General features: G+C 42.4%; 1 protein-coding gene across 10 annotated transcripts; it reads right to left on the reverse strand.

Annotated features, from left to right (window-relative positions):
• Window positions 1-23780: 23780 nt before the first annotated feature.
• On the reverse strand, window positions 23781-111433 carry CCDC85A (coiled-coil domain containing 85A). 10 transcript variants are annotated; one of them, XM_075413588.1, is made up of 6 exons: window positions 111163-111431; window positions 107653-108568; window positions 43056-43132; window positions 32843-32981; window positions 29727-29815; window positions 23781-25776 (listed from the first exon to the last, which is right to left on the reverse strand). In XM_075413588.1, exons 1-6 carry the CDS (start codon window positions 111379-111381, stop codon window positions 25687-25689), a joined length of 1530 nt encoding a protein of 509 aa, XP_075269703.1. In that variant the 5' UTR covers window positions 111382-111431; the 3' UTR covers window positions 23781-25686. The 10 variants fall into 10 exon arrangements, with proteins under 10 accessions (XP_075269703.1, XP_075269693.1, XP_075269702.1 ...); XM_075413578.1 differs by lacking the exon at window positions 29727-29815 and having other exon boundaries at window positions 32862-32981; XM_075413587.1 differs by lacking the exons at window positions 29727-29815; window positions 32843-32981 and having other exon boundaries at window positions 111163-111433.
• Window positions 111434-144179: the final 32746 nt, after the last annotated feature.

The following is a 144179-nucleotide window of genomic DNA, read 5'->3' on the forward strand; positions in this document are numbered from 1 at the left end:
GAGACAAATATATTGACAGGTAGAGATAATGATAACGATATCAACGGAGATGATCAATTGTTTTACTGAAAGTAATAGAGATATTGATTAAATGGGACAGAATTTAAGTGGGGATATGAAGTTACTTTACATTGTGTCCTGTGGTTAATAGACATAATCTGATCTTCTGCATCTTCCGCAACTGGTTTGTTCATGATGGATATTGGCTGTATGGTGCAGGGTACTGATTTGTTACATACGCTGTGAACCTGCAGCTATTATCATGTAAGATCCTACGGCCACATATTATTATTAATGTCAGATTTTTCAGGCAATGTTAGTAAGCAACACAAGGGAACAAATTCCTAAGACACTGTTAACCTCAATGGTAACAATCTTTTTGCAGATGTCCCTTTCTAATTCTTATTTTTAAATTAGGAGTGAATAAAACATTCAGTCTTTCAGGAGGAAGGAAAAAAACTCAGTCATCTAACTCTCTGCTAGTTTGCTATTGAAATTTCTTTAGTACTCCCAACCACGAAGATCAGTGCTCCAATGGGTCTCAGCATCTCCTGTGTATATATAACATTTTTTCTCACTGGAGGAAAAATCACAGTAGTGGGTCTGGAATATGTCTACTTATTCATGGAAGAGGTGCAATACACACAGCAGTGATAAATACTTCCCTAACAATTTCCTCTACAAGCATGCCTCAGTCCCAAGCTGAAGGGACCATCTCTAGGTTCAAGACAAGTGTTTGTGCTTTGGCCTTTTCTCCTAAGAAAGAGAACAGTTTTATAGCGTGCAGATTTTTTTTATTATAGCTTCTCATTTTTCATGGTCCTAGTAAAGGCTTATCAGGTCACTGCCAGTGATACCTAAAAGAGAACAGAGCACTGACTGCCCTGTGTGGTCCAATAGCCCATTGTCCAGTGTTCCTCTTTACTTCATTTAATATGCTAAATGCCATCTTGTGAGCTAAAGTACCATTTGCAGAAATCAATGCATAACTAAGTTACTAAGCATGTGAAATTTGCTACAAATAGCAAAGGCATTCTTCCAGTGAGGATTCAAATTTTTTCTACCATGCCAGAGTTTCCAGCTATTATTACTATTTCTTAAGTATAATTATATATAGTTGGTGCTCAACCAAGTTTACAACCTTCTGTAATTCCCTGTTCTCATGTATTTTTCTGCCCCAACAAGCCTAACTTCCAATAACAGGAAATATCCACCCCATTTATAAAAAGAAAACCATTATATTTAATTCCACAGATATATCAACTTCAATACTGTAAATTTTAATACCAGGCATTGGAAAAAGACACTTAGCTATGTACTATGCTGTTTACACTGACTCAGTATACGCAATGGCTATGCAATACAAGTCACTAAAGACCCTAAAAGCTATTGGAAATGGAGCGTATCTGGATCTGTGAAGCACCATGCCAATAGCTATGTATTATCCGCCTTAGCATCCAGCCTTTTACCTGGCATTCCACCAAACCTAATATAAACTAATTGCCATGAGATTTTTTTTTTTTTTTACAAATGAAAACGCTGCAGTTGGATACACTCTGAGTGCTCCACACTGAGAACAGTGCATTGGCAGATTATTGCCAATTTTTTTTTTCTCCTGTGGAGAAAGTGGCTGTTTGCTCCCACTCACTACAACGGAAAAAGTCACAGCTCTGTGCTCTGGGTCTGCTGTTCCTGGGAGACAGCAGCAGGGGGGATCTGCCTTTTACCATTACGAAAAAGATTCTCACAGTGGTCTTTATTGAAACACTTACCTGCAGATCCCCTTTCATTATATGCAATTTTTGGTTAGATTTTGCAGATCTCATTTTTACACCTCCTTAATAATGTTACTGCTGCTGAGTCTCATCTAGTCAGGTCCAACACACAGACACAAAACGTCTTGTTCTAGAGAATCCCATGGACTCCTTCAACCCCGCATTTATATAAAACATTTTTGATAATGCCCTGGTTTTGGAGTTAATTTTCCTCCCAGTGACTGCTGTGTTTTGCATTTAGTATGAGAATAATGTTCATAGTACACTGATGGTTTTAGTTGTTGCTAAGAAATCAAGGACTTTTTTCCAGTTTCTCATATTCAGCTAATGAGCAGGCGTGCAGGAGCTAGGAGGGAGTACACCCAGACAGCTAGCCCAAACGGGCCAGTGGAAATATTCCATACCATAGGTGTCCTGCTCAGTTTATGAATGGGGTCAGCCAGAGGGCAGGAATCCTCTTTTTCTCACGAGTTCGATCTTTTCTGTGAGTTTGAACTTTTTAAGGAATTCTGCAAAATCCACAAGTTTTGTGATCGCTGCTTGGTGACTGGCTGCAAATCGGTCATGACGTGGTGAGAAAAAATTGTATTGTGTATTGCTTGTTTGCATATTGCTTGTTTGCATATTCATTATTATTATTTCCTTTGTTGTCTTCTTAAAACTGCCTTTATCTCAACTCATGAGTTTTACCTTTTGTCTGTTCTCCTCCCCATCCCACAGCGTGGGAAGGGGAGGGGTGAGTAAGTGGCTGTCTGGTTCTTAGTTGACAGCTGCAAGGTTAAGCCACAACAGATAATCATCTATTCTCTACAAGAGCTATTGCATTTCATATCACAGCTGATCATATGGCTTACGGTCTCCCTGCAACTTGCTTTCGGCACATGGCAGTGGGTGACTAGCATGATGCAGAGCTCCTGGTAGGAGGAACAGAGGCACAAGCAAAGCTGCTAAGCAGCTCCAGTGCATGCAGCCATCGCCCAGGACGGTCTGCAGCCACCATCACTGCTCATCCTGGTCTCACAGCCAAGGTTGCGCTGGCATCAAAAAGCGCTGTTGATATTTTCCCTGACCCTCTGAAAAATTAGTAGCAAAGGAAATGAAATGCCAGCAAGGAATAAGAGTCTCTGTTTACTCCGGATGACAAAACCAGGGAGGTTATTTAATCAGGAGGGTAAATCTGTCATCTTTACAGTTGGTGATATTTTAGTTGACACTGAGAAGCCATTGTCACTATTCCAGAGATGCTCTTTTTTGGTCTGCGACTACAGACAACACTTTAAGGGCTATCACATACAGCTATCCCATCTCAACTTCCTACACAGCTCACCTTGACACTACCAAAACTTTATTTATGACAGCAAAGCGGCTGCATCTACTCCAGTCTGGTGCATCACTCAGTGCCTGAATCCAGCCATGTGCTTCAGAGCCTCCTGGGTTTGGACTGGGGCTGCCCACCGCTCTTATTTGAGAATATTTACTGGAAGGTGCCACAAAGGAAATTTCAGTTGCTCACTTGTTTTCCTTACTCATTGCCCACATCCTAAGGATCTTGCACTGAGCCCTCCTGGGAATCCATCAGACACACATCCTTTCCTGTTAAGACTAGCCCAGGAAACAGTGGCTGGTAAAAGGCAAAAGCCATCACACAAAGTAAATGGCAAATTAACAGCAGTGTTCAGCATAATAAAAACACCAAAGATCCTTCTTCTTGAATGAGAAAATCTGCATCTGAGAATGTGTATCTGGCTATACAGAGAGAAAAAATATTATGGTATGAGGAAGGAAACACACAAAGGCTATCAGCAATGATTTTGCCCAAGAAGGAATCTTTTCCTGGGAGCCTCCAAAAAACATTTTTTGCCTTGTCTGCTGCCCCATTTGCTATGCTGCTGTGCAGGTCAACAGAAGTCAGCTCAGAGTGCTCAGGTACAACTGAAAACACTTTTTAATCACGAGTCTCCAAAGGAGTGCAAGGCAGCTGGTGCCACGGACACCTTCAGACCCGGGGAGCTCAGACCAGGATCTGTTGCGTCTGCAAGGTTTCAAGGGCATACCCTTCCTCTCTCTGCATGGTACAAACAATGTTGCCTGTGCAGATGACTGCACCATTTTGGAGCACTTTTTCCACTGCTGTGGGCATCTCTGCAGGCTGCAAGTACTTGGTCCAGAGTTTTCACCAAAGTCATATGAATTTTGAAACACAGTGACTCTGCAGCCTTGGCCAAGGATTTCAACTGCATTCCCCAAGCGTTAAGCTCACTGGGCTAAAAAGCAACTGCAAAGTATTTCTTTGTGATATTTACTTTATAAAATTAAAGCATAGAGAGAAAAAAAATCAGTTTCTTTCTGCTATTCCTTAGCTTGCGTAAGCAGTCGATTGTAAATGTCAAACACCGGTGGTGCATTAGAAAAGGATCACACTGAAAAATTCTCTCTTGAAGGCCAGAGCCCAAACTCCTCACCAGCCCCAAGGCTGCTCTAATTTGACATACAACATCCTACATGAGGACCATGTACATTAACGCCTAATTTAGCTGTCACAACTCCAGTAGCATAAGAGTCACAGAGACTCCAACAGCAGCTGGTTCACCCTGTGCTGAATTTCAGGCAGTTGTCCTCTGCTTCATCTATCTCTGTCCAGGTTCGAAGGGGTGACGGGGGATATTGTGAGATCCAAGCTAGGTTAGAGGAGCAGGTGGAGATGTCTGCAGCTGAATAAGCAGGTTGCTTTGGGAGTAACATGAAACAGATGTCCTGTCTTCACACTCTCTGAACATTTTCTTCAAATAAATTGCAAGTGGAGGGTTTAAGGCTGAGTCTGTCATTTATCTCTTTAGCAACTCCTCTTCTGTTTTCTTGAGCCTGTTTTCTTTCAGGGTAGCACATATTTTCTGTAAAAGGATGATTTTAGAAGCCAGAGAGCAAAAAATGCTTTTTGATTGAGCAAGGGAAACGAAGTGCGCCGTGCCAAATGAGTTCACTGAAGTTTCAGGTAGAGAATACTGGGAGGTGCTCCGCACATGGTACAGATAGGCATGTATTCAAACAGTAACAAAGCTCATTGAAGAAAACCACATACTATGCTTTACTAAGGGGATTTCCCTTCAAAGTATTTTCCCAGCAACATTTATTGTTTAGGCTGGGTAGGCAGCTGGGTTTTTACAAATGATAAGTATAACTTGTGGTCTGTTATTTCAGCACAGCAATGCATTTATTCATATCAAATGCCTGAAACAGATGAAGGGATACTGGTTCTGATTACATACACAAGTCCTGGGAAATACTCAGGCAGGTCTAGAAGCAATCATAGTTACCAAAAATGTGCTCTCTCTAAGTAAGAGATTACTTAAAACACATACAAAAGTAATAGAGACTTGACTCTTCTTCATGCATGAAAATTTTACTTTGAAAGACCAAAGCACCCAGCCTTCTACAAACAGGCAATGTTTTGGGATGTCTCCTTTTCAGAGACATCACCCCACCCTCCACCAGAAGGCATCTATTAATCATCAGAGAGCCCCTACCACTCACCATCTAGAAGTGTCTCAATGAGGTTCCTTCAGGTTAGGCAACCAGCCCCTTTGTCAAGGTCCAGGATTTCTATTTAAAAATATATTGCACAGGTAATGTACAAGGGACTAAAACAGGCAACAAACTTCTAAGACGGATTAGTGGAAAAAACGGGATTTACAGGTCCACTGTCTTTGCTTATGATTGACAACTTAACCTGCAGTGATATAGGAATGCCATTTACTGTCTACCCTACTGCCTCTGGTGCTGGGATAACCTTTCCAATGTGCAATGCTCTTGATAATGTGCATAACTCAGAATTGTGCAAAAGAAACTTCCAAAAATCTGCACAGGTAGTTAGTTCAAGTCTCAAGACAAAGAGGCAGTAATTTACCAACTCCATCAGCACTACCAGAAGTTAATGCAAAATAAATTCCATGGGAGTCTACAAAAATGTCAGATGACAATAATACCTCAGTGAGGCAGAGCATATTTTATGCACCCTGCTCGTTAGCTGTAATGCCTGTCTGCATGACTGTTTTTTCTCATTTGAATTAATCACACTGTATATTATGAAGAGACCCACTGAGCCCTTTAGTACATAAAGTATTTAAAAGATGTTATTAAAAAAGTTATTTTGGAAATTTGCAATTACACATGTATTTGTACACTTGCATTTATTGCTTCTTTTGCCGTCAGTCTGCGTCAAGCTAAAGACCTAGGAGTCTATTTACACAGATGGGCATTTGGAGCCATTATTGGCATGCTTACAAGAAAGTATTATTCTTCTGAAAGGCTACAAATTTTTAAACCCAAGTTACAGAGCAGCTGTTTGGCATAAGTAGATTTGTCAAACTATTTCATATTAAGTTTACACAGCATCTCTACTTTGAACATCAATTTTCTGGGTTCCTGGTTCTGGAACTGGGATGTATATCAACCTCAGCCACGGATAGTGCCAACAATCTCGAAATGATGGCATATACTGAAGCTCCTCTGTGTGCAGCATCTGGTTTGTCTGAAGCCTTAGACTTTTAAGGCACAGAAAAAGCCTTTTGCAAGTCAATTAACCCAATTGTCTGCCTACCAATCCCTTCACATGAACCAAGTGTCAGTCTTAAAAAGAAATTCAACGTTTTGCTTCACCCTTTATAGGAAGACACTTTTGCTAGCTTGAAGCCCTCTTCCAATTGATACAATAATGTAGCCACTGCTAGTTTATCCCCATTTGCTCCTGCGCCAGACAGCTCTTCTCCCTCTCTGGTGTTCACCCCCAATTTATTTATAGACAACAGCCTAAAATGTCCAGACAGCCCTAAAAGTGAGAGTTGGGCACTGATTTTAGGGCTACAGCTTCACTTTTGTGTAGAAGTCAGACCAGACTCGTTTCCGCACACAGAGGTCTTCACTCTGCTAACATTGTTAATAGCAAGAGAATAACAAAGTACGCATTTCACAGCCATAACAATCTTACAAAATTGTGAATTACAATAGACATATAGGTTTCACCCAGGCACCCACAGACCACGATGCTGAAGGTTGACACAAGGGCAGCAGATCCAAGCGCTAAATGGATAAAATGGCATCCCCAGCAGGTTTTTTCCTCATTCATTATCAGGGCATTTTTAGAGTCACCACATAACCCTGCCCACCCTTCCCCACAGGGATACCAATGTTGAGTCATTCATCAGCAGAATATTGTCACATTTTACAATATCACCCTTAAATACAAGAGCCCTCAACAGGACAGTGCTGGAGGTTATTGATTTTGAAACACTGATGCAGCAGACAGCATCCCCCCTGCAGGAGAGATGCCCAAGGTCAAATGCCTGCTTAAAATACACATTTGGCTACCAGGAGTTTCATTAAGTTCAATAAACCATCAAGTATTGGCTGCCGGCACTATTTATAAATAATCAGCCTGTACAGTGCTGACCCCTTTTTTATTTAATGAAATTTGTTTTCTCTTGTCAGTGTCAGGTCTTTTGAGTTAGCGAAACGCTGTGACCTCTTCCACGCTAAAAATGAAACTGCGTATAAAGACTGTCATAAAAGCCCCGCAGTAGCAACAGCTCCCGGAAATAGCATATATCTATTTAGGTAATACAAACAAGATGTCAAGTCTTTAAAAGCATAAGGTGTTAAACCAAGCGCCAAACCATCCATAAATGTTTGCATACCACAGAGCAAGAGCACACTCGCTCCTTCATTCACCCTCTGTAAAATAAATAATATATTATGCATGAGTAGAATTTGTGTTACTGCAGTGGTGACAACAAGTCATCCTGAATTAAAGCATTCAAGAATTAAAGCCCTCCCTCTGTGTGTTGCCTACAGGGAAAGAACTTCCTAAAGGCAGTATTTCTTGCACAGGAGCTGCCATGTCCCAGAGCACTGTGGGCCCAGCCGGAGGGCGCTCGGAAGCCCAGAATGGACAGGAGCTTTATCTACCCTACGCTGGAAAAAAATCATTTTGAATTAATGGTTCTTTATTTCTTTATGGACTTTCCTTATTTTTAGTCTTTATGCTGCAGTATCAAAGGTGAGCATCCCTCTTTTTTCTCCTGCTCCTGAGCTAGTTTTCTCACCTGACCTTTAAATTCTTCTGTACCATCCATAAGGGGGAATAATCACAACAGAAAAATCCAGGAAACACAAGCTTATAACTTCAGGCCATACTATATTTAGCAGTCCCCTGGTGTGCTGCTATGTTTTTAATTGTTGTTGTCAGAACATATGCGGGAGATGTAGCTTCTGTTTTACAAAATAAGAACGCTTTATACCTAGGTGTTAAGTGCATGACTGTCATCCGACCAGTTAATGGGAGCATGAACTGTTAAGAGTCAAACACGGCACCTAGATCCTCTTCTTTGCCTAGGGCACTGCTCTGCTATACTTGCCGTGAAAGTTCGTTGGTTTTGTTTCTGTGCATAAGCACACCCATTCACACAGAAAGGGGTGCGCTTCTGATAAATATGTATACGTACTATATTGCATCACAATATTTTGATTTGCAAGTGAGCAGTGTTCAATGATGCAACTTTGGCAATGTATACAGGGGATGGATAGATACAGAGTTATTACAAGGCAAGATTAAAACTCTTTGGTTGATCTGTATCGATTTTATTTTTGCAGTACTGTCTGCCTGATCGTACATCTTCCCATTTCCAACCCGCTGCTGCGCGGGGCGGGGGGGGGGGCGGGTGGAGGGAGGGGTGTGCACAACTCGGCTGAAGTTGCAGAGCACAGCATATATCTGTGTAGCAGAGAAAAAGTCACCGGCATCCTTGAGTGGTTACAAATTACAGATCTCTCACTAGGGGACCAGACTGGAGCCAGGATCCAGCTTTTAGTGTGCCACAGCCAAATACAGCTATATTACATTCTCATCTGCTTTACCAGACAGCCACCGTGGCAGACGCAGTCTCCAGCAGGTCCTCACCCTGTGGCCGGGGCCACCTTGCACGCCCATCCGCACTGCCACTTGCACAGGGCATGGAGTGGCCGTGCTGCAAGGAGGACACCCTGATGGCTGTCTGTCAAGCTCAGATCAAGTTTAGCCCTTGTACAAGCACATGCACACACGTAAGAGCCAAAATCATCTCGGGAAGCAAAAGACAAGTGCGGCACAACGCAAAAGCCGAGTGAGAGCACCAGCACCTGCATACTCAGTAGCCACAACTGCTGCAGTGATGCCTTTGCCACTGCACCAGCACAGAAGTCCCTTTCTTTGCAACCCAATGAAACTGATCCAGGAGCACCTCCTGCATGGCCAACCAGCTCCCACCCTTCGTTACTGACTGAAAAGCAGCAGATTATTTGAAAGCAGGAAGAAAGACACCCACACCTCCTTTTCAACCTTGTTAGCATTTGCCAAGCATCATTTCAACTCTAACATTATAGATGTTTAACAGGTCCATACTGAAAGTCTTTGAACCTTGCAATCAATACAGCTGAGCCACTGCACAAAATTTACCATTGATCTGTGTTTCACTTCATTAAATGTTAGTTTTACAAGGTTCAAAACAGGTCCACTTAAAATTGTTTAACAACCTGTGGTTGCATGATCAGCTCTAAAAGGCCATGCAAGACTGACTGCAAGGAAACCCACTAGTTATTTATTCCTTGCCCTACAACAGTATCAATTTGGCAAACTTACTTTTAAAAGTTTGTAAGGTGTTCAGCAATACTCACTTTAAGCGCAAGTATGCTGACAATACCACTTAACAATAATCCTTTGAGATTCAGACAAGGCAAACATCACATCCAACTGTTCCCAACGCACACTCACCTGTAGGTAGTGCAAAAGCGATACTGCAAATACAGATTAACTGCCCCGCTGAGAAGCTGCTGCCACACCAACCGTGTTTCAGCTGTCTCCCCTGTACTAATGAAGGAGAAGTCAGTACAAAGATGGGAACAGGTTGGTACCAGGGTACGCCCTCAGCCTGTACGTCGCACCAGGGCAGGACTGTCCATCTGACACAGAAAACTGTTGCAGAATTTGTCTCTGTGTGTTGCAACTCACCACAGGTGATGCAAGCTTCAAGGCAGCGCCACAGAGAGCAAGACAGCATAAACGATTGTTCTGGTTTGGCTGCGGCCGGCAACAAAAGGGCCACGCGGCCGCCCCTCCCCCCGCTGGGGTGCGGAGGAGAATGGAAAGAAACAGGCAGAAACTGGTGGGTCGGGATAAGGGCAGTTTAACAGAACAGCAAACAAAGGGAACAGCAACAACAACGATACAGATAAGGGGAATACACAGAACAAACCCACAGAACAGAGGCCGCAGAACAGAGCCGCTGTCTCCGACCAAACCGCTGCTCTGCCCTCCCGAGCCGAGTGAGTTCCCGCCGCCCCGCTCCCCCCCACCGGAACCCAGCGTGATGGCACATGGTATGGAATACCCGGCTCTGTTTGGCCAGGTGGGGTCAGCCCGCCCGGCTGTGCCCCTTCCTGGAGTCTGGTGAAAATTAACCCTGTCCTGGCCGAACCCAGCACAACAATAAAACTTCAGCAGTGGGCCCACCTTATTCTTTGAATGCTGCTGCTGCCTGAGATCTGCCACTGTCAACCTACTGATCCTGTGGGCCCCAAGGAGGCACTCTCTTTAAAATTCTTGAAACTTTAAATATAGATTTCTTAAAAACATACCAGCTCGTCTGAAGCAGGTAGGCACAAGTGCTGTGGCACGTGCCATCAGTCCCTTAAAGACCATATGATCCTGAAGTAGACCGAGCCATAAGGATTTACAGCATTATTAACATGCACATACAGCAAATTAATTATCAGTTCTGATTTTGGCAGAATTTTGTGTGAAACACAAAATCTTAAGCTATTGCTACTACAGCAGCATGGCTGAGAGCATCTATCAAACCCTTAGTCCACAGGCAACACACTGCACGGATGAACTATGAGGATTGATAGCAAACCAGCACTCTCCTACCACCACTAACAAACACCTTTATTTATCTTCTAGACAAGTGTAATATTTTAGTGGAAATGGTTTTATGTACTAGGATTTCCTCATTTCTATGGCCTTGGGTCACCAGCCTCTATATTTTCACTTCCAGAGCCAACAGCTAGTAATGGAGAAAAAATATTGTTCATTCATTACACGAGGGGAAAAGTAAAGTTCCACATCAGCATGACTCCTTCATGCCCTGGTTAAGGGTTGGACTTTCCTCTTTATTCTTGTCTCCTGTAATTTATTAAACCCTCTGCCACAATAAAATTCATAATGAGTCTTGGAGTAGGTAAAAATCTGTTTAAGCAAACAATGGATACATTGCACAAACCATCACATAAGAAATCAGCATTCTTTACAATTAAAATTTATTTATTTTTAAAGCATATCAGTTGCTGAGGAACTTTGCCACCTACCACTTGCAGACACGCCAGGGCAGCCAGCCCCAGGCAGGAGCCTCCTTGATGCTCCCAGCTGGGAGCTGCTTTCGCAAATGGAAATCTGCTCAAGTGTTTTGGACACTGCTACTGGCCCTTGCTTGTGCCGAGACCCGAGGTGGCAGTCCAGCGAACTCGAGTTGCAACAAGCCCAGGTGTACTGCTCCTCTCAGCGCAGCACTGTGGCCTTCAGAGGAAGCATTCCTGTTTAAGAATGGGGTGAGAGAGAATTAGGCCACGTTTACAGCCCAGAAACAGCAGCAAGCAAGTAGACACTGCAAAAAACATCGAAAAGTGTTGTTTTTACATTGGTAGTGCGTATTAGAGCTGTCAACTGCCTGATACCACAATCTCCCAGACACCATTTCCAAGGTGTTACACTTCAGCTGTTGTTGATTCCCCCTGTCAACAAACAGGCCTTGCAAAGTTTTGAAGGAAGCCGCTTTTGGTTGCTACAAGCTCCTTGGCCAGCAGGGAGACACACATATCTACGTTCAGATTTGGATGGCTGCATTGCACACGGTGATGGAAACCAGCCCCGCAATTACATCACAAGGAGTTTCACAGCACCCACTAAAGCGGCACTAGCTAAGGTCTTCAGAAAGTTCTCCTCCTTTGCGCATGATTTCTCTCCATCCCCCAGTTTTGCTTTAAGCAGAGAAGGCCTGCTGACAGCAAAGGCTGGGAAGCGGTCCCTTTGACTTTGTGACTAAAGCATAACAAAATGTAACAGTTTTGTTGTCTCTGTCTGCAGGATAAATGGTATTTCTCTGACAGACTCAAATTCATACACAAAATAAACAGATACTCCTACACGCTAAAAGGAGCGGAGAGCCACACCAGTCACAGATCAGCATGATTTTGCAAGGCCTGACAGCCTCTGCCAATTTGCTTGGCACAACCATGAAACCAACTCCAGCAGCAAGGCAGGAAAGGAGGAGGACAGAAATCAGCTCTCATCTGCAAAGTTTTATTCCTCTGAGCATCAACAAAACACAGATGGTCTCTGTTCTGAGTGAAGGCCATTCTGCACCTGGAAAACTCAAGTCGGGAGGAGAGACCAGAAGGTGGAGAGATCCATTTGCTCAAGCACTTCACTTTGCAAACTGAGCTGTGCTCCTCTCATCAGCAGCAAATGCTCCGGTGCACAGCAGTAGTATGTGCAGACCAAATGTGTGTCTCAAATAGCTGAAGGCACTTCTTCATGTAAATACATATTCTGCATTGACTTAAAAAAACCCAGCAGGCGCCTGTTGGAATTTTTGACATAGAAGAAGAAGGCGTTAATATCAATAGTGTTAATAAGGCTGTTTGGGATCTGCCTTTCTCTTCTGAAATTATTTTGAAGGAGTTGGGATGAAGTCAGAAGCGGATTGTAGGGATCTTCCTGCAGGACCAGAGTTCAAAAAGTAGTATTTTTCTGAGCAGTGTTCCCAAGGAAAGGCCATCAGGGACTCACATGTATCTCCGAGTGGCGCCATGGAAAATGACGCCACATCAAGGGCTAAGATAAACACTAACCTAAAACCCAATAAAACTAAGTGCCCATTCTAGCACCAGGCTCCACAAACCTGGAGTAAACCCTATACAGACTTACCCGTCTCTAACAACAGTTTACAGAGCGCCATCACTGAGCATGTTCACAAGGTTATCTTTGAAGGCATTAACACATCCCATCTGACATGTTCCCCTCTAACAAGAAGCTTTAGCAAAGCATCCACTGTATCACAGACCAACATGAAATTAATTTAAGTTCTCCTGAGCAGAGGAACACTTTGCCCAGGCTGGTGCCTTACTCATGTAAAGCTGTCCCTGTTGTATCTCCACTCCCTCATCAAGTTATTCTGAGCTGCGTAAAATAGTTACACAGGAGTGAACAGGAATGGGGGATACCTGATAGATCCTGTAAATTCCCTGAAGTCCTTTGACAATTTAAGCTGCAAAATGAGGAAAACATCTTTCAAAACTCTTTTAAGCTGATTTTTAAACGGAAAGTATCGTTCACAGCACTTCAATCAGTAAATTTTTTGTTGTTGTTACAACATAGCTGTATTTGTTGTAATTCAACTAGGATTGTATAGTTTTTCAAGTACCATAGCCTTATCCCTTTGATAAATACCTAACCCCAGTTAACAGGACTTTGTCCGTAAAGCAGCAGTAGAAATGTAACAGCAATCAGGCCCTTTCTTTTACGTGAATATCTGTCCAGCTAAACCACCGCGATCTTTCCTGGTGGGTTTAAATATTGTACAGACCGCTCAAGTAATTGAAAACAGCATAAAAAACTGGTTTTGTGTGCAGTTATAGTTCAGCTAAGACTACAGTTCTACTAGGCTCTACTATAGTTATTTACCAAGGAAAGAGTGCCTGCAAAGTACAACCATTTTTGACCACAATTAGATTTCTACTGTTTATGAACCAAATTCTCCTAGCAGGCACAGAGCAGGAGAAACCACTTACAGCTGCAGTGCATCAAATGGCATTAGTTCAGGAGCTTACCTAGCATATTTATCTTTTATTGGAATAGCTTTGTCACTTCCTTTCAACACATGTTATCATTTTTACCTTAGTTACTGGTTTACAATCTCTGGTTCCCTTCCTGGGCCTTAGGCCATTGCCAGCAGCCGCTAACAATGGGCAGTTACCAACAGTCACAAATGATGGACATGTCATTTTCCACCAATTGTGGTAACCATTGCTTCAAGATAGTTTCAGGTGTTTTCACCACAAGAAAATACTTGCAAGGTTAAATTAAATTTTAAACCTTTTTGATTACTAAATCTGACAATGTCCATGTAATCTACCTACTCCTCGGGAAATTGCAACAGACACACCAAAATGAGAATAGAAAACGCATCATTCTGAGAAAATTTTGCAGTCATTTATACCCATGAAATCCCAGTTAACAGGACTTTGTCCGCAAAGCAGCAATAGAAATGTAACAGCAATCAAGCCCTTTCTTTTATGTCAGTATCTGTCCAGCTAAACCAGCGCGACCTTTCCTGGTGGGTTTAAATATTGCACAGACCGCTCAGGTCATTGAAAACAGCATAAAAAATTGGTTTTGTGTGCAGCTATAGTTCACCTAAGCCTACAGCATTACAGTCATATTTTTCCTGCCCTTTGGTCATCTTTATTTCTCTGTAAAGAATGAAAACTTACAGGACACATCTGAACAGAGACCAAGCCAGAGTGTTATTTTGGATTGGTTATACTAATACCATTCCTTAATTCATATAATTTTAGCTCCTCTTGTTCAGGCCACCACAATTCAGAGCCTAATAATGTGTGAAATAGGAATTACAAATGTGGTTAATAGGCAGTTCAGTCAGAAACCTTTTAGGAAACATATTTAATTACTCCTAGGGAAAAAAAAAAAAAAGTCTGCCTAATATTTCCTCCCTGTCCGAACGAATAGCATGGGATAATTAGACTAAGTATCCTTCCCTCTTGCCATTGCTCCAATTTATGGACTTTGCTCTTTATGTAGTTTCTATGATGACAGAAAACTAAAATGCAGCAAATATGACTTAGAATACATTTTTTACAACATGCATTCAAAAAGCCTTCCTCAGTCTTTGATACCAACGGCTGCTGAGCATGTGCAGATAACCACAGGCAGTAAGCGGAGGAACAAATTATTTTATGCAGATGCTGTTCTGCCTAAGGAAATACTCTTACCTTTGTGACACAAAATGACCAGAAATCTCCAAATTCAAACCTATTTTTTCCCCGTCATGCTTACATAGTTTGGTTGGTGGGGGGATGGAGTTGTGCCCTCGCACGCACGGGGTTACAGAGGTCTCAACACTTCCCAAACCTTAATGCCAGCCTGGAGGAATACCCGCACAGGGGGTCAGTCTGGGGAGGGAGGAGCCCACAACCCAGGCTGGGCACCGAGGGCACCATGTCCTCCATGCCCGCCTTCGAGGGGATCAGGAGGTAGCTCAGCCCACCGGGAAAATGCAGAGCTTGTTGCGAGACACCAGCCACCTCTAGGGAGAAAATGCAGGTGTCGTTTTCAATACATATCATGAGTACCTGCACTGGGGGTGGGTGCCCGGGCGTCGGCTGCACTGTGAGGAGGGGCTGGCGCGTTCCGGGCGGTTCCATCAGTCCCAGCCCAGTGCACAGCCTGACCTCGCCAGAGGCACCTCAGGGGAAGCAGCTTTTAAAAATGGCTGAAACGCCACCTGACAGCAAAGACTGAGGAAAAAAATGTAGGAAAGAGAGGGAAAAGGACACCCCCCCCACCCCCCCCCCAGCCTTGCTGTCCTTCCATGTTCTGACATACAAAGCATAAGGGGTAACATGGAGCATGGCCGGATCAGAACTGGCACATCAGGGTGTCTCCCGTGGCGACAGGCAACAAGACACAGTTACCAGGCGCTCAGACATCCTGACATGGTCAGCTGGTCCCAAAACCACAAAACCTCCATCCCCACAGGGCTGACCCTGGGAAGCGATAGTCCTTGGGGCCGGAACGAGCCCCTTGGTCTCTTCGCCAACAGCACAGGACCAAAACAGACAAGCAAAGTTTCAACTGACACGTGAGCATCGCTGAAGGATACTGAGCATCAATTATTTCATCAAGATCAAAGATAAACCCTCGTCTGCACTAATCCCAGCACCACTCAGTAGCAGACCAGATCACTGTCTGAATGTTATCAAAGCCATCTTCTCTTTGTTGTTCCTTCTTCCTGCTAAGGCAGGGATCCTAGCAGGCAAAAAAGTCAAGTATATGGTCACATGGACCTTTCATCTGACAAAAGGAAGAGCTTCAAAGGGCCGAGGGAAGCTACTTGGATAGTATGAAGCAGTCACCTTTTTTCTGTTGTTATTGAGGCAACTGCTATGTCTTTTTTTAATCTGAAAATTTATCCAAAATTACTTTAGAGCAGCATGTTTATTGCACATTGCTGGCATATACCTGCCTTTACATCAATCTCAATTTTCCATTAGCACTTGCAGTAACATTTTGCTGGACGCAGTAAAGCTATTACTTAACATAAGCACATATGAATTATGGATGTTATATATGAATATTCCTGTAGTTTCCATTCCATCAGAGTACTAACATAGCCTTTGTCGCCACAGTATTTAAACACATCTAGTACCTTATAAAATAGAGCTGCTGAGGGAGGTGATCCTTCCCCTCTACTTAGCACTGGTGGGACATCTGGCGTGCTGGGTCCAGCTTTGGGCTCTCCAGATGGACACGGGCATACCAGAATGAGCCCATGGGAGGCCACGGGGATGGCTGGGGGCTGGAGCACAAGGCATGTGCTTCTCCCTAGAGGTGTCCAGTAAATGAAGAAGACACAAATGGGACCACAGGAAATTCTGGGCAGGTACAAGGAAAACTTCATGGTGCGATGATCCAGCCAGATCGAACAAAGGGCCAGGTGGTGAGGGCTGATGAACACACACGGATGAACCCTGCACATCTTGTATGGTCTAGCTCAAGAGTCAGGTCCATGCAGCTCCCTGCTGACACTCAGCCACTGGTGCATGCCCTGGCCAGCGGTAACAGCTTCCCCTGCAGATGATTAGAGGCCACTCCTATCCTGTTTACTTGTTATGAATAGTTTCAGCATGTTTTCCAAAGCCTGATTAAATTGTGGTAACAGCTCGCCTGTTCACAAGTGGCTTGTCAAGGTCCTCAGGTGCCTGACCCCTTTCCTCTGCTGTCACATGCAGTCAGGCCCCGATGTGTAATCACCGGGCAGACCTGCTCTGGTGGACAGCTTAATTACAGCCACATGCTATTGGGCACAACACAGAATTTAGAGACTGAACTCCAGATAACAAATGGCATCATTTACAATCACAGAAATATACTGGTGCCTTCCCGCCTTTCTCCCTGTCTGCCCAGTTACGCACATGCCTGCAAACGACATGTGGTGTAGCAAGCCCAAACAGCCCTCTCCAAGCGGGTGAAGGATGGCGGCAGCTCTGCGTTGCTACACTGAGCCCTCAGTCTGGGGACAAGCAGGCCAGGCTCCTCCTATGGGACGCAGCAAGGGTATGCCCCAACTAATGGGACTACTGGCCCTTCTTAATGGTCTGTGGCACCTTTGGATACAGAGTGGGTACTTTCCTGTCCGCACACAAACAGTAATGAGCTATTTATGTAGTTTTACTCTTCTAGTGAAGCCATCTCAGAGTATACTGCCTTCAACATCTATTTCATTTTCGCCTTAATGTTATTAACCGGATTTATGGAGACAAGGTTTAATTATTCATCGTTAATTTACCTTTTCTCCCCTCTTTTAAAGTTACCAGCAAAACAATTAAGATGAACATTTTAACAAAAATTTCTAGCTATAAATCATCTCTGGGACATAAAATCTTTTTTTTTGTTTTGATTAACATGTACATGTAATTTATTTACTGTGATTAAATGAAGAAGCTTTGGACTACTCTTAGCTACAGATTACCTCTTGTGGACGTGAGGGGCTCTACCTGTCTGCAGAGAACAGACCACCCAGAATGAACAGAATAGAATAGAATAAACTATTTCAGTTGGAAGGGACCTACAACAACCATCTAGTTCAAATGCCGGACCAATTCAGGGCTGAACACGTTAAAGCATGTTATTACAGACATTGTCCAAATGCCTCTTAAACACTGACAGGCTTGGGGAATCGACCGCCTCTCTAGGAAGCCTGTTCCAGTGTTTGACCACCCTCTTGGTAAAGAAATGCTTCTTAACGTCCAGTCTAAACCTGCCCTGGCGCAGCTTTGAACCATTCCCACGCTTTGCTTTGAATCCACTCATTCGGATACCAACAAATGCCAAGACACAAATAAGCAGTTTGGTCATAGCCCTTTTTGCTTTTGATTTTACTTTGGGTTCTCCTTTTTACTGTTTGGTACCAGTACACTGATCAGAAAAGCCAAGAAAGTGTGTTTGGAGCCTTACTAAGAGAAATACACTACCTTTTGGGCATTATAGCAGAGAACAGACTTTGCTTAAGTGTGCAACATCCCACCGGAAACACCCTCTAACTGCACTATGCACCAGACCACAAGCTAACCTAAGTCCTGTTTGTTTCAGTGACCTTCAGATAAAGCCTGGTGTGTGCATATGGGTACCTGCATGCAGACTCACAAACCACGTGTGAGCACCTGAGCAAAACGGAGGCTGTACCATACTACATATTGGTCCTGACAGCTAGGAAACTAAAAATATATACTATTCTCTTAATACACTATGTGTAAGTTCAGTAGCAGCTCTTAATTCATGCATCATTATGAAAGGCTCGATGGCTAAGATTTCCTTTTTTTTTTTTCCCCAAAGTGTTTTCAACATTAAAAGGCATCTAATATACGTTCTCCTTCCAGCCCTAGAGACCTGTTGGCCATTTAAGGCTGCTGGCAGCAGTGCTCTGGTGCAGAACGGTGACACCATGCGCACCAGCAAACTAGCATTTCTTCAGAGAGCTGACAGACAGGGTGCTGGGAGGCAGCTAAGCAAGGGCAGAGGGGACGGTGGTTTGATGAGAAAGAAACTAAACCACAAAGCCTGCAATTTAGAGGTCTTCACGCTATTTGTGACATCTTGTTCCCTTGGAGAAAAGATTTCTCCCCATGCTGCAGAAGACTTGTCTTTCTAGATGGCACCACCCAGAGCAGAATGCCTCTGGGAAGCAGTTTTGGCAGTTACGCATATTCAAAACTTGATGTGAAAGAAAAAAAACCCAGAGCAATCACTAGGACCTGTTACACAACAGTAAGAAGCAGCCTTCAACACCAGCCAATCCCTACTCCATCTATTCATCCACTTCTTACAAGCTTGGCTGCTAAATTCATTATCATTCCCCTTTTATACCGGGCCACGTGACCACCTGGCCTGAACATCAGTGACTCCAGTCCTGCTGCCCAGGTGTGGAAGGTGGTTAACCAAGTCTGAGAACAACTTGCTTCTGGCATACAGTATCACTTCTTCTTCCCTGTCACTTTGGTGTTATTTGCCCATGGCTCCAAATGCTAATATTCAGCTAAGCCGCTCTAAGACACCACTTGCATGCTGCAGGAGAAAAGCATAGGAGGAAAATAAAACCTCCAGTCATTTGGTAGGCTACTGGCAGTGCAAAGTGAGAGTACCCAAGTGATGCATCCAAGCCCCAAAATACCTGGTGCAAAACTCCAGAAGCTTTAGTGAGAAGCCCAAAGGCTGCTGCACAATGGCCATAACAACATGATTAAAAAAAATAAAAAACTAGAGCAAAAGTCACAACAGAAAGAAAATGTATCGCTTCAATATCAGTGTAAGGTGAGAACGTGCAAGCATGCTTGTAAAGAAGGCTTTAAAATGAGTTTCATAATCTGCTATGACTGAAGGAAAGACCTTATTCAAGACATCATTCATCTTGCACTTAATTGTAAGCACATGTTGGAGTTCCAGCCTGAAGCAAGGGGTTAATTCTCCAATTATTTCACAAGATTAGAACTACTTCTTTTTTCCTCAGGAAAAGCAGTGTTATTGTGAAGCCCAACCAGACATGCCATTTCATAATTAATACTAAATAAAAAGTGAATTCTCTCCTTTGTCTAAATAGTTTGCTTTGGCTCAGATAGGAGTGGCAATTAGCAAGTCAGCCTCCCTGAATATATATGATCTGCTACAGAGTTTCCTGCTGCGTATCAGAAGAACAAAGCTGATTTCACAAAATCCATGGGGTTTATGTTGGCTGGATGCACTATAACTAAAATGATCTTTTCTTTTTTCCCCCAAGGGCTTTGTTTATATGCTCGTGTATTTTTGTGGGGAAGCAGGCACGTACCTAATTTAGCAGTTTTGTTGATTTACACTTCTGCTCTTTACTCTTTCCCTTTGTAGCATTCCCTGTTTGTAGTTTGGTGCAGAAATTGGGACCTGTTGTAATTTGTGTTATAGGTCCGTTACTAGCAGAAGTAGAGGCACAGTTCCCATGGAAACGTTTGCATGTTTCACAGTGTGCTGTTCCTCGGATTCTCAAGGTTGTGTAGGGTGGGGTCTGGGGTGCTCTGGGGCTTTCTAAATGGGCACATGCAGCAGCCTGTGAAAATTTCCCCTTCAGCAGCGGGAGAAAAATAACGTATTTTTAGACTGTGTATTTCCTCTCTTACAAAGTCTAACGCCTGTGAAAACAAAGCAGCTTGACAGCCCCATGCCACAGACTGATGCTCAGGCCAATTCCCACCACTCTGACAACAAACCGGATCCTATTTTGACAGGCCACCTCAAAATGGGTGTGTTTTCATTTCACTCTCTGACCTTTACGCTTAAGTCACGACTGATGCTACAGTGTAGCAGGGCTCAGCACAGCACCTGAGCCAAGATGTCCTAGTGTCACTAGGGTCTTCCAAAGCTTGAAAACAACATGCCATCAAACCCCTCCCACTCTCCAGCTGAGGTGTTCAGGCTCAGGGAACACTTCTGCTCATGGGCCAACCCTGTCCCCTAGAATTTATCAAGACCAATCCTGTAAGAATAATCACATGTGAAAATGTTAAACCGTTTTATTTCTCACACAACCTTCCTCTGAGTCCATTAGGATTGCCATACGCCCAGGTGAGCTGCATAGCAAATGGGTTGTAGTACGAGTCATGCAAACAATGCTGAAGATCCACCTGCAGCCTGGATTCTGGCAGGACAGGTCCCCATCACTCTTCCCTTTGTTCTCTTTCTTTCCAGAGTCTGGGGATGGGTTTGCAATGTCATTTTTTCCTTTATCTTTCCATCTGAAGACTTATAAATAAATTATTTTAAAAATTCACTTCAGCCTAATCACAGTAGTGGGGGAAAAAACCCAAAGAAACCTCAAACTTCAGGGCCATGGCCACTGCATCGAAGAGATAATTATAACAAATTTTTATTGAAGTGGAGAGTGATTATCATGTTCTAACAAACATATTAAATAATTCATTATTATTATTTTGGCACCACTTTGTGAACCAGGTGTTTAGGAAGCTGTTTCAGATGGAAGCATGTAATGAAGCCCCTGGGGTCCTTCCCCACTAGCCAGTAGCATGAGAAGAACCACAAATGCTTGGATGTGGCTAGAGCTACCCAGAGCCTGGCTCCAGCATGGCCAGCAAAGGCCTCATATTAATATCAGAAGATGCTATGGTTTTATTTATTTTTCATCATTCTCCATGAATATTTCTCAGTTTTCTAACTACTCCCATGGAAGCACTTGAGTTTTTTCAATTAAGAGAGATTCAAGTAAGGTTTCTGTGTCTGTTACATGTTATCTCTTAAGTTTTTAAAACATGATAACAATATTTCTATTTATGTAAGACTATTTAAAACTTTATTTTCAGTCAAATTACTATTTTTGGGTTGCCTGACCCCCCCCACCAAAGTCAGCAGGAGTGCCCAGGAGCATCCCATGTAGTCTTACTAAGCCTTCACCTCTTCTCTGATCTTTTTGTGAAGTGGCTCCACTAAATGGCTTTCAATAACAACTGAAGTTTCTCTTCCATATACTGAAAATCTCAGCCACACCATGCTATTTCTGGGATAAAAAAACCTCCACAAAGACTCCGGAGTCACCAAGGAAGAGGGGAGAGAAGGTTTTTTGTTTGTTTGTTTAAAAAAAAAAAAAAGTGATTACTAGCAAGATTATTTGCTCTTTCCTCCTTCTGCAGTTTCTCCTTCTCCCTTGCTCCTAATACTGCATATATCAGATCCAAGTTGCCAGCTCTGGCAAACGCCGTCTCGCGATTCACTCCTGGGCCTGACTGCATATGCTAGAAAGTACCATAACCATGAGGCAAGCCCAGCAAATGCCTGTTTGCTGGTTGATTAAATAACGCAGAACCTCTATTTATCAAATCCAGGCAGAGCTGCTATTGAGTCAGCTGTTCTTACCTTCCGGTTTTTGGATGATTAGAGCTGCAGAGCTAGTTGTTGGCTTGGGGATGTTCATGGCTGGGGTCCCTGTGCACATGGTTCACCTGAGCCTGGAAAACACAGTTGTGGAGATATAAAGAGGTCTTGACATTATATACACGGCAGCGACATTTGCTAGTCTTTTCTGCAGGAATTAAAGTACAGTCTCCTCAAGTTTTTTTCCCCCCTGAAAGTGGGGTAAAAAGTAGCTGAGCCACTTTCTTCTGTATCAGACTGGTGAGATCAGCATAAAAAATTCACACCACCCTGGGACATATTTCAAAAACATATAAACAATTAAACAAACCAGTGCCCTTGCAAGAGTAGTATTTTTGGGGAGGTACTCGACAGCAACACAGAAAGCCTGTGGGACATTTGGTGTTTAGGAGGTTTGGGCAGCACGAAGGAGCACGGGGCCGGGTGCCATCCCCATGCCGCAGAGGCTGTTTGGGCTGGCTATACTCAAAACGTTAAAAATGGCACACTGGCTTCATGCTGTGTTCATAAACATGTCCATCAACTGCAACCTTTGGGGAAGGGGCTCTACTGAAACCATTCACTTGCTGAAAAACAAACTGCCATTCTTTACCTTCTAACCCTTCAAAGCAGCTTATCTCCACTGCAGAATGTAAAATCCACTCATTACATTCACTACACAAGTGCTATTTAAAATTCACCTGCATAGTGAATTTTACAGCTCATTCATGCTCAGCTCAGTAGCTCAGAATGGCCCCGTAACATGTGCAAACTTTTGACTGAAGCAGAATTTTGCTAAAAACAACTGAATGAGGACTCCGTGAGGCTTGGCGCAATTACATTTTACTGAAAAACATCTAAACATGTGGGCAGAGAGCAAGACAGATGAGATGAAGGTTCAAAACTACTACTGCAATTTTTATTCATTAGTGCAGAGACATACCAGTGGGCTACAGAATACCCCAAGAGCACTGACCCTCTTCTCCACACATTGCCCTCTTTCTCCTCTTAGTAAGCTGTATTTTTAGGAGCCCCCACAGGATTTATTAGCTTCAAGATATTGATTGTACTAAGTAATTTTTTTCCCCGGAAAATTTAGTGCAAGTTTTCTGTTTACTAGCACAAGCAGTAATAGGCAGCCCTTTTGCTGCACTTTCCCTGGCCACACACAGCCCATGGGAGTAAGAAGGAGCCCGGTCCCGGAGCAGAGATGCAGTGGGCACAGGAGGCCACCGACACACGGCAGGACACAACCAGCCTCCCCCAGTACCACAAACATGCCTGTGTCTCTTACCTGAGCGAAACGGCTGCGGGGAGCTCCATGTCACCCTGCTCTCAACCCAAAACTGCACTGTGCAAGCAGCAGGGAGGAAGGGCCCTGCCTGGGTGCCCTGGGGCAGCCCTTGCAGCACAGCTGGGGATTTAACACATTGCACCTAGGGCACACGACTGGTGGCAACCTGGAGCATGGTGCCTCACTGTCTGTATGTAAACACATACAGTAGCTACCTCAGCATAAAAGATAGAAGCAAATCCACATATCTGGGATTTTTTGAGAGACCTGGAAAGAAAGTGAACAAAAATCCACAATGTGCAGCTAATTTCTCAACCAAGCAGGAACCGTTTCAAACTGCTCCTTCAAAGCGAACCGCTTGCGAGCCCAAGCACATTGGCAGCTTCAGTCATTAAAAGGAGAGCAAACAATGGTGAGATTCTGTAATTTATTACTGTCGCTAAGATGAACACAGATACTTGATACCCAATCGTATGCAGAACTGTAAAAAAATAGTTTTAATACAGTATCAAAATTTACACAAGTGTAGTGTCAAAAGACCAGTGTCCCTCAAATTAGCCCCTGCACATACGTACTGCAGGCACAACTACATGTTTTACATTTTTTCATACATATATATAGATATATAGGAATACAACAATTGAAGTTTAACTATGCAAACAATATATATGGGAGAAAACAACATGTAGAGATAACAGACAACTGTTTGGGCTGAGTTATATATAAGAAATTATGTAGGAGTGCAATGTTTCAAAATGGAAGGCTGGATTCTGCATTTCCAACTCAAGGAGACAGAGTGAACAGGAGTTTTGCCCAAGAAAGCAACGCTGGATCAGAGGCCTTACATTGAATGATACCAAGTAAAAACAACAACGGAAACCAGTGTAATTACTGCTGCAAATTAACACACTTTTTCTGAAGACAGTTAGCAGATTTACATCATAGTCCTATATAACAAAAGATTGTACAGTAACCGAGCTACATCCCACTGCAAATAGCCCACGAATACAGCACGTTGCAAGCTCAGAGAAAACAGAGGTTCTGACTTTGGCTCAAATCTTAGTAACCAAGAACAAACCAGAAACCCAGGAATTGTTGCATTCCTATTTTTTTGGTTTTTTTTAAACTTCTACTAGTCTTTTTGATGCTCAGCTATTGTAAAAAGTTAAGCAACAGCACTCAGTCACAAGCCTGTTGCACATTCATACATGAAACTATCATTGCTTTTAGATATACACAAAATACGTATCATTGCAATTCAATACACACAACTAGTATCATACACATAGAGAAAAATAAACTAAGCACATCTAGGGTGCTGTCTGGTCAAGTCTCAGGCAATCTGAACAAGAGCTTTCTGCCTTATAATAATGAAAGACATGCTCCGAGTATAATGAAACCTTTTTCCTTGAAAGAACACTACAGTAGCAAGAAAAGCTTTTTTATAATGCAGTGCAATCTTTTAGATCCTTATAGACTCTTGCTAAATAAACCAGCATGCCTCTAAATTAAACAGTAGAAATTAGCATCCTGACAACTGGAAAATACTTTCCAAAAAAACCTGATGGAAATTCTGATTTGAGACCTGTAATAGTGATACCTAAGTATATTCATTAAAGGGCTGTGAATATCATACACGTCTTCAGAAGATGTGCATCAAAGTGAATGGAAAAGAGAGCTACCATTACTTTCATTTAGAAAGAAATTGTGTTTCACTACAAGTACTGTAGTTATGCTACACTACTGGCTGGTTAGGAGACTTTATGGTCTTTTAGCACCTCCAAAGGCAGGTATTCTACCAAAGCAAAAAAATCATCTGGAAATTGCCTAAGCACCATTAACCAGTATTTTACAGACCGTAGTGTGAGTTACCAAGAAGTGACTTTCTCAAACCTGCGGAGACCAAAGGCACAGTTCATCAACGTCTGTCCAGTCTGGTGAAAAACCCCTGTTAAATCCAGTGGAAAATTAGTTCAAACCTACTAGAGACTCACCATGACTAACCAAAATAAAACTTATTTCATGTAACTCCTGCAGAATCCCAATTATATTTTAGTTAGGATGGAAATACCTCAGTGCTTCTAAGTGTCGTGTGTTGAAGTGACGATGCGGCAGCAGCGTCTCACTAGCCAGTACGCCGAAACAGCAGTTTTTGGGGGACACTGACAACACAGTTCCTCTGAAAGACCTCTGTGCAGTCTCCACTAGTTTCCAACGAAGTCTCATGTAGTGCATACAGACACCCCGTCGTCAGCTGGGCAGTCGCTGTGGACACAGTCAGTTCTTTCTCTCTCATCGGCAGTTTAAACTCTTTCTCCTCAGAGAGAGAACTTGCTCAGGGCCTTTTACATAGGTCCTTTATATTGATTTCCTGACAAATGTTGTCTAATTCCAGGGCACGACCCTGCAGCATCTCCAAGTTTCCTCCACACAACCTAAAGGGAGGGACGGAAAGAGATCTCATTATCACCAGTTAAGATGTACTGGCATTCATATAGACATGCATCTGGAAACACCACACGTTCATTACACAGACCATGCAGCACAGGTAAGGACAGAGGGGAGGGACACACAACAGGAGAAGAGAATATTTCTCAAGGGATACAACATTCCTTTTGAACACAAAAAGCACATGCTTCTAGGTAAAAATGATTGAAAACAGAGACAAATGAACTAGCACGTGCATTACCAGGATATTTTGTGCTTCAGATACAAGACTGAGGACTTTTACAGGCCTCAACCGAAACTTTATTCAACTACTTCCCAAACCATATCTCTTGCAGAATGCAATTTAGAAGCATGAAGCTCAGTCCAGAGGAGTCTAAAGATTTCAAGTTAAAAAGCACAGAGCAGTTCTCCCCTTTTTCAAAGCATTTACTTGTTTAAAAATAAGCAAGGCATTGAAAGTGTTTATTTCATTTGTTCTTCCTTGAGATCAGAGGAATTGTGCACAGTCACTGTTCAATACATGCTTGCACGGTTTGTTGAACCAGAGTGAAATCTAAAATTTAGTAGAAGTTTGCAATTTTTTTCTTAGTGTGGACTACACATTATAAAGGTTTCCTTCCTCATACTCACATCTACTCCCATTCATGACTGCATAACATCCATGTTACAATTATGGAATTAAAAATGTAGAGAAGTTACACCCCCCAAAAAATAAGCAAGTATTCTATAGTGATTTATAATACGATTGACCAATTATAAGCACGAGAATCAGTAGTTTGTGTGGTATCACCAGGCATCTCTCCCAGGAGCCACTAGAAACCAGAGTGGTTTTTACCCCCATACTGTGTATTGCAATTTAAGATTATTTTTGTTTAATAATAATCAACTAGAACCAGCTAAACTATAATTGCTACTAAACCACTCATTAATTTCCGGAGCAATAGCAATATAACTGTCAAGAAAGGCAAAAACTGTTTTCCATTGTCATTATTATTATTTGTATTTTAACAGTGCCTAAAGTCCAGGAGCGAACAGAGACTGCATAAGCTGGAACTGAATAAATACAAAGCAGCTGGATCCTGGGAAGCTAACACCCTGAATAGACAACACAAGCTCCAGTTCCTACAGCTATTCCCAGGTCCTACTGTTATTCTGTGGAAGTGATGGGAAAATAACCCAGTTCCTCTGAGCCTTTGCTGAAGAAAACCAGAGTATAAGCATGAAAAACAGAAATACTCCAAAACTGGAAGCAATAAGACTACAGTCTTACTACACAGGGCCAAACAAATTAAAGTCCTTTAAAGGGAACTGTCTTTATTACTAATGGGTGGGCATAACCCAAACCCTACAAACTTTACATATGATCAGAGTCTTGCAGCCTGAAATCAGAAGTTACCACCATAAAAATATGTGTGTTCTAGCTATGTTTGCTGTATTGTGAAACACTGTGCCATGGCAAAAGCATGAAAATGGGTTTTCCATGAAACCTCCCAAATCGTCCATTTATGTCTGAGCCACTGGAAATGTCAGAGCGCTGGTATGATGAGATGGGCATTTCTTTCCAAGGTATGGTTGCTGATTTTCCTAACTGAATATTGTCAAAAAGAAAGGTCTCTCAGATGGCTTTTGTGAGAAGGCACATTGTACCTACACATTCCTTTCAACAAATTTTCTGGTCAGCAAACATTAGACAATATTTATCAAGCAGCTGATGCAGACACAATAATAAACTAAAAGGTGACACTTCCCAAAGTCCTTTATTTCCAGCTGAACAAATGACCCCTGATTGCTAGGAAGGGACAAACGAATACAAGACAGCCCTGCAAAGCCAACATCCTAAGCAGAACTGACAAGGTGGGGTCAAAAAGGAATATTCATGCCATTTTTATGTGTGGGAAATCGAGAAATCTTTATCAGCAACCACTTTTGCTTGTGCATACAGTGCAACAGATCTCTGGGTCTCAAAGGCATCACAGTAATTTTATTTGTGTCCTTTTCAGAAACATGGGATGATATAGGCTAAACTTCTGCAGATTTATCACCAAACTCACCTTTTGTGCTGGCATATGTACAGTTGTTTGCACAATCATGATAGCTATACACATTGCTGCCCTCTGTGCATGTATTTATTTGGCTCCCTGCATTGTATATGCATTTTGGATTTGCACATAGGGTTGTTTTCTTCTCAGTTCACTAGTTCAACAATGACTTGTCACAAGCACCACTAATGCATTTACAAGCACTCAAAAGAAAATGGAATACTTCAGCACTTCTGAATGCATTTTAAATAGTTACAGCAGAGTAAAAAGCCCAGAACCAAAAACTTCACTCAAAACTTCAGCAGAAACCAGATTGAATAAAGGACAGCCATAAGGTTCATGATACAGTCGTGGAAATTAATTTCAAGCTTACTTCCAACACACAGGAGCAAAAGGACGGAGACATCTTCTCCCTGGAAGCCAGTCAGAAACCTGCACCCTAACTGCAGATGAGAGCAGCTACGTCACCTGCCAGCTGTGGTAGCATTTGAGGCCCGTGGTACTTCACATGTACAGCATGAAATACTCGTGGAGATCTCTGGGCTCCCTTGCCCCTCTTGCCCAGCCACCCCACCAACCCCACACAGTATAGGCCACCTTCCCTTTGACTCCCAGCCCAAGTGAGCGTGCTGCAGCCCTGTGAACAAAACTTACCGGTAGAAAAATCATGAAGAACACTCCTCCAGACTTAATCCAGACATTCCTGTGCTTTGAAATTACCTCCATGCTCACTAATACGTGATAAACTACCTCTAAACTCACTGCTACGCATTGCTACATTCTCCTAAAACAAAGCAGGTAAATAAACAGAACGCAAAACCATTCCCAAATACGTTGTTGATGAAGTGGTACCAATATCATATGCACATCCTGAGGAGAGAATTTGCACATCTGTTGTCCTGATAAAATATCAACCTGATCATACAACACCATAAAGTTCATACAGCATGAGCTATACATCCAAATTGCATTTCAGTAGCAATTAAGATTATGCACCAAAATTACAGAGCCCAAAATGAAACTTGTCATCACTCGACTGTTTTCAAAGGCAAAATGGTGCCATGGAAGTGTTTCAAGTAGAACACCCGCAGCGCATTAGGCTGGAGAAAAACAGTGAGCTATAAACTGGAAGAAACTGCAATGAGAATGCAAAAGAAAAGAAACACAATTAGTTCATAACACATCCACTGTACTTCTAAGATGGACTAGATGAATAGCAGAAAAAGTAAAACAAGAAAGGAAATAACCATCTATTTTAGAAGTATAATAATATATCAATAGTCAAATCAGACATAGATCACAAAAGTCAGAAGCAAAGGTAGCATTTCAATGCCAGCGGTGGACCTTTGAATGGCTGGGGAACAAAGAGACAAGGCAGAACACAAGTATATATTTGGGACTTGCAAAAATGAATTGATAATGTCAAATTTAGGACATTAGCATTTTAGAAGTGGCATTACTTACATCACGAGAACTTTTATGGATTACTATTAGATATGTAGTCAGAAACTGCTTTTTTATCCATCAACTGCAAAGGAATAGCGTAGGCAAGAAAATACATAGATGCCATCGTACAGATGGGGAAACTGAGGCTGTCAGATTTCATCATACTTGCCAGACTTTATTCTTATGAAGGATAAATTCAGGTCAGCTGAGTCATACAGTACTTTATCCCAGATACATTGTCACACATATATTTTTCTGATCAATACTAACCAACACGTTAAAATTATAGTGTTCCTACTAAAACAGTAATTGCATTACAGAAAAAGTAATTTACTTAATTTCCATACAGAATCTTCAAGGGCATGCTGTCTGCATTTAAACAAAAAATACTTTGCCTCTTCAGGTGTTCCCAGGCTCAACATGGAACATAACATTAAACACCTTAAACTTACACTGCACATTTCTCCAGCCACAGCTGTTTCTATCTCACTAAGGTAGTGGTAACAGTCTTCAACAGCCTGCTGATTTGTATTTCCCTGAGCTTCCAAGACAAGGGTATGTTTAAAAAAGAAAAAGGGAAATTTCATTTTATAATTTTGCTTTGCAGCCACAAATAAGAGCAGTAGTATATTTAAGCTTTCATGGGTCCTTCCTGAGTATGGGCACACATATATAACTGACCAATTGCATTTAAAGGTAATTAGACTGATTACAGTGCTCTGGATTTCAGGGCAGGAGGGATCACTAAACCTTCTTGTCTGACCTCCTGGGTACCACAGAACACTTACTTTTCTGCAGCAACTCCTATACTTAGCCTCAGGCCTTGTCTTCAATTAAAACACACCTCAATTTAGTTTGTAAATGTCATAGCAGAGTTTCCAGTAGGTGACAGTGAACTCAGAACAGGAAAACCCAATGCAAGTTTCACAGGTAAGCCTGTGCCCTTGGTTATCCAGCCAGTCAGACTAGATAATGATCATCCTTCCACAAACATAAAACCTGGTCTGCAAAGCAAACCTGTGTGGAATATGCATACCTCCATGCACAGGCATGCAGTTTGGGCATATACAACTTGCAAAAAGCCCCAAACACATCCTGCCATACGAGAGAACTACTTATATATCCCTAGTGATACCACTTGCACATAGTGAATAATCCCATAACCACTGGCAGGGTGGGGAAGATCACCAAGTCCCAGGCATGGGGGACACACACACGGCAGTTTCTTCTTTCAACCGCCCTGCATGATGGATCAGGCCATGGAACAGCCTTTACCAGACCAGCTGCGCGGCAAAGCTCTTCTCTCACTTTCACCACTGCCTCCACCAGTGGGAGATTCACAGGCAATTTTTTTTTAAAGTCTCCTTATTACTCAGGAAAAAAACAGCACTATGTTTAGCAATGAGCCTCCTCTGTTTTCTTATGGATCTGTCCCTTTAAAATGCATTCCTGCTCTTTAGATTTCTTGCTCTGCAGAAGGGGATTGCACTAACACTGAGGTTTTGTAACAAAGACAATTTCTTTTTTGCAGGAATTCCAAATTGCCAAATTTGTAAAGAAAAGCAGGCTCCTGATGTTGGCTTGTTCTTCCCCCTGCATACGATTCTGCTCAGTGATGCAAGTGGGAGCTCTGCATTCCCCAGAAAGGCAGGATCAAACCCATATGCTTCGCTGTGGGAAACAGCAGGGTCTCCTCCTGGCTGGGGATGAGGAAGGTTGGGCAGTCTGTTCAGCTGACAGTTCACTTTCCATTTCAAATATAACAGTATCATTTATATCTATTTCTGCCTGCTGCAATACCTCCTAGCAAACTAAAAGCTGAGCTTTCACATCATGTTGAACTAAATCCTGTGTATTTCTTATCAATCCATTTCAGCAACAAAGGAATCAGCCACTGTTCAAATATTTCACTTACAACAACCAGCTATTACAGGTTGTCAAAAGCAGGTTGTTAAATGTTCCATTCAGGGAAGTGTCTTTGCCAATGAGTATTTCAGGAGAACTACAAATGGCTTTTTTTCAATAATTATGCATGATCTCTTGACAATATTACTTGGCATAGCTTAATTTTCTAGGCAGCAGCAGGTGAAATATATGGAAGATGTACATAGGACCTTAAGCACTGCTGAACCAGGCGCTCCTCAGCAGCCAGGAATGGTGGCTCATCATACCTCTCCTGTATGAGGGCAAGACCAGCGGACTCATGGGCAGAGTGCTGCCGATGGGAACATGGTCAGGGTGGCCATTAGAGATGAGACCTGCAATTGTGTGCACGTAGAGAGAGGCTCAAGCACTCTGCTGCTACTTCCCCCGTTTGAAAGCCAGAAAAACAGGCGAGTTGGCTGCGATGAAGCCCTGCACCCACGTTTTATGCTACAGGAAGGGATGTGATTGCTGTAATTTGCGCACAGTTCACTTGCATAAACCTATTTCCTCAGGCTTCACAGAGGAGAAGTCAATGTCACCTAGCCATGTGGAAGATAATCACCCTGGACATAAACTCAAGATGTCCAGGCAAGTCAATAGCACTACTGTTCAGCTCCTGCTGTGCACTGTGCACCTCCACGAAGCTAAAACACAGAGCAAATTGTCTACAAAACTCTCTTCCAGTTGTCCTCTGAAGGAGTGCAAACCTCCACCCTCCAAGTAACCAGTATGTCCCTGCAACATCTGTATAGGTGGGGAATAACACCCACTTAATCAAATGAATATTAAAGCAGTTTAGCTAACAAGTGAAATACAGGAGAGAAGATGTGCACAAAGCTCCAGAAAACAATCACATCAGAGCCAGCATTAGCAGACAGGAACACAGAACCCCTGTTCTCTGCTCAGCTCACCATCAGTTTTAAATCCTCTCCAGAGGAGCATGGACACAGCTGACACCCATGCTGCAGTAAGACTGTGAACTCAGCCACTGCCTGATTCAGATCACCTGATAATCCATTGCATCTTCTAAGAGCTTGCTAAGTTTCATTAATTGCAACAGTATCACTGTTGACATAGGTAAACACTTGCAAGTTTGCCCCTCTGATTGCTTGTGTCAATTGCTGTTTATCAATGCAATGCAGGTCTTTGCATTCCAGCCCTGACTTCAGAGTAAATCACATCTGCTCTCACAGAAGTTTCAGCACTGACCTTGGGATCATGGTGCATGGTCTTCAGCCTAAAGTTCTGCTATTTTTCTTATGAACACACCATATGCATTGGCTTTATCTTTGCATTAAAGTATTTCCCTCTGCATGGGTTACAAGAATCCATTATATTCCACTGGAGAACAAATATGCATCCTAGATGAAGTAGAAAGACTTCCTTATTCAGACAAACACCACTTTCAGCTTCACAGAAAAACTGTACAAGCGTAAGTAATTTGGTGAGCAGCTACAGCTGGCATCACCCCCATTGTGAGGGCCAGATCCCTGGCCTGAGAAACACACAGTCCACAGACGCAATGAGTGACAAACAGAACAACAATCCTGCTCATGACAGTAACATCCCAGTGGTGTCCACAGGAATGTTGCCAGGACATTACAACACATGTTGAGTAACAGACACGACATTTTGCATGGACTGTACCGGAGGAGCATTACCTTCAGAGCATTTACCACTGAGTCAGACTGCTGAGAGGCTGAGCCATGTCCAGTGATGCTAGCTGGCTCGTTTGCAGAGCAGTAACTCCCCTCCGCCCCTCCTGGCATCCTAATGGGGTCCTTCGCAAAAAATTAAAAACTATTTAATAAAGAAAAGGATTGGTAACTAGTTAAAACAGATGTCAATTATTTATTGCTCTTTTTAAAAAGGCTGAGAAGCACTGAAGGCATGTTTTACTCCGAAATCTCCCTCCTTCTGTGCCACCGTAACCAAGATCCACATGAGCCAGCTCAAGTGCTACTTCCGAGTGTCACCCAAACACTCTGGCCCTCAAGGGTGTCTATCTGGAAAATCAGGACATATTAATAAAATTTCTTATGCATGTACGTTGCCTCACGAAAGTGCTGCAAGGTTCAGAGAGATTATTTCAACTCCAGGGGAAGGTTTTGAGAATGTCAAATTTTATCACAATAATTCTGGAGGTTGTTCCTTCAACAAAATTCACATTTTTAAATGTTGCTGCAAGGTCTGCAACACAAGCTCAGCTGCAGCTGACCAGGGAAGGAGCTGGGAGCTCCAGGCTGCCAACTCCTTCTTTGCCTCTGGCTGCTCTGCTGCAAGGGCATGTACCCCTGCTTGCCTGCGAGATGTCAATTTATACCCTATAGTGACAACCTTGGGGGCTTTTTCCTCCCAGTGAACACCTGGAAGGGTTCTTCAGGACACTGCCAAACAAATGCAAGCTACTTCAATTCTTACAGCTCAGTCATCTCAAACTTTGCAGGATGTAAAGCATCATCTGGAGCAACTGCAGTGCCGAGGCAACCTAAGTAAGCAGCCTGCTTTGCAGGAGGGCTAAAAATACCCCTGCTGCACTCATGGACAGCAATGTGATAGCTTTAGCAACAGAGATGGCCTGAGTAGATGCTTCCAAGGTGCTTTCAACCTGACCTGCTCTTCACTGTCATTCTTCATGCAGAATTTTGTTTTTAAAAAAATGAGAACTATAAAGAAGAAAAACATTCCAAAGACTGAGAGAGGAAAAGTTCATTTCTAACAGAGTAAGAAACGCTGTAGGAAACATTAAGAAATAATGTAGCAGTAATTCCTGCTGGAATGTGTGGGAAATGCATTTCTGAACAAAAAATAATGACAGTGGAAAGACCCTCTGATCAGAATCAGTGCCCCGATGTGCACTAATTTGCCCTGCTGAGCAAGCACATAGCACGTTGCAGTCTTTTTCGAGGTGTCTATAATCTAAACAATAGGAAAGATGAAAGTGGGTGTGGGAGAAAAAGGGCACAGAGAGATGACATGAAGCTGAACTTCACAGATCCAGTCTACCTGAAAATGTTTGACAAGTACCTTGGTCCAAAGCAGGTTTATATGCTGTGCATGACTTCGTCAGGATACGCCCAGGCCTTTGTAACCAACACTGCGTGGCTCACAGCAGTGCCCAAGTGGCAAAATGCAGACAGAACCCTCACAGCTACTGAGTGTTAGACTCAATCCCAGCAATCGTCTGCACCCAGACTGCAGGACTGAACCTCGTATGTTAAAAAAAACAACCCTGAAAGCAATTAAAAAAAATGAGAATGCTGCACATGCTAAGCGCATGGAACAGGTACCCTGAGTCTGAATACCAAACCCTATTTGGTGCATGAACTTGTCTTTCAGTGCCGCCCTCCTGCCAAGCAATGGGTGCAGTGCAAACCGCAACAGCGGGCACTGATGGGTCTCACAACTAGGCTGCAATACCAGAACACGCTTAGGGCAGCGTGCAGTGTATCATCCTACAATTCTCCACAGCCATGACTATTATCAATTTGCTGCAATGTATGGAGGGAGATTTAGGACATTTTTCTTTGGGAAGGATTTATAGATCTGTTAGTGACTGGGCAGACTTAATGCTACACTTTGGGAAAGGAAATGAAAGAGGAAGGAAAAGGGATAATAAAGCAGATTGGAGTAATTCTGGTTTAAGATAAATTCCCTCAGTCAGCTTTTGTTTTTTTTACAAGGCACGCTATTGTTTCTTTACTGACTCCTGGGCCAGAACATATTTTTGTCAGTTTTGAATAGTAAAATACAAATACTACTATTAAAAGGCTGGGAAAACTAGTACAGATGGTAAATCTAAAGCCTCCTAAATATGAGAAAATCCAAAAGCCGCGCAAATTGTGCTGCTGTCAGAGCTTAGGCCTTCCTCCAGGCAGCTGTCCTCCACAGCCTCGTCTGTGCCATATGCAGCACATTTCTGTCTCCCTTCACGAGAATGAGAAACCTGTTGTGAACACAGTGCTTTAAGCAGACAGCATTCTCAACACATGTCGGTAGGAGACTGAAAATGCGTATTTCCCCTGCGGACAGCCTTCTGCCTTCTCCCTCTGTCCCTGATAAGACACATAAGCTTTTCTTGAAAAATAAGGCAGGTTTTGCAGCCCTGGAGCCTCATCCTCCACCTCAGGGACTTCTCATCTCAGGTGAGGCCACTCCACAGAGGCAGCACAGTTTCTGCCTTCTTTGAAATAGGCTTATTCCAGCAGATGATGGTGAGGGGACCAGCCTGAACGTGGGTGTCCTGTTCCTCAGCAAGTTCTGTGAGCCTGTAGACACTTCAGCGCTCCTGACTGTATTATGAGTTTCTGAGGCAGTGAAGCAAAACAACAGGAAAAGGCACTTTGCCAAACGGGTGATGTCTGAAAACAAGTTGCCTTAGGAAACTAGGAAAGTTTCAGCCCTATCATCACAGTTTCTGCTTGCAGTGGGGAGCATGGCAATGTTTATCCTTCCACCAAAACTTGACCTGAGTTTCCCTGCACTAAGTCCCTTCTCTGCCACTGCCCAACTCAGATTATAACTGGATCCTGAGCAGGACCTTGAGAATGGCAGGAGAAGTCCTGTTCCCTTCCTCCTCTAGCTCCACACATAACACTTGCATTCAGGCACTCAACGTAGGCATCTCATGTATCCACATGTTTTGGACAGATCTTCTATTATTCAGTGACAAAGCTGAGGAAGTGGTACCAAATCAGGCAGAAGGGAGCAAGTCATGGCTCCATAGTGCTGAAATCATAGAATCATGGAATCATAGAATGCTTTGGGTTGGAAGAGACCTTTAGAGGTCATCTAGCCCAACCCCCCTGCAGTGAGCAGGGATATCTTCAACTAGATCAGGTTGCTCAGAGCCCCGTCCAACCTGGCCTTGAATGCTTCCAGGGATGGCGCCTCCACTACTTCTCTGGGCAATCTGTTCCAGTGTTTCACCACCCTCACTGTAAAAAATTTCTTCCTCATATCTAGTCTAAATCTACCCTCTCTTAGTTTAAAGCCATTGCTCCTTGTCCAGGCTGAACAGCCCCAACTCTCTCAGTCTGTCCTTGTAGGAGAGGTGCTCCAGCCCTCGGATCATCTTTGTGGCCCTTCTCTGGGCCCGCTCCGACAGGTCCATGTCCTTCTTGTGCTGAGGGCTCCGGAGCTGGACACACAACTCCAGGTGAGGTCTCACCAGAGCAGAGGGGCAGAATCACCTCCCTCAACCAACTGGCCATGCTTCTCTTGATGCAGCCCAGGATACGGTTCGCCTGCTGGGCTGCAAGTGCACATTGGTGGCTCATGTCAAGCTTTTCACCCACCAGTACCCCCAGGTCCTTCTTGGCAGGGCTGCTCTCAATCCCCTTATCCCTAGCCTGTATTGATACCAGGGGTGCCCCAACCCAGGTGCAGCACCTTGCACTTTGCCTTGTTGAACCTCATGAGGTTCACACACAGGCCCATTTGTCAAGTTTGTCCAGGTCCCTCCGGGACCAATTCTTGTATTGACTTTAAACATCTTGAGTCAGTTTGAATAAACAGTGTGGCACAACATCAACATCTGAGAAAGAACTGACTTTTTTGCTCATCCTACGCTGCCAATCTTCCCTACTCCCTGCCTAGCCCTTGTGCCTAAGCTACAGCATGGTTTGCACATTGACTCCTCTGAGTCTAATCTATACTCTGCGGATTATACTGCTGCAGAAAGTGTATTATCTGAAGCAGGTAAAACCCACACAATATCCTGTGTACATTTTGCCACAAAGATAAGAGAGTGCAATCACTAGATGTGCAGACCCCTTTTCCGTTGCAAGACTACAAAACATCTAATGCCAACATGCGACTAGTGAATAGAAAGCACAGGAAATCTGACTCAACCTCATAGTGTCACATAACAAAAAATTAGGTGAATGGAAATTAAGCATCTCCCTCACACTGACTGCAAAATGTCAAGGATACTCAAGCCATTGTCCAATCATGCCAGAGGCAAACCCTGCACAGTATCCTGGGCACGGTCAGAATAAAGACCCTTTCGTAGAAATGGATACTCTTTGACAGAGACAACTAATCATGAGCCTTTCTACTTGAGCCAGTAGAAAACAATTTTTTCAATCCATACTGTTGATAAGGACACTCATGAATGAAATCCACTGTAGTGCAAAGCACACTGCATAGCTCAAGTCAGTGGCAGCTCATCTGCCAGCCCCTCCAGAGGAAACACGCCACTTGCTGCCTGACTCGCAACCTCCCCACGGCACACAGAGACAGCTGAGGAGGAAAAAACACGGTCCATCTCTGCCCCAGGGACACTTGCAGTCATCTCACCAAAGCTTCTGAGAGAACACGATTTTCCTGTCCACTGGGCACTGCTCTGTTCACTTCCCATTGGAGACCTGCCTCAGCAAATGCACAAGACCTCTCTCTCCAGACACCTTTTATCCCACAGGCAAGTGGTTTACTGGGAAGTATATCCTTCCTGCTGGGTAAGTACCATGCCAGTTCAATCACTACCTGATTTTCAAAGCTTTTTTCTGATTTCCCCAGCCCTCAATTTCCCCATTAGCTCAAAGAAAACACAGGCTGTGTTTGTCAGCTTGTTTCAAACAGGCAGGAGAAAGTAAAAACAGAAAGCAATAAGCTGCAGTAAGTTGCTCTGCTGGATTAGTAACGCACTAAACAAAATGGCAACAATTTTTTTAGGGAACATTCCTGTCAATTAAAGTACACAGTTTTAAAATGCTGTAGTTATTCACCATAATTCCGCTTCTCGAAGACCTTAGTAGAAACCTCTACTTCTGCACATTACTGCTGAAACCCACATAACCTCATAGCATATTTGCAGCATACTCAGATTTCCGAGTGGCCAAAACCATTGCTGGCTACACACCTTCAGAAACAACCATTTTCAGCAGCCCTTCATAAACTGCTTTTGCTAATGAACCTGTAAGAGAAAAAGGCTCTGGGCTGTAGCACCTCCAAATCTCAAAGGCCACACACACAAAGACCACCACTATCTAAAATCTGGAAGATTCAGTGGAGTTAAAGTAACTCCAGACTTTCAGAAATTATTCAAGAAAAATAATCTGTCCTCTCTCAACTGTAACTCTTTTTGTACACCAAGTTTTTCTTGAATTTGTATCTTTGCAACATCAAGCTCATAAGCTCTTGCCATTCAGCCTGCCACGCCAATCACGATGGAAGCGCTATGCTTAGGACACCCTGAGACAAAGATTCTGGTCAGAACCTTAGCTGTTGTAAACTGAAGTCACTCCATTAATGACCTATTCATTTCACCTGAGGATGAGAGCACATGAAAGAACAGGGTGGGTGGATGCTGCTGATTTACTTTCCGCAAATATTTGATGACATGATTAGGTAACATCGGTTTGTTCAATAGGTTTTAATTATGCTTTGGTTGAAGGATTTCCTATTCTTCTACGTGCTATGGAAAGGAGGAGACAAACATTATTGGACTGTGAGTGACATAGATTTTACCAAAAAAATACTAACCAACCAGTTCCTATCTTCTAATTAGATTTATAACTAAAACCATACCACACAGAGGGAAAATAAAAGACACAGAAATTAGCAAAAAGGTTTTTGAAAGATTTGGAAAAAGGTTGAAATAAAATGTGATAATCTAATGGAAGGGGGAAGAAAGAGGGAAATGGAAAGTGTTTGAAGCGCTTAAAAATAAACTAGTGTGTGCCTAAGGGTCATGCCTGCCATTTCATACTTAAACATACCAGGACTGGAAAAGGCTAGCAAGGATGGAAAACCAAAAAAAAGTGCCTGAAGCAAAAGTGAGAGTGAAAGAGAAACAACAAAAAAACATGGAAAAGGACCAAAAGACTTGTAAAGGAAAGAATGAGGAAACAGAGAAAGAACAGAAGGGCTCTGGTTCAGCCCTGCACCACACCTGCCTCGTGGCTTTGGTGCCGGACGCTGCGGGAGCCAGGAGCTCAGCTCCCCGCATCCAGCCTCCGGCCCCACTGACCCACGCAGTTTGTTCACTCAGGAAGTGGCATCCTGGCAATACTTACTTTCCCCTTCATTAAAAGGTAAAGCTAAATTGCATGGACAAAGAGTGAGAAGTGGAAAATGCCTGACAATTTTCAATCTCTGCCTCTTGCTCCCACGTACCATGAAACAAATAAAAACTGAAGCAATTTAAATTGGATGGCTTGCCAAGAATATCTTTTGCAAATGCATTCACTGTCATTATTAGGACAGACGTCACATTTCCGTAACATTTCAGCTGAGCTTATCAGCCCTGAAATACTACCCCTACGAAAACTCAGGGATATCTTCCGTTAATTGACATGTGGATGCCAGATCCTTATCCATGCATAAGACATGGACAGCAGTTATGGACCACTTCAAGTCTGGGAGGACACTCCTATTTTCAGTTAGCTGAAGTTACTCACTGACATAACAGATCTATCACAGGCCAAGAAGCTGTAACTGGGATCTAAATCCATTTTTTGGTCCCTACATATTTTCTTAATTATTGCCGAGTATCTTCTTTACAATCTGCACAGAAACTATGTTCTGGCTAGAGCACTGGTCATACTAACATTAAAAAAAAAAAGAGACTGTGATAACAGCAAAATTCAATCCACTGTGATGCTACAGTTTCCTGTACATTTTGAGGCAGCAGAAGGCACTGCCAGAGCCTGTGCTGCAGAGGCTCACCTGCCCCAGCCCCACGGGGGAACTACTCTGGCCTGAAATCCATCCAGCAAAACAGAAATGTTCTTGCTCAGATCCTTTTGCCTCTATACACTGCTGTCAGGCACCCTCACCTACACGAGCGTTTGAGAAGCACCAGTGCAAGCTGCACACCCCTTGTCTCGCATGCAGCCGGCACAGTTTGGCATTCTCAACAGAAGACCCAGCTGCATACCATAAATCTTGGAAAGTATCTGATTTCTTGAACAAAAATCCTATTTGTGGCCAGGAACTGAAAGGGTCTGGATCATATCTTGTTACATGCTACCCGAGAGAAGGAAAAAAAGAACAAAAAAAGAACAGCACTCACCAAAACAGCACACCTACAACTCGTCTATGGCTTCTCATAACTCTTAAACCCACCACTTACGCTATACAATTGTGCGGCACAGGAAGAGACACTGACAGACTTAAGTGAATATGGGCATTTTTATACCTTTTCTATTACCTGACCAAACTGAAATATTGACTCCGTGATGGTACTGCATTTCCCCTGACAAAGAAGTCCTTCAGTACATCAGAGCGAACTAAAACTCAGATTCCATTTGAACAGTGATGGCAGCACTTAAAACCATTTTCTCTGGAAACGTTCTTGCCACTAAGTATTAATAACACCTTTACATTAGAGGTCTGTGGGATTTTGAAAAGAAAACTAGTATGTACGTAGGGAGACAAGCAAAGCAAAAGAAATTGGAAAAGAACCACACCTAAGTGATAGATGAAAGGAGTGATTTCTTTGAAGAGGGTGTCAACAAATGTGCCAGTGCATTTTTATGAGTGACACATAAGCAGAAAAGGGGGAAAAGAAAGGATATTGAAAGCAGAGAGAGAAAAAAAAGAAAAGCATGGCAGTAGGAGAGAAAAAAAAGCCTCAGAAAGCAAGGCAAGGGCTCTTCCGTAACAACCTACAAAGGCATCACACTCACAAGTTGTCACCTCTCTCGTACTAAGTGCAGTCCTGCAACTCACAAGCCCTTCCAGTGCTCCAGTGTGCCCTCAATGAGGTGCTACGCAAAAAGCCAAAGGCACACTCTTACTCCAGCACTGGTGAAATTTTACAGCACAAAACTGTAACTGAGTGAGAGCTGTGCCAAAAACCTTCATTGCTTGCGGAGCTCACCATTTATTTTCAGCTGATTTGTCAAAAGCACTTGGTTTGTCTTAATGCCCAACAAACTCCCATTCTTCCCATTAAATGGAATCGAGCCAGTGCCAGGAGCTTATGCATTTCCATTCTGCGCCCTTGTCTTTGTGACGGGGCCTGATCATCGCTGATAGCACATTCAGGGTGTTACAAGAACAACAAACCCCACAAATGAACTCATGCAAATGTAATGCCGAGGTAATTGAATGCAAAGTCAGAATAAGCTTGGTGTCTACATTTCCTCCCTCTCCCCAAAGCAACGACCTTCTTCAGGAGGAAAGGCGAGTAAGATACACCAGGCAACTTGAAACCTTGTCACTCATTATTTCTTATAATAAGGTATCCAGAGATATTAGGAGATTTTTCAGAACTCTACTACAGATCTTTGTGCCAAAAAAAGCAAACACAAGACAAACTCTGACCTGTGTATTTAAAAACAAAAAGCAGTTTGCAGGCTTGCTCACCTAGTTCTTCCCCTTCAAAACCTCACAATCAGCCTAATTTGTTACAATTACTTTTGTAACAGCTATAGGCTTAGGTGCTATCTTCACAAGCACTATTTTCTGGTTTTGGCACTCCATCTGAGATATTTTCAATGAACTCAACATCCACAAGGTGGGTGTTCCAGTCATTGGCAAGATCTGGTAATGCATTTCATGGGTCTCCACCCGAGCGCCCCAAACCCCAGACAAATAAAACATAGAGTCACTTCTAAAGATTCTGCCCACAATGAATGCTCTGCACAATTTATCTCCCAGTCTTGTTCCAGACAAAGACAAACCACAACGGTACTTTTCAAGCAGGTTTGTTAACATTTGCCCTGAACACCATTCTTGACAAGAAAATAATATTCTTTATCACTGAAGATCAATCTTTGTTCTTTCTCTTGAAGACTGAATACACGTTAATGGACAGACATTTAACCATTCTTGCAGCCCTTCTTTCCCAGATCAAAAAATTAGGGTACAGAGAAGTTACATAAATTGCTCAGTCACCTAGACAAGAGCTATAGAGGCCCTTCCAACTGTCATATTATAGGTGAGGAAAAAAACCCCACGCTTTACTTAAGATCTGCCTTAAGAAAGGAAATTGTTAACCTGGGGCTGAGATCTTCTAACTAATCCTGGCTTATACAAATGAATAAATCGGAGCCAGTGGATTTTACTTCTTACTCCATTTCACTGCTATGTTGGATTTTACATTCAAACAACAGTACTATGTTCAATAAAACGGACTCTTCTTCTTCAGACTGATGTCTCCATTTAAACTACTGTTTGATTTAAACAAAACGCAACTTCTTTTTTCTTCCAGTGGGAAACATTATTTGGAGACTTTATCGATTTTCCTAAAGATTACTTAATGAAACATAATAGAAATATGCGCTGTTTTTTATCTGTATATATAAAAAACCACAAGAGTCTTTGATTCATTCTTAACGAACTTCAAAATTTTTCATTCTTAAAACCATATTGGGAGAACCTTCAACTTCATACTTGCTTATTTATTCAACTTAATTTCAGTCTTGCATTTACTATTATCTTCCTCAACATATTAAAAATAACACAAAACAATTATTATTACTTAAAACATTTGCATTTTTAAAGCAAAATATTTTGGCTAACTATAAAAAGTACTTGATATTTCAATAACAAGAAGCTTTTGGAATAAAACAAGAATCTAAAGGGTCAGTTAACTGTGATTTTCAATCTCTAAATTAATTAACTATAAGTAGCGGCTTCCAGTGAATCGTTCTTAGCAAGGTATCAACACCTGCAAAGGAGAAAAATTAATGAAAGCATTGTCATCATCTTAAATAAATACCTCACTCAATCACAAACAAAATGAACAAACATATGTGAGTGCCTTTGATTATCACAATGACCAGCCTGAGTGTTCAATGCAGTAACGTCAAATGACAAGTAGTACTGGCTTTATCTCAAGCACGAAGACTCAAGTGTTGCTGTCTAGCTGCCGGCTACTGTTCCCACCAACAGAAGTCACCCACCTGGGGCAGCATGCGATTTTCCTCCTCCAGCTGTCTTACTCTTGCCTCCAGCTGCCTAACATAGGACAAGGTTGATTCTAAAAATCAAAAAGAAAAGAACTCATATTATCCACAGAGATCTGCTTCTGTTTACTAGTGTCAGAGCCTGTGCCACATTCTGACTTGTACTCACAGCAGATTGTCTCTCTCAAACGTCCATTAAAAATTCAGCTCTGCTGCTCTCAAGGGCAATGCAAATACTAGAACGAATCCAATTCCTTGTTGCTTGCGATTCTAAACTGCTGTGCTTTACGATGGTCCCTTCTCAGACACCAAGTATCTTGCAGAAAGGCAACACAGACTCGAGTTCTTCCAACCCATCCCTTCAGCTCTGTGAGCTTGTACTCTATTTTGGAAATACTCCATAAGAGTAAGGCAGTATCCCACCAAGCAATGACTGAAAATCCCAGAAAGAGAAGACAGTCTTCTGCAGGAAAACAGAGTCAAAAAGGCCCCTCCACCATGGAGGTCTGGTGGTGCACATGTAGCCTCCCCCTGAAAGCCATGATCTCACCTGTGGAGAACACAGCAGCTTGCCAGCATGGAGGCTCAAGCCTCAGCCTCTGCTAAGCAGATGTTGTCATGGCTTGAGCCTGTGCTAGAAACCAGATGTGTGTCCCCAGGGCACTGAGAGAGTTTGGATCCTGGCCTGCCCAGGGCACGTACTCCTCACCCCACACACGCCTGAACAGCACCATGCTCAGACATTCTCTCACAGCGCTGCTTTGATATGCGGTCTTGGTTGAAGAACAAAATCCTGCCCACTCTACTCACAAGTAACCTCACTGACCTTCATAAGATAATTTGGTTAATTATGGAGAATATGAGTCCCTCCTAGTCTGCTCTGTTCCCCAGAACTTTACAGAAGAAGAGTAAATCCATAATCCATCCCTAAAAGCATCTGAGAGCTTTCTTACCATGCATTTCTTGGGTCGCACAGAATTCCTGCTATTAAAGCCCTGTATCTAGGAGAAATACATGACTGAAAAAGTGGCACTCAACTGTAAGAGGAAAGATATTTTCTCAGTCCAGAAACACTTGCTGTGACTCTTGTACCTCCTTGTATAAAGATGGAAGTCTACCAAGTGCTCACTCCTGACTTGATCCACTCAACTTTCTCCAGGATGTCAATTCCAGTAACATATTTGTACTGATACTACCACATAGCTAGTAAAATTATCTCTCCAATGATTAATGGTATGGAATCCATGAGTATTGGGACAGTACTGTCAATTGACACAACCCTGCAAAGCTGCATTAACAACAGAGATATTCACTGGTTAAACTGACAGATGAATTTGTACACCAGTTTCCTAATCACCATGCCAGCCTGCCCATCAAATAAAGGTGATGGGAAATGAGGCGTCACTTACTGCTCCTACAAGACTGCAATAGGCTAAAATATGCCTGCACAGATAGTGCATGGGAATTTACACAGAATCACAGAATGGTACGGGTTGGAAGGGACCTCTGTGGGTCATTTAGTCCAACCCTCCTGCCGAAGCAGGGTCACCTACAGCAGGCTGTAGAGGACCTTGTCCAGGTGGGTCTTGAATATCTCACAGAATCACAGAATGGTAGGGGTTGGAAGGGACCTCTGTAGGTCATCTAATCCAACCCTCCTGCCAAAGCAGGGTCACCTACAGCAGGCTGAACAGGACCATGTCCAGGCGAGTCTTGAACATCTCCAGAGAAGGAGACTCCACAACCTCCCTGGGCAGCCTGTTCCAGTGCTCCGTCACCCTCAGAGGGAAGAAATTCTTCCTCATGTTCAGACGGAACTTCCTATGCTTCAGTTTGTGCCCATTGCCCCTTGTCCTGTCACTGGGCACCACTGAAAAGAGTTTGGCCCCCATCCTCCTGACACCCACCCTGAAGAGATTTGTAAGTATATATTAGGTCCCCTCGCAGCCTTCTCTTCTTCAGGCTGAACAAGCCCAGCTCCCTCAGCCTCTCCTCGTAGGAGAGATGTTCCTGTCCCCTCACCATCCTCGTAGCCCTCCGCTGGACTCTCTCCAGCAGAAGTAATTTGTCAAAAATTATTAATACACAGCAAGCACTGGATTAAAAACAGTATTGTACAACAAAAGGGAAAGAGGTAATCTCAGGTTCTGCACGCTCTGCTGCATAAGGATTTTCATAGCTAGTGATGGGTGTATCTCTGGAGAGTCGCTAAGCTTAGCTCAGATGAGCACTTAGAAGATGAACAGCTTATTCAATTAACTATATACGACAGGGTCCCTCCCATCAAATCAGCTTCCTTCCCAGCAGCAGCACTTTTGGGAGGAGCCACAGAAGCTCCCTCACTATTACAGCCATTAGCATAGGCAATAGCTCCCAGCACTTCTTATCTCTTCTCTCTATTATTTTCTATAGAGCATGGTTTCTGTGAAGCCATGTTTTTGGAGGGACTGAAGTAGGTGCTTTCTTTGGCACTAGCCATTTCTAAATTCATGGGTTTCAAGTCCACTGCTCTGTTACCTTGGGCTCAGACTTGATGCTCAAGTCCACCTTCCCAGCTGTGCCCACCAGCCCACTTCATCCAAGCTCCGTTCTGGATTCTCTTCAACTGTGGCTCTTTTATAATTTCCTGTTTTACCACTTCTTAGCTCTTCATGTGGTGTATAGCTCTTGGCAAAGTTTGTCTCTTAGTTTTACTTCTTCACTTGTATGTTGGGAGTCCAGAGCTGAGATCTCCTCTGCTTCAAATCACATGACTCTGCTGTCAGTTCACAACTTCCCAAAGTCAGTTCATACCAGCTGAGGATTTGGTCTGAAATCTCTGCACATATTAACCCTTCTAAAGTGTGAAACAGTTATTTAAATCTCCTTTTGTAATCTGATTAAAATGGAAAATTAGGTCATCTACCAAAGGCTTCATCGAGCAAATCCTTATTTATGTGAGTCTTCTTGACACATAGACTAGATGCATATATATTTCAGTATCTGTTAATATATTTATGCTGTGATGCTATGAGCTTAGAGGAAAAAATGAGCAGAAAAGCCAGTCAAGGACATAAGAGACAGAGGAATACAAAATACACAAAGTGAAACACTGTCACCAAACAAAAAAAAAAGAATAGTTGCGTCTTAAAAGTATTTATGAGAAGGCCTGTATGATCCATCTATTCTTAACCAGACTGGAGACCAGTAAAGAGCTCTAAATAAAGACCAAAGCTTAGAATGCCATCCAGAAAACAGTTACCTGATACCACTCCCATTGTCATTCCAGGCAAACTTTCACAAGACAATTAGGCAATTTAAAACTGAAGTAGAATGAGCTGATGATAGTAATGCTTCAGCTTCAGTATCCGAGCTGAAAATAAATGTCTCCCAACAGGAATGCGGTACAGAAACTTAGCATCACTTCCATAACATTACTGTTGTCTTATAACAAAGCATTTAACAGAATGCTACTATGTGTCAGGCAACCACTGCTCTGAAACTTAACCTGCACAAACAAGATGATCCCTAAAACCGTAAGTCATAAAACCTTTTTGTGTTTTATCCTTCCCCAAACAGATTTATCTCACCTTGCTTCTTTTCTCAGAGCTGCAAGTACACAGCAAAGCCCCCCCTTATTTCCAGAATCTTAAACTTGAATTGTAGACTGCTTACAGATAAAATTCCAAACACAAATCTGCCGAGCTTCCTCTGCTGAGAACACAACCAGGGGAAAACAGCATCTGTTTTAACACTGTAAAAGCTCAACTGCTATGTTCTAGGTAATCGCTCAGAAACTGTTAACTATGTTGAGATCAAACACATACTCAAATAACTATAGACAAACAATTAATTTGGGCCCACATGTAAAGAAGATCTGACCACTGAGACATGACACTGCAGTAGCCAAACTACCAGTTTCCTCATCTGTGGCCTTCCTGGTTACATTAGTACTGCTCCTTCTCATCTTCCTTCACTAGGCACTTCTATGGGAGCAACAATTTTGAACAATTCCCATTCTCAGGAATGGATTTCTACCAAATGAGCTTCCCTACTTGAGTTTCCCATGCTCTTAGCATGATTGAAAACGTGATCACCATATGGTGCTTCATTCCAGGGCTGAAACTAAAATTCTTTTCAAAAGTATTAGAGAGGCAGTAAGATCTTGCTTTTAGGGAAATTCAGTGACAATCCACCCTTTCTCCACATTTGTCACTCTAACACGTTATTAGAGAACACCAATATTTATGTAGCTGATCTCTTTTTCTTTTGACATCCACACCCCTGAAGCTAGTAGGTATTTTTGGGTTATGTCAAACTTTATCCGACACATGTTGCTGCCAAAGGCATATTTGTGCCTTGGCTTTATCCATTTTTTGTGTGACTGCGCCTGATCTCAGTCTAACAAGTAATTCATAATGTTCTTTAAGCTAGATTATCCTGTGCTATTTTGGAATAGTTGAGGATGTCACATTAAATTCTGATACTTCACCTTTTTTTCTGGGTTTGTTTTTTGCAGAGACTGGAGGGTTACAGCTCACAAGCAAATGCGGGATTGCACTGGAGAACTTCTTAGAAACTGACATCCTCTACCCGCCTATTGGCTCCCTGCAAAGCAAATAGATCAGAACCCCACAGAAAGCAAAAACTCAAGGGTTCAACCTACATTTCTACTTGTTCAAATCAGCTTGAGTAGCAAGTTATAATAGTTGTCTGCAAAAACTGAGATGGGGATTCCACAGACCTCCTGTTGACCAATTTTAAAGGATAAACTCATCAATGCAAAAGATGCTACTTCACAGAAGTTAAAAAAAAAAAAAAAAGTATAGAACCTTTTAACTTTGGAGAAAACTGGTAATACAGTGGAGGAGCAACGCAGACATCCCAGAGGAAGCAGAGCAAAATCCTCCAAGTTGGAAATACTTAGAAGGCTGGAGGTATTAGGAGAAAAGAGTAATACTCTTTGCCTTGATCCTCAGCCATTAGCTTACGGCCAGCATGAAGAGAAGATGCTACACCGGACAGAAGGCTGCTCTGAAGCAGCAGCAGCCAGTCTTCAACATCCTCGCAGCCAGAAAATGGAAAAAACATGATTTCATGATAATGCAAACATCACCTCACTTCTGTTAACATCAACATTTTCTGCTTCCACTGGCTCAGCTCTGTTTGGTATTCATGTTCCTAAAGGAGGTCACCAGAATCTGGAGAGCTGTCACATCCCAACACGCATACATTAAACACTTAAGGTATAAATGAGGGAAACTGCCAACAATTTACCTCAGTAAAGAATTTAGCATGTTATATGTAGTGATGCTTTGATGTATGGCAGTGAAGGTTCGGTTAAGGTATATTCAACTTCAACGAGGAAAGTCATTCGTTATGCTGCTTTTCCTGCACTGTGTTGGCAGGAATAGAATAATTGCATATCAAATCGGATTTCAGTCATTCAAATCCACATCCAGCATCCCGCAATGAAAACTAAATAATCTTTCAATAAATGGAAGATGAAAACCAAGGCTGTGCAAGAGCTATTTTAAACCCTCCTGTAATTAACTGACAGCTCCATACATTTATGAAAGGGTTTCTATGCTAACTAGGGAGCAGATTCAATGACACGCAAAGTATCTCCCTGTCCTATAATTCCTAGTCATCTGATTTAATTACTTCAATATTAATATTCATGACTAAAACATGCTATTACTGCAATCCATCCCCTTTCAGCTACCTTGTTTAGATACAAGAAAAAAAATCACATGGTTGGATTTACACTAACGCATATTTACACCACCCGTGTCTCTAAATTGGTGAAGCTGTTCGGTGTTGACACTGGCAGTATCCGGCCTCCCAGTGGCAGGATTAGATGACCTCTTAAGGTAATTTTTAGCCCTGTCTTCTATCATTTTCTACCATGGTTGCACATCTTACATAATGTTCCTATTGAATAATTGCTGGAGAGCTTCGTATTAAAGTGCAGCCAAATTCCCCTGTAACGCAGCAACATTAGGATTAGTGCTATCATGTAGACAGAAAGACGTTTGCCTAAGGCAAAATTTTATTAAGCTCACCAGAATGTTTAGGAGCTATTTACCACTAAGGCACATACTCTCAGAAAGTTTTGGGACAGCAAACAGCACAGCATTAGCATTAAGATAAGGTTTGCATTTCTCAATATTGCTGTTGTCTGAAATTCTCCCGCCCCAAGCTGAGATTTCTTGTGATTACGGATCCAGCACTTCTTGACTTCTCCCTGTAATTAAAAATATAATTAACTAAGCTTAGCTAGCTCACTGAGTATTTCAAAACTGAATCCCAGCAAAGGGAAAAAACTTACATATGCTAATTCAAATATCCAGAATGCAACGCTATCCCTGCTAGTTAGTTTTATTTCTCAGGTAACACGTGTCATGTTTCCCTTTTCAGCACACATTACACACAGACATGTGCTGGTTACATTACCTCTGTAATCAGAGATTATTACCCAGATTTCATATAAAAAGTGCCTTCTCAGTTGCAGTAGCTTTCAATCACAAATTATCTACTTATTAATAGAAAAAATACTTCTCATTGCCTTGAGGCAGTCCTAGCCATGCCTTTAATGATTCATTGATGCTGCCTGACTCCAATTGCCAATGTGTTTGCATTTGTCTGGATTTAAGTGCCACTTTGACACTGTGGATTATGCAGTTGTAGCGAGCGGGTCTGGGCTGACCAGGCTGCCGTGCACACACTTCCCCGTGGTGAGGGGCAGACATGGCTCTGCTGCGGCAGCACCTGGGAGCTTCACTCTTGCTGAGGTCACCCAAGGAATGCCTGAGGTCACTCAAATGCTGCCTGTGACATAACCTACTAAAAACACAGCGCTGGCTTCCACTTAAGAACTTCATTGATTTAGGTTGGCATTTGCTGGAGGTTTTATTGCATGTTTAGCTTTAAGGTGCAACAAAATTTCCAGTTGAATTCATCTACAAAAAAACCTTAAAGAAGTTTAAAGAAACCCTCATAGAGAAAGAGAATTCAACTACAGGACTACCTGAAAACAGTATCAGATGTCAGATGAGGTAAGCTTTTATTTCCCACTTCTCTGAAGCTACCCACGACACTCCTGCTAACAGCTGGATAACACTTTCACACTAATGGTCTGCTGTAACACTAACCTTGGTTTGTTTGGGTTATTTGGTGCTGGAGGTGACAACGGCAAAGCTTTTCTTGCTGGCTTGCTTGATATCCTGTTAGCTCCACTTCAGCTTATGCTAAATGCATTTGCCACGTTATTGATGAAAACTGAGAAAATCAAATCCATTACACTATTGCTAAAACCTTTCCCAGTGGCTGTTAGCTTGTTCTGGTATTGATTTTGTGTGTTTCATGATTGGTAAAATCCTTATCGGCTCCACTTACTTAACTGCTTGGGTTTGTCCCTGTGCCACCACACTCTCATTTGCTCATTAGGAGTGTTCCCCAACTGCAGGTACTTCCCCCCAAACTGGAAGCACAGCAGAAGGAGAGGAGGGGTGTTCAGTGGGCTCCTATGAAAAATCAAATGGAAGACTGGAAAAGGTGAGCCAGAGAAGGCTGAAAAGGCATGCCTTCCTTCCCTTTGCTTCGGGAAGGAAGGTACGAGGGCACTGGCTTGGAGAGATAATAAGGGCGGGTTTCACAACTGGTACGCAGAAAGAAAACTACAAAAACACATTTCAACCTTACACCAGTGCCTCCTGATTATGTTGATTTCATCTGTTAAGAGGTCCCTCGCTGAAAAGGCCCTGGGTCCCCTACGAACACATGGCCAGTGTGAAACCATGCACGCCTTCACGGCCCTGTGCATCCACATAGCCAGTTCCAGCTTCTCCCATTTCTGCTGTACCCATGTCAAATGACCATTTGCAGTACAATGAAATGAACAAACAATAAATGAAAATACAAAGCTTCCCAGCAACAGCAGTGTAAGGGAAAAAAGCAGAGATCCAGAGGGTCAAACCAACCGGGGTGCCAAATACTTGCACTAAAGGTCCCTTGGCATCCCTGCAACTCCCCACAGATACTTACGGCCACCTTTCTTATCAGGTAGAGTTGTATTTTTCAGATCCAGATAATCAGATGTTGATTAAACATAATGTAGGAAAGTTAGTTTGGTTAAGGATTTTAGTATTGGTATAGGAGGCTCTAGTTAATAATTATATTGGCTTCCACTTACAAGTCTGCAATGTAGGCCAAAACTGAAAACCACATCTCCAGGAATTTGAATCAGATCAAACCTATGATTCATTTTTACGCTTATCTACTGCCTTGTTAGGAGGCAGTTATCTAACCTGTACACTCCCTTATCATAGAATCATAGAATGCTTTGGGTTGGAAAAGACCTTTAGAGGTCAACTAGCCCAACACCCCTGCAGTGAGCAGGGACATCTTCAACTAGACCAGGTTGCTCAGAGCCCCGTCCAACTTGGCCTTGAATGTTTCCAGGGATGGGGCCTCCACTACCTCTCTGGGCAACCCATTCCAGTGTTTCACCACCTTCATGGTAAAAAATCTCCTCCTTATACCCAGTCTAAATCTATCCTCCCTTAGTTTGAAGCCATTGCTCCTTGTCCTGTCAGAACAGGCCTTGCTAAAAAGATTGTCCCCATCTTTCCTACAGACCCCCTTTACGTACTGAAAGGCCGCAATAAGGTCTCCCCACAGCCTGCTCTTCTCCAGGCTGAACAATCCCAACTCTCTCAGCCTGTCCTCATAGGCGAGGTGCTCCAGCCCTTAGATCATTTTCATGGGTTACTATTTGTGTGACTCAAAACCAAATTCAAATGATGCTCCTGGGAGAACAGAAATAGAAACTTTCACATTACTTAAGTCACTGAACAACAGCACACACACTTTTTTCTTGCTACAACTACAACATAGATGCCAAACTCAAAACAAAGATTGATAGACTTATGAATATGTGAAGGAACAACCAACCCACACTCTTCCTACTTGGTAACACATCTCCTTGTTCAAGTGAAACAAACAATTCAAATTCTGTGTTTATGTGGGGCAAGTTTGGATGGAGAGGAAAAGGCTGGAGGATTCTGCAGCTGCATACACCATTAAATAAATTGGTCACCATGGATGGCAAGTACACTGCAGCAGACTGCATCCTACAGTCTATACGCTGCAAACTACAACACACAGCAAGTTGTGTCAGGGAGTCCTTTCCCGACCCCTTACACCTCTCTCTGCTCAGAGACGCCTCCAGTGAGATAGTCTCACCTGGGAAAACCTGGACAACTATCTGATTGCAGCTTCAAGAGATATTTGGGCAGCAGACAGTGCCACAAAAGCAAAAGGGGCAGTAAGGCCACTCTTACAGGCTCTTATTTCTATCTCCTTGGCTCACTTCCGATCCTGCCGCTGCTCCATTTCCTGCAATAGAAGCATCCCACAGTGAACTACGGTGTGCAGACAGCAGCACGAAGCCTTGTGTAAGCCCTGCCAGAGAGCCAGCGCGGCGACCGCATCTCCCATGTGCAGAACAATACCGGCACACACAGTCTTTAGGGGAAAAGTATCATGTAGTAATAACCCAAGAAAATAGTAGGATTTAACACAGCTATTATCTGTAAGACTCTGCTGTCTCATGGGTACAGGAAAAGCTGCTGAGAGGGTCAGGAGTCTTTTACATTCACTCTTAAACTTTGATGTGCAAATTGATATCTGTCAAGTCAAAGATCAGGAAAAAGGCAACCAACCACTCACAATGCTCTTTGGGAAACTTCTTCTTAACTGCATTGTACAGCCCTAATACAACCATTTTTTTCAAACTGTTTGTGGTTTCCCTTACTTCTAAGTGTTCTAAACCCTTCCCACAATACAGCAATCCGGATGGCAAGAAAGGCTTTCAGAATGCAGCATGCTTGAACAAAAAAAGTAGCACTTACATTTAGCAAACACAGGAGGGATAATAACTGTCTCAACCAAATGAAGAAATCAATTTCTTAACCAATGTCAGAGAGGAGAAGGAAGAAGGAAACAGCAAGCTGAATGCCAACACACTAAATTTAGATCAGCTCTTATTCCCGTTCCACAAGTATCTACAAAGAACCTTCACATTCTGAGTCGCCATTGCAGCTCACACAACCTACAACTCAGAATTAAAGCACATGTCCCAAATACCAAGTAAAGTTACAGTGGCAATCAGTTCTGCACAAACACACCAAAATACATCAAGCTACATGAATTAACCAAGTAAATTAAGAGACTAATATCCCAGATGTTCTTACTGCTTACATCGTCTCCCAACGAAATGTGAAAGTAAAAAGACGAGAAATTTTAAATGGTTCTGCTACTCGACTTCAATCAGTGGTCAAATCACAGAATTTAAATTCTCCTACATCCAGCCATCTCACTCACACACACGTCTTGCAGATACCCACAAGGAACATTATGATCTTTCATTGAGAAAACCAAGCCAGTACATGGCGTGTATGCCATAAAGGAGAGATGACATTCAACATATTTATAGAAAGCATTCACTTTGTAATAGAAGACCTCAGAGTCTTTTCACAATATTGTGGTCATGAAATAAACATATCCCAGTATTTTATGAATGATGAGTCGAAATGGGACATCATTATCCAAATACACATACAAAATAAATGTATTTGATAAATAGCAATGAAATGCAGAAATGTGTCTCTCATGCTTCAAGTCCTTACTTCAATTCTCACCTGTAGAATGGAAAAGAAAAAGGAAATGAATTATTTGGGTTTACTGCCAGAGCTGTAAACATTTCCAAGAATGTCTTACTAGCTGTGTTAAAAGCTTTCCCAATACACAGTTTCACATTGGAACGAGTCATATTTTCTAATTAGCACAAGATCTCATTTTGAATTTCAGACCTGTCCATCAGTCTCCTCCCAGCTATATACCCCTGCCTTGGGCACAGGACATGCCAGGCTGCACTCAAAGGGCAGGCATCACCGAGCCTGCAGCTACACATAGCGCCTGCTACCAGGAGGGCTGGGCTGCATCACTGAGTGGAAAGAGAGGGCAGCCTGCCTGCATGGCCGAGATCTCCATCCACGTGGCCGGTACCTGCAGCAATGAGCACGTGGCAGCTGTGCAGCATCTCCTCCCAGAGGCAGAGCATCAGTAGAAGGCACCAACTCCAGCAGGTCACGACCGCAGCACCAGGACACTCTGGCCAGCCAGAAAGAAATGGAAGAAAGGGCTCCCCAAAATCCTCAGTGTCTTGTTACAGGATTGATATTTACTGGGAAACACCATAGGGAAAACTATGAAAACAGCAGGACTCTGAAAGACAGAGAAGCTAGATTTATACAATCACCCAAACATCACTATGGATGAGCAATGAAGAGGGCTCCCGTGACCAGGTGAGAGCAGAAGCTGGGGAACTGCCAGAAGAAGACAGGCTAATGTGGGCAAACACAGTGCAGATTTTAAATCATCAGGACAAAGGGGGTTTTTGGATTAATTTTTCTACACAGAGTGATTAAGATGTAGGAGAGGCTATTAAATGTAGTAAAAGATGTTGCAAGATTTAGTATGTCCTCTACATTGAAACCACCCTCTTGCTTCCCACAGTCCATTAAGGAGCCATCATATAACATCTTCCTGCCCCTGCTAAGCCTGGTTACATCTAAGGAGGAAAGACGACCACATTGTAAAATTGCTCCACCAGCAATCTCAGCACAGAACCCAATTCTGAGGAAAAATTAACTATCCTTTTCATGCTGGCAGCTACACCACAGTGGAGGAGAAGGTTGTCTGTATAGCCTCCATCTCTTCTGCAAGACTTTTTGGGGCTGATTGTGGAATGGAGTATTAAAAAGAAGTATTCAAATGACATGGCTTTTAAGCCAAAATCTGTCAATGCAAGTATGTCACTATCTGTAGGTACTCCCAACAGTCTGTCTGTCAGGCCACGTAAAATGAGAGTCTGGGCTGTTTCCTCCTCAGCTGGAACATACATGCCTCCAGACAAAATTCCTGGGAGGGGAAAGCCCCAAGAGGGATCTCAGGAATCGGGAATCAGTCTAACTATCCAACTCAAGCTGAAATCAGCACCTTAAACTACTTCAGCATTTTGGAGAATTCTGCAGATGTCTTCTTCATGTTCTAGGCACCTCAAACAAATCTGAACTCAGGGACACAGAGATGCCTGTACCAGAGGAAACCAGGCACCCACCTAATGCAGGATCCTGCCCTCACTTCACCCCTTTCTTTCTTTAATTTCTGGAGATCTGACCTAGCATCTCTGGGGTCCTGATATGATGCTGAGATTATGCAATTGTTCCAGTGAGACTCTCAGGAGCCATTGCTTCCTCAGAACCATAACCAGGGCAGGGACTGCCAGCCAGAGGGGACTCAGGTGCTGCATGTCGAACCCTGCCACACTGCATTTTTAGGCATCCAGGCTCTACTAGGAACAGGGTTTAGGCATGTTCTGCACATTTCCCCATTCACATGGTCATATGTATGGTTCTCCCTACCCTGAGTCCACATTTTTCCCTGTCCTGTTGCCTTTCCTGCCTTCCCTGAGATCTCTATGGCTGTATCCTATGCTGCTGCAGCTGCTGGGCCTGAGAACTAATCAAAGACTGCATTTTATTTTGTGAAAGCATACAGATATAAAACCACATCATTCAGCAATTCAGGACAATAACACTTGTGAGAGGCATAAAACATGGGAACCTATGCTTTATCAGGGCTTCAGAGGAAACCAAATTCACCACAAACACAGTTTTCTGATTTCTCAGTGCCTTTTCACAGTTATTTCACCGCAATCATAATATGCTGCTATTATATTAACATAATGCTGATTAAGACACTAATAATTTAAAAGTAATCTCAAACACAGGTAACAAAACACAGCACATATCATTACTGACAGGCTGCACTATACACGGTTATCTGCTTTAAAGCTATCAACTTAACTACATAATGATATACCTCCCCCAGACCCAGCAAATGGTGGCTGAGCCCCTTGTGCTCTCTGTCCCTTTCTGCTAGCTATGATATCTGCAATGTCTTTGTAGCAAAACGAGCTGAGATTACCTAAGTCAGCAGGTTCAATAACCAGCTGCCCACTTCCTGGTCAGCACAACCGATTTCTCCAGTGATCCTGTATAGGTTGCATAGGTCCCAGGACAGCAGATGTGGCAGCTCCCTTAGGATGCTGCTGCCTGCCCTGCTAGCAGCCCCTCCACTGATGTGGCTTTTTACCAGTATTAGTGAAGCTAATACTTGGGCTTTAACACAATGTGACCATCTTCCTGACCAAAGAGGTTAATGAAGTGCTTTCACTTTAACTACACTTCCAAAACATTCAGGAGAAAGATCCAAATGTATCTCCAAGCAGCCCTAAATAAAGGACAGTAAGTCTTTCGCCCGTCCACCTTTGCTAACATGGCCATCTACCACCCAGCAAGGCGACTTCTGAATCTGCACTTCTCACTCTGAGCTGTCTTAAACACATGAAATGATGCCACACTCCTGTTGACTGCCCCTACTCCTCCTTTTATTTCACCATTTCATTCAACAGGGATGAAATCAGTCATATATCACAAATACTCTAGAACCTGAAAACGGTAAATAAACAGCTGCAATAATTCTGCATGTGAGGTGAGAGTCTTTTTATTCACTGCCTGCCTTAGAGTTATTAGGATTTCATTCCGGCCACATTCTGAAGGCTTTTTTTAATAGGATTACAAGGACTAAAAATCTGCTCCTTCAGCACGCAAAAAGACGGAAGAGAATTTTGCTCCTTAGCTGAGCATCTCCTGAGCAGGTGGTACAGTATAGTCACAGTTATCATGTCTATCTGATTAATACTAATACTGAAACTGAAATCTAATAATGTTGTGAAACTTAATAAATTCTAGAAATATAAAAAATACTGACATTTTACTTTCCCAGAAGCTGCAAACTGGGACTGTATCTCCTGAGACTTTCTAGAATGAAGACAAAAAGACATAATTACTCCCAGAGTTCTGAGCAACAAAAGACATACGTGACCGTAACCACAAACTGAAAGAAAACTACAAGTAAAACAGTTGGAGGGGGAATTACAAATCAGATTATATTACATACACACGAACACTGCAATTCATGTTAAAAAGACAAAACCAGACTACCTACTATTTTATTATACAGGGATGAGCTCAGATACTATAGTGCTGAGGGCAAGGAAGGTAGAGTAAGCGTATAAATGAGCTGTCAGGGAGCTGCTATAACAAAATGCAGACAGCATCCTGAAATTTCTGAAGAAAATTGAGAAATATAGACAGCCTCAGAGGTTTAAGGCTAGAAAAATGCCATTAAAACAATGCAGCCTGGCTTCCTGCCCTGCAGAGACAAAGGAATTTTGAGAATAATTCCAGGAATGCTCGGTTTCCTTTTCACTGCTGGAAGTGGACACGGTCAAAAGAAGGCTGTGGGCTTTTTCCTCTACAGAAAGTTTTGGCAAAAATCGAAAAACAACTGGATCAAAATTAAGTCCAAGAACAACATTTTTTTATGTGGCTTAGGACATAAACATAAGGTAGTAATAAATTATTGCAGGAGGGTTATATCCTCCATTTCTGTGGTGTTTGTAAAGCTTTGACAATCAGTCATCTGACAATCCATCTGCATTACTTCCTGCCATTCATCAGGACAGCCCCGCTTTCATGTTCGCCTACAGAAACAGAAGGAGAAAACTTACATCACTTACCCTCTGTCACTCTGTTTACATCCTGTTGCACACAAGAAGGAAACCCATCCACCCCAGCTGGCAAACCACCCACCAACGGACATGGCATGATGCTTCCTCCTTCCACCTGCTTCTACAGGGGAACCGCAATAGGTACCATAGCACCAAGATCTGTCGTTCTACAGTTAAGAGTTACCAAAATTCCTAAATACGGTGAGAAATCTTACACAGAAGATGACCCCCAGCAACCCACTGGTATTTCCAAGATGGTAACAACTATCTGGCCTCCACCAGAGTTTACCAGAGAACTGTCCTTAGCTACTCTCTGGCAGAAACTGAGGCTTACAGTTCAGGGGCAGGCTTTGTGCAGGGCTTGTGCCACTGGCCTTGGAGAAGGCAAGGTTTCGCAAAAGACTGCTGCTGACAAACCCAACAGAAACTTCCAGTCTTAACAAAGACTAAAAGAAAAATCTCAAAAGCATAAAATTGGAGAGTATAAGGAATCTCCTTTCCTCCCATTCGTCTAATAGCAGCAATTACGACACACTGACTCCAGAAACAGTTGACACACAAAACAACTTCTCACTGGAAATGTGCCAGGAGCTCAGGAAAATTATAAGTTTGCCTTTCCTGTAGCATAAACACATTTCAGTGAGGCTCTGCAACAACAACAGCAGCAGCAGAATTATCGGGCAGAGCAGCCACTGAATGCTCCATGACTCTTTGCTGACAGCCGCCAGCACAGCCGGGCCAGCCTGCACTTTCCAAGTAAAATGGCATTTTCTCAGACAGCTGAGATAACTTTTTTTTGAGTACTCAGGATCCAACGCTGATGGGAACTGAACTCTTCCAGCAGTTCTTACCAGAAAAACAGCATTTGGTAGACCAATGCACTTGGGCAGCAAACGGAGCTACAGGAGTAGTAATGGGCACCACCTCCTTTGTTTGCTGGTTTTTGGGTTGTTTTTTGGGTTTTTTTTGTCCCACTGTTACAAACAGGCAGAACAAGAAAAAGGGCATTTAACAGATCTTTAACTCACTTCATAGGCTGGAAAGTGGTAGCGAGTTGACATTTTTTTCATCTCGGTCTCCTCCTGTTCCCCATACCTGCTTGTCGCAAGCACGTATGTGGATAAAGTCGTTCTACTTCAATGACTCACAATACTCCTAGGTTTCACTTTCACTCTAGTAAGGGAATGCTTGCAGGGGCAGCCAACATAGTTGGCTGAGTTTTGCTGAGAGTATTTGTTACACCACGACCAGGGGCCTGGCTCCACAGACCGCACGCAGGAACAATTTACACTGTAGAGCACAGCAAAAAAAAGTGCTACGGTCACAAAAGTACATGTGGTGACTAGAGGGGGTTATTAAAAGGCCACAGGTTTTTTCTGGTTTGAATGAAGTACTTCCTTTAGTAAATGATGCAAGAGTGCTATGAAGGGTTAACTTCACTGAACAGAGCGCTAAGCTGGCATTTGATACTGAAGATGGGCAGAAGGATTTGGTTTCTATATTCCGCACAAAGGGAATTGTTACCTGCTCTGACAACAGGCAGAGCACGCTCTTGATATCAGTGTTTTGGTTTGATTTTCTACAGATTAACTCAAACTGCTCTAAGAGGCAAACTCTGGATTTCTCAGTAATGTCCATACTCCCAGGAACCCTGATTCCAAGGGCTGCTTCCCATGATAACAGTCCAATATTCAACAACAGTATTATACCAGCCTTACCCAGTGTACAACCTTGGTAACTATGCTGAAGTCCAGAAGTGAAAAGAATTAAGAGCTGCCTGGGCAACATTTTAATGAAACATTTATCACCGCGTCACATCAAGAGTGTTATCTAAACATCATCTAAACATGACTGAACGCTGTCGCAGTTGAGGGCATCATTTTCAACTGAAAGGAGCAGAGGCACAACATGCAGCAACTTCGTTTGCTTTAAGACCGACCTGTCCCTGAGCTTTAACTGGTTTTGACCTCACACAAAACTTGAAGCACGGACACCACACACGGTGATGATCCTGTGACCAGGACACTGCTCCAGGGCAACAAATGACCCTTTTACTTCAGACTGGTCACTGGACAGACCCCAGCTTTCCTTACAAGAAATACCAGTAATGAAAAGAGCCTTTTGTCAACTTCCAGATTTGCTTGTTGATTACCATCCTTACTGAGGACCTTTTATATTTTGATGAAAATGCTTATATTTGTGTTAAGCGTGAACATGCAAATCATTGCTCTGCCTTAGAAGAATACAAGATTAAAGGATCAGGTCTCAAAAGGATTGGATCTTTTGGCTAGAGGAAGATTACAGAATAGACTCACACCTGGATTTGAAGCTTTCAGAATGGAAAAGAGAAAGAGAGGGAGGCAGAGTCGGAGAAAGGAAACTTGACCTCAGTTTGAACTAACAAGTGAGACAAGGCTCTCATCGTGGAAGTCAGAGGAATGCAGACCTGTTTGGAAAAGTAAAATCAGAAGAAATATGCAATAATCAGTAAACCTCTTCTCAGAAAATCACCTTATCTTTAATGCCTTATTCTTAATATAAACACAATATTTGTTATGTTATGGTAAAAAATTCCCTGTAAACTTAAGAAGATTTTTTTTTTTCTAGACAGTTTTCTTCAAGTCGTCCATTACCTCCACAGAAGGTCTACCACCCCTGGAGCATCAAAGCATTTGCCACTGAACATGTTAAATGTTGGCAACAGCCAATTTTGTTTCAGAAATGCTCACATGCAATGTCAATTCCTACTTTTCTCTACTAGCTCTTGTAAAAGCCTAAATAATATCCACTGCTGGTGCCACCTAACCAGTTTCTTTCCTCAGCTGGCAACTGAGTACATTTCAGAACCATAAAATAAATACATTCAAGTAAGTTGAAAGTGCTTTTTGTTGAAAGCTCTTTTGACTGCACGTTTGTTAAGTATCATACTTACCGCAACAATAGTTGCAGTACTGCCAAAGTGACATTTTACTCTGTTTTATTAAAAATATTTGTGTTAGCATGGAGGATATTTAACAACTCCAGTCAACAGTGTCAAAAACAGAAGTCAGTGCCTCTTCCATCATAACTGAATTCTCAAGCTAACACACAGAAAACTGAAAACAAAAAGAGTACGTACTCTGCAACTGCACAATGTGTTTATATTAAGCATTAGCCACATCTAATCTCTGGCATTTTGATCAATACAGAAATTTCATCTGCAAACCATTTTTTCCCCACTTCTATATAAATGTTCACGCATATAAGTAAAACTACCAGCAGAACTGACTGTTCTAACTGAAAACAAACTCTGTTTCTCTCCAAAGCAGACCAGCAACTGTTGTTGCTCCACTCCATAGTAGCACAGTAAGGGTAAGTGAACATGTCATAAGGCTGCCTGGAGTGACTGTGCCTAGAGTGGACATTGGGACGTGTAGAAATGTCCATTTCTATGAATTTTGTAAAGGTGCCTTAGTCCAGAATCCCCAGGTGTTCAGATCCTACCTATCGCACAGAGATTTCCTAAGAACAGGACAACCCATCATAGACACGCACTGCTTTAAGATCCAAATCAGTTTTCCTAATCTTTAATCAGAGACACATCACTATTTAAAAGTTTAACACACTGACCTAGGACTAATGCAGGACAGTTGCAATTTGACTTTCAATTTTAAAAATACTCATGAAGCCGCAAGGTGCTTTTCCCACAAAGGCAAGACTAAAATTCAACCCATGCTCCATCTATTTACATAGTCTTTTATCTTCATGTCGTGAGAACATTCAATCAAATCTGCTGATTGAGATAAATGTCTTTACAGGAAAAAGGGTATTTGTCCTTTGGATTCAGGTTTGGAAAATAACACGGAAAACACAAGCTTTCACTAATTATGTATTGAGTGCTTATATTCTGGGGAAATGTCTTTGCAAGTTATTATTTACTGCTTGGGGATCATATTTGAGGAAATTTCACATCACAGAAAAGCGTTCATACGATGTAAAAAAAAATCATTTCCCATGCTGTATATTGTGACTTTTCTCAGACTAAATTCCTTTCCCCATTGAAATAATGGATCAAACCAATACAGCCTACAGTTCATTTAGAGCATTGAATAGATCACATATCAAGCCAAAGTCACTCTAATCCTAAAAAAAAAAAAAAAAGACTGTTGAATCAGCAGTGTCATACACTAATTTGCTGTTAATCCAATCAGATACACCACTTACTTTGTCATACATGTTAAGCACACACATCCCGTATCTATTAAAGGCTGTGTATTTCATTAAATAGTGCTGGTTCATAATTCCCAGTTAATGTCTCAGTACAAATTAAAAGGGAGTTTAAATTCTACTTCCCCTTGCTGATGTGTATCTTTGCAATCAGCTGCTTTGCCACCCCTGGCAGGGTGTATTGGCACTAAATTGCTTCCGTTTTTACAGCGCAGTAACAACAGTGCAGACACAAACCAAGACACAGCATAACTGGGCACAAGCCACGAGTCTGGCCAAGCCCACTGCTCAGCTCAGCACAGACGACACCAAGGCAGAAAGGAAGGAGATACTCTGTGTTGCAACACACAGCTAGGTGAGCACAGCACAACCGGGAAAGCAGTCTGATCTGCTCAGCGTAATCCTGGGCAGAGATATGTGGATAAGTAGTATATTTATATACTTTTAATATTCTTGTTATTTATGTATATTGACACATATGCTTCAGGTAGGCTGTTGCACCCCCTCTCTGCAACTCGGCAGAAGTTCAGCTGCACACTCGCTCCTCTCTGTAGCAATGCTGCCCATAACTTGATGGGTTGCATAAGACCCAGGGGACGCATGACTCTTCATTTGCAGAATTCACATATTAGCCAATTTAAATACTCAAAGTGGAGACCAAAACTAAGGACAAATTTGGACTCCCCCTCACCCCCTGCCCAGCTGTAAAAATAGCTTCTCAGTGCAACTTGCAGCCTCAGAGCAGGGCTGGGGCAGCTCGCCCAGGACAGTCTCCTTTCCTTCACAAGCAACCTGGAATCAATATTATTGGATTGGTGTATATTTTCATCATGCTGAGAGTAACTTCCTGAACACTAGTCTTTTTACCTGCTAATGGTTAAGTTTACATTTGCACCTGTAATTGGCTTTCACCTGCTGCTCTTGCTGCTACAGACTTTCAGAGACCTTAAACACTTCTTACCAAGAACTCAGTCTAACAGGGCATGGTGAGTTGCTTCACACTATAATTAAGTCTTCCTGGCCCTGTGAACCACACTACAGAAATTAATCAAACGTAAAAGAAATTAGGGACGTTGTTACTCAAAACATCTGAATTTTACAAGTCATATTACTCAACTCTAAGATTATTTCACGTCTGTCATTCATTTGTTCTAGCTTCACTGTGAAAAGACTACAGAAGAAATACGTTTATTTGAAATGTCACCTTCAGCAATCTTCAAACCAAGCTTAACCTCAATAAGCTCATACCACATTAAATTGAAAATCTGTTGAATGAAAGATGAGTTTGACTGAACTGCAGTTTTCATAATGTAATAATACATAATCAAAGGTAAGATTGCTATGCCCAGCAAAACTCTCTCTGGTAAAAAACCTGTTTCTTGGTAACAGGATAGGTTAATTACTGTTTCCCTCCCCAATAAAATTACTTTTATATAGTTTTACTTATTACATTAGAACAAATGATGTATGCACATTTTTAAATACGATTTCTCTCCTCATGAAGGAAACCATAATTAGCAAACTCCTACGTCCTTTCTCCATTTTTACCCTGTGTTTGCTTGAAAAAACTCTCACTAAGGGTCACAAAGTCTTCAGATTTTATCCCATTCTCACTACTGTCATTGTTTGACAATTTCTGAGACTGAGCATTAATAAATATTTTCCTTACACTGCAACTTCCTTACATCTTCATATCATCCGTCAACACAACTATTAGCTTGAACACTTAGAGATACACCAACAAAAATATCTGAAAGCCCACAGAAAATGACAAGACTGGACATATGCCTCCACATCCTCAATATTTTGCTTCCTATCTTCTCATCAAACACATCTCTTATATTTGACATGTTTATCAGCTAGATAAATATGCACATTGTCAAATTTCACACTCAGAAGCATTTTGACCTTGGGGCAATCATTCACATCATATATTTTTGCAGCTGGAGAACCGGCAGCAGACAAACATGCTTTGAAAAAGGCAGCAAGATCAAGGCCATATGAATGAAGATTTAAGATTACAATTTATTTAAGCAAAAGAAACTTTCTCTAAATAATAAAAAACCCAAAAGTAACATTCAAATGAAGTTAGGTCCTGTGGCAAAGTCAGGGGACAAGTTTCAAAACAGTGAAAAAAGTTCATTTTCCAGTGTGCCACTTAGTGCCTTTTTCAAAGCACTAGCATACACACAGAAACTTTCTGAATGCTTATATAGCCATATATAACCTCTAAAAACATGTACTATTTCATATTACTATGCTACAGATCTTGTATTTGCGGCGAGAATGGCTCTACTGCAAATTCCCACGAATTAATTCAGCATCTTACGGAAGTATTGGAGGATGAAACATCTAAGACTGAATACAAACAGAGATTTCATCACGGTATTTTGAAGATCTGCACAAGATGATCTTTTATGCCAACCTCAGTCCCACAATCTGTAGCTTATCAAGCAGGGCAGTGTGTACGAGAGCGCTTATGGGTAACACCCATCTGCACACCAGTATTTCCATCCCGGTATTTTCACAGCACTTTCATTTTCAACCAACAGTTTTCTCTCGCATGTAGAATTTGCCACATAGCTGTAAATTCAGGACTTTCAAGGTTGGATGAATGATTTCAGTAAAACTAACATAAACTGAGCTAAGATGGATTTAAAGATCTCCTTTCCATGCCTTTTCATTCTGGAGGCTTTGTTTTGCTGCTGTATTTTCAAATTAATACTAGCGTAAGAAGGGCCTGTACTTTGCCATAATGTGGTTTGTCACTTCTTTTACCTGTCTGGCCTCTCATTTGTGCTTTTGCCATTTTGACCATTTCTCTGCATCCAGCCACGGACCCAAGTTCCTTTTCTCAGAGACTGAAGTTCTGCCTAACTCAGATGTTCCAGCTCGAAAACTGTGTCATTGAGCATCAGGCACGTGCACTGTTCAAATGCCAATGTCTGTGACCTCTGCAGGGGTATTTTCAGCAATCATCCCCCTACCATGCCTGTTTTGTTACAGAGGCAAGAAACAACCCTTCTCAATGGAAGTTACAAGAACTCATTGCACTTAGTGTTATATAGTGTGGAAGGAATAAAAGGAGAATAAAGTCATGAAGGGCCTCCTTTACTGCAGCTCGAGGAGCTGGTATATCTGCTCAGCCCCACCGTACGTCCCTCTGTCCCACACACATTATGTAGGTGGGCCGAGCCATAGGCACAAGGACCACAACAGATCCTCTCCTTTAAATGCTCCTTTCAAAACAGTAACTGTCCACATTTATTCCTGGGGCCTCTTCCCACCTCCAGGGAGAAAATGTCCAGCTCCTCAGCTCACTTCAAAGAGTACTCACTCACTGATTTACCTCCATGTGAAGAAAGTACTTAGGCATTTCCTTTTACAGGCTTCTCATTCTGAAGGTGTCACAAATGTAATGAACATGATGATACATATGTTCATGACATGTATTTCCTGTAATAAAACAGTTCATACAATGTCCCCATCCTAAAGAGCTATGATGGGAAGCTGCATAGATGAAGATTATTAATGTGCAGGGTCCGAGTGAAAATTTGGTCCTGATTTGTTTACTCAAATTACTCAGTGCAAGCAGGTGTGAAAAGAAGCAATTTTCTCTAAAAATACAGGACAAGCACCGTATTCTTTATTCTCTCTCTGGCTTCTGTGTCAGAAAATCATAACAGCTTTCTAGCTTCCCTTTTAGAAAAAAAAAACCCAACATAACAGCTTTTTTAAATTACAGCAGATGTGAAGTCAGTGACTGAAATGATGGGAGACTGTCCACGAAGCCGTCCTAGCAGACGTAGTTGTCAGTTAAGGATTTGGTTGCAGCTGCACCAAAGTTGTCAACAAGCTGAAAACATGCCTCACGCACAGCCACTGGGCCTCTGACAAACGGGAAACCAGTGGAGCCGCAGCTCTTCCTGAGGGTCTGGGCCTGACATATTCACTCTTCAAGCACCAAGTGATGCTTTTTGAGAGAGACATATGCACACCTACCACTGTGTGCCTCTACCACCTACACGTGCCTATGGTTTGAAGTTAAACAGATTTAGACACCTATAGCAGGATTTAGGTGGAACTGAGAATACTATATCCAAAACTGTACTCTTTTCTTTAAATGCACTGACTTGGGGTCCCCGAGTAGACAGAAGAAGTGGATTCCACCAGCACAGAAGAGTAACTGTTTTACACAGCAGCACGTTTTGTGTAGCCCTGCTGCAGCACATGCACTGCTTTTCTCCGTGGTTCTTCCCACTATCAGAACACCAGCATTCAGCTCAGTGAAAGCATAACAATTTGATTTTTACTTCAAGTTACTTAGATATCATACAAATATGTACATGTATTTGCATTTTCCTATACAACTACTGTATTAATAATTGCTTCATGCACCATAAGAGGAACTCTGGCAAAAAGCACAGCCCTACTGAAGCAGCAGGGGAGCCGGCCCCAAGAACAGACCATGAACTGCCACCAGCAATAGGAAACATGGGTGCTAATGCCGGGCTGAGGCACGGCTTTCTCTGTAAATCACAGGACCTCTTCAATTCTGTTTCAGAGGCAACCACTTCAGTAAACAGGACTGCCTCATACTCTGTGTTTCCATACTGCCTATTCCAGCAGAGCTGCCATACTACCTGGTCTGACAGACAGACAGACACTGAGCTAACCACACACCACCGAGAGAAATTCTCTAGTAAGAAGCCCACTGCAACTAGCCAAAACTGAACAGCCTGGCCTTGGCTGGCAGCCGAGCAGTGTCCCAGATGAAGCAAACAGTAACTCTTCCACTTCTGTAACGACTAATCTAATGGGTATATTTATAGTGTAAATGCTGTATATACCCACTGTAAATGCTGACACCCACTATAAATGCTGACAGTGATTTATTGTTTAATAAATTACGGGTCTGATTTTTCAAAGGCAGCCAAGTGCTAGCTCTGTTCCCATTGAAGCCACTAGGAAAAACCTCTCCTGATTTTAGTAGAGTCAGATGAAAACTCAAGACTTAAAAATTCTTCATTATATGGAGATGCAAAAGCACACCGAAACAAAATAACTATATATCAAAATGTAAACTGCTTAAACAATTCTTGAAATTTACATCAGACCAAATTTTGTAGTTTACAGGCATTTCACATCAAAGCCGTAACAGAAGTGAAAGCCAAAGCGGAGCAAGAGAGAGAGAGAGAATTAATTGAGATTCAAGACTCTTCAGTTTCCAGATACAATGCGTAACAACTGAGTCTTAACCTTGCCCCGAAGTATAATACATGACAGTACAATGTTTCTTACAGAAAAGGTAGCTGTAACTTGTGGCAGTAACACGTAAAATTTAAATGACATGAATAATTAAGAAGAGATTAGTAGATACCCTAAATAAATAATAACTGTCATGAAAATAGCATCACATACATGTTTTAAAACCCTTAACTGAAAGTGTAGTAAACAGTAAAATGCTTGCAGGAAATAATTTTTACTCTCACAAAAGTTTATCAGTATATAATGCGTTTACAGCACTAACTACTATATATCCAGAGTTTCAATACAGAGTTTTCTTAAGGGCAACCTAAAGTAGTTGATTTATTAAATGTAAGCAAGGATCAGATCTGCTACATTTACTCATGCGAGCTCATTTTACTCAGGACCTGATCCTTCATTGGCTCAAACTTGGCATTAAGAGCGTAAAGGTTCAGCCACGTATTGCAGCTCCCAGGACAAAGCCCATTTCCTCAAGAAATCCCAATTTATTTCAAAAAGTACCTCCCATCCTATCGCTGGCACATGTAATTCTCAGTACCTGGATATTCAGGTAAATCCAAGATGCTAGATCCAATAACATTTGGGTTAATGAAAAAGATATTTCCAAAAGAAGTGCCGGTGAGAAGAGAAGCCTCTGTCAGGCACCTGAACCCTTTCAGCACTCAAAGAGCAGAAATCAGCAGCTGTAGTTCACACAGAACAGGACTTCCCTGCCCTCAGGACAAAGGTAACAGTTTTAAGAATGTAACACATAATTATTACTAAACTTCTTGCATAAGATTCTACAAAGGTACTAGGTAAATAAGGGGCACTTCAAATGCAGTGAAACATTTGCTGATTCAGTTATTCTGCTATAATAGCTCTCAGCAACTGCTGTCTGCTGTAAATCATGACAACAGGCTACACTACGAAATGCAGTGGGGAAGAGATGACATCAGAAACCACCCACAGCTTTCAAGTGCATGAGGTGGACAGACGTCTCTCAATTTCAGAAACCAGTCTTCAGACCAGAATACGGAGCCCTCAAAAGTCAGAACATTCCCCATTTGTAATCATGTTCTCAGCTGAGATCTTAACAGTGAAAAGCCTGAAAACCAATAGTATTGCCGGCACGCCACTCAATCACCCTCTCCTACTGTTGTCCTACACAAAGACGAATTCAAGAAGCCACTTCTGAGGAGCTCATACAACCCAAAGAGCAGTTAACAGAATAGCAAAACTTCCCTGCCAGGTCACCAGAGACCTCCCACAGCAGATTTTACCTGACAGTAAATGTGTCAATGTTTGAGTTATAAACCTCCACAAACAGGACTTCAAGATTATAATTTTCCCATTCCCTTGGCTAAGGGGTTACTCTAAAAAGAAACTGCTAAAGAAAGATCTATTACCTGAGGTAAGATTAAAAACAAGGTTTCAGGGCAAGTTCAATGCAGAATGCATATGTACTTAAGAGACCCATTTATTCCATGCAGTTATATTTCTCCCTGATCTTCCTTTTCTTTTCCTGCAATTATGTTTAGAATTAATAGGATTTAGAATTATATTTAGAATTGCATTGAGCTGTGTCCATCTTTTTAAGATGCTTTTTAAACCAATTTTCTCAAAAGATTTCTCAGCCATCTGAGCTATAGATTTTTTTTCCCCATTTTGCAATTTTTACATATATTTGTATTTTTCAAAAAAACAGTGCTTCAACAAAATTAAGCTTTAAAAAGTACCTGCTAATAACAACCATTTCCTTAATGGTAGTTGCACAGACACTGCAGTAAGAGGTTGCTTACATCTGCAAACAGAAACCATTTATAAAAATTAGTCTTATAAACCACCACACACAAATCTATGGGAAATCGATGCCCGTGGTTTCTGTTAGGAAGTAGTAATGTATTATTACTTATCTAAGAAGTAAAATAAGCTCTTCCCCCACTCCCAGCCCCCCCTTAAAATTCTGAAGGCCACATCCAAGGCCCTTAACAGTCAGTGAAGCTCCTCACTGACTTCTGGGGGCTTTGGATGACACCCTTTGTCTGTCCTTAATCTTGTCAACAAATTCTACTGTATCCTTCAGAGAAAATCCTGTAGTGTTTTAAGTATGTTTCGTCCATCAGGACAAAGCTTTAATGAGTTTCTAAATTTATATCTTAAATAGTAAAATAAAATGAAATAAAAACCCCTATGACCTAGAATCTATTCCAAAGCAGTGCTCATCTTTTCACAGGCTCTGTGGACTCCCCTGCAGTGAAGTCTCTAGACCAGATCAATCTCATGTACACGAGCTAATAGGCAGAAAACAGGAAATAACTCTCATGCTACACAGAAATATGGTTTTCACCATATCCCTCAAAAGACAGCAAAGGAGCCACACTCCGCATACCCGCTGTCACCCCAGAGAAGCTACCACCTCATCTACCTGCAGGTGTACATCAGTGGAAAGCTACATGCATTAATCGCGGTTATAAGACTTTACAGGCAACTTGATAATGGCATGTGCACACATGTGTGTATGTACAAAAGCGTGTGTTGAGAGATACAGAGAAGGTATATGTACTTAAAGCAGAGATAACATAAAATTTATATGCAAAAAAATCTTCACTACGATCACTTTCCAGCACAGAGGCAAAGGTAGATTTCAGCTTTCAACAAATAAACAATTTCTCACTGATTTAGGCAAGCATAGGAATGGCTTACCATTCACCAGAGCTTCATAAGGGTAACCGTGAAGCAACGGTAACTGGCAGCCTGGGGAGACTGTGAAATGGTCGTCACTGGGGTTATAAAGAAAAAAAGTTAGAGAAACATTTGTCAGGGAGGGTTGAGACGGAGCTGACTCTGCCTTGCACAAGCAGGTGAGTTAGCCAACCCCATAGAGTCCCTTCCATATGAGTTTTCTGTGCGCTTGTAAGAGAGAGAGAGATAAGAGTGTAAGTCTGTGTGTGTGTCTGACAGCATGACATCATTTCTAGATGAGAGATACTAGGTTTAGTAAAAACGAGAAGTCAAATAAATGAGGGATGGAGTAGGCCCCTGGGAACAGTAACAGGCTTATCCTAGATTCTCACTGTCCATCCCTTATGTGTTTTAATAAAGGGCAGGATATTGTGCATCGTAAAATGAAAGAGATAAAATTCATAAGAACTTCTTCCATTCCACTGAGTTTGTTTAGAATTTGGCAAGTTTGTAATTTAAAAGAATTGAGCAGTACTTTCCATGCAGACTTTATCAACCTGAGAACAATAACATCTTAGTCCATTCTCTAGGGTTTATTATACTTCTAGCAAAATGACAAATGAAAGCAAACACCAACCTCTCACTTGATCCTATTCAAGAATTTAAAATCCTTCAAATGAGCCAATTCTGTACCCTACAAGAAACCACTGGTCAAAATCATTTACTTATTTCCTTTTTATTTAATTTTTAATTTAAATTTATTCACTTTTAGGTAAATAAAATAAACCAAAGCTGGTAAGCAGCTAGCGGAGTGGAATATGAGTGGGTGAATTCACAGGAAAAAGAAGGGAATTTACTGCTTACCCATGCGTGCAGAATATACAGAAAAATATATGAAAATATAGAAACAGTAAACAATGTATTTATCACCACACTGATCATTATAGATGCCTGGTGTAGTACTCTTTGCATCCCTTTTTTTCTTTTATTGTTTTCTTTTATTGTTTTTGTAGTGTATATAGTCTTTGTGGAAGGACAATATTCCTTTGTGTTTTCACATTGCTAGGCTCATTTGGGATGCTGCTGCAATCTAGCCCATGTGAGCCTACGAGGCTAATGTAAGATACAGCAGGGAGGGCCAAGAGAGAAAGCAGCAGAAGGGCAGTAACCAACATCTGCTGCAGCAGATGAAAGTACAAACCAACTTACTTAGTCTTCTCTGTTCTTGAGCAGATTTGGGTATTGCTCTTAAGGACTGACCTGAAAAAAGTCATGACTACATCAGGAAGAGAGGGCCAGGACAGCAGAAGACACAGGTCAAGAAGATGTAACTTGAAGTTATCACACCTTTTGACTCCTAATGGCGATAAAATAGTCCCTTTTGATGTTCAGATCTTCTCCCACCTGGTGACAGGCAGAATCCTAGGTAAAGACCTGCCTTTTGTAAAAACAGATGGGGTTGTAGACAAGCTATAGAGGGGAGCTGCCAGGCACACAGCAATGCAGAGTGCTCCCCATCACATTGCTGGTGTACAGAGGGGAGGGTGCAGGTAAAACCCAAACCAAACACCTCTTGTACTGTGCACCTCTTCCGTTTTGGTCCTGTGGCTTCCGTCCTGCTTGATCCTGCTTAATATGTAATAAGTAATGCCTTTTCTCTTATTTGCAGACACTGTTGGAGGGCGTCTCCCCCACCCTTATTTCATGTTTATGTCTATTCAACCTCTTTTCCAACTTTCAGCTGCATTTTCATATAAAAACGTGTGTGTATCTTTAGAATTCAATCTGTATGGTGTTAGTTCTGCACATATAGACTAAACAAAGTTTCTACTTGCAAATTCCCTTAATTATAACCATCTACTGGCACTAAACTAAGCTACAGTATTTAATGTTCACAGCCTTCAAAATCACAGCATCCTCAGGATAAGCTCACTTCGAGCGCAAGCCAAACAATGCATACTAGCTGTATCTATACAGGCAGACCCTCGACAGAAAGATCCCCACCAAATAAGCATGTCTCTGTGCAATGAAGTTATCTATTAAAAAAAATAAGTAATGCAAACAATTGATGGAACAGGACTTCAGCATGAAATGAAGCTTCAGCATAAGACAGTAAATACAGCCTTTAAATGGACAAATGAGCTTCCTATTTCAGCAGCACAGGAATTGCCACCCTGCTCTGAGTCAGGCTAGTCTCGCAGTGATTAGTTCAAGACACTGCAGAGCAACACGCAAACACCCCGCCACCGGCTGACACAGGTTAATTTGTCCGTCTTAGTAGAGAACACACCCTGTACTTTAGTAGGCAAAAGTAAACAGAATCTTGAAATGGAATTGTTGTGGAACACAGTTTGTTCCAGTTGATTATCATGATGCTGAACATTCCCAATATCCACGTTTCGGTCTTTTTTCAATTATAATACCTTTCAAGTATCAACCACCTCTTTTGGTTGTAAATTTTTTTTTTGCATTTAAACAACATTTTCGTTTCTTTCATTGATTTTTAATTTCCTGCTATTGTATTTCATAGAGTATCTCCTATGTTTTCTAGAGGTAAAATAAAGCTTCAATCTGTCTCTGCAGCTACTCATTGTTTATATATTTTCAATTTTTTTCTCCTCCTCAGAGACTAAAGTCTTCTCCAATTGTACTTTTTTGTCCCCAAGATGGAGATGACCAGAACTTCACCTACCTTTTACAATAAAGCTTATACAAAATACACATGCAATTAATTCCATGTTCTCTGTAGCATTTGCAACCCCACATGACCTAGTGCCATCTTTGCTTTTTCTAACCAATGCTGCACATGCACAGGACCACCTTTCAGCTGCAATGCCAGGTTCAAACCCAGTATTGATAATGCTATCATTTCAGCATGGGGAAAAGTGCCTTAGTTATTTCACATCCCTATTAAAGTTACTGGACAGTACAGCGGTCATACTGGGGCCACAAACAGCGGCCCATATGCTCTTTTGCCTCACGAATCCAAGTAACAGGAAATGACTCACACCACCAAGGAAAGCATTATACAAAAATGGAAGAGGGTTGTTTGCACTAGCGAGACAGATAACAAGCCAGAATATCTTTTTTAAAAACATTTAGGTTGATAAAGTTTGATGACTTTACATCAAGTTCTAGTGGAACTGGACAAATTTATGATATTCAAGTAAGTTGATCTTGAAGAAGTTTGCTTTGCTACAGACCAGATCTTGAGGAAGTTTGGTTTTTTCAGGCATGACTCACATATCAAGCAAACACTATCCACAATATGTGTTTACTCCCAAAGACATTTGAATCTTTTTCTAAAAAAGTGACAGAAGGACAAATATTTGAGACCTCCTCTAGGGAAGATCTTTGTTCGATTGCCACTTTACTGGGATTTTCTTCCTGTACTCACTCACATCTTAGTTGTGAATTCTGCAGATGGTCCCTTTGTTTTCTTTCAAATGTCACTCTCTTTTCATGTCCCAATCATTTATTTACTGATAGTTTTTCTTACTTGGTAAAAGGGCATTTGAAGGCATAGCAGTAGCCTAACATTTTCAGTTCCAGTCCTATACTGTGTCAACTTAATCTCATTGCTTGCCTGAAAATCCTTTCATTCTTCTTGTTCAGGAACCTACAGACATATGGCAGTAGTCATCTAGAGGCAGAAACAAGTGGCACGTGGCATATGAGCTTAGAGAAAGCTAAGAAAAATTAACAAGCAAAAGGTAATACTGTTCTCTAGAGGCAACAGTGTTAAATACAGCACTAAAGTGTCTCAAATACAATAGCAGCACTTTCTGCATGGGTGCACACACTACAAATACCTGATTTTCAGGTGGCAGACTTTGGTCAAGTCCAGGCAATGAGCAGTATTTCTCCTCAGCTGAAATGCCAGAGCTTTCAGTAGTTTGACAGCCAAATTCACAAAAGGCAACTAACCACTAGGAGCATGTGCCAGCAAGGAACAAAAGCAGCTCCCAATCACCTGCAAGGTCAATACTTTGTTGATTGCAAAAAAGCATTTTCTGTGTGAATTTGTAGGTATTTATTTCCTTAGTTGCTCCTGCACTGGTATAGCAAAAGCCAGTGACTCCGAGGAACATACACAGGTGCGAGATGGGAGACCTGCTCTTGCAGTTCACAGGCCAGCCTTATGTTAGTGGATAGCAAAATGGGGAATGACGAAATTAAAGGAGATTTAGTCTATACAGATATGAAGATCTTTGCCTCCTTTTCTTTAATCTAAAATGTTCCAAAATGAGAGTAAGGACCATCCTGCCAATAAGGGTAAATAAAAGTTTGTGTACCCATACCTGTTAGACACACTTTCAGGTGCAAATCAAATGAAGAGTAATACAGATGCTGTTTTAATTAAGAGATGGGTCCTGCTGTTTAACCCCACTATGGCATCTGCATCATGCCCTCATCTGTTTTCAAGTTAACAGGTAACTGGTCTTCCCACTCAGTCCACTATGAAGTCCAAACTGCAGCTAAGAGAGACGCTTGAATATAAGCAACACACCCAGCTCACTAGCTGTAAGATGCTGGATATTCTATTTTAGCCGAGTAGTGATGCTTCTTCAGTGATGCTTTAGTGATGCTTCTTCTTTCATTCACAGGAAATACTGAAAAATCTGTCATCTTTTAGTAAGCTTTAGTTTTAAAGCTTTAAGGAACAAAACTGAAAATTAATGATGTTAACATACAAGCACAGTAAAAATTGCAGCTGAGAAAAATCCCTGTAAAAATGAAATACAGCTTATTCTTCTTGGAACTTTGCATGCAGCTTGCATTTCTTTCTAAAGCTTCAGAAAAGGCCAGGAGACAGTCTATTTATCACAAAATTATCAAGCTAGAATTTCAAGTCAGGCTGAAAAGATGCCAGATAAGCTGCTCACTTATAAATAAAAGAACCCATGAAGTATGGTATGGAGCTTGATTTCCTTAGCTTTGAACCCCAAAGCAGAATGGTCAAACCCAGAAAACTCCGTCCGCAGTTTAATTCATCTTATTTTTAAAGTTCTGCTGCAGCATCAGCTGCCTTCGGATTTGCTATCAGGCGTTCCTTGTGCATCAGACTATAAAATACACACATGGCCCTGCTTCAGCTGTCAGCTCATTACAGGGAGTGCGCATTCAAAACTACAGCACTATCGAGACGCCCACAAAACTATGCTTTTTTGCATAGGCTTCTGCAGAGGAGGCAGACAACTAAGAGTTTGGGGCCAACTATGCACACCAGGTGGCATGGTAATGGAACAAAGTGGTTAAATAAAAGCACTGGAAATTTAACAAGATCCATGTTACATACATGGGATTCCTTAAAAAAAAAAAAAAAAAGTTCAGCAGTGGTCTGCTTTCAAATGGAGAATAAGGCAATTATGCTATTGACTACAGTGACAGAAGAGTTATGGATACATAATACCTCACCTTCAAACCAGATCTACTGTGTATAACACAGCGTTAGTGAAGTCTATATCATAAAATACATAAAATACACTGGCTGAGCTTATCAATTAAAACTGACTTCTTTATTTTATTAAGCAGTAAATCAGGGTATGGAAGGAAGATCTAAAAGAAAATCTTATGCATCACTGGGATGGCAACTATCCAAACCTTTGTAGCTTTCATAAGAACTGTCATTATTTGTTATAGTGTATGAAATGGCTAGAAGATCTGAAAATCTAAGCCAAATTCTTAATCCGTCAGAAGTCTGTTGCACTAGGCCACCTTACATTAGCTAAGGATTTGGCATCTCATACCTTAAAATTTTAAGCTTTTATTTGGTGATTCGGATCACCAACACAAACTGGTTCCCATTCCCTAGGGCTGTAAAGGGCTGACTGGATGGAGTAACGTTCACAAGGTCCTCCTCTTACCACTGCTGAAGGTAAGGGGAGATTTAATTTTCACAGCTCTTCAGTCAGGAATAATTTTCTTCTCTCCTCACTACAGTGTCTTTGCACTTGTTAAAACTCTTTTGTGAAGAATAGAGAAAGGAAGTGAAAGCAGCAAGATGTATTAAGATGTACAAATACATAAAAAAAACCCCCTCTATTTTCCAGCTATTAGTAAATTAGATTAATTAGCTCCTGTAATCAGACCCACCTCTTATCAGGGAAAGTAGAAGCAAAGAAATGGCTGTGAGATAAGAACTGGCCTCAAGAAAAAACATCATTATTCCCTTTTCACTCCAAAACCTTAGACGTATTCAGTCTTACTTGATTTCATCAAGATACTGCCTAGGCAAGTGAAAAGATTCCAAAAATAGTGTCAGCACCAAGACTACTTGCACTGCAACATATTCCCAGACACTTTCCTTCTGATCTATCCCTTCTGATGTGACATCCAGAACATCACTAAAGCTTAGTATCAAACTGCAGTGTTCAGTATCTGACGTTGCAGTAATTACCAAGTTACTGTGATTGAATGTCTCTCCCTGAGTAATCCCCACAGACTGATAGTCTGCATGAGAATTTGAGTTTTGAAAAGAACACTGATCTACATTCTGACACAGGACGTGTTACCAGGTCCCGCACATTCAGCACAACTCAAAGGAGACCTGAGATGAATTTCAACCAGCAGATTAAAGTGCTGGTGTTCTGCAACCTCTATTTACCTTCAAACCAGCTACTATTTACGTCTTCTATCCAGACAAAACTCACTCTCCGCACACCCCAGTGCTTCCTAGCTTTCTCCCCTTTTCTTGGCTCTAGTACAGTATCTTCAAAACTTGCCACCAAATCTGCTCATTGTTTTAACCACCCATTGAATTACGTGTAAGGAATACTGCCTATAAACTATATCTTGCACTTCTTCATTATCCTTCTGCCCTTTAGACACTTTTATGATTCCTGCTGACACTGTGTACCCAGGAAACCTCAGCTCTGGGAAAGGATTATGTTTTGGTTTCTCTAAGGGAAAGACTATGCAAGAAAACACCCCAACTCCATCAGATCAATTGCCTTACTCATTAGTCAGGCAAACATCTTGGGGCACTTCATGTATGAGCGCTCTATCTGTGTTCCCTCCAGATTAAGAGCCAAAACTTCCACTACAGCGTGTGTCAGCCTCAGTTGGGTGCAGAGGTAGCATGGCTTCACGCAAGCTAATAGAGTTGTTCCAAATTTGTTTTGGATTTCCAATACAAGACAGACATTCATTCCTTCTTTACTACATTTTTGCCATTCCTTTGTCATTCAACTGGGAAAAGCTAAACTGAAGCATATAGTGCAAAGTGCACACATGATACAAAGTGTAATATACCCTCAGGTAGGCCTCAAACCCAAATTCTGCCTTGGGATACAAGCATAAAGCTTCTGCAGGTATCTAAGAGAGAGAGAACTTTGCCCAATTTAATTCAGATCAACAAGTAGAAATGTAATGCTCAAGTTGCGTGAATTCCAGAACCTGAAGCTGAAATGATTGCCTGTGCCTTTTGGAAATACAACACTTCATATGATTAAGCACATGGCTCCAGTCAACCTCCTTTCCCTGCTCTCACAGGCATCTAAAGACCAGGCTATCAGTGCTTCATTGTTTTCTATTCCAAAGTTTTATCCTGTTTCAAGATCTCTCATTCCTCACTGTCTGACACCACTTTTAGCTTTTTAAAAGTTTTCATTCTATTAATTATTTATATTCCAAAAAGGAACATTTTTGATGCATATGTTCTTCTTGGCCAGAGGCCTTTTTACCCCTTTTTCTACCCACATGGCCTACAGAACCATTTTTGTTTTGCGAAAATGTCCAAAGAAGGGACACTTATACCAGCATTGAAATACACAGCATCTTTCTTGTCTTATATAAAAATTAAGCCCCACCTGCCATCTGTTCAATCTGTCACATCTAACACTTCCTGCAAAAGAGAGCTAGTTTGATCATCACCCATCCAGACTTTGATAGAGTGATCATAGTATCTTGTCTAAAGGATAGTAATAAATGTTAGTGTCTCTTCGGCTAGCAACCATAAGGTATTTTAAACTTATGATGAGATTCAGAATTATGCAAAATTTCCCCTATTATTCATAATAATGATAAATAATAAAAGCTTTTTTATTATTATTACTTACATTGTAAAGAAAGTGAGGAGTACACCATGGAAGACAAACTGAAGTAATATTTGCAAAAGAAAACAGTAAAACATATTTTACCATTGAGAGCAAAGCCAAGGCTGAGAGTTTCTGAAAGAGTTCATGCCCTGAGCACCCTGAATGATCAGGCAGAACACCTATAGGAAATGTAGGAAGCATATACCAGGGAGAACAGCAAACAGATCTCAGATTTGGCCAGTTTGTTCTGCTATGTCCAGAGAGTACCATACAGTACCAGTACAGCCAAGTTAGGATCATTTCTGAGAGCCAGTAAAGAGCCCACTGAGGTTTGGCTGTTGAGGAAGACAAATAAAACTATTTTTGACCTAACATGCATTTCTCTAATATAAAAAGATTTTTCCATAACTGAAGTTTCATGACTACACATTCCAGAAGTCAATAATTTGAAATCATTGTTTTACAACTACAATGAGCATAAAGCTTAGTCCTTGAAAACAAACCCATGTCTCCTGCAACACCAACACTCCTTCACTTTTTACAGTTTGTTCCAAGGGTGAAGGCTGAGATACCAACAGCCCTTTAAGGAAACTGTCTCTTTCACATCTACAGTTGTTCATCAGATAGTCAAGCCAGATGTAAATATGAAAGTCCAGACACCGATCATTCTGATAAATCCAAGACAACAGATAATGAAACAGGGAGCTGTAGAAAGAATAACCATGATGGGCTGATTTTTACCAAACAGAATATGCACCAGTTTGTTGCATTAAAGGCTTGGTATCTGTAACGCATAGCAATCGGTTGTGAGCACCTCAGAGTCAGAGAGCACCACAGTTGTTCTCACAGAATCAGAGTCACACGATAGTTATTTACTCTACTAGACATGAAAGGCAGAAATCTGGCTAATATATTTTAAAATTCTTTAGCACTGAATTTTCTGAAGATGTGTAGGGAAACAGCATTTCCAAGAGAGAAAACAGGTCAGAGAAGGGAGCTTTTGCCTAGAATGGGAATTTTCTCTTCTTGACCACCAGTCCTGGACTATTTCCATCCTCAGCAGGCATTTTTGCTTATAATAAAATGTGTTTTATCTTCCAAAAATGTAACACTGAAAAGTAGCAGGGAAAAGGGGCAAAGAGACAATATAAGACAAAAGATGTGCTGTGATGAGAGAAGAGAAAGTGAATCTGCTTCAGGACTCAAAGCAGACTGGCATACAGTGCTATGTTTGCTCAGAAGCACACTGCAGCATCGGACAACGGTTTCTGACAAGAAGTGAATGATAACACATTCCACCACTTATGTTTACAGAGTGCCTTGTAAAAACTTTAAAGCTCTTGGTCTTTGGGACTTCAAATAACAAGTAGAAAGAATCTCAGCTTAATATTTCAACCTTTACTTTCACAGTATTTATGACGGACTCAAAAGATAAAGGTTTTTCCATCACTAACACACCTCTGATCTTTCCAGATGTTAAAAGTCCCGGTAACAACCCAGACTGACCCTGTTCGGCTTACAAATCCTGAGAAGAGCCTTGCTTGCAAAAGTACAGCTTCTTATTTTCTTTTAAATAAAGAATTAAATAAAACACTGAGTCTTTGCTTTTGTTAGCTAAGACACTGCTCAGCCCTTCTGCCACTCAGGAACTGCACAAAAGCCTGCGTATAAAGGATTATGAAATAAACCTCCGAACAAACCAAAGCCATCAGCTCACCTGGTCTCTGTAGGGCAAGGACCAAAACCACTAAGCACCTGCAAAATTTCACCTAAGTCCAACACGTGGGTGTTACTGAGGCTGTCAGAGCATATATACCATGATGTCTGACTCCATGGATTTATGAAGTGCAGCTGACACTGATGCTTCCACCAGTAGACATGTACAACCCTGGAGCCTGCTGCTGCCCAGCTGTTCAGCAGCTGAGCTGCTCTTTACTCCAGCAGGACTCTCTAATATGCACTGCTCACCTACAGGATCTAATGCACATCATCAGCTCATTTTATATGTCCAAGATTACCAAAATGAGACTGCATTTCTGCAGCTCTGAGTTTAAGGAACCCACTCAGGAAGCAGCAGCATGGGTATTTTCAAATCCCCACAGTGCAAGAGTCAAACCCAAGTCTTGTTTGCACCAGCAGAAACCCCAAACCTCTGTGCTACTGGGTGCTTGCACTCCAGAGAATTAACACCATACCACAGCTGATAATTTTCTTTAAGAGAGGCTGCCACTAACATACCTGTCCCCTCTCCATCTTCTGCTGGATGGATTCTCCTATCAGTTTATAGTTTTTCCTCATAGTTTTTGCTAATCCCATGCCTAAACAGATTATTCTCCCCAGAAGTTAAAGGGTAAAATCAGGTACATGAATTAGAGCTGAAAATTCCCCTGGTTGAGCAAGGCCTGCTGTGGGCATTCCACGATGACTGGTCTCCCACTGCCTGGGGTTTCAGCCTGAGGCCTCCAGGGGTACAAACAAGACCCTCTCCAGGGGTACAAACAAGTAATAACATGAACAATCCATTGAACATTAATTCTGCATGTTGGTTCTACAGTTTTGAAAGCAATAAATCATCAATCACCAGCACAGACCACAGCATCTATTTCATGCATGCAGCAGCACTTTTATCATGGCGAATTTATCTGTGTCTTATTAAACTGACTGCAGTCTCTGGCCAGCTAGGAGAACCTGAATAGCTCAAAATGAATCAGAAAGTCTCAGCTTCATGTATCTACGTGATTTTTAGAAAATGACTTAACCATTTCAACCACCGAACTACTCAGCAATCGTGTGGTTAGTCTGAGGACTAAAAGTTCAAGTTCACTCCTCAGTCCCCATGGCTCTGCCATAACAATCGTGTTAAACATTAAAAAGTTCATTTAGTTTCCATGCACTCAAGTAGATTTTGGTTTTCCATTTATTGCTTTGGGTTGGGGTATTTTTTGAGTGTCAGTGAATTAGTCTATACCAACAGAAACACATAGAATCACAGGCAAACAATGTGGCTATATGCTGTCCCTCTAGAAATTTCTATAAAAGGATCAAAATGTGTATGATCATTTTCTCACTCAAATTCAATTCTTCTTCTCACCAAAAAATAAATTACAGCAATGTAAGCATTTTTCAAATCCCTCTGTCCCTTCTCTCCACAGTTTATTAGCCATTCTTATCTGGAGGAAAAGCAATTTTCCCCTCTGTTTATGTTCTAAAGGATGTATGATGTGTGCCCAACTGTGCAAGGTTCTATTCCAACCCCACCTGTTTGCTTCACTATATACATATTGATTTTTCATACTTTAACAACTGTGGGAAGCAAAGATTTAGGGAAAGAGTTGACTATCAATTATGAAACATACGATCCTGTGAAAATAAAATCAAAGGAGAATTCTTGTGTGACCAGCTCTTTGCAGCAAGATAAATATCCTCTCTCCTTCCGACATTCCATTTTTCTTAAAAATCAAAATGGGGTCGAACAGGCTGGGAACAGTACTTTGGAACTACCAATGTCACCTGCTACCTACAGCACCCCAAGTGTTGTGAGGTCAGTTGTTGTTCCTGGCAATCGTAACTCTTACTCCTGCTTCAAGGATTCCACTGTTTGGCAAGACAACAGGCCCAATGATCTTAGTTCAGTATTTTCTTGATTCTACTTTGAACCTCCCTTCTGCGTGTGTATAAGAAATAACACAGGATTTACTTGTATATAGATTTCTCTTCTTTTTTACATCTTTAGCGAAGGAGGTGACTGAAAAAGCTTATTATGCTCTTTCATTCAAGATACTTAAGGACCAGAACATTTGAGGTTGAGATACGTTCAACGAATTCACAGAGTTCTGCCGATATACCTTCAGGATTCTGGGCTTCTCATTTCAGCATGTCTGTTACTGTGGTGAATACAGGGTCACAGCACTGGAATCTGAAATGCTTGTCACACTGACAGTCAGAAGCTACCAAACCATACTCAAGGCAACTCTCTTGGCTTTCTTGAATCTGACATATCAAGAAAAACAAAGTTTTCAAAGGAAAAGTCTCTCATAAATTTAGAAACACCTTATTCATCCTTACGGAGTTATAAAGCTTTGCACCTACCACAAATTTCTGTTTGCCTGTCCTTTTACTCTGCACTGCTAGGTAAGCCCTGCTCATACGGCTTTCTTCACATGCCTGTTCACAGGCCAACTGTCAGAAACAGGAGTCAACATGAGCCTTTCCCCTGACTTTAACCTAACCCAAAATGATGACAGGAATAACGGCAGCACAGCAGAACCTCATCTAAAGGCTGCACAATCCTGCACTTCTCTCCACAGTTTCAACAGCAACCATCACCATTACATTTCCCCACCTGGTTCTATTTTCCTAAAAAGCAGTGAAATACTTCATGCAATTCCTTGACTTCAGAGGAAAAAGCTCTAAACCATACAGCCAAAACCACACTCACAGAAATTGTGACTTTCAATATACCAGTGACTGAAATCTGCATTTCCTCAAGAACAGTCATCTTATCAGTCTACCGTTATCTCTTTTGCAGCCAAACAATGCTGGCCCTCAGCTGTCACCAAAGCAATGTCAAAAGGAAATAGGCAAAAAATTATTCCAATCTCCAGAAATGTAATCACAGTTCATGACTCAACAGCTCAAGTGTTACTCACAAACAGTTCTTCTTTTGAAGCATTGGATACAGCCTGGCACACAGCAAGGATGTCTCACAGACTTTCATAATATTAATTCATTGCAGAGAGCAGGTCTAATTTCCTGCCCTCAGTACAGTAGTAGATTGGCAACACTGGTATTAATTCTACTTTCTCTCTTATTGGTGAATCTCAGACAGCCTGTACATTTGAGTTACTGAGCTACAATATAAACTGCACGTTACCACATTGTGTACTTTCTCGTGCTTGGCCTATCTTTTTGAAAGAGGTTTAGAACTTCTCACAAATAGGTTCATGTCCTACCTGGAGTTTTGTACAAAAGTATATATGCTGCACAGTAGGAAGGAGGGCATGGGGTATTTGAATGTAGTCCACATCTATATATTATCCTGAGAAGCACGTATTACCTTACACTGAAATTGGAACTATAAAAATCTTCTTTCCCTTTTCATCAAATACCCTGGCAGTGGGATGGCAGTCCGCAGGCACCTGCATTGGATTACCCTCCACTCTTTCCACCTCAGACAGACAGGCAATTTGAAAAAGAAAGGCAATTTCAAGTTAGCTTTGTGCAATTTAAAAAAAACATACTAATAATAATTTAAAAAAAAAAAAATCTATTTCTCTTCCCAGTAACCTTCCAGGAAAGTTTTCAATCCCACAGTACCCTAGTTCATGTTAAATTTATCAGAATTACCATTTACACAAACTGAGAGATTAAAGGCTATAGTTAGAAATAGTCATAAAGCTAAAGCATTACAAATTATTCAAGACAGCTTTTAAACCTAGTACCTTTGTAAGACTATTTAGCTAAGTTTCTTGATAATCTCAAAAATAAAACCAAATAAACCTCGTAACTATTGACCAAAAATTTGTGGTTTAACATGTTAGTTTTATGGTGTCTTGTATCTATGTAACATATAATTAAATGATTACTAAGCAATGCATGGCAGTCTTTGTAACTGAAATTAATTCACTGTGTTTACTTTAATTAATCTGATATGATAATAGGTATACACATGGGTAGTCCTATTTGTGCACTTCAGGGAACATTTTCTATTTGATCTAAAACAAGTGGCCCCCTGAATTAATAAATGCTACCATGTATGGACACATACAATGCATCATCAGATTCTTTTCCCATTTGGTTAATCTGAGATTTTGTTCCACATGCTAAAGCACAGGCACCTATAGGTACTTTATACTGCCATAAACTTCTTGCTGCTATATTAATCAGACAGCACTCTGTCATTTAAACAGCTGCTAGACAAGGACTAACAAGAGAAACCACGAGGAATTCCTACCTCCCTGTCACACTCTGAATAATACATCACCCACTATCAAAAATAAATCAAGGAAAAACAAACATTTTAGAAGAGTATTATCTTTATAGTCACTGGCAGATTTGCAGTGGTACATCTCAGTGTCAGTATGGGTGAAAGTTGGCATCACGGGAACAGGCACAGTGCTGCTGAAACTACAAAACTTATTTCAGGTCTGGATATGATCCCAAGTTTACCTGACAAGCTGTATTGTACAGAGGTAGAAAATACATGCACTAATCTTTTACCAATACTCAAAAGAAATTCAGCCTATTTCTTACTACACTGCACCCAATGTATAAAAATGTCCTGGGTTCGGCCAGTACAGGGCTTTTGGCATAGCTGCTTTGGAAGCAGAAGAAATTAAAGAGCTGTCCATTTTGCCTGGTCTCTCGGAGGATCCTTCCGTTGTGGGGTTGCTGAGGGTTGAAGAACAACAGGTGCCAATCGCAACCACAGTGGTGCACCGGCGACAATATCTCACTAACGGAGACTCCCTTCTCCCCATTCATCAGCTGATCCGCCAGCTGGAGGGTCAAGGAGTGATCAGCAAAACTCGCTCACCCTTTAATAGTCCCATATGGCCAGTGAGAAAATCTACTGGAGAGTGGAGACTGACAATAGACTACCGTGGCCTGAATGAAGTCACACCACCGCTGAGTGCTGCCGTGCCAGACATGCTAGAACTTCAATATCAGCTGGAGTCAAAGGCAGCCAAGTGGTACGCTACAATTGACATCGCTAATGAATTCTTCTCCATCCCTTTGGCAGCAGAGTGCAGGACACAGTTTGCTTTCACCTGGAGGGACATCCAGTACACCTGGAATCGACTGCCCCAGGGGTGGAAACACAGTCCCACCATTTGCCATGAACTAATCCAGACTGCACTGGAAAAGGGTGAAGCTCCAGAACATCTGCAGTACATCGATGACATCATTGTATGGGGTGACACAGCAGACGAAGTTTTTGAGAAAGGGGAGAAAATAGTTCAGATCCTTCTGAAAGCCGGTTTCGCCATAAAGCGAAGTAAAGTCAAGGGACCTGTGCAGGAGATCCAGTTTTTGGGAATACAATGGCAGGATGGGCGCCGTCAAATCCCAATGGATGTCATCAACAAAATAGCAGCTATGTCCCCACCAACCAGCAAAAAGGAAGCACAGGCCTTCCTGGGTGTTGTGGGTTTTTGGAGGATGCACATCCCAAATTACAGCCAGATTGTAAGTCCTCTGTACCACGTGACCCGGAAGAAGAATGATTTTGAATGGGGCCCTGAGCAATGACAGGCATTTGAACAGATTAAACGGGAGATAGTTCATGCCATAGCCCTTGGTCCCGTTCAGTCAGGGCAAAATGTTAAAAACGTGCTCTACACCGCAGCCGGGGAGAATGGCCCAACCTGGAGTCTCTGGCAGAAAGCACCAGGGGAGACTCGAGGTCGACCCCTGGGGTTTTGGAGCCGGGGATACAAAGGATCCGAGGCCCGCTATACTCCCACTGAAAAAGAGATTCTGGCAGCATATGAAGGCGTTCGAGCTGCCTCAGAAGTGGTCGGCACTGAAGCACAGCTCCTCCTAGCACTACAATTGCTGGTCCTGAGCTGGATGTTCAAAGAGAGGGTCCCCTCTACGCATCATGCCACCGATGCTACGTGGAGTAAGTGGGTCGCTCTGATCACCCAGTGCGCCCGAATGGGAAACCCCAGTCGCCCAGGAATTCTGGAGGTAATCATGGACTGGCCAGAAGGCAAAGATTTTGGAGCATCGCCAGAGGAGGAGGTGACACGTGCTGAAGAGGCCCCACTGTATAACCAGCTGCCAGAAGAGAAGAAACAGTATGCCCTGTTCACGGATGGGTCCTGTCGCATTGTGGGGAAGCAGCGGAGGTGGAAGGCTGCTGTATGGAGCCCTACACGACAAGTCGCGGAAACTGCCAAGGGAGAAGGTGAGTCCAGCCAGTTTGCAGAGGTGAAAGCCATCCAGCTGGCTTTAGACATTGCCAGTCGAGAGAAGTGGCCAGTGCTCTATCTTTACACCGACTCCTGGATGGTGGCCAATGCCTTGTGGGGGTGGCTGCAGCAATGGAAGAAGAACATCTGGCAGCGCAGAGGCAAACCCATCTGGGCTGCCCCATTGTGGCAAGATATTGCTGCCCGGCTAGAGCAGTTGGCTGTAAAAGTCCGTCACGTGGACACCCACGTCCCTAAGAGTCGGGCCACTGAGGAACATCAAAACAACCACCAGGTGGATCAGGCTGCTAAGATTGAAGTGGCTCAGGTGGATCTGGACTGGCAACATAAGGGTGAACTATTCATAGCTCGGTGGGCCCATGACACCTCGGGCCACCAAGGAAGAGACGCAACATACAGATGAGCTCACGACCAAGGGGTGGACTTGACCATGGACACCATCGCACAGGTTATCCATGAATGTGAGACATGCGCTGCAATCAAGCAAGCCAAGTGTGTAAAGCCTCAGTGGTATGGAGGACAATGGCTAAAATATAAATAGAGGAGGCTTGGCAGATTGACTACATCACACTGCCACAAATCCGCCAAGGCCAGCGCTACGTGCTCACAATGGTGGAGGCCACCACTGGATTGCTGGAAACCTACCCTGTGCCCCATGCAACCACCCGGAATATCATCCTGGGCCTGGAAAAACAAGTCCTGTGGCGACATGGCACTCCCAAAAGAATTGAGTCGGACAACGGGACTCACTTTCGTAACAGCCTCACAGACACCTGGGCCAAAGAACATGGTATCGAGTGGGTGTATCACATCCCCTACCATGCACCAGCCTCTGGAAAGATTGAGCGGTACAGTGGGCTGCTAAAAACCACTTTGAGGGCAATGGGGGGTGGGACTTTGAAAAACTGGGATACTCATTTAGCAAAGGCCACCTGGTTGGTTAACACCAGGGGATCCACCAACCGGCCTGGTCCTGCCCAGTCAAAACCTCAGCACCTCATAGAAGGGGATAAAGTCCCTGTAGTGCACATGCGGAACATGTTAGGGAAGACAGTTTGGGTTAGTCCTGCCTCGGGCAAAGGCAAGCCCATCCGCGGGATTGCTTTTGCTCAAGGACCTGGGTGTACCTGGTGAGTAATGCGGAAGGATGGGGAAGTCCGATGTGTACCTCATGGGGATTTGATTTTGGGGGAGAATAGTCCATAAATAAATTGTATAAAGTTAATTGTTAAATAACCCTGTCACTCTCTGTTATCACTGTTATGATTGTTATATGTTATACCAGTAGTGTCATAGTAAGAAACGTCCAGATTAAAGAAGGATGGACTTTTTGATGAAAACTTAGCAGAGCACAGCGATGATGGGACTGGACCTGGTTTTCAACAACTGGCACCCAGCAAATTCATCAAGATCAACATCTCCTGCAGACTGTGGGCACGGGCCGCACCAGATACATCAGCCGTGAGCTCCGGATGCAGCAAGTGACCGCCCATCAGCACACATCACCTCTCCTGCCATGGAAGACCATTACGACAGATGGAGCCTGAAGTCATGGATTAAATGAACTCAGCGGACACTTTAGAGTGATGACCCATAGACTAATGGAACGATATCTGGAGACAGGAGAAGTGGTGGTGATCAACTGGACAATGGGGGACCTGGGCATGACGTAGATGGTATGGAATAAAGGGTGGATAACGTCCTGGGTTCGGCCAGGACAGGGTTAATTTTCGCTGGAATCCAGGAAGGGGCACAGCCGGGAGGGCTGACCCCACCTGGCCAAACAGAGCCGGGTATTCCATACCATGTGCCATCATGCTGGGTTCCGGTGGGGGGAAGCTGGGCGGTGGGAACTCACTCACGGCTCGGGAGCGCGTGGCGCCGGTCCGGTCCGGAAGAGCGGCTCTCTGGGTTGTGCAGTTTGTGTTGTGTTTTCTCCTTATCTGTATCGTTGTTGTCACTGTTCCCATTGTTTGCTGTTCTGTTAAACTGCCCTTATCCCGACCCATCAGTTTCTGCCTGTTTCCATTCTCCTCCGCACCCCAGCGGGGGGAGGGGCGGCCACGTGGCGCTTTTGTTGCCAGCCGCAGCCAAACCATAACAAAAAAGCAATACAATCCAAGCAGAAAACACTAATTCAGTGCTGCCTTAAAGCAGCACTCGGAAGATGACGCTGTTTTTTACAAGCACAGATAGTGCTCTCTCACCCAACTCTCAGCTGGGATCGTGTTGTGTAAGAAAACAAGGGCAGACCATTCTTAGTCAACAGTATCTATGACTTTTACCACTTTTACCAACATCTATGACTTTTATCTATGACTTTGATCTTTGTTTCTTTTGCAATGCCCAAAGCATAGTTTCCAAACCCAGATTTAAAGTTTACTTATCAACATGGTCTGAACTTTGAGTGTGCATCAGACTCCCTGAACCACACGATTACTTGTACTGCCAAGTTTGATGAAGAATACTTCGCCTTTTAAAAGACCAAGTCCTCAAATCAGCAAATGCTGCTTTTGTACTTAAAATGAGGAACACACAGAGAAGCTTCCAGAAGACAATAGCATCAGTTTAGCCCATTAGGTTAGAGCCATTTGCAGATGACCACAATTCAGGGCCAAAGATATCAAGCTACACAAATTGAAACTGCAACTTCAATGCATTAAGAAGACTGGAACCAAAGCTACCTACTAAGCTACTTTTTTATTTCAGAGTAACATGCATTGTCCCTAGACTGATGGATCATTCTGATTATGTGTACATGCACATCACTAAGCTTTTAAGCAGCTCAACAATGCTGAAAGAGCAATGTGGTGAAAGCTATCTGGATCTTCCTCTGAAAATCTTTATTAGATTCTGCTGTACTGTTGGACTCAACCACTTTTGCCACATTCGTGAATCTGTCCGATTTTTGGCGCTGCACTTTGAAGAGAGATGGCTGACAAATTAATTTTTAAGAATTTTAAGAATATATATTGTTGCAGCAACAAATTATAAAAAGGTAAGAACTTAGCTACTTAATAGCAAAACTGAGAATCCAAATAATTGGATTACCTTCTTATTCTTGTCTGCAGATAGTCTAAGCTGCCCCATATAACTGACAGAGAAACTAGCACTGTAGTTTTTAATCTCACGTTAGACTTTTAGTTGGTCTTCTAATGTAATTGCTTCTTCAACAGCAATAATAATCAAAGGATTCACAGTAATGACTTTCACAAATCATTAAGATTAATTTAGTAAAAAGTGGATAGAAAACATACTTTGCTTTCTTCTTTTTAATCAGGAAAGCTCAGATTTAGTAGCAGAGTTCAACAACTAACATAGACTTTTCACTGATGTCATGGCAGCAATTGTTCAAAGAATTAAGTGTTTAATAATGAAAGACTTCTGCCTTCCAATACGCAGCAGAAGAATCCTGCTTTACAGAAAGCTCTAGTAGAAGAGGAGAGCGTATACAAAAAGAAATTCACATTTCTACACTACTAGCCACTAGGACTGCTAAAGTAGCTGCAGTCATACTTCTCCACACTCAATCACAAAAGAAGACTTGCAGGAGGCACCCTCAAGCACTCAAGACGTCCAAAGCCGTGGGAAGCTCTGAGATGCTACAGAAGTAAAAATCCTGAGCACCCACCGTGAGTCAGTCAGGATCAGCATTACCTCAATGGCAGCAACATTGTGGCTGGAAGATACTGTAATAAATCTCCTATTTTTCATCTGATAGCGGAACAAGGGGGGGCAGGATATCATACCAGTACCTGCAACCAACTAAAGAACTGCATAATCATTAACAAAATCCTTCAATTATTATTATTTTTATCACCCACAAAAAAGTGACGTATAAGTGACCTACATCATTTCCTACCATTTCAAGTTCGGAAATGCTGGAGCTCTCATTATCGCTATAATCTACTTCTGCTCTCCCACACCTCTATTTTCTGGAAGCAGGAATACTGTTAAAAACAAATTCACTACAATCCAACTTTGGGTAACTGGATTATGATGCTTTCCCTTCTTTGGAGTCCTTCACTTTGACATTTTCATTTCTTCAGAGTCCTTCACTTTACAACCTCTACGCTCCTTTATATAACTCTGAATCTGTCTAACCTCATCTAGTTTCTCATTCTCAAAAAAATCCTTCAGAAACTACAATTCTCTTCTGAGCAACTTTATCATCTGTGCTCACCAGGGTGCAACTCAAACCTTCAGTATCAAACACAGCCTGCTCCCATTACAGCTACATCACTACCTTCACATCTGAATGGCATTTTCCTAGAGATGGCAATCAGCTTCTGAACCAGTTTCAGGAGTGAGATCCTGTTCAGTTCCTTCTCTTTCCTTTCCAGTTCCAGCAGTTGTGCACTTGCTACTCCACCTGTAACCCCACTACGGAAGAGAGCTCTCTGCCTCCATGCTCCAGTCCCCCAGACATGACTGCTGGCGCTGCTCTCTCTCTCCTTTCCTGGAGACTGAAGACGATTCATCCCTTGCAGTGTTTTATAAGGTATATGGGTTGTCAAGAGCTCTGTACTTCGTTCAGTGTTTACAATGAAGCAGAGTGGGAGCCTGACATGCTTCCCCTGCTATTAAAAGCTCCTCCTACCACATCTTCAGTGACCACACGAGCCCAGCTCTGGGCTGATCAATGAAGGCATCACCCTAGGAAGAGAAAGGCCATAGCGATTTTTTTACTGTCTTCAAACCTGGACTGAGAGTCTCCATGTCAAATATCAATCTTATTGAAAGCAGACAGTGGAAGAACAGAACTTCTTGAAAGAAAAATTGCAAGATTCTCTCCAGATCAGAACATTACGGGCAAAAACGGACTGCTGCCTGCTTCCCCTGGTATAAATTTCTAAGTCCCAGCTCATATTTTCATGACACCACTTAAAAAACAAAACAGAACAAAAAACCACTGCTTCTAAAAGCATGTGAACTCTGTGGGAACATGCAAGTGTATAAAGTCAGCCACCTGCACAAACAAAAGCAGTACCGAGCCCTAAATTATTTCATTAGCTAGACCAGTATCTCCAACATGACAACACAGCAAGTCATTTTGTTTTCAGAAGCAGCAAGATTACAGCATGTATATCCACACACACACATGCATTTCTGTAGCACAGCACACAAGAATCTAAAACATGCAAGCAGTCATTTATTCTAAGTAGCAAGGGGTGATTCAGGTGTTGGTTTACTACAACCTACCCATACTCCCAGAAGGCATGCTAGGGTATTTTCTGGCAGCTTGTCTTCCAAAACCTGCCCAATTCCATCCTTATGCGCACTCAAGCTGCTGGCTCCTGGGTAACACAGCTGCTAGGAAGCAACTGGTCAGTACAAGACCCCGTCATCAGTCTGGCACCAGTCCTACACCCCAGATCATTTCCTAGAGTGGCAGGTAATACAGGTCATGCTTATCACATACAACTTGGCAACTTACTTTACTTCAAGAGGATCACATTAATCAGAATCCTGCTTTCCCACCGCTATGTAAGAAGAGTAGTTTTAGATCTGCATCATTCCCTGAGAGAAATATTTTTGCTCATTTCCCAAGAAGTTTATTTAACAGGCCAGTTAGCCTCCTGCTACTCATCTCTCATGCTGGATAACAGTCTAGCAATGTACAGAAGTATTCCGGTTATTCCGCTCCCCTAGCTTTACCAGCTATGCCAAAGTCTTTGTTCTCGAAAACATTTTCAGTTCCTCTCAATGTATATAATGAATGTGTTGCTATTTTACATTTCTTAATGCATCTTCATGACTGAAGCTTCACATAGCTCAGGCAGAAAAAAACACATCACTTGGAAAGTGTGTTTGCTAGATAGAACACAAAACATGAGACATAACCCGTTACCATGCGAGTATTTTGGATGCTGTCTTAGAGGATTCCTTGTCTACCAACTGTTAGTGACATCCAAAGAGTTCAGCTTAAAAATAAAATTACTATTTTGATCCTTTCAAAACATCTGGGAAATGTTCTGATAAACTTTTATTTTTTATGCAGTTATCACTATTATATTTCTTACTAGTCTCTTTGAATTTGTACCTACTTATTGTTCATTTTTCTTATTCGGGGTTCAGAGTTTAATTTCTTGACCTACATCCAGTAAAAGCTTACAATGACAAAAACATGATAATCCCATGCTGTAGTTATAAAATTATTAAATGCATTACAGTGTTTTTACAGGAGAAAAATATATTGCTCTGCAGAAAATTTTATAAGCAGAGATATTCAGACAAATACTACATCAGAAGTAGCACCATACATTCTCATACTTCAGCATGGAAGACAAAATGCCTGTAAAAGAAGAAACAATGCATTTTTTCCAAAAGCTACTGCCCTGAGCACTTAAAAATATGCACTTATTTCACGTACCAAATAATCAGACCAGTCTAATTAGGAAGGAGATAATTAAAAGACTAACAGGTTGCTAAATCATGCTCAGGACACACAACCTGGTGTTTGCTCTAGTTTATGAGTAAGATTGAAATAGTAACAGTACCAGTGTGTCTCTAATCTCTGCACAGGTTTGAAACACTAAATTGCACTCAGACCACATTTCATCATAAGAAGTGCCATTAAAAACTCACTGCTTCGCACAGCAGGAAGCTGCTGTAACTGCAGTAACTTCCTACTCGTAACAAGAATTGTTACTGTAGCCCTGTCATCACATATCACTGCCTGCAAATGTTTAGGCTGTCATTTTTGAACATCAAAGCCTGATTCCCCGCTGAGTGTACATTACTGTCTTTAAAATCCTGGACTGAATTCTGATCGGTGCCATTCATAAACATTTTTAGAAATGACTCTGCTACAGTTACTTTGTACAGTAAACTTCCATCTTTTGGCAGACAGCAAGAACCTTTATCCAGCCTTACCTCAAACACAGCCACTGCTTCACAAGACTTGAAGTCAACATTTCAAACTGCAGTATTTGACAGATAGCAGCGCAACTGCCTACCTGCTAGAAATGAGTCTACCGGCATCCAGCCAAACAGAAATCTCTAAATACTCTAGTTCACCAAGTTCCTATCTTCTGCATTTGCCAAGTCACACAGATGTTCAGATTGAGACTCGTCATGTATCTGCTAAGTACCACTTCCCCTCTTCCCTGGCACATTCACAAGATGCCACACTATTGATTGACAGTAAGGGCCAAATAATCATCTTGCCAAAATACTGTTCGGGTTTTTTTAGTGTGTAAGATCTTTCATTTTTGAATTTTATTCTGATGAAAGATGAATACTCCTTTTGATTGTACAAGTCAGCAGCGTGAAATCCCCAGCGGATAGCTAACCATGCCTCCGATTCATATCAGCATCTTGATTTCCTAAATGAAGACAACTACAGTTACACAACTATACTGCAACATTAAGGACAGGCCACAAGAAACAAGACAGAAAAATACAGCTTCCTCTAGTAAAGCTATTACAGCATCTCATTTTCACTCAAAGTTTGGATTCATTGTAAATCGCTTTATGTGCAAAGACAATTTTAAGCACCGCTGTAAATGCAAAAGGTTCATTAATAACTCCCAATATGCCTCCTGCACACACACACAAAATATAAGTAAAAATAGCTTTGTTCCCCACTGGCTTGGTTAGCATAATTCAGGAAATTCAGGAAGGAAGGAAACATTGCCTTAGAAGTTGATTTTGAAAGGAAACACATTGAAAATGTGTATCAAACTAATTGTTCATAAAGGTGTTTTCTAGGCATGTGAGTAACCTCAGCCCCAATTTTTACACCACACTTGGCAAAGACTTATCTAAGAAAAAAGCTGTTAGAAAAGTGTTACGATGCAATGGAATAAGCAGTAGCTAAGACTCCGGAAACCTGGATTGAAGGTTTAGTTGGTGGCTGATTAATTCTGCCTTGTCATTTGTTTAGTCCATTGTTCTTCATGCACAAGATGATGATCACAATATTTGCTTCCTTGGTAAATTGTTTTGAGAATGACTGATAAAAAGTTCTAAGTAACAAGCACTTACTACTACCAGGTGTAAGAGTTTACTCAGGTTAACAGCACATCCCTAGCTCACTATATACATTAAGGTCTCAGCGTCACAAAGCCATTTTTTCTGACTCTGTGCACCGATATCTTGGCTGCATTCACACACATAAATCAATGCATGTTCCACACATTGATGCTATCCTGGTCAACACATAAGAGATCTCTGGGCTAGAACTGCCATTAGTTAATCCATCTCCAGCTGAAAAGCAAAGGTGCTCTAGTCGGAGCTGCTTTATCTCCTAACAGTCAAGCAAGGCTTGTCCACAAGCTCTGCAGGCTCATACTCCACAGTTAGAAGCTGGAGTGAGGAGAGGACTTTCTGATGGCTTTTCACAGCAACCAAGTGAGCAAAGAAAAACATCAATGTCCTCCGCACCTCTGGGTCCCCTGGCTGGGACCAGGGTCCCCACCTCTGAGATCACAGACCTGCTTGGGATGTTTCAGAAGCTTCAGCACAATTTAAACATACCACAGACACACAAAATAGATATCACTGAACGTTTATTTTGGTGGTGGCTTTCAGAACCAATATATACTCGGGTTTGGGTTTTTCAAAGTTCAGCTTTGTGTTTTTGTGGGTTAAGTTTTCCGCACAACATACAATCAAAAACATGCGTTCACAAAACCAGAGCAAGATAACAGGATAGAAGATCTGATGACCCCACCACAATGATGCCATACCAGAAGGTGAAAGGAGCCACCTGAGCAACAAGGAGCACACCTTGGCTTTGAGGAGGGCAGAGGATGCTCAGATCTCTCAAGAGTACTCCCCACCTTATGGGAACAGGCATAAGCAAACTTGCGTGCAATGAAATTGATACCAAGCCTTATCGGACTAGCTATCACTAAAATCTCACACCTCTACACACTCAGCCTCTAGCCCAGCTGACTGGTTTGCAGCTACCAAGCCACATCTTGCATGGTGTGGAGGATAAGCACTGATGGAGTCAAAAGCAGACAGGCCCACAGATGACAGCTTAGTCAGCATCATGCCAAGCCAAGATCTAGTCTATCTCATCCATCCCTGGACCTCCATAGATTTGCAGCTGGCTTGAGTCCTGAGTTAGAAACACATTTGGATTACTAAAGGGATAGTGTTTACATGCAGAAGAGAACTGTGCCTGCAATACATCGGTCAAAGAGCCACTTCTGATTTACACCATTAAAATAGAGAAATCTATGTTTGCTGAAATATGTTTCTTTACATATGCAATAAATGTCTCTAGATGTGGCTAAAAGTGAGAATGTTCTCAGCCTTATCCTCTACAGATTCCTATCAGACTTCTGGAGCAGAGAAGAAACTGTTTCTCAAAGAACCTTTCCCAATGGGTTTCATCAGATATAATGGGACACAAATTTAGTACTTAGTAAGCACCGTATCAACAGTCCTGCTAGCTAGATGAGTAAACCAACAGGCTGGTTTATTCACCATCTAACTAGCATGACTATTCCCACTCCTGAGGCACCTGAATACTACGCTGATGAGTACAAACACAGGCACAGTGAGGCTCAGTGTTTGGAAGTAAGATGCTCCTGGTTCCCTAGGAAACAGCACTTCCTAATAAACAGGATACAAACATTATCTGGATTTCTCTCACTCTGGGCAGTGAGAAATCTACTAATCGCTCTCATCTTCCACTATAAATCCTTTCCTATGAGTCTGAAGAGTCTCTTGCTTCCTACGCGTCATGATGCAATTCTGAGCAGCACTTCAAGAACAAATCAATTAAAATCTAACAAAATTGTGGGGGTATTAAAAATCACCTAATTAAAAATGTTAAATGTGAGAGCAAGCATCACTTGACTGCATCTTCACAGTCAATACCCTGTTTCTCCTGTAACAAGGAGACTGAACATCCAAAAACCTCACATTAGGTTTAAGTTACATTTAGGATTGATATCTAACACCATTTAACTGAAAAATACATCTGCTAAGTGCACCTCTACCAAACACAAAGCAGACAGAGCCAAGGTTTGCTACATTTGAAGTACAGATCTTTTCATATTGATAAATTCACCAGGTATTTTGTGCTCAAAGCAAATAGAAATTATTTATCAAACATTCTTCACTAATCCTTTAAATGTCCATTTTCCAAACCAATATCAGAATCAACTCTGTTGATTTTGTTAGTTACAAAAAAATAAAATAAAGACACCATCATGCAACAGAGGTGGAATGGAATATGTTGCCCAGGAAAACGACTCTTAGCTTCAGTGCCTGAAGTACACATTTCCAGGTGGAAGTTGATAACCGTTGACTTGTCTTCAATGTACAGTACACTTTGTTTAATTTGGATTGTTGTAGAGTTATCATGAAAGAGGGTCAAGCAAGTCCTTTTGTGCTATATCTCTTTTTGGACTCCCCCAAGCATCTTTTCAGTATTCCACGGGTCTACAACTGAATGTAATTGCAGTAGCATGATCAATACAAGGAGCTAGAACTATCCAACTCATTCTTGACAAAACAAGGATGATGGAGTAACTTGAGAGGATAAAACTCTGAGATCCAAGCTTCCAAGATAGTCTGATCAGTCACTTCCGGCAATCCATTTTTATCAGCCTGAATACAACTTCACAGTACACTCTAAAAGGCTGAAAGAAATGTTTCCTTTTTATTACTTTCATAGAGAAGGTAAAATATGCAAATACCAATGCTTTAATGCTGAAATTAGGATTTCTTTTAACATGCTCAGGAAGCTTTTTGTCCTCCTAGTTCTCAAAAAATATTCGCACATGCTATGGTTGCAAGCAGTCAAAATGTAGCATTCAGTATTATTGACTGGAGTGCAGAGCAGGTGTCAAGTTCCAACAACAAGGAATAAATCAAAAATTTCTTAGCACCTGTACCTGGAGGAGACACAGATTCTGGCATCTTCTGCTGTTTAGTTAAGACTGCAGAGCCCTTGGTCTTGGTGGCTGGAGAGCTGGTTAGGAAAAAAAACATTGTTGGAATGCTTTGCTTTCATGCTTTCTTTATGGACCTAACGATACTGCAAAAACTTAACATTCAGAATTTAACTTCAGGTTACAAAAAATCCTAAAACAGACGCAAGCAATCAAGATGAATGACAATAACAGACAAGTGACTTCTTTCAGAGCACTGCAAGAGCATGACTATTTAAGCCTCTTGCTTCTGTCTGGGCATCCAATTTCAGTGGAAGGCAGGTGCCCCGTGAGGAGTGAAGTGCTCAACTACTTTGAAAGATCTAAGCCAATTTTCAGATTCTACCTCACAGCATTCATATGCTTGTGCTTGATGCATTCAGGTGCCTTCAGCGAAACCTTCTTTTTGTCTCTCATAATCAAACAGCATTTCTGAGACCCATCTTAATGTCATCAGTAGTGGTTTCAGACCACAAAAATCAGAAGATGGATTTTTAACATCATTAAGATTTGTTTGTAAAATAAAAATAGACTCAGAAACCAAGAAGGGAAGTGGATCATCAATCAATGCATTTCTCCAGGCTTATCTGAACTTCACATGAATGTGAGCTACCTAGTGATGAATCAGCCCTGTAACCTTTGTAAAAAGCATCTGGGTTTTTTTTCTTTGAATCCAAGTTACAAGTACATGTTCCAAAAGCTTACAGCAAACGTTGATCAAGGCAATTTTCACAATTCACAGGAACTTCAAAAGATGCCATGAAAAAATCTCTTGAGTTTTGAGACCAAATATTTGAAGAAGGTATCTCACTAATGATCAAATTAGAGAAGTTTGAAATCACAGGTATAAAAAGCTCTGAAATAATTTGGGTAACCTTGTGAATGTACCAAATTGGAGACCTTTAGAAGACATTCAATATTGTTGTTGACCACATGGCTCACCATGCTCCTTCAGCTACAACATATCTCTTACTCTTGACAGTGCTTGAACACTATTGTGTTTGATTAGTCTAAATAATCACTTAAATTACTATATGGACTTTTACAAGCCAGTATTACAAATCTTGACGTTTTTCCCCCTGTAACTTGACATAGTATTTTCTAACACTAGAGTGCAAAGTTCACACAAATTATGCAAATAAAAAAATGAAGGGTTGAAGAAACACGTACTTGGCTGAAGCATACAGGTACAAAACTGCTGGTTCCTTTCTCTCCCCAGGAATGTACAGAAACAATGCAAATATGTGAGAAGTTTTATAGCAGAACTGACAAGTTGAACTAAGACTATTTTTTATTCACTGCCTGCACATAACCGTCCATCTATTAAGACAGCCTAGCTCAAGATAGCGGCTATCGCATTCGCAATCAACAAATTCACAAACATTTTCATGCTGTTGTACAATTAATTTCCTCCAAAACAAAGTACTGTTATTACTAGTATACCTCACTGTCTTTCAGGCCCACTGTCCAAGGCCACCTCCAGGCTAATCCTTCCTTTTTCTCATTTTGTTTGGTATCTTTCTGCTTTGATACAGTCTGAAAATCCCATCAGAAGTGATCACATTTCAAGGGAAGAAATAGCACAAAGAGGTGAAACACAGAAGGGTGGACTTATCTTCTTGTTTATTTAAATATGTTTTTAGATTTCTTGATTGTGAATGCCCCAAAGATTACAGAAGATTCTTCATTCATGTATATAAAGGAACCAAAGAACATTACTAAAACCCTTCACAGTACTTCAAGTTGGCACTAATGTTGATGACTATCTTATCAAGTCCTTGAGAAATTCATCCTGAATGCGCTCACCAGGCATGAGAAGGGCAACCAGGGGATCAGACCCAGCCAGCATGGGTTCATGAAAGGCAGGTCCTGCTTGACCAACCTGATCTCATTCTATGACCAGGTGATCCACCTAGTGGAGGAGGGAAAGGCTGTGGATGTCATCTACCTGGACTTTAGTAAGGACTTTGACACTGTACCCCACAGTATCCTCCTGGAGAAACTAGGTGCCCATGGTTTGGATGGGTGTACACTTCACTGGATAAAGAACTGGCTGAATGGCTGTGCGCAGAGAATGGTGGTGAATGGAGTTAAATCCAGCTGGCAGCTGATCACAAGTGGTGTTCCCCAGGGCTCTGTTTTGGGTCCGGTCTTGTTTGACATCTTCATCAATGATCTGGATGAGGGGATTGAGTGCTCCCTCAGTAAGTTTGCAGATGACACCAAGCTGGGCAGGAGTGTTGATCTGCTTGAGGGTAGGAAGGCTCTGCAGAGGGATCTGGACAGGCTGGATTGATGGGCTGAGGCCAACTCTATGAGGTTCAACCAGGCCAAATGCCGGGTCCTGCACTTGGGTCACAACAACCCCATGCAACGCTACAGGCTTGGGGAGGAGTGGCTGGAAAGCTGCCTGGCGGAAAAGGACCTTGCGGTGTTGGTTGACAGCCGGCTGAACATGAGCCAGCAGTGTGCCCAGGTGGCCAAGAAGGCCAACGGCACCCTGGCTTGTATCAGGAACATTGTGGCCAGCAGGAGTAGGGAGGTGATCGTGCCCCTGTACTCGGCACTGGTGAGGCTGCACCTCGAGTACTGTGTTCAGCTTTGGGCCCCTCACTACAAGAAAGACATGGAGTTGCTGGAGCCTGTCCAGAGAAGGGCAATGAGGCTGGTGAGGGGTCTAGAGAACAAGTCTCATGAGGAGCGGCTGAGGGAGCTGGGGCTGTTTAGTCTGGAGAAGAGGGGGCTGAGGGGGGACCTTATTGCTCTCTACAACTACCTGAAAGGAGGTTGTAGTGAGGTGGGTGTTGGTCTCTTCTCCCAGGTAACTAGTGATAGGACGAGAGGCAATGACCTCAAGCTGTGTCAGGCGGGGTTTAGATTAGATATTAAGAAAAATTTCTTTACTGAGAGAGTGGTCGGACATTGGAACAGGCTGTCCAGGGAAGCTGTGGAGTCCCCATCCCTGGAGGTGTTCAAAAAACATGTAGATATGGCATTTCGGGATATGGTTTAGTAGGAATGGTGGTGTTGGGTGGATGGTTAAACTCGATGATCTTACAGATCTTTTCCAACCTATAATTCTATGAATATTACAAGCCACAGTGTAGAACGAGCATGTGGAAAAATTGCATCCACATACAAAGGAACAATAACCAAGGGAACCACCTTATAGAAATTAGAAATTGCCACATTGGATCAGACCAATGCAATTAGTATTTTATCTTCTCCCCCCCCACCTCCAAGAGGGACCAGGACTAGCAACTTTAAATAAAGGCAAAAGTTTTTGTGTGCCCCTAACAGCAATGCAACAACACACCAGAGTGAAATTCACTCTCAGTTTCTGTTACTTAGAAGCTGATGTTCACCTTAGAGCAAACAGTCATATCTCTTCTCCCAAACACCAAGGAATCTTGTATTATCTTTCATTCTCTCTTATCCAAAGGAACGTATGATACTTCTCAGGACTTGTTGTTGGGCTCTGTGACATTTCACAGCCACGAGGGTCTGGCGAAATCTGCTAGTGCAGCTTATGAGTTTAGTTACAACTGAGCATCCTATTTAAATACTTCTCCAAATTCCATGGTACAGTGCTCTGTCCCTTTTCTTTACTAAGGCTTAATGCTGCAGTTATCTTCAGACAGACAAGAACACTGACGGTTACACAAGAGACTCTCCTACAGATTCAAGTAGAAGGTTGTGGTAAAACCAATCATACCACAAGTATGGTTTTAATCTTGTCACAAATATGGATGTGGTATATTAAGATGTACTTCTTTCTGCATTAAGCAAAACTCAAAGCTCAGTGTTTCAGTCCTAGCTGATGCTCTTAACAGAGCCCACCCTTTAAGCATTCAAGAAGCACATGCAGACAAGACTTACATCAAGATCATGACTGGAAGATAATTCTCAATGCTCTGTCAGTAACTGTCTGTGTATATGACAATAAGACCTAAAATAAACTGTGCTTCAGTTTACTAATTAAGACATGACTTAACTAGCTCAGAAGCCAATGAATTTGCATTGCTAGAGTCATTTTCTTACATACACAAAGCTTTATTATACCTCATTACATATCCCACGATTTGGAATGCCTCACTGTCCTTGACACCCGCCAACATCTACGCACCTTGTGCATGAATGATAGTGCAAAATTTTAACCCCATGTTATACTGACTGCTATGCTCTTCCCTAATTGTTAACCCATTCACCTCCAATCCCTGCACAACCTGCGGCAACTCTCCATCATTAACTTCCTAATAAACTAAAAAAAAAATTTAAAAAAAGGTTCCATTAATAGACAGAACAGAAACAGGACACCCTTTGATTAACACATAATATACCCTCCAAGGCTGAAGTTCTCAAGCAAGCAGCACTTACCATGAGTTGTTATAATACTCTAACTCTGTATTATAACTGCCAGAGTTCAGAGAATTTGACAATTTAATCACTGTAATATCTCTAAAAACATATTTTACTATTATAAAATCATAACACTGTAACTTAGAAAGCTGTGCAAAGGACTATGCTACACGAGGTCCTGTCCTCGGGTTAAAGGTATTCTCTCCAAGCAAGGACTCAGACAAGGCTTTAATGTGAGGAGTCTCCATTTTGGCACTAAAAAAATAAAATAAAATAAAAATCTGTCCACATATTTCAGGCAGACAACCTAACAGCCATGCAAGCTCCTGATGAGCTCTCAGAGGTAAAGGCAAATGTCTTGCATCTTGACCCGATCACCATGAAAAATAAATAAGCTTTTCTACTGTCTCCAGTACATATCGAAACAAACTCCAACTCACTACTCAGAAAATACATTATTTTCAAAAAACATACAGTAAAATAAACAAAAGAAAATAAAAAAAATCAGTATGTCAGATCCATCCCAGGTGTAACAACAGTAAAGTCAGGGGATGCGCAGAAGCACTGGCTTGCAGTGTTTCTCAAGACACTATCAATAATGGCAGTGTGGTTTATTGTTAGCTTTTCACTTCTGGAGGTCTGCAGTCAAATGTCAGTGAAGTTCCAACCAACACCCAAAACACATCGCAAATTAATTAGCCAGCCAGCACAGCTGCTAACCTCCACTTTGTACTGGTTAAATGCTTGGAAGATGAGGACATTATTCACAGGGTTGCAGGGAGAGTCACTGAACAGGCTATATCAGCGCTTCTGTGTAACTGTGGTACACCACTGAACTGGGGGAAATGAGTAACTGACTTATCGGCAGAAGCTGCGTAGTCAACACCAATTCTCTCCCACCTTATTAATGCACACTCCCCCCATCACGGACTAACACAGACCTTGTTCTAAAAGATATGCAGTATACTGGTGATGGTTTAAAGATAATATATCTATATTCCCAACTCTGCTTCTTGCAGTGAAACGTCATTGCTCCCATCAAAGAAAGACTGAATTAGCACCAAGTCTTTACTGCAAAACAAAGTCATCTGTGTAGCAGGATACGCAACGTAAGGGAAAATGGAAAAAGTAAAAAATTTGAAAGTAGTGACTTCACAGAAAGTGCTGTGTATCACACGTGGCTGTGGTGTATTCACAGTCCTGTAACAAGAGAGGTTGTTCAGCTGAATCCTTCCTATACTTCCTACCATTACTCATAGTGCCACTGCCTATCTAGCACCAAATAGTCAGGGACAGAAGCAAACCTCCGTGATCAGCACCAGTCTGTTTGCCACTTTGATCATCCACTGAATTCTTCAGTAACCAGAGTGCTGGAACATCCACGTAACTGTTTGAAACTAGGCATGTTTCTCTATTAGGAGAGACATCAGTCTTCCCATTAACATATCAGTAGTTTTTGCTGGAAGGATGATCCAACTTATACTAAAACATTCAAACCAAAACCCATTTTGCCAGTGAAATTAAGGATATGTAAGTGTAAACTTCTCTCAAAAGCCCTAAAACACAAGCTTCTAGTAGGCTTATTGTTTTGACATTACATGCCATATTTTCAACTTGATAAACTACTCCACAAAAAATTAGTTTGGTAATAAATGCAGCATGCTCTAGTCACGTACATATTCACATATCATGCCCCAGTTCTCTTACAGTGTGTAATAACTAAAACCAATTTACAAGCTTGACATAAAACCTATGGAATTCAATTGAAAGACTCGGATCAATGTAAAGTTTCAGAGCTCTACATTTAAAATAATAAACTTCTGAAATAAACAGTAGATTACTTCATACTGGCAAGCAAAAAATTCTATCAACCCTCTAGCCTTTGTCTCTACAACAGGTTACTCTCAAGGGTAAGTAATGCTGCATCAGGCTCCCAATGGCAGAGGTGGGTGCCATCAGGAAAGCTCGTCACACACCAAGTATTGTACACTGCTATTAATGACAGGCAAATTATTTCCATTTCAACTTCAAGAAACATAATAGGTAAGCAAATATACATAGAAACATGATATCATTCCACTACCTGGCCAGCAGGATGCGAGCTATTTCCAGAGAGGACATCGGTTAACTCATTAACATTATTGTAAGTTTTTTCTCTCTGAAGTCATACTGCAGTTTCCTCTTTTTACTCAGCGCAATATTTTCTGGCTTTATTTTACTTATAAGAAGCACACGTACAGCAGAAATTGTTCAAAATTTAAGCCGAGTCTCCATTTAGCCTACAAACACCTTTGCTCAAGGAGACATGCTGTTGCATTTGCTCTGTAAGCACCCTCACACCTCCAGCAGTACATACAGTGTTAGTCAGCAGTTCTACTTCTCCTCATTAATAACCTCAGCAGGAAGCAAAAAGCACATACGAAAGCCTTCTGATACCTTCCTTTCACACAAAAGTCAAAGCCCAGAGTAAAACAAAGGACTTCTTAAAATAGAAAGTTCACAATAAATTGCTTAGAATAAAAAAAACCCACAACTTCGACTGCACATGCTGATAGCACATTAATTTATATAGAGGCACTTATACCCCACATATTTGTGTTAAACTGCCATGTATTATTCTAGGTTGCATAAATGCTCTCTTTAAAGTGTTTTTAGTGCTCATATTTTCTCTTCTCATTTCAGCAGTCCTATCTCAAACACCTCTGTGCTCTTTACCCAGAATGTTTAGGTGTCATAAGAGCAAAAGATTGTTAGCATATTTTATTTGGTTAGAGCCTTTAAAATGAAATACATATGTTTTCAATTAACAAACATAAGACAAATTTAGCTCTCTCATCCCACTTCCTCTCACTCCAAAGGCTGAGGACACGCATTTCAGAAAAATATGTGGGAGAACTCAGAAGTAACGTGTTTTTTTTAAAGCCTTATAAATCTTGTAAGTGAAAGCTGACATGTCATACAAGGAAAAATACCAAGATGAAACCTTTCAGCATAGAAAATGAGAAGAATTATTAAAGGAAATGTTATCACCTCATCCTTTATTCCTTCAGCTGTGCCTATGGAGCAAAGGCAGCTTCAGACTGAAGTAACTTCCCGCATACCTCATGACAGCTTAAAACATGCATGAAGCCCAAATGATGAATCCATATACCATATCCTATAAAGCAGACTACAGCTACACATCATATTCCTTATAGCATTGTAATATTATATTGCAACTGCTTTAACTTAATTTAAGAGTTTGTCAGAAACCTGCAAATACTCTGACTCCATTCCTTGTGTCTTTACATACAGTCAAAGTTCTGGTAGAGATAACCATACACTACTGCATACAATGCTTCCCTGTGGTCACACAAGTGCTGACAAGACCAGAACTCTGGGTAAAAGCGAGCTGTCAGCAGTGTAGGGAAGCTCTCATTTCAACACGAATAGCTAGGCTGTTCGCAAACATGCTTTCCAATTAGGAACAGCAATTTCAGGTAGACAGTATAGTACTTTTCAGAATGCGGCTTGGCACGCAGAGGAGTACCTTCTCCTCTCAGACCAGACTCAGCATCAAGACCAAGGACGATGGAACAGGTCTGTACTGACTCTGGTAAGTTCTGATTACATAGTTGAAATACATTATTTTAGTCCTTTATTTACAAAGCAGTCAAAAGATGTTAGTCTCTGCTATTCGTCATTTAGGATCACAAATACTTCACTCTTGCTGGTCACATTCTAATCTTACTGCAGTACTTGTGGATTGTAAGTGCCCTGCAAAATCATCCCACAGATGTGCAATCAAACATCTACTAGCTAGATACACTCCAAATTTAAAAAAAACTAGGTTCCACCAATATAATACAGTATACTTACTACATGACTTTGGGGTAAGAATTTGAAAGAGCATCCTTTTGTATTACTCATCAGAGTTCAGGGCCAGGTTTCCATGCCACTGTCTAACCTGTGTTTTCACAATTTCACCATTTCTTGCAACAGATGCAAAAGATCAGGATTTTCATTACAGCTCAATGCACAGTTCCCTGTCTATACTCGATTGGCAGGTTCATGTATACAGGTATACACAAAACCTGCAAATTAAGATTTACACACTACTTTCACAACAATAACAACTGATAATGGTCAGCTTTTTTACCACTTCTATATTAACTGTTCTTCTCCACAACTTTACAGTACAAAGTGGTTCACCACAAAATCAAAACACAAAAACCCAAAACAATTCAGCCTTGCTGTGAAAACCAAGTATTTTCCTGAAGTTTAAGGCCTCTTCCTCAGAACAAAGCTGTCAAGCGTTTTACCACTGACAAAAGTCAGATGAATGTCAGAATTAAACCTCCTGCTTGCATCAAATTCTATAAATATGAGAGAGGTTTGACAACTTACTAGTGAAAGAAATCCTTTGCAAAAATTATTATGTAATGTGTAGGACAGGCAAAGCTCTGGTTAAAGTCAATAAACAGACTCCCAAATCACCAGCTGCCCTCCCCAGCATCTTGTGGCCCGAGGCCACATTGTATATAGTTGAAATACTCTGCACAAAGGATGCCAGTCAACTGAGGTTTAGAGTAACAACTGCTTTCATTGCACTGTTAGTTATACGGCTGAGTTCTTAACAAGGCTATTTGGACAAAAAAAAAAAAAATCAGAAAGCCCACCATGTTGGGAGCAGAAAAACCATATATTTGTCTGTGCATGAGTTTCAAAAAATCATACTTAAAACGTTTGATGACCTTTCTACATAACCAGTGACTGGACTGATGAACTTCATGAGTGCAAGTAAGCCGCCACTTTTAGGAAGTCTGGTTCCATACTTTGTGCTACTTACAGCCAGGTCAATTTTAAACAGAAAGAACTGAATGGAGAAAGAAATACAGTATTTAATGGAAGTTTTGTAAGACCAACTTTTATAACATATGTATTAGACATCTTCACACAGTTGTCATACACTCATCTTATTAATCATTTTAAAATATCATTGAAAAAGAGAAGTCTCTACACTTATCACTTTGGAGTTCGTCAGCCCTGTCAAGTATATGCATTTCACTGAAAGTAATCTGGATTTACACCTACAAAGCATATGATCTTAATTGAAGGCATTCACAGAATCACAGAATGGTAGGGGTTGGAAGGGACCTCTGTGGGTCATCTAGTCCAACCCCCCTGCCAAAGCAGGGTCACCTACAGCAGGCTGAACAGGACCATGTCCAGGCGGGTCTTCAATATCTCCATAGAAGGAGAAAGTTGGGCAGAGAGGAACCTGATGAGGTTCAACAAGGGCAAGTGCAGGGTCCTGCACCTGGGGAGGAACAACCCCATGCATCAGTACAGGCTTGGGGTGGAACTGCTGCATTGTGTAAGTTAACCACGACAGGTAAAGGGACCAATGTGAGAGAGCAGTATGATAAATGATGAGGACAGCACCTGGTACAGAGGTCACTGTCTCCTCCATCTCACAAGTGGTCACTTCCACCAATGCCAACACAACTTATAAAATGGAAACACATGAGCTCCATTCAAGACAATTCACTAAAGCAAAATCCTCACTTTCTTCAGTGCTTGACTTGAAATCTAAGTGTGAAGGTCTGAGAAATGGGTTTTCAACTACGACGCTAATTTCCTTTACCAAAACATCTCAGAGCACATGGAAGAAACAAAATGGAGCAGACTACAGAAATTTTGCTAAGTCTAGAAAAAGTTATTTCTACAGTATAGTAGGATGTTTGAACTTCGCTTTTAATCTTTTCATTTGCTGTACTTCATACACTTCAATATTGTTGTAACCACTTGTCTTTCAAAATAACAACATACTGAAATTGTGACTATCTTAAAAAGTGATTCATTTCAACGAGTGAGGATACACACTAAGCACGTTTATTGGGCATCTTTCTCAAATGCAGCAATAACAACACAAAAAACAACCCATTTGGATCTCACTTAATTTTTAATTCATTATAATTAAACATGTGCAAGCTCCAGGCTTTGAAGAGCTATAGGAGCTATCAGATTCATTTATATTGAGCCTAGCTCTTCATCTGGGGTCTCTTCCAAAGTTTATGGAAAAGGATACAAGAAGCCTTCCACCAACAAACAGGAAATTTAAAAATCTTTAAAGCTACAGGTAGGGTAGATTAGGAACATGGAAATGAAATTGGAGACACTCATCTCCATTCTGCCGACTCAAATATAGGCAGGACAAGAAACATAAGCAATTCCTCTCTGATGTAAATGGAAATCTACCTAGGGACAAACAGTTTACATCTTCCAACCACAGAGCAGGATCAAGGCCAAGAGCTGTTTCTTGATATCTTACACCAACACTCAAGATGCAACTTTTCCTCTACTTTTCTAATCCACCCAACACCTGATGGATGGACAAACAGCTATATTCCAGTTAATTCATTTGCTAAAGGAATAATGCTTACACCATGCTTGTTACCTTTCATTTCAAACAAAACGTTATTCCTGTCCCAGAAATAGCTGAAACAGCACTGAAACTACCTTAGCAATTTTCAAAGGGACTTTTCTCTAATTGTATTGACCCACCATTCATTCCATTGTATATACTTCTGTGGTGAGGTGACAGGTCATCTGTTACTTGTCTCCTGAGGGTACCTTCTCTGCTGCCTCCGCTGAGATGTTTGAGATGCTCTGGGCTTCCTCCATAGTGTTGTTTGAGATGCTCAGGGCTTGTACCCCTCACTTTGTGGAGATGTTCTGTACTTCCACTCGGTGTGTGCTTTTGAAGATGGTCTGGACTGCCACTGCTGTGCTTTTGATGCTCAGGGCTACTACCAGGCCTCTGTTTTTGAAAGTGCTCAGGGCTACTACTCAAAACATGCTTTGGGATAGTTTCTGGACTGCTGCTGCTGTGCTTTTGCTGTTCTGGTGCTTTGACAATGGTTTTGTGGTGTTCCGGACTTGGTCCTTTCAGGTGATGATCAGGACTGCCAGAACTCCTAGGCTTCTGGAGGTGCTCTGGGCTGATACTCCTGTGTTTCTGATGCTCAGGGCTTCCTTCGCCCCGTGTTTTTTGAAGGTGTTCTGGACTAGTACTTGGATGATGCTTATGATGGTCTGGACTGTCTGTACTTCCCGTGCTAGAAGTACTACTCCCATCACCGCCATCTCTTACATAAGTACTCGTTGCAGTTAACTGGCACAGGCTGATTTGACTGTCGATAGAGCTCCGGCTGCCTGCTCCACCACCTTTCTCTTCATCCAGCAACACACACAATTCTCTCAGCTCCAGGTTTTCCTTAACCACTTCTTCCTGCCTCACTTCCAGTTCTTTCAGCTTCTGTAAGTATAAGGCAACCTCTTTGTGCATAATACTAGCACTGTATCTGCCCAGTCTCTGCCATTCACGGGACACCTTCTTGCCTTTCTGCCTGTCATCATCCAGAAAGCAGCAAAGGTCTCTCAGTTCTTGGTTATCTTCTTGCAGCTTCTGGTTGATATCCTTTAAAAGAAAGATAATCATGACAGAGAAGTGTCTAAAAGAATTAACGTTATACCTTTCCCATTATACAAGCCAGCAAACAGCACTGCTATGAACCCACCATCTAAACACTCAAGTGAGGCATAAATAATTCTGTGTGTAGATCTGGCATACTGTAACAGCCTCATGCTTCAAACAAACAAAGCTGCTATCCAGGAAAAAGTGACTATAACATGGAGCTAATCTTCAAGGGTTCAAAGACTGACTTCTGACACAGTATAAAAGTTTTAGGTGCTTAACTAATTTTCATGCTAAATATCAGAATAATTTAGCTGCCAAACCAGGCAAAGATCATAAGCCCTCTCATGATGACCTCACTTCCTTGAGAAATATTCACCTGCGAGTTACTGCTGAATAAAACTGCAAGAAACTTCAGAAGTTGTGATCTCACTTAAATAACTAATTAGTAACATTTATACTCTCTATTCCCTAAAGCACAATCACATATAAAGGTGAACTTTTTAGAGATATAAAATATTTGGATTTTGTCTGATTTTGTTTCAGATTTGCTTAAAAGAACTTTGTCAGTCATCACTTAACCAAAATTGTTTCAACCACTCTGAAATTAACTAATCTCCTTTTATCGGTTTTGCACTCCTAACAAAGTACATGGTTCCATACCCTTTTTAAGTGAGGAACAGTCTGAAGCAAAAATGTTCAAGCTATTACTACAGCAGAATAACATGCCAAAGAAAACATTTTCAGTGTTTTATCCTCCTAGTTTTGCTACACTGGCTTGCAACCATACTTATCTTTCTTCCATCTAAACATTCATTCCTTCTTATGCATATTAGAAGCAGAGATTAGCCGCAACAGTTAAAAATTTAGCCTTGTGGAAAGACCATTTTAGTACTGTTTCTTAGGAAAAGGAAGCTTTTGTAATTCCACTGGATTTGTGTACATATTTGACAAAGGAGAAACCTCAATGAGGCTACAAGGTATCCTTAAAAATCTGTGCTGGTGAGAGATATTTAAAATGACCCCATGGTGGAATAAAAAAAAATTTGAGTGGAAGCCCACAATTCAACAGTCAGAAGCAGGAGGCATCCATCCATCAAAACCAGGCGCGGCTGGTCACTGTTACTTGTGGACCAGTTACTTCACACAGGATAAAGGAGGCAGACGTCCAGACCCCAACACAGGGCTCAAAACTTCGTTCTCCCAAGTTCCTTTGAAAAGTTCCAGCTGAGGCATCCAAACAAAAGGCGGAAGTTAAACACCACTGAAGGAGTTCAGAACTGAGAGAAATTCGTCATTCCTTCCTACACATCTTGGTGTGTTTTGTCACTTATCTGGAGGATGCACGAATCCGTACGATGTCACAACACCTTTGCACAGAACTGGGAGAAAGATACTGTTGTTGCAATTCAACTTACATTTCAAATGTAAGCTTTATATTTCCTGAAGTACTATCATTGAAGGGTTGTCTTTACCCCCAGACACCACATATTTTCAAAAAGAGGAAGGGGACACACACACTCATACTTTGCTAAACAGGAAAACTCAGGAGACAGGAACAGTCTCGCCCCACATGCTATGCTTTATGCCACTCTATTATCAAAGAAGCTTTCTTAATAATTTAGTTGTTTAAAGCCATTCTACAAGAAGTCCCTCCTAATGTACTCAGATGTAACAATTCAAAAGCTCACACTGTGTCTCTCCTCTCCTTCCCTCCAAGTTCATCTCACTGAAGGAATTTCCGAAAAACAATGCCATTTCTCAAAACAAGACAGAAAATGTTTTGTAGTCATGCCTGCTTTAAGATAACTTTCTAGGTCTATAATACACAAGTGCATGATACATCATGGTAATTATCTGTAAGTAGTCACACTATCTTCCCAGTCCTCGGGACTGAGAAGGCAACATGAGCGACTGCGCTTCTCATCCAGCAGAAGAGTTAAATTAAGAAGGGGCAAGTCATTACCGACTTGGTCTGCCTCTCACTGTAGTCTGCAGAAGTGTACAGTCAACAACGGTTTGATCAGAGATGCGTTATCAGGCATCTTTTTCAGACACTGAACTAGAGATTGGTTCTGATCATCCCGAAATCAAGCCCGAGGGTTTGCCACCACCTGCCATACGCTGCCACACCGCATCCTGGAGACGATCAGCTCTCTCCAGCAGCCTACCAGACTGCCTGGCAGATGAGCAAGTCATCTTAAAACAGCGACTGAACACAGCATAAGCTACACAAAACCTTTTGAACGTCTACAGCTCTGCACGCTGTTCTTTCACGTGCGCTTCAGGCAGGACCGTTTAACCCGACGGAAAACCAGCGAAGTCCAAGGCAGAAGTGACAAGACTTCAGCGTTTTCACCGGCCCAAAGCACACAAGAGCCGTGCTCCACGGCCGGGTGAGCAGCTGGCCGGCTCTTGACCCGCCACCCCCGTTTTCAAGCGGGATCAAACGCTCCCCACTCGGGCTCTCGACCGCGTTCCGCGCGATTCTCGGTGAGGGCGGCTCCCGGACCACCCGCCCGGTGGGGTGGCTGCCGGCGGGGGTCGCGACCACACGGCAGAAACTTCGGGGGTCCCGCCCTGCCCCCCCCCGCTACCTTCAGGCCGCGGATCTCGCCGAGGTGCAGCTGGAGGCGGCGGTTCACCTCGCGGATGAGGTTGCTGTGGTCCAGCATCGCGCTCATCTTCTCGGCCTCGGCGCGGCGGAGGCTGCGGACCAGCTCCTCCTTGCTCCACTTGAGCAGCTCCTCGTCCGACACCTTGGACAAGTCCTCGGCCGGCGCCGCCCCGCAACTTTCCGCCGCCGCTTTCGACATGGCGGCGGCCCGGCGGGCCGGGGGCACCCCGCCGGCGAGGGGCTGCGGCCCGCCCGGGGCCGCCCTGCCGAGCGCCGGTGAACGGGCGCGCCCGGTGCCCGCGGGCAGCTCCTGCGGGAGGGCGGGGCCGTGCCCTGCTCCAGCGCCCGCGGCGGCCGGGAGCTGCGAGGGAAGCCGCGCCGGGCCCCGGGCAGCGGATCCTGGGATAAAGGAGGAAGAGCGTAGGGGGGGCAGGGCGCGGAGGCAGCCGGGCCACGGTCCGGGGAGCAAAGTTCCCCCGCCGAGCAGGAAAAAATAAGAAAAAAGACCAAGGCAAAGGAAGCCCCGGCGAGCCCGGCCCTTTCAACAGGTCAGCGGCGGTAGCGCGCGCGCCTCGCCCCCGCTGCCGGCGCCTCTCGCGGGGACCGGCGCCGCTCGGCTGAGGGGCGCGGGAGCGCCGAGCCGAGGGGACGCCAAGCCCCGAGCCACCGCACCATGGCGGAGGGAGGGAGGGAGGCAGGCGGGGTCGGGCGGGCGGGCTGGGACGCCCGGCCCGGCTCCGCCGCAGCGGGAGGAGCGGAGCGGGCGGGCGCTGCCGGCGCCAGTGGCGGGCGCGGGGCGGCTCGCGGCTTTTCACCGGGTCGCGCGCCACGTGCGGGCCCGCGCGGGGCGGGGGCCGCGGCGCTGTCTCCGCGTGGCTCGCGGGCGCCACCTGCTGCGCGCTGCCCGTCCGGGCCGGGCCCCGCCGGTCCCGCCCGCCCTCAGCGGGGACCCGCCGGCTGCTGCTGCGGGCGGCCTCGCCTCGCCCCGCGGCGAGCGCCACGGCGGCCCGCAGCCCCGCTCCTCCCTCCCGCGGTCTGGGAGGCGCCCGAGCCGCGGGACGCGTGGCAGTCGCGGTGCGGGCACAGCCCCTCCTGCCCGCCTGATCCCTCCGCCGGGGCGGCGCGCGAGGGAGAGGCCGCATTACATCACCCGCCGCCGGCGCCGCCTCGGCGCTCGCCGCGTCCCCCGTTTCCAGCGAGACCGCTTCAGCCTGACGGAGCCGCCGTCAGACGGAGCGAGATGCGGCTCCCTCCGCCGCTCGGGGCTTAGGCTAAGGCCGCACGCCACGGGATCGGCTCCCCGCGGGAGCTCAGACTGGGACAGCCACGTTTCTTCCTTGAGAATACTCAGTCGCGCTGTTGCGAGGGGCTTACATTTATTTCCCAGTTCGCTGAAGAGGTGCAAAGACTCTCCGTAAATCTGCCTGGCGGATGATTTGAGAATGAAACTTGATAATCCACTCGTGCTGCTTACAGAGGAAGGTGATGTGGTACATCTCAATGATATGTCCCAGTGGCACAAGTGGGCGAGCTGAAACTATTAGGTGAATAATTGCTTGAATTCCCATTTTGAAACCGCCTGGTTCCCCCGAACAATCCCCTGCGGCCAGAGGAGGGTGCCTCACTTAATGGGCCCTTACTACCTCCAATTTTGCAATTTCATAATTATTTAGCATTAAAGAACATTTCCGATTCTTGAGGGGAAAATTTAAAGTACTTAATACCAGCGCTGGCGGGTCAGACAGCTGCAGCCCCACGAGCGGGGCTGGCTCTGCAGAGGGCAGCTGGAGAACACGTGCCCTGCCCATCCCACCACCACTGCCCCAGCTGGCCCCCTTGGCATTCTGTTGGCTCAGGCAATGCTCTGCCCTGCCTGCAGGAAGATCAGCCAACGCCACAGGACCAGACTAGCCAAGGACTGGTTTTTGCTCTGGTCCTATTTCAAATTTGCCACAAGAATTGTTAAATCCAACACTATTCCTCTGTTCTTGTTCCTAATCTTCTCCTTGAACTATCGTCTGTCACTTGGTCACAATAATAAGTTTTCCTGCTCCCATCCACCTTGGGCTACACTTTGCATTTTCACCATGCCAAAAAGCCCTACATGTTTTCCCTCCCCAAGTGCCATTCAGAGGTGTTCTTTCAGCTGATCCATTTTTCAAGTACCTCCGGTTTCCCAGCGACGTGCCAGACCCTCTGGTTCCACCCAGCTGGGTCCCAGGACGACCCAGCAAGGGCGGCCCCAGAAGCCCATAGCAGCTTCCTCCCCTGACAGTCATTTGCCGAAGTCCTGGAGCGAGACTCACGTTTGAGCTGCTGCCGTAGGTACAGGCTGCTACTCGGGACGCAGGAGGATTACCCATCATCCCTACTACAAACCATATCTGTGCCGCAGAGTGAGGCGCAAAAGGACGGGCGTGTTTGCTGAGCTGCAGTGTGAACCCTGAAGTCCATCACCATCAACAAGAGCTTCAACAAAGCATGGAGCTTTGCCATCATAAAATCCCATTTCCAGATCAGCACTAAGTATTGTGTGAAAATTTTATTTTCTCTGAAGACTCTCCTATCACTCTCTTAAATACTTTGAAAATTTTTCCACTGTAAAGAACAAAGCTTTAGATAACAGCATCTGACCAGCCACAGCAAAAATACAGTAAAAGGCCATGAAAAAGAGCTGTCATCTTTTATGCTCAACTATATTCCATTTTAATGCAACTAAAAAAGAACAGCTTAGGAAAAAGGCAGCAATAAATAAAGTCTTTTCTTATTCTTCTAATTCAGCAGTATATTAGTTGAAAGGTCATAAGACGTTAAGATTTTTAAAAGTTCAAATGTATTTCTTTCCACAAAATAAACAGTTGACTGAAAAATGTCTGAAAATTTTTAATCGAAAAGCTTCAGGAAAGAATGTCCACTTAATGTTGATGGCATTTCTCAGGAGCAGCACTTCACAGCTTTTGATCATGGGGTGCCACGGAAAGCATGGATCCAAGATGAACAGCTTCAGGGAACACTCCTCCACCAATATGGAACACCTCCACGTTTGTGTCTTCAGGAGGCACAGCTTTATTGTATAGACACAAATGTGAAAGGAGAATTCATAAAATATGGCCATTAGAAACAGTTTAATAAAGTCAAACTTCAAAACTTTGGGACAAATGTAGCTCTAGTAATGGAACCAAAAACGTGTCAAGTGGAACTAATCTGGAACGTTTCTATAAGCAGAGGATCTAATTTCACGATCACTCATGCTTGAGTAACAAGATCAAAACAAGAGTGGGAAGTGCAACATAATTATTCCCATCTCCTGGCAATTTTAAAACTTTCAGATAGTCCACCTTACTGCTCAAATGCCAAGTACTTCCCTGTGCCTGGGCTGTTACCATCAGCGGTGGTGACAAGAACTGCCCCAACAAGACACTTCACTTTTCACACTGAAGTTGATTTTTTGCAATACTGTCTTACTCCCCTGAAAAATTCTCATTCACAGGCTGAAGCAGAGAGACTAGGCAAATGATCTAGGGGACTGCAGCACTCGGCTTGCCGCAGCCTTTGTCCAGTGGCAAGGGGGGTGGCAGTCCCTCTTCCTTTCAGTTCTTTTGCACTGCGCGCCAAATGCTAGCAGCAGTGTGGGCCTGCATCCATTTAAGTCTCCATAGCTGACCATGGTTTGCCAGCCCGCTGACAATTTCACTGCTGTGTCCTGCTCACCCCTGGATATGCAGATATGCAGCCACTGTTGCTGGCAAATTCTCTTGCAAGTCCTTGAGGGCTAGCACTGGCTTTTCACTGCCGCTTGCAGACTGTCTAGTGCTTGAAGTCTCTGATGGCTGGGCGGAGTCTCTAAGCATTATTATAACCAATAATATTTATACAATGATTTTGAAAACACTTTTGGACATTTCCAGTGAGGCCCTAAAGCTGTTCAATAGCTGTCTGCCAAAAATGTGTCATAGCAAATGAATACTTGCGTAGCAGGCATTTTACACAAAGATGGCTAAACTGTTTTCGTTCAGACTTTCCAAAAATACTTTTCAGAAGAGTTCAGACTTCGAAAATGTCATTCCCAAATTAGAAGGAAATGGAAAGAGCTTTAAGAATTAAGAGTTCGAGTAATTTTAGTTAGAGGTGCTTCTAGATGTTCTACCCATCATTCATGTGTCTGTAGCTGACACCCAACACAGCACCTCCCACATTGGCTGCTCTCTCATCCTAGCCCATGAGTTCTCTGCTGGCTCATCACCCGTCCCTAGGCAGAGCTCCATACCTTCCCATTGCTAACAAAAAAGGTGACTCCCCCTCCTCGCCCTCTGGTCCTGTCCTTCCTAAAGAGCCTCTATCCATCCATGGCAGCACCCCAGTCATGTGAGCTGTCTCATCCCAATGAGATCATAGCCCTGCAACTGCACACAGACCTCTAATTCCTCCTGTTTGTCGCCTGTGCTGTCAGCATTAGCGTACAGACATTTCAAAGAGGCACCCAGTTGTGCCGATTTCCCAGGAAAAGCAGCAGAGCTTCCCCTGCGATGCTGTCCCCTCGGCACCTCCTCATTTAGGTGCATATGCTTTAGGTGGGCACCCTTCAGTCCTGCATGTAACTTCTGATGTCTCTCTTGTCCACATCACCCCGCATCCCTTGCTTACCAATCTGGTCCACTATTTCCTCACTTGTCTGTCATCAGCTCTCTCCTGTCCATTCCTAGGTTAAAGTTCTCATCACCAGGTTTGCCAGCATGTTGGCAAAAATGTTTTTGCCTGATTTGGTCAGGTGGATCCCATCTCTTCCTAACAGTCCTTGACACTCAAAGAGGGTCCCATGGTCATAAAAGCTAAATGCCTGCTGTCAACACCAGCTGTGCAAACACTCACTGACCACAGGATCCATCCACGTCTTCTAAAGCCCTTTCGCCATCATAGGAGTGTTCATTTTCCAACCAAGCACAGACCCTGGCTGCTCCTCCTTTATTCACTATACCAGTAGAAGTTAGATTAACGCATTCACATAAGAATATTTTACAATACAATGTAGAACAACTTTTCCTAATGGAGTCTCATACAGCGTTCATAGAGTATTAGTACATATAAAAATGAATAGACTGATACTAGGCAGTCCATATAATATTTTCTGCTTCATTGCATACCCACTTCCATCACGCAAGGGATGTTAGGGATAATGCCATCTAGCTAAAACTCGCCAGAAATAAAAGCCTTCATTAGACAGCTTGGTATTCAAAACGTTTACAGACAGAATCCTCGTCTTTTGCTCCTGACTTTACAAGAGGTAAAAGTAAACAGCCAACTTTGAACAAACCCAAACTTCATTACATTCACAACCCAGTGTGAACTATACTCACATTCTCTGGTTAAACCCATTGCTTTGGCATGGTTTATTTGTACTGTATCTATCTCATAAATCTGTAACAGGTATAGATACACCAGTACACTTCTCAGCTTTAAATGAGATTAAAGACAGTATGTTACGTGAAAGTGAAAGTGACTCAAAATATCAGTCGGTTTTCCAGAGCTCATGTGCCCATGTGCCCTTGGCATTTCAGAATGCCTCTCACCATTCCCTTGTGACAAGGTTTCATTTCTGAACTCCCTCCCAGGCAACACCGGCCACCAACCACAGCAACGCCAACGCACCAGTAACAGCTGCAGAAAGCAAAAAATGAGAGAAAATAGCAGAGACTGCCGACCCCTAGGGCAAGGCTGGCTCCATGAGGGCCCACTGTGCAATTCTTAAACACCTTCGCTGATGTTTCAGCTTAATTGCAACCTAGCTGACAAACTATTCCACAAATATAATTCCCAGTGCAACTGGGAGCATTTATTTTCAACTAGGTGACATACCGTTTTCTCATCCCAGAAATATTTTTGAGAGAGAAAAAGGTTTATGCATTCCCAACTATGAGAAAATGTAAAAGAAATCTAGAAAAAAGTGTTTTCAAATTAACAATCTGGAGAGGGGGGAAAAAAGCTCAGCTCGAGTGAGTCATCAGGCTTTTTAAAACTTCAGAAAGTTTAAATTTTAAATCCTTTCATTAATTACCTATGAAAAATAGCTTCTATTTATTCTGCAAGAAAAAAATACACATTTCTTCTTCTTGAAATTGTTGAAAAGTTTATATTCTTTTTAAAAAATCAAGAATTTCTCACAAAACAAAGGTTGCTGTGAACTTCCTCCTACTGGCACCTACACACTTCTCATGATCTAGCTATCATGCAACCGTGTGGTGAGCTGGATCAACTTCATGAGTCAATGAAAAAAAAATTAAAAAAAAAAAAGATTTAAAAATAATGACTGGTTTTCATAGAATCATAGAATCATAGGTTGGAAAAGACCTCTAAGATTATCAAGTCTAACCATCCGCCCAACACCACCATTCCTACTAAACCACATCCTGAAGTGCCACATCTATATGTTTTTTGAACACCTACAGGGGTGGGGACTCAACCACCTCCCTGGGCAGCCTGTTCCAATGCCTGACCACTCTTTCAGTAAATAAATTTTTCCTAATATCTTATCTAAACCTCCCCTGACACAACTTGAGGCCATTGCCTTTTGTCCTATAGCTAGTTAATTGGCAGAAGAGACCAACACCCGCCTCACTACAACCTCCTTTCAGGTAGTTGTAGAGAGCAATAAAGTCCCCCCTCAGCCTCCTCTTCTCCAGACTAAACAACCTCAGTTCCCTCAGCCACTCCTCGTAAGACTTGTTCTCTAGACCCCTCACCAGCCTCATTGCTCTGCTCTGCTCTGGACCGGCTCCAGCAACTCCATGTCTTTCTTGTAGTGAGGGGCCCAAAGCTGAACACAGTACTCGAGGTGCAGCCTCACCAGTGCCGAGTACAGGGGCACGATCACCTCCCTACTCCTGCTGGCCACAATGTTCCTGATACAAGCCAGGGTGCCGTTGGCCTTCTTGGCCACCTGGGCACACTGCTGGCTCATGTTCAGCCAGCTGCCAACAAACACCCCAAGGTCCTTTTCCGCCGGGCAGCTTTCCAGCCACTCCTCCCCAAGCCTGTAGGGTTGCATGGGGTTGTTGTGACCCAAGTGCAGGACCCGGCATTTGGCCTTGTTGAACCTCATAGAGTTGGCCTCGGCCCATCGATCCAGCCTGTCCAGATCCCTCTGCAGAGCCTTCCTACCCTCAAGCAGATCAACACTCTTGCCCAGCTTGGTGTCATCTGCAAACTTACTAAGGGTGAACTCCAGTGGATGATTTCACTGATCTGGCTCACAGTACCTATATCGGATGCAAGGGAGGTGGAGGGAACACACAACTCGGGGATGGAGGTGGAGCAAGACCATCCCTGTCAATGGCAGCCTGCATTTAAAGCAAATTAAACACAGCGTGACAGTTAGCCATCAGGATAGCCACCAAAGGTGCCTCAGATGAGAGGAGTAAAGAGCAATTAGCATTTCCTGCTCGAGTTTATGTGGTGACTGTGGCTCAGCCAGACTTGCGTATTTGACTTGGAATCTATAACAGAATGAAAAATCCTGAAAGATGTGGGCACTTTGCTTTTTATTTCAATTGGAAAACTGATTGGAGACTTTTGTGGCCCTCCTGCAGGACAAACCTGGGATCCCCAGGTCACAGATTACTCACAGGAGGTGTCAGGAAAAGGTATTGCCGCTCAAACTGACTCAGAAATGGCTTTTGCAGGTCTTGGCCAAAACGTCTAAACCCGTTTGTGAATTTCAGTGAGGAACACGGAAATGAACATGCTTTATAACTGCTCAGGGTTAAACAAGTGGGTAGATGACTGATTCTGAGAAACAAAATGAAATATAGAAACAGGCACATTTCCAACTCAGCAGAAAACATACCTGAAACAATAACTTAAAGGCATCCAAAGATGTTAGAATGAAATAATTAACTACCATGGTTTTATGGGGTTGATTTTATCGTGAAGAGCTTGGCAACTTTTCTGCACAGCTAACAGTTTGTTCTGGCTGGGATCCAACATAGATGCGTAACCACAGCATCTGTGGGTTTGTTTTAATTGTACTTCTGTTCATTGCTTGGGTAACACTGGACTTCATTTTGTGTTCGTATTTGATTAGTGAGCTAATAGGGGGCCAGATGCTTCTTTCCACTGTTTCTGATGGAAGTAAAGTAGATGACTACGTGGTGGGAAGCGAGACAAGGTGCATGCCCTAGAGCATAATCCTTTGCTTCCCCCATCCCTGTAAAAGTGGCAAATACTGGCACAGCATCTACACAGATGAAGATCACATAATCACAGAATGGTAGGGGTTGGAAGGGACCTCTGTGGGTCATCTAGTTCAACTCCCCTGCCGAAGCAGGGTCACCTAGAGAAGGCTGAACAGGACCATATCCAGGCGGGTCTTGAATATCTCCAGAGAAGAGGACTCCACAACCCCTCTGGGCAGCCGTTTCCAGTGCTCCGTCACCCTGAAAGTGAAGAAGATCTTCCTCATGTTCAGCTGGAACTTCCTGTGCTTCAGTTTGTGCCCATTGCCCCTTGTCCTGTTGCTGGGCACCACTGAAAAGAGCTTGGCCCCATCCTTCTGACACCCCCCCTTAGGATATTTGTAGGCATTTCTAAGGTCCCCTCTCAGCCTTCTCTTCCTCAGGCTAAACAAGCCCAGCTCCCTCAGTCTTTCCTCGTAGGAGAGATGCTCCAGTCCCCTCATCATCTTCATAGCCCTCTGCTGGACTCTCTTCAGTAGCTCCTCATCTTTCTTGAAGTGGGGAGCCCAGAACTGGACGCAGTACTCCAGATGGGGCCTCACTAGGGCAGAGTAGAGGGGGAGGAGAACCTCCCTCGACCTGCTGGCCACACTCTTCTTAATGCACCACAGGACACCATTGAAGATGGAGATCTTCTGTCTTCTAAGACACCAACATAACTGTAGTAAAGCATACCTTTAAGTATTTACAACATACTTAGTAAGCACAAGCACTGGAATGAGATTAAGGTAGGATAAATCCTTGTGGAAAAAAAATAAGAAAAAAAGTTTTGGAAATTAAGCAATACCATGCCAGGAAGACAGGCACCACTGTCTGGAAGGAGGAACATGGAAAAAATCCTTGCCGTCACGAACACTGAATACCTTACAGGAGCTTTTTTTCCCCTCCACTCTTCCTGTCTATGTCTTGTTTTCAAGTTTATGCTCTGGTATCATTAATGAAAATTGACACGAATTGACTGGAGCAGTGGCTTCCTCGGTAACTGTACAAAAACAATACTCATAGACTTCATGTCCATTCACATAAGCCATCACACCAAATAAGCCACACTTCCTAAGCCCCAAGACACAGGATCCAAACCAACCATCTAATGAAGAGAAGAGGAAAGCCTCAATGCTCTGTTATCATTTCCCTGAATCTACAAGACAAAAGACTATTTTCAAGCTAAAAGCTTCTTTTTTAATCTGTTTCTTATTGTTACTTGTTAATAAACCCTTTTTATGAAAAAGAGGTTTTTCATTGTATTTTTTAAAGCTATGTATACTTAAATAAAGCTAATCTACAACAAGAGTATATGGGACAGATCTTCAATGGCTTGTAATACAGTACTTTTCATCTAGAACCATCTTCATTTATCCCAAAACATTTAAACCACCCACCCACCCATTGTGGCTGCTGCATGGCTACGTGAAGGCTTTTTATACCCATCCCCCTCCTTGGTAGGACAGTATTTTATAAATAGGCTCTGTGGTTTCAACAAATCTTCCCAAAATTCAGTTGTTCTCTGCAATACGGTGGGCTTTTGTGACACCATCGGTTATTTATCCATCACTTACCCCTTTGCCAGAGGGACGCTAGCGGTCCGTCACCCTATCTCTTGCTGCTTCACAGTGACAGCTTACACAGTGGAGCTTGGTGGGAAACAATTCCAGGGATTTCCAGCTTACCTCAACTTCCCATTCTGAGGTGTTTACCTCTTTACTAGGATTACCTATTTATGGGGAAGCAGTGAGATTCTTTTGAAGGTTTCCCTAGACTCACTTTAAATACTACACTAGCTTAAAAATACAAAAAAAACTGTTCTTTGCAGCCAAGCATTGGTTCTTGAGTACATTCTTGCATTGAGAGGAGAAGAAAAACAGATACTAAGAGACAAAGAAGAATTTTAAGGAGTGAATTAGTGAGAATTATGTCAAACAGTTATAAACCCAGTAATGTAACCTGAAAGAAGTCCATGACAGCAAAACCAAAACAGCTACCTCAAAATGCCTGGGCAGATGATTTTTATGAAAATCTTAGAACCACTGTGAACAGAAGACATTGAGCTGTAACAGAGAAAATGATAGAAGTGTTGAAGTCCTCAAAGCAAGGGTGGTCCTTCTGCAAGTATGCCTCAACCTGAGCAGCCACAGGGAGATTTGCTGATGTGAAATGGTTGACAGAAGAACAGCATTCTGTTCCAAATGACAACAGCCTTCAGGAGTTGAGACCACAGGGTCTGTGGAGACTGCAGAGGAGACAAGATCACTGTCTTCAGACAGGTGGTGTTCTCATATCTGTTCACTCAGTCTGGCTGCAGTGATTGTTTAGCTGGTGCAGTGATGCCGGCGATGGCATTGTCAATGACACTGTGCATAGGCCTGGACTTTCCTAACAGCATTTCTGCTGCTTGCAGTAGGTGAAGTTTTATAACACATTTTGAAAGTGTATAGTCATTGAAGTGTGCGGAGAATGGCCGATGCACCCCATGCTTGCAGGCATCTAATCTGCTTCTGTATCACTCTAAAACCATCTTCACTCCATGCTCTGTTCCAACTCTTTGAATGTGTTCAAATGATGTATTGGCTTCCACCTATATTTTCAGTTCAGCAAACAGTAATCAACTTAATGTTTACCATCATGCCATGCAATAACACTTTGAAATTCTTCACTGGTTTGGGGCCACTGACATATGCACATATATATTAATGCATGCAATATCACACTTGGAAGAAAGGTCTACCGTAGCTGGAAAGGCAGCTCATGAGGTTATTGAAAGAACAGTGATCCCCACAGATCACCTTCCTCTGCAACTTTCATCTCCATGAACATGCTCTTTAGTTATTCTGCTGATTCCTCTCAGCAGGAAAAATCCATTAAATATTTAATTAAGCTGTGTTCAATATATTAGGTAAGTGAACTATTCTCTCTAGTGCTAGCTTAACATTACATGCTGTATCACAATGCTCTGCACAAAACAGTGTTGCAATGACGATATGCACATTATCGGACATTTTGTTCTATTTGCTTATGAGCAGTAAAGGCAAAAAGAAACTGAACACCCAAAACAGGATTTCTAATCTAAGCATACTCCTTTTAGCTACTATTATTTAATCAATTCAAGAGGAGATGCATGAACTCTGGAAACTGCTGGTGCACTAATAGGTGGGCACTGAAGTGAGGGGTTTTTTGCTTGTTTGGGTTTTTAAGTGGAGTAGAAATTCACTGGTAGAGAAAATCCCTGTGTACAGCTTTCATAGCCACAGGCTATGGAAATTTGAAACTGAATGAAACAGAGGTAAAATAGAGAGGAGGTCAACTCGGCAGTTCTGAGGAATAACATTTAACCTCAGTACAGCACAAACCATTGCTTCAGAACTGCCAGTAGAATCTTGCCGACCTCAGTCAATTCCCAGCAATTAGGGATGACATACACCGTAACGTTTGGAATATACAGGGAGAGGAAAGGAAAGCGAATCAAATTGCTGTACATTTTGTCACAGCTGACATATGACAATTGCCAAGAGCAAGTGTTTCTGAAGATAAGCGGATAGGCTGCAGTTGAAACAATTGCTTCCGACAAGGAAATATTAGAGGCGAAAAAACCCACCCCTGATCTTCCAGACATGAGTGTTTGCTCCGTTTGTAACATTAGATAAACAGTGTGCATAAAGCAAGATCACTGCATAGGGAATTCTTGCAAATGCAGCACCATGTGAAATAAAAGAGGATCTAATTTAGAAACTTGATTTCCTAGGCTGACATAGCAAACATTCATCAAAGGTTAAAGAAAAGATTTTAACTTCCTAATCTCTGAAGATAGGGACAATTGGGTTCAGTCCTACGAAGCCTGAAGAACTGGGGATAAGATGCCACTACATAAGACCCCAGAACTGACTAACAGAAAGCTATGATTAAAAAAAAGGGGACAAACCTTAATATTTTTTTTATCAGGATTCAGCGCTATGGAAACAGACAGCTTAGATATTTTAGAATATGTCCCAAAACTCACTGGCTTCAGTAGGTGAGTTTCCATTATTTGAAAGGAGTACTAGATTGGTACCCTGCTCAATTACTTATCAATCAGACTTATTCCCAACCTCTTAATTAGAAGCATGCTGACATTTACACAGAGAAAATCAGAGAAAAAATGTAGAAGAGGGAAATCGCTAATAAAACAATAGTTAAGAAAAAAAAAATCACATTGCCTACTCTTTTCACTTGTCAGCTGGAATCCCCTTACAGTTCCAGTAATCCAAGTGGTAAGTACTTCCTTATAGTGCCAAAAATACAAGGATGTGAAAGAGAATTTTGCAAGTCAGCCATGTATCAGAAAATTCCAGCTGGTTTACCTTTGATAAATGTCTTCTATAGTAAGAGCAAATCTATTCCTTGTTTCACTGCAATGCTTTTTTTCTGTTCTTGGATTTGTAAGTAGAGGGGTCTTATAAGCACTAAAACAAAACATCCTGAAAAATGCAGAACACAGAGCATTGTTGCAAGCAGACATGGGAAGATTTGCCAGCTGCCCAATTACTGTTTTGGAAATAAAGCAGGTTCTGGAACTAGACCTTCTACAACTTTACACAAACCCAGAAAGTCCCTGATCTTGCAGGGGGGCAGGGCGAAGCAGTTTGGATCAAATTGCAAGCAAAACCTCCCAAAGGTTTTCTTCCAAGAGGATCAGATGTTGATGGTTCCCTCAAAAGCAGTTATTTCTAAATAAATAAATGAGGCTGAATAGAAACAGCTATTTTCCATACAACCTTCTGAACCACAGGCAAGAATGATGGACCAGGTCAGCAGGTTTCGTGATTATTATAGACATAGAAAGAAAAAAATAAAAACTACAACCAGATGCTGTTAAAGATACTACTGGTTTAAAGCCAACTCCCCTTCTTCAAAGGGTGACAGAAATGTGCTGGCCCTACAGAGAAATTGAGAATCTTCTCATCTTTGTGCTATAATCTTGTTTCTAGTTTTCCAGGGCCATAAATCACTGCTTAGCAGCATGACACATCCTTCTGTAGAAATACCATCACTAGGCTGGGCTGAATCTGTCCTGTCCTAGTCTTAGACAAGAATAATTTTAGGGGAGAGGGAAGTCATCAGATGCACAAGTTCATATAGGACAAATATAAAAAGATTTATGTATCAATACATATAAACAAGCTAGTCTTCTTATTTGTGTGTACGGGCACTGCAGCTGCTCGCTTCACCAGAACTGAGGATAGCATTTGGTCTGAAATCATATTCTCCAAGTTTACATCGCAATAATCCAATTAAAATGTGTAATAACTTATTAAACTTAGTGGATAACGATAGTAACAATAGTACATAGTAATCCATAGGATTTTCTATCTTCAATGCACTTTAGAGGCATTAACTAATTAATGGATAACATGTATTTAAAAATCAATGCATGAGCATAGCATATGATTAATATTAACATTTCAATTATTCTCCTTCTCTGACCACTACATTTACAAAACGCTTCTTATTTCTTTGTATGTACATGTAATAATTAAAAAGGATTCTGTACAACTTATTACAAAGTAATTATAGAGTTTCTGAACCATCCTATACACTTAATGAGAAATCACATCTGCTCTCTTATTCCCCTTGAAATTCTGCCTTTTTAGTCAATTTCCACAGACCCTTATTAATGTAATCTCTTTTTTTAAAAAAAACTTTGCTCATGCACAGGGAATTCCATGCAGTAACTTCAATGCTACAGCAGCTATGCCACACCAGAAACAAGGTGAAGCTCCTCAGGAAGAGCCATTGGAGCTGCCGTTACCCTGGGACTGAAGTGCTCATACGCAGACACAGAAGTTGGATTTGGGAAGTTTCAGGGACCAAATCCCCACTGCTTCTTCCCATGTAGAAAATACTCTGACCTGACTCGTAGTGATTGCAGCCTTCACTGATCTACCTCAAAAATCACCACTTCTGGTTCTGCTACTGCTAAAACCAGAGTAGTACAGAGCTTGCCATAGGCTGGGACTGCTCTGGACCTGCTTGATGGGCCATTTTTTTTAGCCTGAGCTTTCCGATTGCACCACCGCAGATGAAATGTAGCGCAAGTATATCTGTGCAGGGGCCAAACGTGGAAGTCTTCCATTAGGAGGAACTGAGGCTTTCAGAAACAGCAAAACAAAGACACATTTTGGCAAGTCGTCTTCCCCTGCTGCCAATTTAAATCTTACAGTTTAAAATTACTTCCTTTCAACATCTGTTGTTTTTGTGGCTAACAGATTGACCTTTCTGAGAAGAGAAAAGTTCCTTTTGTGGGTTTTTTTGCAGGTCACTGGTCTGCAGGGATGTCAGACCGAGTGCCTGAATAACTCGGAGTTGTTGGATTTTTCCAACAGTTTTCAAAGGTTTCCAGGTACTAAAACCAAAACAAAAAAAAACCCCAAAGCCATAAGCACCCATATACACTAGCTATCGTACACAACCTACAAGAAAAAGAAACCTTCCTCAGCTGTCATGGTAAATTCATCTGGCTTTTCTCCACAACAACAATTTGCAGCACAGGGTCTCCCTCCTGATGCCTTCCTACCACTGCCCTCTCCATCTACAGAGAGTTTCAGTTTGTCCTCCTGCTGTTTCACGCACCTTTTTAATGAAAATTAATTCCTATTGCAGCATTTTCCCTGCTAGATGTGTAGGCTGAGACTCTCTTAGCTCTACTGTTCTCTGTCTTTCTTTAAGGACAAATGCAAATTCCCCTGCTAGAGTTTTCTGTAAGAATCCGTTTTTTTCACATGTCCCCACATAACTGCTAAGCATTACATTTGAGCTTGTAAGTGTAGAGGGACAAAAGCATTTATGTGGCCTGACACAGTCACCTCTTTCAAATTACTTTTCCGCTCCTGTCTTAATTCTTTAGCTGGCTGTAGAAGCCTCTCAGCAGCTGGTACCCATTCTCACTTCTCTTTTTTGGTGCTAGTTACATGTTTCCAATCAATGAAATCAATAGCACGCTTCTATACTTATTTGTGTAATCGGGAAAATATGAGATCTAATGCTTCCAGCATACAGGTTGAGGTGACAAAGAAAGGGGAGCATAATCGTGAAAGCCAACAGAAATCACTCAAACCCTGATGAATAAAGTTCTTACTAATAATTCAATTATCAAATTCTTTTTTCATTTAAATTAATAAAATACCCACAAACTTATACCAGGAAAGGCCAGCACTGATTTTAAGCTTGTTCATTACATCATTTGCTTACTAATAGGGCTGCAAACATCCATTCTTGTGTTAATTATTTTTTTTTATTATTCTTTAAAATGGAATAGTTCTTTAATTTAGAAAGAAGCTAGCTGACGAGATCTATATAGCAATATTTCAAGCTCATTGCATTTTACTTTCTGCCATGAAAAAAATCTGTACAACTATGAAGACAAGTTTCAATCAAAATGCAATTGATCACTTCAGAAAAACATTTCTATACACACTGTGGAAGAAGGAACTGTGTTTATTTAGTGTTAATAAAGTTGTCTGGACTCTGAATGGAAATTCTGATTGGTAAGTCTCACTAGCAGGATGGTCCTAAACCCTTACTACTATTTGTAAGGAAGATTTTATAGTAGCAATAGTGAGGCAAAGGGGCTGAAAAATGAAAAAAATCCATGACCAATACTGCCCCACTGAGATAGAACACCAAAAGTTGAAACGTTTGACTGCCGCAGTGTAGGAATCAGATTTAATGACAGAATTTTCCAGACAAAAATAAGATGGAAGGATTCTTGGTACTCTGACACGGAGCCCACCCCAGGAAACTACCTGAATCTATCCATGTGTGCAGTGACTACTGCTGCTACTATCACTCTGTGGCCTCTGAAGAAGATAATGAGGGAAAACCATCCAATGTCTAAAGCACAGCAAAACATTTTTAGAAGAGCAAGCAACTTTGTCCCATTGCAGTAGGCTTGGGAGAATTGCTAGAGAATAAATGAGCACTGGAGAGGAATAATGCTCTGAGCCTAAGAGACGAATTTTTGACAAGATTCAGGCACTGGCCCAGAGCATGAGGAAATTTCCATTGCTGTTAGTACTGTACGTCATCTGGATAAATAAAGGCTTTCCTAAGCCATCCCCTTGCCATTGCCTTTCAGAAGTGCTACACTAACAAAGCAGTAAAAACCTGAATACTGCAGGAAATGTAAAGTATTTTTTATAAAAACATTCTAAAAGAAAGAGGTATCATATGGAGAGATATTTCGTAAGAAATAACAGCCTCATAGCTACCCCATTTTGTTTTTCCATTTATCATCTCTACCCACCTGCTCTCCCACCCACACACCCCCAGCATTATTAACACTTATGAAAGAGCATAAAGTTTTCATAATAAAGAACATTTTTGTCCATTTCTAGAGATAATATAGTTCATTCAATATGTTCCCTTGGAGAAAAAACATTTTGGTCTCCTGTAACTAGATGCTCTTTCTCGGGACAATACATTGCACTGAACCACCTGATTTTCTTTTATATTTATAAGGGTACAGAACAGTTTTGCCTGGAGACAGTGATCTTCACTGTGGTGATGCTCACCCACAGATGTCAGGTGTGCTGTTTGTTATATATCACCATCCTATACCATGTGTTATGTGCAGAACAAGAGATGTATTTTTTATCCTAGAAGCTGATACTGTTCTTTTTATCTCATTACTGAAAAGACAGATATGCTAAGGCTCAGGGTTTTGTACCCAAAACCTACTTCAAGGATATGCTTTGCTGCCTTTTGATCTTTGCTTCTGGATAGTTCTTTATTAGCCAGAAATTTGGTGATGTCACTAAATCATATACTGGCAAAATAACCCAAATAGACATTTGTTTATGCTAAGGTTAAGACCAGACTGCAAATTTGAGAGTCAGTTGTGGAGCCAGGGATTTTGCCTGACAGTGCCTTACCCTAATATCTACAGGCTTAACGTTACGGTAAAAAAAAGCAGGAGCATCTCAGGTAGGCAAGAACATTTTTGCCAAAGAGGGGGGAGGCAGTCCTTGAAGCAGCTGGCATTCAGACAGTTCAGTGCTCTCTACACGGAAACCAAAGTTTCGATGTGCCCACGGCAGCAAAACAACAGGCAATGCCGGACATGGAAGCATTGGTACAGCGTGCTGGTGCCAGCCTACAAAACTGGTGGCCATCTTCAGCATTACTGAAAGGTACTGAGCTGTCTCCAAGGGTGAACAGTCCTCTTGTTATTCCGCTTTATACTGATCTAGTCTAGAAGAAGCCAGGCAGGGGTAACTGTAGCACGGCGTGCATCAGAAAGAAAAGTTTGCAGAACCCTGCCCCATCAAAGCTGGGTGTACCTACACTGAGGTTAAGGCTGCCATCCAGGAATTCAGGGCTGTTAACATAATAAAATGAGACTGTAGAATATTGCAACCTCTTCAACACCAGGAGCTGACATGATTCCCCATAGTGCCTCCAGTGCTTTTCATTCCTATATGCCCCAGCTCCAAACTGAATTACTATCATCATGCTTTTCTAGGGGTGGGTGCCCTCTCCTAGCAGCCTTACAAACACAGGGAAACCAAGGAAATTCAGCTTGCATGTTGCAAGGAGCACTGGCTGAAAGCTAGGTACCTGCTGGATAGGAAATGGTACTGTCATTCCCCAAACGCTCACACACCCCGAGCCAGGAAGACAGCCTGACGATGTATTGGGAGACAACAGAGATCTGACTTGTGAGACTCCTCAGGTGGTGTTTAGCAAGGAGGTGACAGTCCCCTAAATATCACTCCCCCAAAATGAAAGAAACAAGCGCACAGCAGCCTCATCTGTCCATGAAAGGTACTGCATGAGAAGTACAGAAATACTCTGCAGTGGAGTGACTTCAATCAGCATAGTGAATTTTGTGGATTTGTTATTTAATGAACATTTACTTAAAAAAACCCAAACAAACAACACAAACTGAGTTATCACCGAAATTTTCAAAAATAACTGTAGTATGAGTTAGCACTGAAATGACAGAAATTAGAAACAAAATAGCAAATAAAATAAGATTGTACAGATGAGCCAAGAGCTACATCCCTCTCTGGCTTTTATCTACCTAAGACAAATACAGCCTAAATAAAGTTTCTCTATGCCTGGCTTTGATTAGAAATGCCGACCCAGAATTATCTTCCTTAGTTTTTGCCACCTACCCAAATGCGCTTGCGTGGAGGCAGTGACCCTGTGCGCTCCATGGGGAGCGAGATGCTCTGAGCGAGGATGGCTCAGCTCTCCGCGAGCCCTCTGCACGCATCCCCAGCACACAGACCCTGAGGGACAGCAGGCTGAGGGGCTACCTGGGCCAGGCCAGCTGTGCCCACAGGGCCAGAGCTGCCCACTAGTCCGATGGGGCGAATCCAGAGTTTGCTTTGAGCTTAGGAAAAGTACACTCCCATCAGAGAGAGTTCAGCTAGCGCATGGCTTCCAGCACCACAGACCCGAGGCACTGTGACTCCCGAAAGTACGGCCCTGTATGGGGATAACAGCGAAGGAGCTGACAGAAAGCCGCTCCCCTGAAACGAAACGCCTACATTAACTCAGTCAGGGAGAGCAGAAGACGACTGGGCGTCACACCGGAGAGACATTCATCAGAGGAAGCAGAGAGGACAGCCTCATACAGCTCAAATGTTCATCTGGGGCTGGGAAGCTCGGCTCTCCCCTGGAGAAACTTAAAATATAAGGCGGGACAAATGTGCGCGACATATAACGCAGCATCGGTCAGACCACCCAAATCGCGCCACGGAGGGGTGACGAAGCACGCAGGTGGCTCCGCGTCCCGCGAAGGAACACGGTCCCGCCACCGCCGGCCCGCCCTCTCCGAGGAGCCGGGGCCGGCAGGGCCCGACGCGACCTCCCGCCCCACCCCGACACGGAGCCCGGCCGCCAAAACCGACCGCGCCCGCCCCTCGCCGCCGCCCCACCCGCGCGGCAGCCGGGCCGGCAGGTGGCGCCCGCACACAGCCGCGACGCGGCCCTCACGCCGGCGGGGGGGGTGTGGCGGCGGCGGGAAGGAGCGGCCGGCGGGGCGGGGCGGGCTGGGCACACGCGTGTGGGGGCGCACGCGTGTCGGCAGCCTGCCGGCCCCCCGAGACCTTCCGACCCCTGCTCGATCCCTGCAGAGCCAAGGGGCTTCCCCTCAGGCCGTGCTTCTTAACCGCCCGTCGGAGCTTCCGCGGGGCAAATGGTGGGGAGCGGTGCGGCGGCCTTCGGGCCTCTCCCGGGGCCTGGCGCCGTGCGCCGACACTGGCGAGGGGAAACCGCACCACGGAGAGCGATTCCCGCCCCGCAGGCCCCGTCTCGCTGTGCGTGCGCGCAGGTATCGCTGACGGCACTCCGTAATCAGACAAGCCTGAGGTTATACGCGGCCTGCGGTTTAAGGGCCTCTGAAGGGATTCTTAATCGTATAGATCGCGGCTTACAGTGCCGTTTGGCAGAGGAGGGAACCTCGGGCATCGCTTGCACGTTGCCGAGAACTGCAGCAAGCATCTGTACGTCGGAACAGGGCAGGGCCCCTCTTCTGACTCCTTGCTTTAGCTGCACAACATCGTTTCCTCCCCCCCCTCCCAGCACCACCATGAGCTGATGTTATTAGACTTATTTTTCAGACCGAAATCCCTGTGAACGTGGGCTCGGAAGGGATACGCGAATTGCCTCAAGCGACAGTGAGCCATGGCTGAGGCAGGGAAAGGACAGAAATCCCAATACCCAGCTGCTGCTCTAGCCATTAGGGCTATCACTGTAAAAACTTCCACCCGGTCTTCCTCTCTTGCTCTCTTCCTCTCTCACACACAAGTCACAGAAGTCTGTTCAAATACAATGAAATTTAAATAAAAAACAAAATCAAACTGAGCAGTTTGCTTTTACTGCCCAGTGAAGCGCCCTACAAAGATTACTGGGCAGAAATTCACGGCTACTGCTCTCAAGCCATACGGAAGAAAAACTTAAGGACTTTTCCTGAAAGGGCCACAGTCCACCCACATACAGCTCATAATCCTGAAAGCAGCTGATAAAAATAGCACCAAGAAAGCCAGAATCTGTGAGCTAAAGGTATCTCAGCCTCTCCAAAAGCTTTTGTGCCCAGAAGTGTGTTTGGGAAACATGCTTCTCCCCCAGTGTGTTGCCTTCCTTCCAGGAAGGTAGGAAGAAAATATGCCCCTTTAAGAACTGTATTTTACCAAGTCCAGTAGCTGGATTTCTGTAGAATTGCAGCATTCACTCTATTGAGTGATACTGCCTCACACTATCCGCACAGGGATCTCTGCCAAAGATCACTGGCAGAGCTACCTGACAGGCTCGTTTATGCTTGTGGGGCTGAATAAGTTCATTAGGCTTACAAAGAAGAACAAGCTCAAAACTGCACACATCAATGTGCCCTGCATTAATTAAAATGTACGCTCATCAAACAGCTGACACCCAAAACACTGCTGACACAAAGGAAGAACACACATCCCTCAGTTAATAGTTCTTTATTTTCTGTCAAAACTTTTTTTGCTTTGGGGGGTGGGGGAGTGTCTCTATTCTCTGGGCATAAGAAGCTGCACCATGTGGAGCCAGGTCCCATGAGTTTCTGGCTGTGTTTCAGAAAGCACTTGAAAAGTTAAGGTTGTCAAGATAATAATTGGAAAAGATGTGTGTCTTTTAGTGATTTTTTGATTTGTGGTGAAGTTTTTGTGAAATATCATACAATATCGACAACCTTTTCCTCTATTTCCCATTTTTGTAGCTGATTGTTACACTTATAAGAAAGTAAAAGATTTTCTGGAGTTTGAGAAAAAACAGAAAATCCCAGATCATGCCACTAGAGTTTTCCACTTGGATTTTCCTCTGCCTATAGAGCCTCTCCCTCTACATCACGATACGCAGGGAACAACCATTCCCCTAGTACAGAACCCAGTGTTTTTTCCTCAGCATCACAGGTACCCTGCCTTCTGCCCAGCAGTTGTAGCACCAGCACCAGCAGTGATCTCCCCTCAACCTCCTTCCCCAGCCTACCTGGAGACACAGGGGACTCTGGTCGGTCTTTGAACAGTGGTCATAAAAGCCAAGGGAGTGTTGGTATGTGGTTAAGAGGACATACCTATATCTCACCATGATCGAGACAGAAGAGCAAAGGCAGAATGTACCAGACCCACCCTAGCAAGGCTGCAGCCGTTGCCTCTCTTGTCTTTCACCCATTCTCTAAAAGGTCTCTCTCCTCACAGCACTCGGTTCAGGCTTGATCCTGCAGAGTGGCCTCCAAGGGGTTCTGCATTGAAGCATGGAAATTTAGAGCGTGGACAATTTGCAAGATTAGCCCTCTGGGACAAGCACTCTGTGTTCAGACACACCTGTGGCACGAAGGACACTTTAGTGAACAGGAACTGAAAACCTAGTCCAATGTTTGCTGTGCCTAAGAATTATAGGATACAGTTTTAAATTTCAATGCTACATTTACACTTCAGAATGAAATATAAGCATCTGACTAATTATGTAGGTTTCTGTCTGGAAGGAGGAAAAAGAATGTCAGTCCTGTGCTGCACTTTTAATATTGCCAGACCTCAAGTAATGAATGTTTGCCACGGGTGTTTCAACACTGCTCTGTCCACTAAGCATTTGTGAATATATGATACGCACTTTCTTCTGACAGCTAACTAATCAATTCTCAGAGAGAATCAGCTTTCCAAAGGTGAGCAAAAATGACTTATGCAAAGAAGGATTTTTGTCACAGCAAGCATAGCTTTAAAGGAAATAAAAATTTTACTTGGAATATGATAGAAAAAAGCATTTCAGCAAGCAGAATTGTGTTGGCTTGTGTTGCTCCTGAGAAGAAAAAATATATTTGTATTTTTTTCCTCTGTTCTATTACTTGTGATGTAGAGAATTAGTTTTAAAGTTATTTTTCCTGTGCCTGCTTTTATCAACATGATATCCTTCCAATGATCTTGTTTATTCTGGCTGCAGAAACTGTGGCATATAACGTTATGCCATTTGCAACCCATTATGGCATGTTGTTCCAATGATTTGCAATAGAGTGCAACATAAAGCTGTTTATAAGGCAGTTACTTGTGTATATAGTTTAGCGCAACTAAAAGACATTGAAAAGAAAGGCTCCCAGAGCCATCATTTTTTTATTTGCTCATAAAACTATTTTGGAACTTTAATATTCAAGTGTAAAGTCAAGCCAAATTAAAGTACTCAAATGTTTACTGAGAGTCATATTTTAGGAACATGTAACTTCAAAAGTATTAAGAAAATAAAAAATAGGATCTGAAGGCATACCTCTGCACAGAACAGCACAATTCAAACAGTATGGTTTAGCTAGAAAACAGTGCGTTCAGTGAAAGTGAGAAAGCAGTGAATAACCCTCTTGTAACGTGCTTTATATTGACAACTCCCACCAAACACAAGAGGCTGAGAAACATGTTCAAGCCCCTTCAAACATCAGGTGAAAAATCTAAATCCAATGTACATAGACCGTTCCTTAAAAGAGGGAGGTCTCTGGTAGGTAAAAATAGCTGAACTTTGCTAACTTCAGTATGGTAATTGAAAGTGTTTTGCAAATGATCTGGACTTAGCAATGCTCCAGAGAAGCGAGGGCGTTATTATGCCCATTTTATAGAGAACGTATATTAAGCAGATTTTTGTAACAGGTTTTTGCTATCATATTTTAAAACATCAGCTATCAGATAGAAACAATTTTGAAACACAGCTGCCCTTAATGGGGTTTTAGGTCAGCTGCGCTGACTGCTGCCACCAGAATGCTGAACTATTAGTCTGATTCAGTACAATAATTTCTGTGTTCCCAAAATTGAGGCAAGAGAGGCTAAAGGCCATCACAAAGAGTACAAAGGCCAGGGAGCAAATTCTTCTATATTATACTGTGAATAAACACTGTCTGCTTACTAATAACCCTGATCCAAAGGGAAGATCCTCTTGTAGTGGACATGCGTATGAGCAAACCCAAAGCAGATGCTGAGAGGGCCAGCACAAAGTGTAAAGCAGCAGCACACGACCCTGAAGCTCCCCCAGGAAGCAAGTGGCTGGTGCTAGGAGAACACTCACACTAGCCTGAGCAGCCCTTTGGGGCAGACTAAACTCTCTGGGAGGGGTCAGTGATTCCCTCCCAGGCACTCCGTGGTGGTGGTTGGCAATTTTCTTGCTTTCCACATTTTTTGCTGTTTTGCATTACTGAAAAAAGGAAGCATAAAGTGCAAAAAGCACATGTTCTCAGAGAGCAGAGAGGCCATTTCTGACAGTTTACACGGTATGCCATGCAAGACAGCCCAACTATTTTTCTTTTCTGAAAAAAAGATTCCCCTGAGCAAGCCCTAATTCACAGTTCCAAACTGACTGGCAACCAGGAGTAGATGAGCGCTCCAGATCATGCTCCATCACAATACAGTTACAACTATTTAAAACCCAATTAATTCTTTTTCTAACTCTCCCATCAAGCTGCAGAGTTCCAGTTGGCAAGGCTTTTTACTTTGATTTTGAATTCCTGCTTGGAAGATTAACTGAAAATGGATTTGGCTTGAACAGCTGCACCGAACATATTTTGTTTTATTTTGTTGCCATCTCAAATAACAATACTTAGCACTCTTCATCTTCAAAGCATTATACAAACATTGAGTCACATCCCCTCACAACAATCTCATGACATCGCCTCCTGTAAATAAAATCATTCTCATTGCAAAGAGGTGGAGAATGAGCAAGAGATCCGCTATTTGTGCAGGGTCACAAGAAGAGCCCTCAGCAGAGGCAGATGTAGAAGGCAGGGACTCACAGGCCCCTTCTGGTCCTCACTTTATTAATCTCCACTTCTGCAGACACCTGTGGGTTGCTTTGGGGTGGGGTTTTGTTTTTTTCTTCTTTTTTTTTTTTTTTTTTTTAAGTTCTGTTCATCCTAAGGTAACATCCATGATAGCTAGTATACGCACGTATTACCTTGCAGGCACGTTCTGCTGCTACAAGCCTTGCCCCCTGAAGTCAAGCATGCATGGCTGGGTCTGCGGTAGGGAGTTCCCTTTTCCCTCAGCAACTAAAAGGTATAATATTGGGCACTGTTTTATCCAAGTGTCTCTTTGCTCTCAAGTCACTGAGGCACATATATCTGGCTACATCTAGCCAGGGAACATCATCCTTTCCTTCACACACACTCAACTCTGACATAGTAGTGATCTCTCAAGGAGTTCACTGCTTGTGGGGAGAAAGCAGTTCCAGGGCCACCACTTAATCAGAGTATTGTTTACACAAGGCTAATAGATTGGGCACGTGACTTATGTGCCTAAATTAGGAGCCTCAGGTTGCTCTGAAGTCAGTGGAGAAAGGTATGTCTTTTCAGGGGGTAGTTCAGAGACGTTAATTTAGGCTCTGCTGACTACAGAGAGAGCCTGTGCTCCTGAATTAGACATCTAAATCAGTAGTCTGTGTGAAGCAGAAGTTGTGTGAATACATCCCTATAAATACATATTCTCTGCAGTGCCAGCTCCCATAAAGTGAATTAACATCAAACATGTAGAGCATATAGTTGTCATGACTTCTTTTCCTGAAGAAAACTGACAAAGAAAATATGCTATTTGTGTTCCTTTGCACATTTTGTTTTGTTCCCCTTCCCCTTATCTGGCTTCTTCTTAACTATCTAATGAGATCTTTCAGACTAAAAGAATTGGATTATCCCCTATAAAACTGTAACATTACCTACTAAAGCCCCTTCCCAAGGCATTACAAGGCACAAGCGAGGGGACTGCTTCTCCTAAGGCATGACAGCTACATGGCAAAAAAATCTAGAAGGTTTTGCTGAATTTATGCCTCTCTGTGCAGTCTAGTACCCTCATTTCTAGACTGGAAGGCACTGGGAAGAAATGGCATCACAACAAGGCTGGATCATTCAGCAATTAAGACACTGGCCTAGGGTAATTCCCAGGCCCATTACTCCTGTGGCACAGCTTTAAACAAAGTTATTTTGCCTCTGTTCCTGTTATGAGGTAGCCTTGATCTCAGGAGACACCGTCAGATGCTTCCTATATTAAGTCCTAGTGCCAGTTTTTGAGTTCACGTGAAAATTGCCCGTAGAATTCCCAAGAACAATGCCTACGTGGTGGAGTGGAGGTGCGTTGGTGAGGCAGTGTGAGCGGGCTTGCACTGATAACGCTGCGCTGTTCCTTCTCTCTGGCAAAACTTCAAGCCAGGCCTCCCTTAAGCAACAGCTCTGTCAAATTTTTACACAAGCTTCTGGCTCATTTCAAACCAGTGAAATATTTGTAAGAACTCTAGCTTACATAAAATGGTGTGGGGTCATTAAAGAAAAAAACCCACAACCAAATGGCCATTTTAATGTGTATTTTATGTTCTGGTTTTGCAAGTAAACTCTACAATTAGAACCTGTTCAATTTAGCCCTCCTTCTGTGTAGTGACAGCTCCTCTGAACTGCAAGAATCTGAGGCATGCAGATCCTCACTGTCAACAACAAACTTTGGCCCTCTAAAATAAGCTGAATTCTTACTGCCTTGACTGCAGGAAATTCCAGCCAGGAAGAGGGTCCTGCAACTATGAAAGCTGGAGCCAGTGAATCTGCACGCAGAAGGACTAAAACCTCACCTAGAGGTCACCCTTGCCACTCTTCTCAACATAGATAATGTATTTCTGATATCTCAATCTAAAAGGAAAAAAATACAAAGAAAAATGCTACTGATATGCAGCTTTTCAAGTAGTAAGTCCAACTCCCAAAGGCTAACACTGTTAGCAACACAGACCCAGCCTATGTCTTCAGCAGCACTTTCTGGCATTTTAAATCTTCCACAGAGAACCACTTATGGCCTTTCTGTCATTGGGGCAGTAGGAACACAAAAAGACACCAAGAACATATAAAATAACCCATGAGAATAGGAAGAGGATGTAGCTGAAAGAATTTATGAGAACCTCTTTCTCTCAGTATCAACTCCCAGTTGCTGGCTTTTGCTTTATTCTGAATCACCTTTGTTCCTTCAGAGACTGTACTATCAACTTCACATCCAGGGACTGAAATAAACCCATCATCCAGATTATAGCTCATAGCAAGTGTGTAAAATAATTCACATTTCCATATTTATCATCCATCTCCACACATTTTAGTTGCAGAATGGTACAATATTGCATGATAAACTGTGTGATGGAAGAAGCAGGAACAAATTCTTGTATTATTCCTCTTGGACACACTTATGTCCAGTAAATTAAGAGGTGCAGAAGGATGAGTTTAAAATTGATATTTCTCATTGTGTAATAATGCTACTCAAGTTAACAGACTACCAACACTGAAAGATGAATCAGATTCAGATTCCCACTGACATTTCAACGTATGACATTTTAGATCTTCCATTAACCTCTATTGAAGTTTCAGGTACTATTTCATACCAGAGCAGTGTTTTATATAACCTTCACTTCACAGAAGCATCACTGTTTTTCAGGTATAATTAAGTGATGAGCTGTGGAATAAAAAGGAAGAAAATGGTCGAGGTACCAATCTAGATACCAAAAGGCTGTATGTGTATACTACTTCAAAGTGAAAACAGTGCAGACAGGAAGGGGAAAAAGTTCAGTAAAAGCAGTTTCAGCAGAGAAATTTAAAAATATTCACATATTCCTTGGAACGAATCCATAGCACTTTCATCTGCTAATAGTAGTACTGTGTTAGGAAACAGCACTTAGAAATTCTGGATCGAATAGCTATCTTGTAGAAATCAGGTGGAGGCTATTAGTCCTAGTCATCTATAACTAGAATTAAATCCCTGCAATGATACACAGCAAAGGGCACATGTTAGGAGGAATAAAAAGCATTACTGATACAAAACAGAAATGTGGCTGTCATTATTTGTCTTCTCCAAGGGTAAACTTGGATTGGCTGATGGTAACACCTGATATCATACGAAAGAACAGCTTCATTGCACTGACTGCTTCATATGCAGCGAGTGTTTACAGACAACAGCTGATATTAGTAAATGGTCAAAAGTGGGAGAGTCTTTTCTTAGATTCACACTTAACCTTTGAAAGTTCAGCAGTTTCACCATGCTCCTTCACACTTCTACAGAATCTGTCAAAGCCGTGAAAAAATAATAATGAATTTGCACACGGAGATCCTGCGTGCATTTTATCCCTAGGCAGCCTGCAGTACAAAGGTCAACATCCTCACCTGAGGCCAAGAGGAAAGCAGTGATAATGAGGAACAAAAACACATGCACAGCCAGATCCTCAGTTTATCCACAATTCATTGAAATTAGCAGACTTTTACAGTTTAAGACAGCTGCCTTCCTCCAGTGCAAAGTGATACTGTTGGGGGAAAAAAAAAAGCAGTGTAAGCACAACTGTATCTGGGTGCAGATTTCAATAGGAACATTTTAGGAGGCAATGTTAGTTGCCAGCTCACACACAAGCTTTTAACAGGTTTTAAAAAAATAAAACTGCTAACACTTGATTCTGAATCAGTTGACCTGTCCGAGAGCAAACAAAGCAGCATGGGAAGAACAGGAGAGAAAATATACCCCCAACCAGTCCAGGGTTGGGAGGAAGTTTTGTAGACTGTAATAGCACAGATCCCCTCCCTTAAGTAACAGCTGTTATTCCAAATAAGTCCTGAAAAGCACTTTCATGAAAATTCCATTGCTAAAAAAATAAACAAGCAAGTAAAACAACCACCATAAATACACAAATAAAGAGTAAAAATACACACATGTATGTAATATATGTAAAAATATAGACAGAGAATCAAATGTTCTCAGTCAAATCTGAGACACCACACAAAGAAAATCTGGTGTTCTTGCCAACCCTATGGACAGAAAAAGCCCACCAACTGCAGCCATCAAAGATTTATAGAAAATGCCCATAAAAAGCAAGAGGCAAAAATCAAGAAGTCACCAAAGCCCATTTCATTAGATAGGCCAACTTAATTAATTTGTTCAATTTGCTTCTCTTCTATGCGTGGGTGTAAATGCAGGTTGGAAAGCAGAAGGCTGGAGGTAATGGGAATGAAGCTCATTAGGAAGCAATAAAGGAGGAAGAGATGCCAGAAAATGAATGCTAGTTCATTGGGAGAATTTTAAAAAATGTCATTTGTCTTCATGACACAGAGCGAGAAGAGCTCAGCGAGCCCATGCATATGGTTAGTTTGCAGGGACCTTTGGCTTCTGCCGGCCTTTGACCTCAGTGTTTCAATCAAGACAACACCAAGTCATGCATGGTGCCAGCTTTCGGTATCTAGCAACTACAGTTCATAAGATTACAAGCCAAACCCAGAATAAAAGAAGACAACTCTTACAGGATTTCAGCAGAATGTAGATTACCAATGCCAATGCTGAAAATCTGAAAATCCAAGATCATGTGCACCCTAGCCTCTGACAAGCCCAGCCTCCTATACACTGACATTTCGTATCCTCTGGTCCCTTTGGATCCAAAAGTCCTTTTCTGCACAGTGGGTCTCAGTCCACTGCACATTTCCAAACCAACAGGCACAAACTGACCTGAGCTTCTCACAAAATGACAGTATTGGTAGTCCCTTTTCTTTATACAATTGCCAAAGGCAGTGCTGTTGTATGAACAGCCTGCTGGTTAAGGATTTGTGTAGCATGTCAGAGATATTGCTACGATCATTTTTCATTTTTGCCATCTTTGAAATCAGTATCTGCCAGAAATTGGTGCTATGCCCCTGGTTAGGGAAAAAAATTCTAATGCAGGAGCAAAACCCTAATATCAGGGAGCTACAGCACTCCCTCGGAGACCAGAAGGTTTGGTCCTTCCTTCTCAGGGTCATTTAAGCATTTCTTGTGACCAGTGAGAACCTCACCTACCCAACAGAAAAGCGCCGCTGTCTTTCCAGGCTGACAGCAAAGCGTTCGCTGCCAGGGCTGAGATTATACAGGTCAACAAAGAATCAAGTCATACTGCCCTCCACATGGGTTAGAGAGGGAGAGCTGCAAATCCTGTGTACTGCCCCACACAGAGCTTCTTCCTACTCCATGGCCACAAAACACACATGAATACTATTCTCTGAAGATGCATCCCACCCTTCCATACTAGCTTGGACTTAAACGCTCTTGAACTGGGACCATTTCTCCAGGCAAAATTTTTGCTTTCTTTCGCATGGAAATTCTCTTTGCCTGAGTGGGAACTTGGAGGAAGGCTGTCTCCCCCTTTATGAAGGGAAGACTGTGGCTGGTGAGTGAAACTGAGTGTGCAGCCATATCCTGGACTCTGGCTGACAGAGGCGCACAGAATGTAAGACCTCTTTTATACCCAGCCTCTGCTGACAAAATCTAGTCCAGCATGTCCAGGAGCCATGTTGACTGCTGACATGCTCTTCTACAATCCTCAAGCTACAACCCCCACACTTAAACATAACTGCACACAGCAAATTATGCAACAAACTAGCTGCTTTCCTAGGTGGTTTCTCATTGCTTTCTCCTTCACTGCTCAAAACCTTCTTGAAGGTGTTTACTCTTTTAGGCTCTTTGAGAAGAGCAGCTCTGGTCATTTCTGCAGTAGGAGAAGACAGTTGTGCACTTATCCTGGCCAGGGATTGCTGACAGCAATCAGCCACCTCTTCTTCCTCAATCTGGGCATCCAGCCAACAGTCTTCTCAAGGAATCTCTACGAGCTGAGACAGTCATATCCCATAAATAAGTCAGACTCAATTATTTTATATCAAAACAATATCTTAGCTTTTAATGAGTGCAACTGCCAATACAGAGTCATGCATTATGAATCACTATTTTCCCCTTCCTAGCACTTTCTAATTTCCTGCTAAGGAGACAAGCTGAATGGGGTCATTAATCTGAATTAGAAATACCATGACCTGCTCTGCACTTTATCTGCTAACATTTTCTGGCATAGCAATATAGGATGGGATTTTGTACTTCAGACAACAGTAGGATATGAGAAATGTAGGCCCTTATTTTAAATAGCCTCAGGAAGAACTGTATTTTTACTAGCAAACTCCTCAATTTAAATGCAGCGTAGGGTTCTCTGTCTTGAAGCATCACAGAAAATATGTTGACCAGACAGCAGATCACATGTTCTTTAAACAAGCTAGCATGGGGACTTTTCTCCTTTGCCTTCCAATTATTGGAATATTTTTGAAAATACATAGATGAACGAGATCACAAAACAACTATAAATAGAAACACAAGTTATCACAATATAAAAACAGTATAAATAATAACAATGTTCAGAAAAGTAATGAAAAACACTGTACCTAATTTTATTTTCCATTTACAATGCAACTTTCCTCGCTTGGGAGTCCAAAGGCCCTGACAAAAGATAGGTCATGCTGGGTCTATGCTTTTCAGACAGAATTGCACTCTGATCTCTACAGAGAGTTGTTCAAAGACACAAACATGATGTAGCCCAAGGGGTCCAATATCTGAAAACACTTACGCACTCAAGCCTTGCTTTCTTTTTTTGTTATTACTTTTTATTAGACTAAAATGGAAAGTGCAAGCTCTAGTCATGGAGTACGTTCCCATTGTGCAAGGCACAGGACAAATTCAGACCAACAAAAATAATACGGCCAGAAATGAGACCTAAGTGTTGCCCAGACCTCTTGCCAGCCATTTTATGAAGGAATGCATCTCTCTCAAAATAACTTTCCGCAAATGGATAATCCCTGCAAAGTCAGTGGGAGTTTTCCACAGGATTTAAACTGCTCATGGAAACAAGAATTTCCAGTATCCAGCCCAAGGCCCCAGTGAGCTCATATGCAAGGTTGCCTGAGTTTCCAGAGCTCCTCTAGCAGGACTGGGCCTAATTCAGACAATAGCATTTACAAACGACCATGCCTGGAAGGATGAACAGCAGTCACCAGGGACTCAGCATCCTGAACAGCAGCAGCACGAAGGGAAGTTTTGGCTGTAGATACTGAAGCAAATGCCACACATATATCTAACGTGAAAGAACGCAGCCAATTCTCACTACAAATTCTACAGTAATTATTCTCCATTGCCTATATATATTTGAGAAGCCAAGAAGATTAAAAGCCAGTAGTAAAACCTTTTTTTCCCCTTACATCTTTGGTAAAGTCCTAATTTTCTCCTGCCTACGGCAGTTTTACTATGCCAAAATCACTTCAGCATTTAGTTCTACTTAGAACTAAGTCATCTTTCCTCTGACCCAGAACTCTGCCTCCCAGGGTGTTAAATTTATTAACAGGTTTTGACATCATGTTAGGCAGTTATGTTTCATAGTGCGAACATTCTTCAGCTCTGCAAACCTTGTTGCTAAACATGTATTAAGACAGACTATTAGAGCCAAGTAAGTTAATTAAGGCAGAACAGACAGTTTTTCAGTTGTTCCTATTTCTCTGTGTTTCAGTCACTGGTTGGGTGTGCCTCTATCCTTCTCAATAAGGTGACAAGAAACTCACATTTCAGCAGCTTCTCAGTCTGCTGACATGACAGAGCAGAGGGAGAAAAGTTAATGCTGTGCTTCTGAACTTTACAGATATCAAGAAATAGATTTTAAAATTGCAGGCTAAGATCACTCCAATTTTTGTAGAACAGATTCCTCTACAGATGAGCACTGCTGTGGTGTCCTACTCCCTCATCCTTGCATATGACATGGCAAGAGAACATGAAATAAAACATTACTTCTTGAAACAAGATGAGCATTGTTAGGTAAACTGATTTCTTCCCTTATTTGACATAAAGAAGTTTTACCTGAACATCAGAGTTTTCTTTTCAACACATACAGATTGCAAATAACGCAACGTACAGGCTACAGAACCTTCCCCCCCCCCCCCCCCCCCATTTCTATTAATGTAACACAACAGACAGGATGGAGCTGGAGAAAATGAAAAATGCCTACATAGCTTCCCACCACTTGCTTTCTTCCCAAGTTTACCTTCCCCACACCTCACTCTCTTGTTACCAGGACAAAGAAATTCCCATATATGGTATAACTACTTCCTCTGACTCAGAAAGACGTTTTGTGCTGAAAAAAGATTAGAGAGTGCAAAGAGATGGAAGCTCCTGTCTAGATTTTTATTTTGCTCAATACACATCTACACTGGCATACAAGCAAAAAAGAGCAAGGTAGCCTTTAAAAGTCTGGGTGTACTTAGAAGTAACCTATGTGTTGTTTAATCAGCTCTGACTTCCTTTTATTCAAGAGAAAGAATTGGAAACTGCAGTGCTGATGATGTGTGGTTTGACAACTGGTTTAGTATCAGGAAACAACCTACTCTACACTGGGCCAGCACTGTTTTGTTTTTTCCTATTTTCATCCTTGTACTATTAAAAAAAAAATTATTACATTTTGGCAAACAGTTAAGAGTGCAGGAATTGCTGGTCAGCAGTCTTGCAATTTCAGCAACCTGACTTTGCCAGCAGCTTACAGGAAAGTCATCTTTTTTTTCAGTCAAGCTTTACAGGTTACTATTGCCACCAGTGCCTATACAAACACTCACTCATCGCTGTGCCCCCTTAGCTAAGTACATCAAATAGTCTTTCCTCAACTTTGAGGGCGATCCAAATAGTCATCTCATCAGCCTTCTTTATTGCACACTACTAACCTATGAGGAATTTCATTGTTTCTCAAGGAAAACCTCTTGATTTTCCACTGACACATTTCCTTTGCTGAGCAGTACTATTGTCCTCATGGTGGGTCACAGCGTGTTAAGAATAATAAAGTCTATCCCCAAATGAATTCTGTGTCCAGTTTGAGTTGTGACACTAATACGTACATCCTAAACTCTCTGTTATATTTCCAAATCCCAGTAAAGCTGTAATGCATTCTAACACTTTTTTTTTCTTCTTATGCTGCCATCCAGTTTTTCCAA

Source organism: Opisthocomus hoazin, chromosome 2 (assembly GCF_030867145.1).
Source record: "Opisthocomus hoazin isolate bOpiHoa1 chromosome 2, bOpiHoa1.hap1, whole genome shotgun sequence".
Taxonomy (NCBI): Eukaryota; Metazoa; Chordata; class Aves; order Opisthocomiformes; family Opisthocomidae; genus Opisthocomus; species Opisthocomus hoazin.

What these genes read in the sequence shown, in the direction of transcription:
- CCDC85A (XM_075413588.1), bottom strand. Translation starts at nt 111,381, where the DNA reads ATGTCGAAAGCGGCGGCGGAAAGTTGCGGGGCGGCGCCGGCCGAGGAC. An exon ending in GGTAATGCTCCTCCGGTACA is followed by an intron (nt 29,816 to 32,842) that starts GTCCATGCAAAA and finishes TTGTCTTGGAAG; the next exon opens with CTCAGGGAAATACAAATCAG. An exon ending in TGGCTGGAGAAATGTGCAGT is followed by an intron (nt 25,777 to 29,726) that starts GTAAGTTTAAGG and finishes CCCTCCCTTTAG; the next exon opens with GTTGTGTGGAGGAAACTTGG.